Source organism: Coregonus lavaretus (assembly GCF_964263955.1).
Source record: "Coregonus lavaretus genome assembly, chromosome: 16".
Lineage (NCBI taxonomy): Eukaryota > Metazoa > Chordata > Actinopteri > Salmoniformes > Salmonidae > Coregonus > Coregonus lavaretus.
In genome coordinates, this window is record NC_140003.1 from 34,033,891 (window position 1) to 34,178,069 (window position 144,179).

Genomic DNA, 144,179 nt, shown 5'->3' on the forward strand with positions numbered 1-144,179 from the left:
GGCTGATGCTGCCTTAGGGCAGTGGGTAAACCAATAGGAGCAGAGCTCCCCCATGGGGCTCCGCTCCACTCATAGAACTGGAGTTACACTCCGGTAACTAATCGTTATAATATAATAATAATATGACATTAAGCAGACGCTTTTATCCAAAGCGACTTACAGTCATGTGTGCATACATTTTCACGTATGGGTGGTCCCGGGGATCGAACCCACTACCCCGGCGTTACAAGCGCCATGCTCTACCAATTGAGCTACAGAGGACCACTGTTGTTCCCCACTTATTTTTATTATTCTACTTCCTCCAAATTTTGCCAGTGTAATCACATATTTTAAATCTTATATGCCTACTTGTGTCTTTGAAAATGAATTATATGAGGCAATGTATTTTTGCAGCCATTTAAGGACAGTTTTGAATAAGTCATACAAATAAGCATATTTAATACTCCAGGAATCAAATATACTTTTTGTCATTTTAGTATTGTGCACACGCTAAGCAACTCATAAACACATCATATTTTGTCTAAGTAGAGATGATGTCAAGGGTCTTCAATTAGTAGGCATAAACCACCTGAACATGAATATTTATTAGATTTTTCAAACACCCAGCACTTGGGAAACATAGATCGGGTGACCAACCCTCCTGGAGAGCAAGCAGGATTTTCTTCCAGAGCTATTTTAAAGAGATAATTCACCTAAATTACAAAATATAAAATGTTTGTTGCCTTACCGTGTCTATGGACAAGGAGACCGCAACCTATGATTTGGTTATCCACTGCCATCAACCATTCATATTTCCTGTGCAGAGCCTTGGTGTACTGGTAATGCTCCCCGGCACGTGTTGCATTCAACTTTCCACCTGAGAACAGGGTTCAATCCCTGCTTCCAACCTTTCCACTGTTTCTAGCATTTGCCTGTCTCCCTATTTCATTACAGACCTGCCACTGTGAAATATCTTCTCCATAACCAAAGGTTATCTTCGCTGTTATTAGTTATTGAGTTGATTTGGTCATGCAATATTGACCATACCAGTTTTTGTTTTATACAGTATAGAATATAGTCCAATAGGCCTAAATTGTTTAGCTGTGTAGGAATTCCAGTCAAATTCAGATACTTCTTGTGATGCGTTTCACATAATATGACTTGTAAAAATATGATATTATGAAGGAAAGGGCATGTGAAGGTTCACTTGATTTAAAGTTCCCAGTTCTGCCCCATCTTCATTACTCTGGGGGGGCTGTTTAGTCCCACATGATGCGGAGAGACACCCGCTTGTTTTTACAATATAGCCAACGTGACTGCAGCTGGCCCATCTAGCGGAAAGCACTCAGTTCTGCCTCCAGGACAAGACTCATGACAAACATCAACCTGCAGAGTATTTTGTTGTTGTTGTTTTTATTAAGGATCCCCATTAGCTGCTGCCAAGGCAGTAGCTACTCTTCATGGGGTCCAGTAACATTAAGACAGTTATACAGTTTAAAATATTATATGACATTACATTTCATAACACTTTACCGAATACATTTAGTGTGTTCGCCGCTTGTTCTGGTCTGGTTACAGTCACATTTTCACATAATTTTTTAAACATTTATATATTTAAAGTGATCATTGAGAACCTCTGACAACCCATCAAAATGGCATATTAGTAGCCTAAGTAAGTGCTTTAGCAATGACAGTATGTTAAGGTTAATTAAAACATATCTTTAAATTGAGCTAAAATAACAAATAGTGTATTAACTTGTAGTAAATCATGTATTATGTTAGCTACCACAGGTACGTATCACTGAAACGTAACTTGAGGAAAATGCTGATTGTAAACTTTTAGAAAATACTTATTTGTCACTTCAGTCTTTTATTCTGACAGCAATCAGTAGTTTATTAACTTGTAGTATATTATGTATTATGCTAGCTACCACTGGTGCATAGAACTGAAACATAACTAGAGAATAAAATGCAGTTTGCAAATTATGAAACCAAATCAAGTAATTCCAATGCTTCTATTACACTGAGCACTTTATTCCCTTTTATTTTCACAGTGAAAGTCAATCAATAAATATGTAGCATCCAGCATTTTCTTCACTACGGTCTTTCTTCTAACAGTATGAGGACAGCACTTCTAACTCCACTAGAAAATAACGCGGAGACCTGTTATCCAAACTATAGTGTAATTTCAAAAACAGTGCATTTAAAGTCATACAGCTGTCCCAGAATTCTACTGGGTTGTTTCCATTAGGGATTATTGTGAGTCACTGGACAGCCTCTGTAGTGAAGTCTGGGTAATGTGCTGCTCATTGGGGTCTGTGATGGGTGTCCCATGTTCCATCTCTTCTTGGTTCTCTAGGGCTCCTGTGGAGTCACTGGACTGCCCCTGTAGTGTAGTCTGGGTAATGTGCTGCTCATTGGGGTCTGGGGTGGGTGTCTCATCCATCTCCTCATCACTCTGGGTGGATGTCTGGTTGGTATCATCTCCTTCTTTCTCTGTGTCTGGTTCCTTCTCCTCTTCCGCTTCCTCCTCCATCTCTCCTTCATTTCCCCTCTCATCCTCTGTGTTTGCACCAATACCTCTATTGTGGTCATTTTTCCATCTCTGTTCTCTTTTCTCTTCTCATCTTTCTCCTCTCAGTCTCTTTATTACTTCCTCTTTGCCCTTTCCCTTATTCTTCCACATCATTATTCTGTCTCTACTCCCCTGGCTGGTTCCCCTGACTGGGTATCCTGGTTGTCCTCCTGTGTGTTGATTTGTCTGGTTCTTGTCTTTGTGGTCTGCTGTGTACTGTCCTTTCTCCTTCGTTCTTTATCTTTGGGTTTGCATCATTCCCCCTCTCCTCTATTCTCTCTATCCAGCTCTGTATCTTCTCCACCTTGCTTCTGTCTGAGGTCTTTTCCCACATCTTTATCTTTTTCTTCTATCTGTTTGTCCATCTCTCCAACAATTGCCCCCAGCTCCTCTCCCTTATTCTTTTTTTTTTTTCCAGTTCCACCTTCTGCTTTCCCTCTTTCCAATCCCTTTGGTTGTGGTTTGTCTTTCCATCCTTCCCAACGTCCACCTTGTTCTTTGCATCCACCTGTCTACCCTGTTTTTCTGTTTCTGCATTTAGTGGAGCCCCTTTGGGTGTTGGTGTGTTTGTGCCTAGATTAACTTCTTCAGGTCTTGTTGTGCCTGGGTCTTTTTGGGCCGTGGCGGGATCTGTTGTGCCTGCTGAGTCTGTTTGACCTGGAGCTGTCTCTCTTGTTAGTGGGTCTGTTTTGCCTGGAGCTGTCTCTGTCGTGTCTGCTGAGTCTGTTTGGCCTGGAGCCGTCTCTCTTGTTCTTGGGTCTGTTTTGCCTGGAGCCGTCTCTCTTGTTATTGGGTCTGTTTGGCCTGGAGCCGTCTCTCTTGTTATTGGGTCTGTTTTGCCTGGAGCTGTCTATGTTGTGTGTACTGAGTCTGTTTGGACTGGAGCTGTCTCTCTTGTTCTTGGGTCTGTTTTGCCTGGAGCCATCTCTCTTGTTCTTGGGTCTGTTTTGCCTGGAGCCGTCCCTCTTGTTCATGGGTCTGTTTTGCCTGGAGCCGTCTTTCTTGTTCTTGGGTCTATTTTGCCTGGAGCCGTCTCTTTTGTTCTTGGGTCTGTTTGCCTTGGAGCCGTCCCTCTTGTTATTGGGTCTGTTTTGCCTGGAGCCGTCTCTTATGTTCTTGGGTCTGTTTTGCCTGGAGCCATCTCTCTTGTTATTGGGTCTGTTTTTCCTGGAGCTGTCTTTCTTGTTCTTGGGTCTGTTTGGCCTGGAGCCGTCTCTCTTGTTATTGGGTCTGTTTTGCCTGGAGCTGTCTCTGTCGTGTCTGCTGTGTCTGTTTGGCCTGGAGCCGTCTTTCTTGTTCTTGGGTCTGTTTTGCCTGGAGCCATCTCTCTTGTTCTTGAGTCTGTTTTGCGTGGAGCCGTCTCTCTTGTTATTGGGTCTGTTTTGCCTGGAGCCGTCTCTCTTGTTATTGGTTCTGTTTTGCCTGGAGCTGTCTCTGTTGTGTCTGCTGAGTCTGTTTGGCCTCGAGCCGTCTCTCTTGTTCTTGGGTCTGTTTTGCCTGGAACGGTCTTTCTTGTTCTTGGGTCTGGTTTGCCTGGAGCCGTCTCTCTTGTTCTTGGGTCTGTTTGGCCTGGAGCCGTCTTTCTTGTTCTTGGGTCTGTTTTGCCTGGAGCCGTCTCTCTTGTTCTTGGGTCTGTTTTGCCTGGAGCCATCTCTCTTGTTCTTGGGTCTGTTTTGCCTGGAGCCGTCTCTCTTGTTCTTGGGTCTGTTTTGCCTGGAGCCGTCTCTCTTGTTCTTGGGTCTGTTTTGCCTGGAGCTGTCTCTCTTGTTCTTGGGTCTGTTTGGCCTGGAGCTGTCTCTGTTGTGATTGGACCCGGTTGGGCTGGCACAGGCTCTGTTGTGACTAAGTCTGGTTGGGCCAGGGCGGGTTCTGGTGTGACTAGGTCTGGTTGAGCCAGGGTGGGGTCTGGTGTGATTAAGTCTGGCTGGGCCAGGGTGGCCACAGGTGTGACTGGGTCTGGTTGGGCCGGGGTGGGCACTGGTGTGACTGGGTCTGGTTGGGCCAGGGTGGGGTCTGGTGTGATTAGGTCTGGTTGGGCCGGGGTGGGCACTGGTGTGACTGGGTCTGGTTGGGCCAGGGTGGGGTCTGGTGTGACTAGGTCTGATTGGGCCGGGGTGGGCTTGTCCTGTACTGGCTCTGTGTCTGAAACGCAGAATGAGAAAATGGGTTGATACATGACTACACAAACACTATTATATAGACACATTTGTCTTAATGATAACATGACTTATTATGTTTGTCAGTCTCAATATTGACTATTTTGTTTAAGCTATCTGCCATGGGAGATAAAATCACCTGTCTGTCTGTCCAGAGGGATGTGACCCCCACTTTTTGTTGGAGACAAAATCCTTCCAGTTGGTGCGGTGTGCTGTTTCCTGTTTGCATCTGCATCCTGCTTGTTAAACAGCTCTATCACCTCCTTCACATGTCCTGTACACACAAAAACATTCATCCCCATTATTACCATATGTATTCAAAGTTCCTTATGCCCAAGGTAATGCACACCATATAAGGAGAACCTTTTTGTGTAGAAGTTGTATTTCCAGTGTTCTCAGAATGGTCATCTTCAGGATCTTGGTTTCCTATTAAATTAAAACGAAATAGTTTTATTTAGAAACAGCAAAGTGTTAAGGTATTAGTGTTGTCTTAAAATATATGTGATGGCCAAACGAAGTCTATAGCAATACACCTCAAGTTCAAAATAGCATTTTTACAGCTAAACAACCTTGTACTGTAACTTTCATCAGCACTGCCTCCTCTTCAGATTTTCTCAGTGCAGCTTGAGGCTCATGGATGTTTGATTTCCCACCATTGTGGTCCAGAGCAACATGTGTGTCTGTGCTGAGGAGGAACATGGCGTCTGAGTTATTCAAGAGTGGAGTGCTGTTCTTGTTCCCAGGCCTGTCCTGGACTGGCTTTGTCTCCGACACTCCTGTTTCCTGGTTGGGTTCTGGTGTGTCCGGACCTAGCTGGGCTTCTTTGGGTTCTGGTATGCTTGGGTCTGGTTGGGCTTGTACTGTAACTTTCATCAGCACCGCCTCCTCTTCAGATTTTCTCAGTGCAGCTTGAGGCTCATGGATGTTTGATTTCCCACCATTGTGGTCCAGAGCAACATGTGTGTCTGTGCTGAGGAGGAACATGGCGTCTGAGTTGTTCAAGAGTGGAGTGCTGTCCTTGTTCCCAGGCCTGTCCTGGACTGGCTTTGTCTCCGACACTCCTGTTTCCTGGTTGGGTTCTGGTGTGTCCGGACCTAGCTGGGCTTCTTTGGGTTCTGGTATGCTTGGGTCTGGTTGGGCTAGGGTAGACTCTGATGTGCCTGGGTCTGGTTGGCCCAGAATGGTAACTGTTGTGTCTGGTTGGGCCAGGGTGGGGTCTAGTGTGATTAGGTCTGGTTGGGCCGGGGTGGGGTCTGGTGTGACTGGGTCTGGTTGGGCCAGAGTGGGCACTGGTGTGACTGGGTCTGGTTGGGCCAGAGTGGGCACTGGTGTGACTGGGTCTGGTTGGGCCAGAGTGGGGTCTGGTGTGACTGGGTCTGGTTGGGCCAGGGTGGGGTCTGGTGTGACTAGGTCTGGTTGGGCCGGGGTGGGTTTGTCCTGTACTGGCTCTGTCTCTGAAACACAGATTGAGAAAATGGGTTGATACATGACTACACAAACACTATTATATAGACACATTTGTCTTAATGATAACATGACTTATGTCATTGTCAGTCTCAATATTGACTATTTTGTTTAAGCTATCTGCCATGGGAGAAAAAAATCACCTGTCTGTTTGTCTGAGAGCCTGTCATTCTGTCTGTCCAATGGGATGTGACCCCCACTTTTTGTTGGAGACAAAATCCTTCCAGTTGGTGCGGTGTGCTGTTTACTGTTTGCATCTGCATCCTGCTTGTTAAACAGCTCTATCACCTCCTTCACATGTCCTGTACACACAAAAACATTCATTCCCATTATTACCATATGTATTCAAAGTTCCTTATGCCCAAGGTAATAAACACCATATAAGGAGAACCTTTTTGTGTATAAGTTGTATTTCCAGTGTTCTCAGAATGGTCATCTTCAGGATCTTGGTTTCCTATTAAATTAAAACAAAATAGTTTTATTTAGAAACAGCAAAGTGGTAAGGTATTAGTGTTGTCTTAAAATATATGTGATGGCCAAACGAAGTCTATAGCAATACACCTCAAGTTCAAAATAGCATTTTTACAGCTAAACAACCTTGTACTGTAACTTTCATCAGCACCGCCTCCTCTTCAGATTTTCTCAGTGCAGCTTCAGCCGCTGGTCATCCACCACAGAGTGGAAAAGACAAGAGGGATAAAGGACAGAATTAGACATAGGGAAGAGATGTGGATAAACATCCTGTATCATTTATATGTCTAACCAGAAAGACTATGTATGTACTTTGCTGTGTTTGCTGGTTGTACTCTTTTCTCTCCTCTTCTCTACTCTAATCTCTAATCTCAGATCCAAGGTCAACGACCTTGTAACAAGTCAGCTGGCGTCACTGGGACCGTGATCATCTGAAAGCTCAGCACATGCCAGGGGAGTAGGGAGGAAATGGATTGACTCTGGTCTAGCCAGATCATTAGAATGAGGGGCTTTTCCTCCCTTAATACTGAACTATGCCCCTTATATTTCCTGAGTCTGGAACTAAAGGTTGGCCTTCAGGCCTGATTTTGTCATAGGACATAGGATGGTCTTACGTTTCTTGCCTTTCCTCCAGCGCCACAATAATACCAGAACGGCAACTAAGACAAGGAGGATGAGGATGGACAGGATCACAGCCAGGACACTGGATGAGCCTTCCTCTGCACAGAAACACCATTAAAACAACTTGGATCGGCAGCATTTTCACACTTAATAACACATGAATTAAGCAGTCATAACACTATGAATTATATAGTAATGCAAGTGACTAATATATGAATATCCTGGATATTCAAAAAAGATGTTTAGCATGCTCACTATAACATTGTATTCACAAAAATCTCATTCCATGTCTCTCTGAACCATGTTCTCACTCGCAATAAATGTACAGCATGTACATTGCATGCAAATGTCTTGGCAGCATTAAATAATACATCCAAATTGTGAACACGAGAGAGAATGAAAGTGAGAGTACGATATATTACTATAACTGCAGTTTAGAAGTGTTATCTTACCAGCGTAGCAGTCCTTCAGGGTGAACTCTGCAGTTTTCTCACTAACAGGGTTTTTCACCACACATGTGTAGACAGACTCCTGGTTCTCCCCCCCAGCTATGAACAGTTCAGGTCCTGGACTTACTGACCCTCCAGGACTCCTCCAGATGAACTTGGTGAGGGGCTGAAGGTCAGCTGAGCACAGCAGGGTTCGGTCGCTTTTCTCTGGGGTTGTGATGTTGACCACACAGGTAACGCTGGGCTGTGCCACATCATCTACACACGTGCACACACGAGCACACACACACACACACACAGCAAAGAGAGAAGCTGTTTTCAGCTCAACTGATCTGAGGAGAGGTGTGTCTTGGTGTGGGTGAAAACCTGTCCAGCAACTTTGAACATTTGTAATAAAGATGTAATGATGATAAGGGGGCAGTTTCAATATCACACTGGAACAAGAGTTCAAGAGCTAGGTGAGAATATGTGGGTCCTGACTCATTAGTTACAGTACCCAAGGTATACAATTCCTTTTTTTTTTTTTTTTTACAATTCTGGCATCACTTAATCAGCCGTTGTCTAGGCCTAATGATTATTTTTTTAAACGCCCGTACTGATACTGTAAATCAACATACTGTATACACACAAACCTGACTTGCAGGCCTCTAGACAGTAACATTACACACTTACCAATAACGTCCACCTCATGTTGTGAGTACTGCAGCTTGCCCTTGACGGCAGCCTCTAACTCATAGGGCCCACTGTCTGCATCAGTGAGACCTTTGATAGATAGCTCTCCAGAGTCCCAGTCCAGGACGGTCCTGCCTTTATACCTGCCATACTCCACATTCTGACTCCCATCAAACTCCACCACCTTGTTCCCATTGTGTTTCCACAGGATGTCCTCAGGCTGTCCTGAGACCTTGGGGGTCAGGGTGATCTCTCCTCCCAGGCCACCATACTGCTGTTCTCCTGTCACCTCCACTGAGCACAGAAACAGGAGGATCAGGTGAAAACACGTTGAAAACCCCCTAACTTCTGTGGCTATAATGTAATTTAGACTAGTGGTCTTCTTTGAGAACACTAAGGACAGTTCAGGTATCAGCAGTGTCAGTCAGACATCCCACCTATTCAACCTTGTTGGCAATCTCCCATAATACTGCTCTCCTCTGCTGTCAAATCAATGATTGGCCAGGGAGGGATTGTAGACCTTGTATCTTGATATATTAACTTGGCCATGCATGGAGAGACATATCGTCAACTCTATCGAAACTCTAGCCGGGTACTTCAACTCCATGATAATTTCATCCACGGAGTTGAGCGCAAACTAGAGTTTTTGAAATGAACCTCCGATTCCTTCAAGTCGCTATGCAATCTATCCTTAAAAATGTTTAACTTACTGTGTACCTATTTTTGTCCTCTGTTGTTGCGTGCCTTTCTTTGTTTCCTGAAATCCATACTTTTTAATAAAACGTTTTTTCAAATACAACCCCCAACTTTTTCCTTGTTGAGATTCAATTGGCACATGCACATTCACGCTGAGTTGCCACCTTGGAGCAACAGCAACGAGAAAACAGTCTGTGGTTGTATTTGATTAACGTTTTATTAAAAAGTACTGATTTCAGCAAAGAAAGAAAGGCACGCAAAAAAAGAGGACAAACATAGGTACACGGTAAGGGTTTAAGAAAGTTATTTTTTAAAGTATCGACTTAATAGCGACTCGAAGGAGTCAGAGGCTCATTAAAAAAACGAAAGTCTGCGCTCAACTCCGTGGTTGAAATCACCATGGAGTTGAGGTACTTGGCAATCGAAACCAATTACGTGTATAAACCCTGGAATGCTGATGCTATGTATTGGCCTTTGAGAGGCCATTGTAATGGGGATAGTAACATTAGTACTCTCTAAAGTAAAACACTTTAAGGAAAATGTTTCTCTCTCAGGCTGATACAGAGAGACTCATTCATGTTTTACTACAAGCAGGCCTGACTACTATAATGCTCTCCTGTCTGGTCTACCCAAGAACGCCATTGGTCAACTGCAAAACATACAGAATGCTGCAGCACGGATACTGACCAAGACCAGATGGAGAGCGCACATTACACCGGTTTTAAGGTCTCTGCACTGGCTGCCTGTGAGTTGTAGAATTCATTTGAAAATTCATCTATTGGTTTTTAAATCAATCCACAATTGTGCACCACAATACATGTCAGACATGCTTTTAAGTTATGTACCCAGTAGGTCCCTCTGGTCCTCTGGCACTGGCCTTTTAACTATCCCAAAGCCTAGGACCAAGAAACACGGAGAGGCAGCCTTTAGTTATTATGCCCCCAGCCTCTGGAATAGCCTACCAGAGAACCTGAGTGGGGCCGAAACTGTGGACATATTTAAAATAGATCATAAAACAAATCTTTTTAGCTTTGCTTTTCCTTAGGGTGCTTTTTAGTCATTTTGTTTTTATTGTTATTCTTTTGTATTTTATCCTCTTATGTTTGTTGTGTAGTAAATATTTCATTGGTTTTATTATTTTCCCTGTGAAGCACATTGCGTTGCATTCCATGTCTGAAATGTGCTGTATTAAATAAAGCTTGATTTGATTAGATTTTTTTTATTTATTTTTTATGTTCAGAGCACATAATGTAAAAGTATGCATTAAGGTATCTGTAATAGATTAAACATGTCAAAAACGAATGTAGACATTAATAAATGCATTTATATAGCTTTGAAAATATTTTGTACAATTCAAGAGTGCCAAGATGGCTGCACGTTTATACACATCATTGATCGAAACTCTAACGCCTCGATCACACCGACATGGTTATTGCATTTTGGTACACCAGAAGTACATACATTTCCAATGGACAGATACCTTGCAACTGGAGATTCCTTAAAAACGATTTCCTACAGTTACCGTGTAGGGCACTGCACCAGGGCCATCTTGGACTGCCTCCTGGGGGAATTCAGGCATGTGAAGGCTACCTGTGTCTTGCATAACTTCATGAGGACAAACACAACGACCAGGAGGGGATATGTGGTTGGCTGCCGTGTGCCAGAGGAGAGGTCTGCTGCTCTGCAGGATGTTTCAAGGATGGGGGCCAACAATGCAGCGCGGGAGGCAATCCGTGTGCGGGAGATCTTCACCTCCTACTTCTTCGAAGAGGGTGCTGTTCCCTGGCCACACCATAGACTACACTACGCACAACCAAAGGCTATTTTAAGAGCCATCCACATTGCAATAAGATAATTATTCTGTTTACTTAGCGATGTCAACTGCAGTTATTCAATTCCCAGTTTCTCTCTCTTTGATTTCTACTTCTCAGGTGAGGGTGCTGTTCAGGTAAGGGTGATGTCTGTACAAAAACAAAACAGGCTCTTTTAAGAGTCACCCACATTGAAAAATAAATGAACAATTAGACACCCTATAACCCATACCTACACACTTGTGTGTCAATCTGATTGATGGATTGTGTTGTGCAGTAAGGAGGCTCAGGTGTATAACTGGCTCCTTCCACCTTCAAAGAATAGGCAAGAGTACCAACCATGGAGAATAGTAAGACACTTCATTATTTATATAACTACGCTATATTGTTTGTCCTTGTGTGTCTGTGCATGTTTTTCAGTATGAAGTACTCTGCAGCCACTTAGTGTGAACACCAAGTGAGGCCACAACAGATTCCTGTTGAACACTGTCTCTATAACTACCTTATTTTCTAAATAACAGTCCCTCTCCTTCACTTCATCCCTCTCCCCCCTTCTCCCTAAATCCTCTAGGTTATATCAGCTGTGTCGGTGAACCCCCCCCCCCAGATGCTTTCCATTGAAATACAGATAGAGATGTAGTAGTGTTATAAAAAAAAAAACATAAGGCTTAATCACGCGCTCTCTCTCTCCAGCTGTCACTCGTCTGCAGGTATGTTTTGATGTGAGATAGGATGCCAACCCCCAGTCCCATCATCGCCACCTCACCCGCTCTTAGGATAACCTTCAGCCTAACTGGGGGCCCAAGGCTGGTTAGGAGAGACCGCTAGAGACACTATTATGTAATTGTGATGAACTGAGAGAACATGACATCTAGTAGCACTGTAATTCATTAATCATATGCCGTCTTCCCTGCTCCTCTGTTCTTACCTCTTTCCCCTTGTCTTTTACCCTCTCACACCTCTCTCCCCACCTCCTCTTTCTCACACCTCTCTCCCCACCTCCTCTTTCTCACACCTCTCTCCCCACCTCCTCTTTCTCACACCTCTCTCCCCACCTCCTCTTTCTCACACCTCTCTCCTCACCTCCTCTTTCTTCCTCTGTTTTTATAATGCACACCAGATGTGCATTGAAGTACAGATTGAACTTGTATTTACAATATATTATAATGATATTTATAATGCATGTATTATGTATTTATAACACTTGTACAATTAACTTACTTCAATAAAGCGTTTCACATTCTCTACTGGTTGAAATTAGATCTCATTTGATGAAATACTACAACTATCCTGTGTCTGATCAGTGCAGATGAAGGAAATTAGAAATTGAGATGAACCGGTTTTAGAGTATTTACATGACACATAGGAAGTGTAGTGTAGTGTTTTTTAAATTCTGTTTCTCTATATATGAATTACAAATCAGCCTTTAACAAGTTAAATCATGTTTCTAGTCTATTGCATAGTTACAACATGTAGCCATTGATGTCCCAGGACCAGGATTGGTAAATATTGTTGAAGTGTATAATTGTAATACATACATGCAGACACAGCATCATTCAAAGACTGGAGATAGACACTCCTGGTATTGGATATGACTGAAAAAGAATCTCACAGACATGTATACCTGAACTACACCTTTATTTGCCAAGGTAGAGTACATGATCAGTGAATATAGTCAATGTACAGGCTACAATGTGGAGATCTCATGCTTGGTAATAACTATATGTATATCCAACTTGTATCCTTGGCACAATAAAGTTGTATTATAGTCTACTCAATCCATAGGCTTCATTGATGCCATTCAGACTGTTTTGAAGTCGATACAACCGGCTATGATAGCTGAAGTTCATAGCTAGGTTCAGAACTAATATTTAAACCAAACGTTTTAGGATCCATACACAGATCGGCTACATAGCTAGTTACACATCCATAGGCATACAGGTATTTTTATCCTTCACTACACAATAAGCAATAACATAGTTGGCTAGCTACGTCACTTCAGCTGCATTGCATGGCAAATATCAGCAAGGAAAGCTTACAAAATTGTACATTCAATTTACAGTAAATGCTTTAGCTAGCTAGCTAATTTTCCCCAAACATCAGACACCCCCTGACCTCGGACACTCTCTAGCGGTTGGAGGACTGAATCACCTCGAGCTCCATTTAAATGGACTGAAAAATAACGGTAAATTTGTGACTAACGACACCCTTTTAGCTAGCTGACCACCGATTTTCAGTGCAATTTATGTAAGTTAAGTTAGGTTTTGAGAGTTTTCAAAAAAGTTATATGTACACATTTTGTGGAACACGCTGCATATTGTAAAATTCGACTGCGCGACAGACCACACCTAATTCAATATCCAACTTTTTACCTCTGAAATATTTCTAACGGATTTTCTAATGTTGCTATCTTAGTTGCTAAATGTTGATAGAACTGCTAAGTAAGCAAAAAGGAAAGAAATTGTAAGTGTTAGATAATACATATCACGAAAACAGCTGCATGTTGTCAAGCTTTACCGTATCAAAATTGGAGTCCTCTGACGGAGGCGTTTTGCACAATCTGCAAAAATTTATTTGGAACTTTGAACCATCAACTTTTTGACACCTATCACTGTTGGCTATGTTTCATCTTACAACAGCTACATAGAGGCAGTATTTAGTTAAATGGTACAATGCATGCATCAATATTACACAAATTGGGACACTAATTTTCATTACAGATAACATCAAACAAAAAACGTGGGTACACTTTCAGTTATTGTGAAAACTTTCATCACCTTTCAATGCCTTAGCTTTGAAATGTAAATGTTTATACATATTCAGATTGAGTTATCTTTCTAAAATGTGTATAGTATGCCAAGTTATTTAGCTACATGTATTTACCACTGCAGCATGGAGAAAGTCAAGAGGAAGCAGTGGAGTGAGGTGGACATGTTCCATGCCATGGAGGACTGCGGGGCAGGGATGGCTATCCGCCAGGCTGCCAAGGTCAGGCATCTTTTGTTTTTAGGAGATTACCATGTGTATGTGAATTTTATCTGCTAGTAACAGTTTTATTTTCTTATCTACCAAGGTGCATGGTGTACCTCGGCAGACCCTGGCGGACAGGCTGAGCGGCCGGGTGACCCATGGTTGTCGCAGTGGACCACCCACATTGCTTGCACCAGAGGATGAAAAGTCTCTGGTGCAGTACTGTATCTACTGCTCCAGCCATGGGTTCCCCTTCACCAGACAGAGGCTGATGAAATACGCCGACAAAATACGCAGGTATTTGGTGTTCTATGTGTTTATGTATGTAGATTGGTGGACTGACTGTTCTCAATGAGTGTGATGTAAATGTGGATGTGTATGGTGATGCCAAAACAAACATTTTCATCCTGGATGGACAATTATATATTCTATTCTATTGTAGGTTTCGGCACCCAAGGGAAACAATCCCACCACTGGGGAAGAGGTGGTGGGAAATGTTCAGGAGGAGGCACAAGAACCTAAGCATGAGGAGGCCGGACACCCTGGATAGGGGGAGAGCTGAGTGTGCCACACGTCCGACGATGGACACCTTCTTCACTTCTTATGAGAAGCACTTGGAGGAGAGTGTGTTGAGGGAGAAACCCAGACAAATCTATAACTGCGATGAGTCTGGGTTTCGTAGCGACCAGAGCAGGCACAAAGTGCTGGCTCCCAGGGGCGCAAAACACGTGTACCAGCAGGCTCCGGGGACCAAGGAGCACATCACAGTGCTGGCCTGCTTCAACGCAACTGGGGAGGACGTCCCCCCGTTTATCATCTACCCCAAGTGTTTCCCCGGTGGCCACTACACACTGGGAGGCCCCCCCCAAGCCTTGTATGGACGGTCAAGCAGTGGCTACATTGACGGGGACCTGTTCAGGAAGTGGTTTCAGCACTTCATTAAGTATGCAGTGAAAGAGCGCCCTCTCCTTCTCCTCTTCGATGGGCACAAGAGCCACATGGACCCGGAAGTGCTCGCGGTGGCGCTAAGGGAAGGGGTTATACTTCTTTGTCTTCCACCACACTGCACCCATGTCCTGCAGCCGCTGGACGTGGCATACTTTGGCCCTTTAAAGGCTGAGTTCTCCAAGGTAGCTGGAGACCTTAGCCATTTTGACCACTCCTACATGGTAAACAAATCAGAATTTGCCAGAGTATTCCGCTACCCATACCAGCGATGCAAGGACATGCGCTATGTGGTGGAAGGGTTTAAGAAGTGTGGCCTCTTCCCTTTTGACCCTTCAGCCATTGAAGGGTCCCGTTTAATGCCGTCTCGGACCCTACCGGGTCCCAACACCGCCTCTACTGGAACCAGCAGCACTGTGCCATCCATCAGCACCTCCTCCCCAGCGACCACAGGAGGACCCTGCCCCAGTCCCAGCCGCTGCTCCAGTCCTATCCCTAGCTCTAGAAGAGCACCCCCTAATAGAGGGGGGGCTGATAGCGAAGGACCTGGGGCACATCCTTACTGTCCTGAAGTATCGGCTGGACCGATACAGAAGACTCCCTGTGGTCGCCACATGCCTCACCGGGGAGCAATACACGCGCCAGTGGTAGGAGAGGGGTGAGAAGGAGAGGGCCGGGGCAGAGGAGAAAGAGCGTCGGGCAGCCCTCAGAACACAGAGGGCACAGGAGAGGGCTGCCATGGATGAGACCATTGACGCCATCACCTCTGCTGGACCCCCTGCTGGAACCACTCCTGACAGCTGCATCACCACTGCCAGCGCCTCCCAGTGTGCAACACCTGTAGGAGCCGCCGGAGTCCCCAGCTGCAGAAGAAGGCCACATGCCTACTCTCCCGGCCACACCATCGTCGGCCCCTCAACCCCACCATTACAAACACCAGCTCCTCCAAGCCATCGTCGGCGGTTTTGTCCACCACCACCCCAATGCACACCACCCCCCATGTCTGTCACCACCAACACGGCCTCCTCTGGACCAACTGCCTCCTCCGTCTCCCCTGGTCACACCACCATAGCAGCCTCGTCTGGTGTCCCTGCCCCCTGCAATTTGAATACCACCACCTCCACAGGTAAACACATGTTAAATTACGAAAAAAATGACTGTTTGTTATCTGTTTTATAAAACAGCAATGTGAAAGAAGTATATATATATCTTTATATATCTACAGTACATAGCACCAGCCCTCAAGTCATCTCAGAGGAAGCTGCAGAGGTATTGATGTAAAAAAGTTGAAAAGGGTTTTCATGCAACATGCTCTGTCTAACACTACTTTTTCTCAAACTGCAGCACAGAAAAGGAAGAGAAAAGCTACACCGGTCACATCTTTCACACCACCCATGGCACCACTCTCAGGTACTTCATAATCTGTTTTTCTCGCTCTCTCAGTTGTATCAATTACTATTGTTGTTGAAGAACTTCTACATTTTGCAAAACCATATTAATCAATTTGTATTATTATTTAATTTTTTATAAAAGAAGACACCACCTGCTGTGCTCGCTGCGGGGAGCGTGATCCGCCTGCAAGCTCCTCTCAGGAGTGTAGATCCGAGGTGCCATGGGTGTGCTGTGACTTTTGCCAGCACTGGTTCCACTGCAGGTGTGTGCAGTGGGATCAAGAGGTAGCGGTGGAGCTGGATTTTTATTGTGATTTTTGTGACAATATAGGGATGGAGGTCGAGATTTAATTGTTTGTTTTGTTTGTGTTCATATGAAATTATTTATTTGTTCAAAAAAATAAATGTCTAAAATATAATATATATATTTATTGAACCCATCTTGTGTATTTCTTCCTTTACTTTCCAAGTGCACCTCTGCAACACAAACTCCAACAGTGTTTTCATTGTTTTATGTTAATGCACATAACTGAAATTAAAGTGTATTTGATGTAAATTATTAATACTCATATTTCATTTGGTTACAACACTGAATATGTTGGTGAAAAACCATTTTTTAAGAGTCCACAAGAGGGCGCACCGGGCTACGCAATGAAAAGTTGACAGGCAAATCATTATTTTATTACCGGAAGACTAGCCAACTAGTCAACTATCTAGTAAACACTTCGGGTACGTGGTTGGTGTCTCTTTTTTCAACAAAATTAAACAGATATATCTTGTAATTGAACAAAATAGTAAGGTGCCCAATAACTGGGGGCCGTATACAGATAATACGGGACGTATTTTTTTGCTAAACCGCTTATCAAAAGCAGATAACAGTAATATTTCAAATGAAATGTCAAACTTGCTAATTGCTAAACCGTTAGCTAACATTTTTACGACACCAATAATCACAAAACATTGAAGGCTTGATCACAAGATAACACTGTTGAAGGTAATATATTTCTTAAACGCTGTTGAATATGCCGATAATACGGGATTCTACGCTAGATTCTTTACAACCACTGTTTCACAAGACGACATCCTGGTTTGCTGGTTCTCTCAGGAGTCCCTAAAACATGAAACAACACGAATTACAATTTCATACTCATGTCACAACGCCCCAAAAGCTAGCTAGCTAGCTGGCTAATGTTTGCTAGTCAGCTAGCTTGCTAAATAGCGATTTTCGTAAATTTACTTCATGATTAAAAAAAATACATAATCGTTTGTCTCTACATTAACTAACATATTCCTCTCAACTGTATGTTTTTTTTTACATGATTCGTTATGACATTATCACTACTTACATTTACTTAAATCCTAGTATTTGTCCAGTTGGTAGAGCATGGCGTTTGCAACGCCAGGGTTGTGGGTTCGTTTCCCACGGGGGACCAGTATGAAAAAAATACAAAAAAACATGTATGAACTCACTAACTGTAAGTTGCTCTGGATAAGAGCGTCTGCTAAATGACTAAAATGTATTTTTGTCAGCCATCTTTGCTGAAGAAGGTCTATAGTGTTGGGTCCCTATAGTCAAATTCGTCATGGGAACCACTCGATATGATTATTCATCGCTGCTGGTGATTTGCATAAAGTTCGGAAATTTTGAACTTTTTCCAACGCCTCCCACGCCACCTTCGCGCCTCCCAAAGGTGCCCCGCCCTCTCCGCTTTCCTTCCATTGAAAATTAATGGGAAGCGGTGTTTCACCGCTCTGCACCACATACTAGTGTACACGGGGAATAAACATACCTGCAATTGAGAGACAGATGAAGAGAGATAGAATTTAAAAAACACAAGGCTTAATCATGCTAACACTGTCAGTCATCATAATCATCAGGAGATTTTTGGTTCCAACCGCTGTGTCTTTGTGTGACGCAGTGTAGGTGAACTGATGATCTCTGCATGTTTATTTCCCACCGTAAAGCATGGAGGAGGAGGTGTTATGGTGATTTTTTTTTTGTCATTTAGCAGACACTCTTATCCAGAGCGACTTACAGTTAGTGAGTGCATACATTATTTATATACACTGCTCAAAAAAATAAAGGGAACACTTAAACAACACAATGTAACTCCAAGTCAATCACACTTCTGTGAAATCAAACTGTCCACTTAGGAAGCAACACTGATTGACACTACATTTCACATGCTGTTGTGCAAATGGGATAGACAACAGGTGGAAATTATAGGCAATTAACAAGACACCCCCAATAAAGGACTGGTTTTGCAGGTGGTGACCACAGACCACTTCTCAGTTCCTATGCTTCCTGGCTGATGTTTTGGTCACTTTTGAATGCTGGCGGTGCTTTCACTCTAGTGGTAGCATGAGATGGAGTCTACAACCCACACAAGTAGCTCAGGTAGTGCAGCTCATCCAGGATGGCACATCAATGCGAGCTGTGGCAAGAAGGTTTGCTGTGTCTGTCAGCGTAGTGTCCAGAGCATGGAGGCGCTACCAGGAGACAGGCCAGTACATCAGGAGACGTGGAGGAGGCCGTAGGAGGGCAACAACCCAGCAGCAGGACTGCTACCTCCGCCTTTGTGCAAGGAGGAGCAGGAGGAGCACTGCCAGAGCCCTGCAAAATGACCTCCAGCAGGCCACAAATGTGCATGTGTCTGCTCAAACGGTCAGAAACAGATTCCATGAGGGTGGTATGAGGGCCCGACGTCCACAGGTGGGGGTTGTGCTTACAGCCCAACACCGTGCAGGACGTTTGGCATTTGCCAGATAACACCAAGATTGGCAAATTCGCCACTGGCGCCCTGTGCTCTTCACAGATGAAAGCAGGTTCACACTGAGCACATGTGACAGACGTGACAGAGTCTGGAGATGCCGTGGAGAACGTTCTGCTGCCTGCAACATCCTCCAGCATGACCGGTTTGGCGGTGGGTCAGTCATGGTGTGGGGTGGCATTTCTTTGGGGGGCCGCACAGCCCTCCATGTGCTCGCCAGAGGTAGCCTGACTGCCATTAGGTACCGAGATGAGATCCTCAGACCCCTTGTGAGACCATATGCTGGTGCGGTTGGCCCTGGGTTCCTCCTAATGCAAGACAATGCTAGATCTCATGTGGCTGGAGTGTGTCAGCAGTTCCTGCAAGAGGAAGGCATTGATGCTATGGGCTGGCCCGCCCGTTCCCCAGACCTGAATCCAATTGAGCACATCTGGGACATCATGTCTCGCTCCATCCACCAACGCCACGTTGCACCACAGACTGTCCAGGAGTTGGCGGATGCTTTAGTCCAGGTCTGGGAGGAGATCCCTCAGGAGACCATCCGCCACCTCATCAGGAGCATGCCCAGGCGTTGTAGGGAGGTCATACAGGCACGTGGAGGCCACACACACTACTGAGCCTCATTTTGACTTGTTTTAAGGACATTACATCAAAGTTGGATCAGCCTGTAGTGTGGTTTTCCACTTTAATTTTGAGGGTGACTCCAAATCCAGACCTCCATGGGTTGATAAATTTGATTTCCATTGATAATTTTTGTGTGATTTTGTTGTCAGCACATTCAACTATGTAAAGAAAAAAGTATTTAATAAGATTATTTCATTCATTCAGATCTAGGATGTGTTATTTTAGTGTTCCCTTTATTTTTTTGAGCAGTGTATTTTTTTATACTGCCCCCCTGTGGGAATTGAACCCACAACCCTGGCTTGCAAACACCATGCTCTACATCCCTGCCGGCCGCAGAGTGAAGGAAGAGCAGCCAACAAGTGCTCAGCAAATGTGGGAACTCCTTCAAGACTGTTTGAAAAGCATTCCAGGTGAAGCTCGTTGAGAGAATGCCAACAGTGTGCAAATCTGTCATCAAGGCAAAGGGTGGCTATTTGAAGAATCTCAAATATAAAATTATTCTACAATGTAGAAAATAGTAAAAATAAAGAAAAACCCTTGAATGAGTAGGTGTTCTAAAACTTTTGAAATGGTACATAATGTTTCCGCCATTGTTTCTAAAGAGCGAAAAGAGCTTTTGGCATCGGAACAGCGATTACTCAACTCAAACTGGATGAGGATTTTTCCTTTAATGAGTCGGACATGAAGGATATACTGCTCCTCATGGACCAGGCCCAAATCCCCATCATTCGTGTGAAAAGGAGATGCCGTTACAGAGGTTGGAGAACCAGATGCCTGGCGAAACTGCATTTGGCGAGTGGATAATCTGCCTTTACCCTACGTTCTGGAGAACGTGCAATCACTCAAGAATAAAATGGATGAGATTTGAGACTATTAACGGGACAATAAAAACTGTAATATCCTATGTTTCACCGTGTCGTGGCTAAACAAAGACATGGATAATATATAGTTATCTGGGTTTTCTGTGCATCGGCAAGACAGAACAGCAGCCTCCGGTAAGATTGGGGAGGTGGTGTGTGTCTCCTTGAAATATTAAAGTCTCTAGGTATTGCTCACCTGAGTTAGAGTAACTCATAATAAGCTGTAGACCACACTATTTACCAATATAGTTTTAATCTACATTCTTCGTAGATGTCTATTTAAAACCACGATCCAATTCTGGGACTAAGACCAGACTCAACGAGCTGTATAAGGCCATAAGCAAACAAGAAAATGTTCATCTAGAGGTGGCGCTCCTAGTGGCCGGGAACTTTAATGCAGGAAAACTGAAATCCGTTTTACCTCATTTCTATCTCATTTCTACTAAAGGTGATCTATTAAAAAAATGATAGATCACCTTCAGTCCACACATAGAGACACGTACAAAGATCTCCCTCGCCCTCCATTTGGCAAATCTGACCATAACTATCATTCTGATTCCTGCTTACAAGCAAAAACTCAAACAGGAAGTATCAGCGATGTGCACAATATGGAAGTGGTCCTATGAAGTGGATGCTAAGCTACAGGACTGTTTGACTAGCACAGACTGGAATATGTTCTGGCATTCATCTGATGGCATTGAGGAGTATACCACATCATTCACCGGCTTCATTAATAAGTGCATTGACGACGTCGTCCCCAAAGTGACCGTACGTACATATTCCAACCAGAAGCCATGGATTACTGCCAACATCCACACTGAGCTAAAGGCTAGAGCTGCCGCTTTCAAGGAGCGGGACACTAATCCGGAAGCTTAGAAGAAATCCTGCTATGCCCTACGACGAACTGTCAAACAGGCATAGTGTCAATACAGGACTAAGATTGAATCGTACTACACTGGCTCCAACTCTCGTCAGATGTGGCATGACTTGCAAACTATCACGGACTATAAAGGGAAGCACAGCTGCGAGCTGCCCAGTGACGCGAGCCTACCAGACGAGCTAAATGCTTTCTATGCTCGCTTCGAGGCAAGCAAGACTGAAGCATACATAAGAGCATCAGCTGTTCTGGACGACTGTGTGATCACGCTCTCCGTAGCCGATGTGAGTAAGACCTTTAAACAGGTCAACATTCACAAGGCCACAGGGCCAGACGTATTGCCAGGACGTGTACTACGAGCATGCGCTGACCAACTGGCAAGTGTCTTCACTGACATTTTCAACCTGTCCCTGACTGAGTCTGTAATACCAACATGTTTCAAGCAGACCACCATAGTCCCTGTGCCCAAGAACACTAAGGTAAACTGCCTAAATGATTATCGATCCGTAGCACTCACGCCTGTAGCCATGAAGTGCTTTGAAAAGCTGGTCATGGCTCACATCAACACCATTATCCCAGAAACCCTAGACCCACTCCAATTTGCATATCGCTCCAACAGATCCACAGATGATGCAATCTCTATTGCACTCCACACTGCCCTTTCCCACCTGGACAAAAGGAACACCTACGTGAGAATGCTATTCATTGACTACAGCTCAGCGTTCAACACCATAGTGCCCTCAAAGCTCATAACTAAGCTAAGGACCCTGGGACTAAACACCTCCCTCTGCAACTGGATCCTGGACTTCCTGATGGGCCGCCCCCAGGTGGTAAGGGTAGGTAACAACACATCTGCCACGCTGATCCTCAACACGAGGGCCCATCAGGTGTGCATGCTCAGTCCCCTCCTGTACTCCCTGTTCACCCATGACTGCATGGCCAAGCACGACTCCAACAGCATCATTAAGTTTGCAGACGACACAACAGTGATAGGCCTGATCATCGACAACGATGAGACAGCCTATAGGGAGGAGGTCAGAGACCTGGCCGTGTGGTGCCAAGATAACAACCTCTCCCTCAACGTGACCAAGACAAAGGAGATGATTGTGGACTACAGGAAAGAAGGACCGAGCACACCGCAATTCTCATCAACGGGGCTGTAGTGGAGCAGGTTGAGAGTTTCAAGTTCCTTGGTGTTCACATCACCAACAAACTATCATGGTCCAACTATCATGGTCCAAACACACCAAGACAGTCGTGAAGAGGGCACGACAAAGCCTATTCCCCTTCAGAAGACTAAAAAGATTTGGCATGGGTCCTCATATCCTCAAAATGATCTACAGCTGCACCATCGAGAGCATCCTGACTGGTTGCATCACCGCCTGGTATGGCAACTGCTCGGCCTCCGATCGCAAGGCAATACAGAGGGTACTGCGTACGGCCCAGTACATCACTGGGGCCAAGCTTCCTGCCATGCAGGACCCCTATACCAGGCGGTGTCAGAGGAAGGCCCTAATAATTGTCAAATACTCCAGCCACCCAAGTCATAGACTGTTCTCTCTGCTACCGCACGGCAAGCGGTACCGGAGCGTCAAGTCTAGGTCCAAAATGGTTCTTAACAGCTTCTACCCCCAAGCCATAAGACTCCTGAACAGCTAATCAAATGGCTACCCAGACTATTTGCATTGTCCCAACCCCCTCTTTTACGCTGCTGCTACTTTCTGTTTATTACCTATGCATAGTCACTTTACCTCTACCTCTACCTACATGTACATATTACCTCAATTACCTTGACTAGCCTGTGCCCCCACACATTGACTCTGTACCAGTACCCCCTGTATATAGCCTCGCTACTGTTAATTTACTGCTTTTCTTTAATTATTTGTATATATTATTATTATTATTATTATTATCTTATTTTTGTACTTATCTATTTTTTTACTTAACACTTATTTTTCTTAAAACTGCATTGTTGGTTAAGGGCTTGTAAGTAAGCATTTCACTGTAAGGTTGTATTCGGCGCATGTGACAAATAACATTTGATTTGATTTGAACATGTGCTCTCTCATCAGGACACTGTTGTTCATTGACATTTATTTGTATATATCCATAGAAATGATGCCAGCTGATTCATGATTTCGACTGGCTAAGAAAAGCTGCCTTTCTGTCTGTCTCGTCCCGACACTTTCATTACTATGCAACAGCTGGAGATTGAATTTGAATATTGAAACAATGTTGCAAATGTCGGAGTGACAGACAGAAAAGTAAACGTTAGTCTAAAATAAATGTGAGATGTTTTTTTTATAGTGGAGATCAAGTTTATACATTGACTGGTTGGGCTGGTGAAACAGTGGATTGCGCAGTCAGATGGAACAGAGTAAATAGGCATTTTAACATCATAGATTAAGCCAGTGGTAACTTGTGGAATAGACACCGGCTGGAATGCGGTTTTAACCAATCAGCATTCAGGATTCTCTGCCAATATATCCTCCAAACACCAGCTTCTCTGGCATTATGCTTTAGCGTTAAGATTTCCCTTCACTTGAACTAACGGGCCTAGCCCGAACAATGAAAAACAGCCCGAGACCATTATTCCTCCTCCACCAAACATTACAGTTGGCACTACGCATTGGGGCAGGTAGTGTTCAAACCCAGATTTGTCCATCGGACTGCCAGATGGTGAAGCATGATTAATCACTCCAGAGAATGCATTTCCACTGCTCCAGAGTCCAATGGCGGCGAGCTTTTTACCACACCAGCCAACACTTGGCATTGCGCATTGTGATCTTAGGCTTGTGTGCGTCTGCTCTGCCATGGAAACCCATTTCATGAAGCTCCCGACGAACAGTTCTTGTGCTGACGTTGCTTCCAGAGGCAGTTTGGAACTCGATAGTGAGTGTTTCAACTGAGGACAGACAATTTGTACACGCTACTCGCTTCAGCTCTCGGCGGTCCCATTCTGTGTGCTTGTGTGGCCTACCACTTCGCGGCTGAGCCGTTGTTGCTCCTAGATGTTTCCACTTCACAATAACAGCACTTACAGTTGACCGGGGCAGCTCTAGCAGGGCAGAAATTTGACAAACTGACTTGTTGGAAAGGTGGCATCCTATGAAGGTGTTACGTTGCAAGTCACTGAGCTCTTCAGTAAGGCCATTCTACTGTCAATGTGTGTCTATGGAGATTGCATGGTTGTGTGCTCAATTTTATACACCTGTCAGCAATGGGTGTGGCTGAAATAGCCAAATCCACAAATTGAAGGGGTGTCCACATACAGATTCCACATACTTTTGTATATATAGTGTATCATCAGAGAGAGGGGTCCCAAGTCATACAAATTCCACATACTTTTGTATATATAGTGTATCATCAGAGAGAAGGGTCCCTAGTCATACAGATTCTGGCCTGTTGTTGTATTTAACTTTGTTTTTCTTAAAGAAAATAAATAACTTTGTCCCATCATTCTTATTTGTTTGTAATAAGGCCTATGGTGTAACGTAGATGCAGGGAGTCAGGAAGCAAGTGCAGTTAGTGAGTTGAATGACGAAGAACATTGAACGATACAAAACAAGAAACGCGTCTAAACATGGAAACATAAACAATATTGCCTGGTGGGTGATAACAACGGAGTGCTATATGAAGGGGAAGTAATCTGTCACGTCTAGTCCGACTCCTCCCCTCCGGCATTCGACGTCGCCAGTTTACTAACCGGTAACCATTATTACGCGCACCTGCGCTTCATCATGAGGACTCCATTACCTCACTCATTCCCTCCCCTTTATCTGGCACTCCCGTAGGTTCTTTCCCCAGACAGTATTGTTTCTGTGTTTCATGTCAAGACGCTACTCCTGTGTTGTATCGTTCTTTGTTATATTCAATTTACCACCTGCTTCTCGACTCCCAGCGTCTACGTTACATAATCAGGGAGGTGTTGAAATCCAGGTGTGCTTAATATGGGTTGCCAGGACCGGCGGTAAGTAGACCGGCGACGTCAAGCCCCGGAGAGGGGGAGCGGAGTGGAGGTGACATATGGGTATGTTTCATAACCAGTAGATGGTGGTACAGGCTTTCAAAGAGGTAGCACACAGCCTAGAAAAGCCCGGAGTCTGCGAGTGGGGTGGAGATTAGACGGTTTCGTCCATGATCCACCCCATGGTGCTATTGCTGCTGTGGATTACTGAATAAGTGTTTTCCTACAGTGGCAGGACATTTTTCTGTCAGCACAAAGGGCAAAAAACAAATGTCTAGGTTACTTCAGCAGAGGAACTTTCATTAATATAAGGTTAGTGGAATATTAAATGTACAGATGCATCTGTTTTGTTCCATTATTACTGACCAATATAAGCCTGTTTGTTTATTTTTGCTAAAGGGTTTGGGCTACATTGCAAGATGTGCATAGTCTCCATCAAAGAGTTATGATTTGTCACGGATTCAGCCGAGGCTGCCCCTCCTCCTTGTTCGGGCAGGCTCGGCGTTCTTCGTCACCGGAGTACTAGCTGCCACCGATCTATGTTTCTGTGTTCTACTTGTTTTGTCTTTATTGTACACACCTGGTTCACATTATGTCCATGATTTGTTCCCTATTTAACCCTCTGGCTCCCACTGTGTTGTGTGCGTGTTTGTTCTATGTTTGGTGTCATCGACTGGTGAGCGGGATTGTCCTCCCTGCGTGGAGATTATGTTCATTTATATTTACGAGTAAAGTACGTTGTCTACTAGCTCTGTGTCCTGCACCTGACTCCGTCCTACCGCTACACACTGACGCCTGACAGAAACACGCACCTCAAATGGAGTCAGCAGGTACATTCATTCCTTCCGGATCAGTGGAGGAACGCGTCCAACAGCAAGCGACCATGATACAGACTCTCGGCACAGCCATGGATCGCGTGTTGAACACTATGGAGCGATGGGAGAGAGGGGGTTTTCCTACACCTCCTTCAACTACACTGCAACCCACACCGCTGTCCACCCCTTTGTCACCTGGGTCCAGTGGGATTCGGCTCTCGCTCCCGAGGGCATATGATGGTACAGCTGCCGGGTGCCAGGGTTTTCTGCTCCAGGTGGCACTCTACCTGGCGACCATCCACCCGGCTCCCTCGGGATAAGAGAGCGTGTCCGCCCTCATCTCCTGTCTGTCGGGGAGAGTGCTCGAGTGGGCCAACGCTGAGTGGGGAGGAATAGACGCAGCGTCGGTGCGCTATGAAGATCTCACCCGCTGCTTCCGGGCGGTATTCGATCATCCACCGGAGGGGAGAGTGGCGGGGGAACGTCTGTTCCACCTCAGATAGGGGAAGAGGAGCGCTCAGGACTTCGCACTGGACTTCAGGGCCCTGGCAGCCAGCACGGGATGGAATGAGAGGGCCCTGATTGACCACTACCGATGCAGTCTACGTTCGTCGGGAGCTGGCCTACACTTCCCCGGAGTCATGTGTATCCTCTGTCACAGGAAGAGACGGCTGCTATGGAAATATATGTCTCCGAATCTCTGGGACAGGGATACATTCGGCCTTCCACTTCACCTGCCTCCTCGAGTTTCTTTTTTGTGAAGAAGATGAATGGAGGTTTACGCCCGTGCATTGACTACCGTGGTCTCAATCAGATCACTGTTAAGTACAGTTATCCACTACCTCTCATCGTGTGACGGAGTCATTGCACGGGGCGCGCTTCTTCACCAAATTGGATCTCAGGAGCGCGTACAACCTGGTGCGTATCCGGGAGGGGGATGAGTGGAAGACGGCATTTAGTACCACATCTGGGCACTATGAGTACCTCGTCATGCCGTACGGGTTGATGAATGCTCCATCAGTCTTCCAATCCTTTGTTGATGAGATTTTCAGGGACCTGCACGGACAGGGTGTAGTGGTGTATATAGATGACATTCTCATATACTCCGCTACACGAGCCGAGCATGTGTCCCTGGTGCGCAAGGTGCTTGGTCGACTGTTGGAACATGACCTGTAGGTGAAGGCGGAGAAATGTCTGTTCTTTCAACAGTCCGTCTCCTTCCTAGGGCACCACCTGTCCGTGTCAGGGGTAGAGATGGAGATTGACCGCATTTCGGCCGTGGGTAATTGGCCGACTCCAACCACGGTTAAGGGGGTGCAACGATTCTTAGGGTTTGCCAACTACTACCGGAGGTTTATCCGGGGCTTTGGTCAGGTAGCGGCTCCCACTACCTCCTTGCTGAAGGGGGGACCGGTGCGACTGCAGTGGTCAGCTGAGGCGGACAGGGCTTTTGGTCACCTGAAGGACCTGTTTACCTCGGCTCCTGTGCTGGCTCATCCGGATCCCTCCTTGGCATTCACAGTAGAGTTGGACGCGTCCGAGGCTGGGATGGGAGCTGTACTGTCTCAGCGCTCGGGTACGCCACCAAAGCTCCGCCCCTGTGCTTTCTTTTCGAAGAAGCTCAGCCCGGCTGAGCGCAACTATGATGTGGGGGACCGGGAGCTGATAGCTGTTGTCCAGGCTCTGAAAGCGTGGAGGCATTGGCTTGAGGGGGCTAAACACCCTTTCCTCATTTTGACTGACCACCGCAATCTGGAGTACATCCGGGCGGCGAGGAGACTGAACCCTAGCCAGGCAAGGTGGGCCATGTTTTTCACCCGTTTTGTGTTCACCCTTTCTTACAGACCAGGTTCCCAGAACGCTAAGGCAGACGCTCTGTCCCGGCTGTATGACACAGAGGAGAGGTCCATGGAGCCCACTCCCATACTTCCGGCTTCGTGTCTGGTGGCACCGGTGGTGTGGGAGGTTGACGCGGACATCGAGTGGGCGTTACGTACGGAGCCCACTCCCCCCCAGTGTCCAGAGGGTCGTATGTACGTTCCGTTAGATGTCCGCGATCGATTGATCTATTGGGCTCACACGTCACCCTCCTCTGGTCATCCTGGCATCGGTCGGACAGTTCACTGTCTTAGTGGGAAGTACTGGTGGTCCACTTTAGCTAAGGACGTGAGGGTTTATGTTTCCTCCTGCTCAGTGTGCGCCCAGTGTAAGGCACCTAGACACCTGCCCAGAGGGAAATTACAACCCCTACCCGTTCCACAACGGCCGTGGTCCCACCTATCGGTGGATTTCGCAAGGGAACGCCACGATCCTGGTCGTTGTGGATCGGTTTTCTAAGTCCTGCCGTCTCATTCCTTTGCCCGGTCTCCCTACGGCCCTACAGACTGCGGAGGCCCTATTTACACACGTCTTCCGGCACTACGGGGTACCTGAGGATATAGTGTCTGATCGGGGTTCCCAGTTCACCTCAAGGGTCTGGAGGGCGTTCATGGAACGTCTGGGGGTCTCGGTCAGTCTGACCTCAGGGTTTCACCCCGAGAGTAATGGGCAGGTGGAAAGAGTAAACCAGGATGTGGGTAGGTTTCTGCGGTCCTATTGCCAGGACCGGCAGGAGAGTGGTCGGTTTTCATCCCCTGGGCAGAGATGGCCCAGAACTCTCTCCGCCACTCCTCCACTAACCTTTCTCCATTTCAGTGTGTATTAGGTTATCAGCCGGTCCTGGCACCATGGCATCAGAGCCAGATCAAGGCACCTGTGGTGGAGGAATGGTTTCGGCACTCGGAGGAGACCTGGAACGCTGCCCATGTATGCCTGCAACGGGCCATCAGGCGACAGAAGGCGAGCACCGACCGCCACCGCAGTGAGGCCCCAGTGTATGCACCAGGGGACGGGTCTGGCTCTCGACCTGAAACCTGCCCCTTCGCCTGCCCTTGTGGGACCATTTAAAGTCCTGAGGAGATTGAACGAGGTTTGTTATAGGTTACAGCTTCCTCCTGATTACCGTATTAACCCCTCGTTCCATGTGTCTCTCCTCAGGCCGGTAGTAGCTGGTCCACTCCAGGAGTCTGAGGTACGGGAGGTTCCTCCGCCCCGACTGGACATCGAGGGGGCACCGGCGTACTCGGTCCGTTCCATCCTGGATTCGAGGCGTCGGGTGGGGGGCCTGCAGTATCTCGTGGAGTGGGAGGGGTACGGTCCGGAGGAAGGTGCTGTGTCCCTAGGAGGGACATCCTCGATCCCTCCATGTTGAGGGATTTCCACCGTCGTCATCCGACTCGCCCTGCTCCGCGTCCTCCTGGCCGTCCCCAAGGCCGGTGTCGGCGCACAGCTGGGGCCGCGCGTCTAGGGGGGGGTACTGTCACGGATTCAGCCGAGGCTGCCCCTCCTCCTTGCTCGGGTAGGCTTCGGCGTTCGTCGTCACCGGAGTACTAGCTGCCACCGATCTATGTTTCTGTATTCTACTAGTTTTGTCTTTATTGTACACACCTGGTTCACATTATGTCCATGATTTGTTCCCTATTTAACCCTCTGGCTCCCACTGTGTTGTGTGCATGTTTGTTCTATGTTTGGTGTCATCGACTGGTGAGCGGGATTGTCCTCCCTGCATGGAGATTATGTTCATTTATATTTACGAGTAAAGTACGTTGTCTACTAGCTCTGTGTCCTGCGCCTGACTCCGTCCTACCGCTACACACTGACGCCTGACATGATTGCAGACCATTGCTCGAATAAATTGCATTGCATTCACCATTACTTAACAGTTGATATAGCTTAGCCTACATAACTGTCTTACATAAACAATAAATACAGTGAGGGAAAAAAGTATTTGATCCCCTGCTGATTTTGTTCGTTTACCCACTGACAAAGACATGATCAGTCTATAATTTTAATGGTAGGTTTATTTGAACAGTGAGAGACAGAATAACAACAAAGAAATCCAGAAAAATGCATGTCAACAATGTTATAAATTGATTTGCATTTTAATGAGGGAAATAAGTATTTGACCCCTCTGCAAAACAAGGCAAAACCCTTGTTGGCAATCACAGAGGTCAGACGTTTCTTGTAGTTGGCCACCAGGTTTGCACACATCTCAGGAGGGATTTTGTCCCACTCCTCTTTGCAGATCTTCTCCAAGTCATTAAGGTTTCGAGGCTGACATTTGGCAACTCGAACCTTCAGCTCCCTCCACAGATTTTCTATGGGATTAAGGTCTGTAGACTGGCTAGGCCACTCCAGGACCTTAATGTGCTTCTTCTTGAGCCACTCCTTTGTTGCCTTGGCCGTGTGTTTTTGGTCATTGTCATGCTGGAATACCCATCCACAACCCATTTTCAATGCCCTGGCTGAGGGAAGGAGGTTCTCACCCAAGATTGGACGGTACATGGCCCCGTCCATCGTCCCTTTGATGCGGTGAAGTTGTCCTGTCCCCTTAGCAGAAAAACACCCCCAAAGCATAATGTTTCCACCTCCATGTTTGACGGTGGGGATGGTGTTCTTGGGGTCATAGGCAGCATTCTTCCTCCTCCAAACACGGCGAGTTGAGTTGATGCCAAAGAGCTCGATTTTGGTCTCATCTGACCACAACACTTTCACCGAGTTCTCCCCTGAATCATTCAGATGTTCATTGGCAAACTTCAGACGGGCCTGTATATGTGCTTTCTTGAGCAGGGGGACCTTGCGGGCGCTGCAGAATTTCAGTCCTTGACGGCGTAGTGTGTTACCAATTGTTTTCTTGGTGACTATGGTCCCAGCTGCCTTGAGATCATTGACAAGATCCTCCCGTGTAGTTCTGGGCTGATTCCTCACCATTCTCATGATCATTGCAACTCCACGAGGTGAGATCTTGCATGGAGCCCCATGCCGAGGGAGATTGACAGGTCTTTTGTGTTTCTTCCATTTGCGAATAATCGCACCAACTGTTGTCACCTTCTCACCAAGCTGCTTGGCGATGGTCTTGTAGCCCATTCCAGCCTTGTGTAGGTCTACAATCTTGTCCCTGACATCCTTGGAGAGCTCTTTGGTCTTGGCCATGGTGGAGAGTTTGGAATCTGATTGATTGATTGCTTCTGTGGACAGGTGTCTTTTATACAGGTAACAAGCTAAGATTAGGAGCACTCCCTTTAAGAGTGTGCTCCTAATCTCAGTTTGTTACCTGTATAAAAGAAACCTGGGAGCCAGAAATCTTTCTGATTGAGAGGGGGTCAAATACTTATTTCCCTCATTAAAATGCAAATCAATTTATAACATTGTTGACATGCATTTTTCTGGATTTTTTGTTGTTGTTATTCTGTCTCTCACTGTTCAAATAAACCTACCATTAAAATTATAGACTGATCATGTCTTTGTCAGTGGGCAAACGTACAAAATCAGCAGGGGATCAAATACTTTTTTCCCTCACTGTAGGTCCTCATTATTACAAAATGCCAATCTCAAAATGTTGTATAATTACATTTCCCCTATGACCCTAGCAATGAGAAGAGCAAAGCATGTTACAGAACCTTTGCTGTGTGATTCTACTCATCATCCAGAGGGACACAGAAAGTAGGTTTCCAATTGATCTCATAAAATGTCATACTATTGAGCTCATGTTTTTTTCTCTTTTTTTCTTATTAACACAAGGCAAGGACAATAACACCCACCAAACACACAATCCCACCATTCAATTGTAGTCCTGGTCCTTTTAGGGTACAATAAGGCACACACATCATCTCAGTATGTTTACTATGTTTTTAACTCAGTATGTTTACTATGTTTTTAACTCAGTATGTTTACTATGTGTTTAACTCAGTATGTTTACTATGTTTTTAACTCAGTATGTTTACTATGTTTTTAACTCAGTATGTTTACTATGTTTTTAACTCAGTATGTTTACTATGTTTTTAACTCAGTATGTTTACTATGTTTTTAACTCAGTATGTTTACTATGTGTTTAACTCAGTGTGTTTACTATGTTTTTAACTCAGTATGTTTACTATGTTTTTAACTCAGTATGTTTACTATGTTTTTAACTCAGTATGTTTACTATGTTTTTAACCCAGTATGTTTACTATGTTTTTAACTCAGTATGTTTACTATGTTTTTAACTCAGTATGTTTACTATGTTTTTAACTCAGTATGTTTACTATGTTTTTAACTCAGTATGTTTACTATGTTTTTAACTCAGTATGTTTACTATGTGTTTAACTCAGTGTGTTTACTATGTTTTTAACTCAGTATGTTTACTATGTTTTTAACTCAGTATGTTTACTATGTTTTTAACTCAGTATGTTTACTATGTTTTTAACCCAGTATGTTTACTATGTTTTTAACTCAGTATGTTTACTATGTTTTTAACCCAGTATGTTTACTATGTTTTTAACTCAGTATGTTTACTATGTGTTTAACTCAGTGTGTTTACTATGTTTTTAACTCAGTATGTTTACTATGTTTTTAACTCAGTATGTTTACTATGTTTTTAACTCAGTATGTTTACTATGTTTTTAACCCAGTATGTTTACTATGTTTTTAACTCAGTATGTTTACTATGTGTTTAACTCAGTATGTTTACTATGTTTTTAACTCAGTATGTTTACTATGTTTTTAACTCAGTATGTTTACTATGTGTTTAACTCAGTATGTTTACTATGTTTTTAACTCAGTATGTTTTGAGACATGCTGAGCATGCACAATAATCTGGGAATGTCTTGAATATCTTACTCTATAATAAGTGTAATAATAGTGTCAGGGCTTTTGGCTTATTATTCTAATAACATATTCACTAAGTAGTTTCAGACTAGACTGGACCCAGATCACTCTCTCCTGACTATGGCTGCCCAAGACATCCACTGTAAGTATATTCCACTATCACTGTCACAGACCATAGACATCCACTGTAAGTATAGAGTCTCACTGCCTTCACTGCCTGTAGACTAATAGTCCCTCTAACCAGTCTCTGTATGTCTATAGTAGACCCCTACTCTACCTGTGGAACCTGTTCTGCGGCTTCGTCCCTGTCCACTGTTACGCCTGTCCCTTTGATTTAGCTTGTAACAACTGTTATTGTCTTTACCTTAAATATAGTCCTGAGATATATAGTTGTATGGACCTTTACAAGGCTTTCATTGTACTGTCTCTCTCTCTCTGATCCACCTCAGGCAGTGAACATTACCCTTAGTGAAGCCTCTCAAACCTCTGTCTTCCTATGTGTAGCATATGACAACCAAACTACACCTGGAGCAGGTATACACTCCTATGTAAACTAGTTCAAGGGTAAATCCATTTGAATTCAATCACTTTGACAGCACCACTTTTGTTTGAACGAAACCTTCCATACATACAGTATTTGCCCATTGTAGAAGTTCTCAGAAAGTGAGTTTGAGGTTGTGTTTCGGAGTCCGTATGGGAGTTGCAGCGATGGGACAAGACTGTAACTACCAATTTGGATATGACGAAAAAGGGGTAAAAAAAAAAAACATTCAGGAGATAAAGGTGCTCAAAGTAGCCCTATTTTGCATACCACCATACCATGAGACATCCACTGGAAAATATAAACAGTTGACATTGATATAACTATTTCATAATTTCTTGAAAACCTTAAACGTCAATTTTCTAAACTTGTTGTAGTTTAGACCTTATTTAACATCATGTGAGGGTTTTGTGTTGTGTCTGCCATCGGTTGAGACAACATGCTCTTGAATACACTCAGTTCCAAAAAGTCACTTTCTGACCACTTCTACCATGGGCAAACATGTATGAAAAGTGTTGTTTGAATCAAAGGGATGCTGTCAAAAAATGATTGAATTCAAATGGATTTCCCCTTAAGCCAGTTTAAATGCAAATGTTAGCTGTACTTGTTAAGACATGCGACATAAATGAGTTTTGAAGCTTCAGTATGTTCATATCTGAAAAACAGTTGTTGAATTATGCTGGCATATCATGCCTTTGCCTATATGCTTAACTGGTTTCACTGGCCTTGTAGGTGTTGAAGTTAGAGGTAGTAGTATGAACACATCCATACACATTATCATTCATGCACACAACCATACCGAACTCACATGTGCATGTGCGCGCACACTCAGACATTCTCCTCCACTCCCTCCCCAGAGTGGGCCAGCCATGGCCTGTGTCTTCAGTGAGAGCAGAGGGAGACACACTGCACCTCCTCAGTCTCAGCTCTGAGCTGAATAGTCTCTATGTCTGTGAGGCCTCCAACCCCTACGGACAAGCAACTGGCTCCCTCTATGTACACACATCCTCTGGTGAGAAGCACCTGACAAATGCACCTTACATACACACACACACAACCTCCTGTTTATGTTGTCTTGATAAAAGTAAAGTAGCCTAACACGTAAGGAGTTGTAGAAAAGGGTAAAAGGCGTCTGGGGGGCTTTTCTTAGTCACCATTGTCTTCTCTTAATCAGCAACTCTCCTCTCTTCAACTCTACTCTCTTCAACTCTCCTCTCTTCAACTCTCCTCTCTTCAACTCTCCTCTCTTCAACTCTACTCTCTTCAACTCTCCTCTCTTCAACTCTACTCTCTTCAACTCTCCTCTCTTCAACTCTACTCTCTTCAACTCTCCTCTCTTCAACTCTACTCTCTTCAACTCTCCTCTCTTCAACTCTCTCTTCTACTCTCCTCTCTTCAACTCTCTCTTCTACTCTCCTTTTGTCTCACATGTTTTTATTTTTTCCTCCTCTTTTTTCCTCCTCTTTTTTCCTCCTCTTTTTTCCTCTTCTTTTTTCCTCCTCTCTTCTCTCTCCTACAGGAGAGCAATGCCCAGTCTAATGTTCACGCTGCCCGAAGAGCACAACGCCAGCGAAATCAATACTTTGAAAGACTCAACTCAGGCTATTGCCAGTACTAATCACACAACGTAATCCAAAGCAGTTAGTATTTAACATGCCACGAGCCAATTATTGTGAAAGAAAGCAATAAAACACCACATTTTAACTTTGTTTTCTTATTAAATGTGTTACAACAGTACCACAACATTTACACTTCATTGTATTTACCTTCGCTGTATTTCTGTGGTTAATAACAGGACAGGGTTCAAGTGTTCAAGGGATAGTGCTTTAAGACGTGAGTTTGATTTGCACAGCATGTCCTGGGTACAGGGAAATTACATGTCCTTGATTTAGAAATGTGGTTGTGTGCATTGGATGACTTCTGAGCCAGGTTTGCTATCAGAACTGAACAGGTTACTCCATGGGATTGCCAGTATTATAATAATGATGTTACCTAGCAATGACTAACCATGTAAATTCACCTACCTCATATAGACCTTACTTTATGGATATAAATTATGAGTATGGGTGTAAACCTACTCTCTCCTCCATGGAATCAGACTCAAACTGACAATAAGAATAAAACCATAAAACAAAAAATAGCTGCAAGCATCCATGGCGGGGTTCAAGCCGTATGGCCCCACAGCGCCACTATCAGGACAAAATTGACTCATTGCCCTTGGAGGAGCTACGTCTGTACCACTTAACATGCCTGCTATATATCAGAACTCAAAATCAAACAGATCATGCATTATGCTTTTGATGGATTTTGGACCATTTCTAATGACGTTGACTACTTTAAACATCTTCTCCAGAACGGACTAAAATAAAACCAAACACTAGCTGGGTTTCCATCCAATTGGGGACAGATTCTCATGCGAATATTTTAAAATCTGCATAACAATATGCGCATTTTCCCACCAGAGACGTGTTTCCATCAAATTCACTTGTTGAGGATAAAAGGCTGTGATGTAGTGCACATAAAAATTACTTTTGCGGTTAAATTCCATGTACCGAATAAAAAATTACAATTTAAATGGGTTTCCATCACATTTTCAACTCTACTGATGGTTTTGTCACAAACAATGTTGCATCAAATAGCAGCCAAGCACCAGAATAAGACCCTTGATATTTATTGGAAAAGCGCATCAAGATCATTACCGTGCACTTTCACCACCCTGTGAAGTTATCATAACTTATTTCATCTGTAGCCTAATAAACTGCATGCAAGTCGTAGTACTAATACCACACAACACATCACGTGACTCCAAGTTTACTTTGATATGATGGTTATTATATCAATATTTGTTATTAAAGGTGTTTCCACCGCCATTTCTTTCATAATTAATTATACCGACACAAAAAGATCCCAGCTTGTCTTGCATTCCTTGTTTTGTTGACATTTGTAAATGTTTCCATCAGGCCTGTCATGAAATGTTTTATCCAACATGTACTTTACTTGCATAAAGAGATTGGATGGAAACCTGGTTATTGTCTTTCTTATGATTTAATATACTTTCACGCATTAAAACATTGTCACTCATTGGTGGTTTTATATGTCAAGAAAGTGTAGAACAGTGTTGCAGACAGTCATCTCTCAACACTCTCAACACAACTTGTCGAAGATATAAGCAGTAGTTTAATATATTCCACCCTTGTCAACAGTGGAGTGTATTTAATGCATTGGTGAAATATCATCAGAGAGAGGGGTCCCAAGTCATACAGATTCTGGCCTGTTGTCTTTAACTTAGTTTTTCTTAAAGAAAAGAAAGAACTTTGTCCCATCATTCTTGTTTGTTTTGAGGCCTACTGGTTTCATCACCAGTAGATGGCGGTAAAGGCTTTCAATGAGGCAGCACACAGCCTACTAAAAGAGTTCCCACTGGGCACAAACTGGTTGAATCAACATCATTTGTCAATGTATTGTGATATGGAAAATACATTGGGGTTGAAAAAAAGTAATCAACTGTTTTGAGGGTGACATTTCAACCACAGGATAATGTCATCATGGTAACCACATAACATAGACAGACCTTGTATAAAATATGTTGAATTTCCAGTTTGGACTCATCTGACAAGTCACAAATTTGATGACTTGAGACTCGACTTGATAGAAAATAAAATAACTTGACTTGGCACCTCAAAACTCGGGACTCGACTTTGACTTGAGAGTGTTGACTTGAAATTATCTGGCCAGGTTTTGTAATGTTTTGTCACCCGTTGTGTGGCACAGAGCCTATGTGGATTAGTCTACACGCAACCAGAGACAGTAGCCGCAGCATCGCCCTTGCAAAAAAACCTGCAACAGATTGGCAAGTGAAACGCACACTCTGCCCTCTGGACAAGCAAACTGTCAATCAACACAGGTTGAGTGAGCTATCCTACAGATTGCTGATTTGCAGTACAGCTATAGAGTACCACAGTATGAGTCATAATACCCATAAAACCTGGCGATCAAACAGGGAAATGGTTCCAATTGTTTTTCCACCATTCATTTGTCCCATAGGGGATTTACACGGTTATCAAAATGTCACGCTAGGGTAAGCCTACACGAAACACAGCTCTTATTTTAAGTGTTTCTATAATCCCCTATTGGAAAAATGAATGGTGGAAAAAACGATTGGAACCATTTCCCCGTTTTACCGCTAGGTTTTGTGGGTATTATGACACGTCCACTGTGGGGCTCTATAGGATCGGATTCAGCCCAAAATTAAATTGTAGGGAGAGAGGATTGCCATAAATAAATATGCAGTTCCAAAAATTGTTTGGTGATCAAGAATATTAACTATAATTTGCAAGCTCACCAGCAATGGGGCAACAATTACTAGCATAGGCCTACTGGTCTTTTGGTAGGCTATGTAAAAATTGCTTGCAATTGATCATTTACTTATGAATCTTGCATTTGGAATTTGTTGTTAAAATGTATTATTACTGTGGCGAAGACATACCATAGGCGCGGCTTTCCACTTGCGCTCTCCAAACTACAGTGGAGAGTGTTTTTTTTCTCTTGATGAAATGTTTGCTGTTGCTTTCACACGTTTAAATGCATATTTGGTAAATCTATATTCCATAAAATACTACAATAATTGCTAGCGTTTCATCATTCCATCCCCGTACCGTTTATTGCAACACTTAGACATTTCTGTTATCTGTTTCATGTGTAGTAGGCCTACGATACATTTTCATTTAGCCAACCATTTCTATCCCTGCTCTGATCGGGTGCCATGTTAATTGTGCACATGAAGTAGAAGTTCTGTTTATTCAATGTATAGTTTCCTTTGTTCATATTTCCGAGTTATGTCGGAGTTCCGTGTGTCTATGTCGTATGTCTCTGTCATTTTTGTTGTGCGTAATAGGTATTTGCACGAACTGAGCGTGAGATTGTGTTGCAACAGGAAATCTACTTGTATATTTTGTATGATATGGTGCTTTCACCATTGGATCACCAATATCTGTAAATACATTTACACTGAGCATTTCAACCTGCCTTGCCTTCTGCTGATTTCATGCCCTTACGACTGCTACAAGGTCCCTATTTTACAATTAGCCTACATCAAAATGTGTTGTAGACAAAACAATAAGGGCTGTCTGGTAGCTTCAATAAATAGACAAAGATTTGTAGTTGAACAAGTCATTGCATGCATAGATTTTTTTACTTGACTTGACACTTGACTCAACTTGACTTCTTTTAGAATGCAGGACTTGGACTTGACTGGAGTCTTGACCCTTTCTACTTGTAACTCGACTTAAGACTTGGACCTTGTGACTTGAGACTTGCTTGTGACTCGAATAATAGTGACTTGGTCCCACCTCTGTGAATTTGTACCTTTTAAAACAATGTCAGATTGTCAATGTTATATCCATTATAAAAACAATAAACTATAGGCTGGGCTGTACCTCCTACTGGAGAATGAATCCATCTACAGCTACCCTTTGGTTTTCAATCCAAGGTTTTAACCAAACCCTGCCTTGCTTAGCGATGATATTTGTCACTGACTATTACCAATATGCTACCATGAGAATGATTGTTGAGAGATCTCCACTTAAAAACTAAACAGATTCACTGTTACTATCAAAGTCATTCCAAAGGGTAGGTTTAACAGAGCAAATTAAATGTGACCAAACTTTATCAATCATCAAAAGTATCTGATTATACCTCAGTGACTGACGCCTATAACAGAGGAAGTAGCCAGGAGCCAATAGAAAATGAAGCATCCAGGAGCCAATTGAAAGAGGGGTAGGTTTTCCCTGCGTGGTTCCTCCCTGCCTGGCCCAGTCTGACCATATTCTGCAAAAAGGCAGGAGTCTGCTCATGGTGGAGTCTCATCCATGATCCACCCAACTCATATTGCTATAGCTGCTGTGGATTACTGAATAAGCATTTTCCTACAGTAGCAGTAGGAAATTATGCTGCCAGCACAAAAAAATAAATGTCTCGGCTACTTCAGCAGATGAACTTACATTCATCAAAGGTTAGTGGCCTATTACATTTACAGATGCATCAGTTTTGTTCCATTATTACTGACCAATCTAGGCTTGTTTCTTTATTAGCGCTAAGCGATTACTGCTTTTTTAAGGTAGGTTCAATGATTTAAAAAATAATCACGGTTTTCAATTTCAGTTTTGAATAATCTTTATAAACATGAAATGTACTATGCATTATGTGAGTTGAATCCTATAACAACACAGAATGAAGCAATTAATACAAGTTGCATGATGGTAGTGACTGCCAATGACTGCTTATCACTTATTAACCATTATGTATTCACATTACTTTACTTTAATCAAATATTTCAGTTGTGTATATTACATTTGCTTTACTTGATTACTTTAATTATTCCATTCCAAGTCATCATCTCATCTCTATAGAGCTGCTGTCTGACAAAATCACTATTTTAGTAGTTCTTCAAAGAAAATAAGGCATTCTTTTATGACTGGTGAATTTCACCTATCAATCACTTATCATGTATTTTCAGGTAGAGATACGTCGCGAAGCAACTGTTCTATACCTCTCAATCAGCAATCACGCATTCTTCTGTCTCTTTTATCTAACAGGCATAAAAGAAACACAGACCTGACAAGTAGGCACACAATGGATTATGGTCATTGTAGTTAACACATTTTATGCGCTAAACTATGTAGAATAATGGCATGTTGGAAACTACAACTTTTTGTATTTATTTTTGGTATTACCAATTACCCACCCCACCGAAGACATTCTTCAGAGAGTGATGGCACACTGAAGATGGCGGTGCAGAATGCCTCATGAGAAATCGCAATATTCATCATCTCTAAAACTGACTAAATAGTAGCACTACACTGATCCATTTACTTGTGGGCAATAACATTCAAGCTGGATAATAACCACAAAAAACGTATAAGGCTAGAGAAGTTTAATTGATAAATATTACGAACGCATTCGAGGTCAAAACATGTCGGAGAGGAACCAGGGAAAAAATGGAGAACCAAACTCCAAGCGAAAACTAAGAGATTCCTCGACAGACACCGATGATTTATGCTTTTCACCACCTAGCATGGTAAGAGTGGAAACCGACCTGCTAAAATCAATAAATGATAAATTGGCCGTACTTGAACTTGTCAGTAAAGAAATGAAGGATATAAAGGCCAGCCTCAAAATGAGTGATGAAAAAGCTGCGACAACGGAGAAAGAAACAAACAAGCTAAAAGGCACAGTCAATACTAGCTCTGACCAAGGCCTTGAAGCCGATACGTAACGCTTAATAAAGAGTAGTGCTACTAGCAAAAGCAGTGTGCAGGTTTCTTCTTTTTTCGCATCACAGTCAATACTATTGAAACGGAGGTTAATTAACTTAAAAAGGTGAACATGTATCTGAGAGAAGCCTTACTTGGAATACAGACTAGATCCATGCGAGAAAGTCTGGTACTTACTGGTATAAAATAAAATGAGGGTGAATAGCCTGAAAGCGTGGTGAAAGAATTCCTCCTTAAAGCGCTACAGATCCCAGGCGATACTGTCAACAAAATCAAATTCGACAGCGATACGAGTGCCCAATCGTTGCCAAATTTGCATTCTTTAAAGATAAAATAATGGTTAAAAGCCTGGGCAAAAGACTCGCTGGCATGAACGATCAGTTCCTGAAGGAAATTGCAGTTCTGTACCCACTCTTCAAGGTGAATAGACTTAAAGGGAAACGTGTAGCTCTTGTAGTCGATAAATTGTACATTGATAACCAACTATTCCGAGACACCAAGAATACTCCATGCTATTCTAAATCATGCAAAGTTCCCATAGATGAGTTTAATAATGGAACACCCAATACTATCCATGGTAGGGATTGTAATAAAACAACAACAGGAAAACAATCAAATACAACAATTCATAAAGAAATAAACTACAAATACACTTTATCATTCAAGATAGGGAATGTTGTAAAACAATTAGTATTCAACTTTCTGTTTCTATTATTTATAAATAGATAAAAGACAGCATTAGAAGAAAGGATAATTATTGAAATAATACATCTTCAAATATAAGGAACTGGAACACAAAATAACTTAAAAGCCCAAAATTAGATAGGAATCAACATGGTAGGGATAAAAACACAGCAAACAGAGGCCATAGAAGGCACAGTGTGGGTGTATTGTGATGGAAGGTGGGGTGTGTGTTTTTGTGTTTGGAAAAGTCTGAAGTTAAGTGAGTGAAAAAGGAAAATGGTTTCAAATGCCAGAGCCCATGTGTGTCTGCAAGCAGGAGTTGTGACAGAGAGCTTTACATTTTGTTCAGATATGGGATATACATTTTAAAATAGATTATAAATATTATTTATTTATTTATTTATTTATTGTCTTATCATGATGGAGCAGTCCCCAACCCTGTGCCCTAGACACCCACCTGAGCAACCCAAACAATAAGGAGAAATCCTTATCTGTTTTTATAGGCCTACTGCAAGTAGCCTATATGCAGCCAAGAAAGAAAGATAAACGCGGTCAGAGACCCACTAAAGCAGCACTGCCCTCTCAAGAGCCTGCCTGGCAGGGTTGGTCCAACAAAGCCACAGCCCCTGGATGGGTGAACATAATATACAAGGAATTTCTCAAAGCTGCTAATGAGAACCTTGATAACCTTCTACCTAGCCGGTGGGGTGCCCCCACCCAGGTAGTGGCAGTGTTGGCAACACTAGCTGCAGTAACCCATGGGGAGGGGGTCACACTCGGACAATCAGAGAGAGGGCAAATTATTGTGGCCCTGGTGGTCTGACTGCACAGAGATGCTTGGGATAATGGTCACAATGGTGGACCAGTGTGTGTGTGTGTTTCAGGGTAGGGGGGTGTATCTGAGCGCCATCAGCTAGGACTTGACATTGGTTAATCAAATCTCCCCAGTCTTGCTCAATTTTGCATTCCTTCTCAAACAGCTACAACTGTATATGCATTCGCACATTAAGTATTCTCTTGAGTTGGGCTCGGGGATGGAACAACTGTTGAACATCTGAGCTTGTGGTTGTTTATGGGGGAAGGGTGGGGAGTGTATGTTTGTGTGTGTGTAACCCACATCTGTTGCTTTGGGGAAATTATGTTAGGGACAATACAGGATGAATCACAATAATTGTTTGCCAAAATAATGATTGCTTGCCAAAAATGTAATTTTTGTAATGCCAATCCTGGTTATAGGTAACAATTATTTGTATGAACTACTGTGGTGTCTAAGGAATTTATGACTTTGCTAACGTTTGCAAATGGTATCTTGGAGGATGTTGATTCAGCTTAGGGAAGCATCTGGGGAGCAGTTTTATAGGGGCACCCCATAAAACAGAGGAAGTCTGTTGTGTGGAGTCATGGGATTGGTCTCTAGGGAAAACCACCCATATCATGTTAAAGATTATAAATACTTGGTTGAGACAAAGGAGGACAGAACAACATATTATTTTGGGTCATTGTTCTCCAGATGCCTGCAGATGTCTGTAAACTTACGTTGAAATCTTGTGATATAAATAAACCTTTATAATCAAAGTGCAGTGTAAGCGGACTCCTTGTTCTAACAGCATAATTAGCATTATTCTTTAGAAACAACACTACCAACATTATTACGCATAGTATTAGTTAATTGTGGAAATAAATAAAGATATACAAGATTTGTTATATATATATATATATATATATATATATATATATATATACACACACACTTTTTTGTATACCTGTATATAATACAATCGAGATGAGTGCGTTGGAAATGCTTTTGGCAGTTAATCTGCTTCTGTTCTGTGGGTGGCACTGTGTGCTCTTTTTAAAGGATGGGTCCCAATCTCTCAAAGGCCCTGGGATACAGGTGGACAGGGGTGGTCTGCCAGTCACTGGAACGACAATCCAACTTGGGATGGGGGGAGGTTTTAGTGGGTGGAATAGTGGAGAACAATTGGAGGTTTATTCAGTAGCAGTGCATGGTATAGCTGTATAGACAATAAATCATTATGGTACTTTCTAATGGTAAATTTACAAGCAGATATTATGGTAAATAGAATTGAAACATGTATCTCATTATGGTAAATGGTGAAATAAGTACAGCCAGTTATAATTGTAATTGTTTAGCAGATAATAAGAAAAGACTATCAGTATTTACCTGCTAAAAGAATATAATATCTATTGTTTACAGGAAACTCATTCAACTATTTTACATGAAGTTGTGTGGAAAAAGGACTGGGGGAGGGGAAATACTTCTCCCATGGGCAAAGGGGTGCTGATATTAATTAACAATCATTTTAATCCGAATCTGCAAATTCTTCAAACAGATCCGCAAGGTAGATGGATTATTTAAAATATGTTATTGAACCATAAACAGATTTGGCTCATTAATCTATACGGTCCAAATAATGATGATCCATGCTTCTTTTAAAATATATATAATAATTTATCAAGCCTACAAGCAATACAAGACTATATTATTATGGTGGGAGATTATAATACGGTTTTAAATACCTCAATGGACCGTAAAGGAAATCACACCACAAACAATCATACTGATCTAGTGAGATATACATGGCGGAGACTGAATCAAGCTAGTCGTCTTGACTTCTTTCTTATCTCATTCTCGTTGGCACCAAAAGTAAAAAAAGTGTTGATAGGGTACAGAATGCGGTCGGACCATCATATAATAGGCATATACATTACTCTTACTGAATTTCCACGTGGGCGAGGATATTGGAAATTTAATCAAAGCCTATTGGATGATAATTTATTCATAATTAGAACAAAGGAATTTATAACTGACTTTTTCCAACATAACATAGGTACAGCGAATCCCCTTATTGTATGGGACACCTTTAAATGTGCCTTTAGAGGCCATGCAATTCAGTACTCATCTCGAAAACAAAAGCAATTTAGGTCAAAAGAGTTTATACTAAGAAAGGAAATAGAAAATCTAACAGAACAGATAGATGGCAATAAAAACTGTAACATAGAGGCTCAGAATAAATTAGAGGAAAAACAAAAAGAAATGGAGAAACTTATTCAAGAAAGATCAAGTGTAATATATTATAAAAATAAAATAAACTGGATGGAATATGGGGAAAAATGCACAAAATTCTTTTTTAATCTTCAACATAGGAATGCTACCAAAAAGAACTTAATGAAACTGGTTACAATTGACGGAGTCACCCATAATTCACCAAATGATATTTTGAAGGAAGAAACAAAGTACTTTAAGCATATGTTTTCTTTTCAGTCGCCTCCATCTCCTCTAACTGAAGCTAATTGTAGAGATTTTTTTTCTATTGATAATGTCAAATTAACAGCCACACAGAAAGACTCATGTGAAGGTGAAATTACAGAGGAGGAACTTCTGGATGCAATTAAAGACTTTAAGTCCGGGAAAACTTCAGGGTTGGATGGCATACCAGTCGAGGTATACCAAACCTTTTTTGATATACTAAGCGGACCGTTATTAGCATGCTTTAACCACTCCTATGTAAATGGTAGATTATCTGACACTCAAGAAGAAGGTCTGATCTCATTATTACTGAAACAGGATACAAGTGGAAAATATAAAGATCCAGTCCATTTACAAAATTGGAGGCCCCTTACACTTCAGTGTTGTGATGCAAAAATCCTAGCAAAATGTATAGCGCATAGAATTAAAAAGGTATTGTCGGATATTATTCATTCTAATCAGACAGGTTTTTTACATGGAAGATACATTGGAGATAATATAAGGCAAGTATTGGAAACAATAGAACACTATGGAAAATATGGGAAACCAGGCCTGCTATTCATAGCAGACTTCGAAAAGGCATTTGATAAAGTTCGACTGGGGTTTATATATAAATGCCTGGAGCATTTCAATTTTGGAGAATCTCTTATAAAATGGGTCAAAATCATGTATAGTAACCCTAGGTGTAAAATAGTAAATAATGGCTATTTCTCAGAAAGTTTTAAACTGTCAAGAGGAGTGAAACAAGGATGTCCACTATTGGCATATCTATTTATTGTGGCCATCGAGATGTTAGCTATTAAAATCAGATCCAATAATAATATCAGAGGATTAGAAATACAGGGCTTAAAAACAAAGGTGTCATTGTACGCTGATGATTCATGTTTTCTTTTAAATCCACAACTAGAATCCCTCCACAGCCTCATAGAGGATCTAGATACATTTTCTAACCTCTCTGGATTACAACCAAATTATGACAAATGTACTATATTACGTATTGGATCACTAAAAAATACATTTTTTACATTACCATGTAGTTTACCAATAAAATGGTCTGATGGTGATGTGGATATACTCGGAATACATATCCCAAAGGAAATAAATGATCTCACTTCAATAAATTTTAATAGAAAGTTAGCAAAAATAGATAAGATCTTACTACCATGGAAAGGAAAATACCTGTCAATTTGTGGAAAAATCACCCTGATTAACTCTTTAGTATTATCCCAGTTTACCTATTTGCTTATGGTCTTGCCTACGCCTAGCGAACAGTTTTTTAAATTATATGAGAAAAAAATATTCCATTTTATTTGGAACGGCAAGCCAGACAAAATTAAAAGAGCATATTTATATAATGAATATGAATTCGGAGGACAGAAATTATTAAATATTAAAGCATTAGACCTATCACTAAAAGCTTCAGTCATACAAAAGTTATACTTAAATCCGAACTGGTTCTCAAGCAAATTAGTAAGATTGTCTCACCCAATGTTCAAGAAAGGCCTTTTTCCCTTTATTCAGACTACAACCTCTCACTTTCAGTTATTTGAAAAGGAAATAATCTCCCAAATGTCACTATTTCTAAAACAAGCCATAGAAAGTTGGTTGCAATTTCAATTTAATCCTCCAGAAACGACAGAACAAATAATGCAACAAATATTGTGGTTAAATTCAAATATACTAATTGACAAAAAACCTTTATTTTTTGACAGAATGTTTAAAAAAGGTATAATCTTCGTAAATGATATCATCGGTAGGACTGGTGGAGTTATGTCGCACATGCAGCTAATAAAAACATATGGAAATGTCTGCTCTACCCAAAATTACAACCAAATAATTGCAGCCTTACCGCAAAAGTGGAAGAGGAAAGTGGAAGGGGGAGAAAGTAAGGAACTTGTCTGTCGGCCTTGCATTAAAGAACATAATTGGTTAAGGAAAACTGTGATAAATAAAAAAGTATATCAGTTTCACTTAAGGACCAAAGGATTGACAGCCGTCCCATATAGATTACAAAATAGTTGGGAAGAGATCTTTGACGTACCGATCCCATGGCATAGTGTTTATGAACTGACACGCAAAACGACACCGGATTCAAAAATTAGAATCTTTCAATTTAAATTATTATATAAAATTCTTGCTACCAATAGAATGTTATTTATATGGGGGATACAATCTTCCCAGCTCTGCAGGTTTTGCTGTGAAGAGACAGAATCATTAGATCATTTGTTTTGGTTCTGTCCATTTGTAGCTTGTTTTTGGACACAGGTCCAGGAATGGCTAAAGGATTGCAATATTTACCTGGAACTAACCTTGCAGATAGCATTACTGGGTGATCTGAAAAGTCATAGTCAATCAATCAATAATATAATAATACTTTTAGCAAAAATGTTTATTTTTAATTCACAATCTGTAGAAGCAATGAGAATAGAAAGGTTCAGAATTTTTGTAAAACATCACAGTACGGTCGAAATATATATGGCAAATAGAAATCCTATATGGATGGTGTTAAGAGATAGATGGGAGGTATTGAATAGAGTTGAAGGATGGGACTAATAACAAATAACAACAAATAATAACAAAGATAGCTAATAATGTAAGCATACTGTGTCCATAATAAGTATATAGGTTGTATGTTGGGAGCTTTTGGGAAGGAGCACAGTTAGAAAGATATGGCAAACCGGATGGACACCATGAAAATGATCGGAGAGGTTGAGAGTAGAAGAAGTTCAGGAGCAAAAAATAAAAATAAAAATACATATATATATATATATATATATAATAGAATTATTGTAAAATGAACTCTGTCCATAAGGTGTAGATAGTAAGTATAGACCGGAAGTAGACGCCTGGGCATTGTTGTTCACTAATTTACTCCAAGTAGGGAAAGGATGGTGGGGTTGAAAAGTAATAAAGGGGAGTATACAGTGGGGGAAAAAAGTATTTAGTCAGCCACCAATTGTGCAAGTTCTCCCACTTAAAAAGATGAGAGAGGCCTGTAATTTTCATCATAGGTACACGTCAACTATGACAGACAAAATAAGAAAAAAAATCCAGAAAATCACATTGTAGGATTTTTAATGAATTTATTTGCAAATTATGGTGGAAAATAAGTATTTGGTCAATAACAAAAGTTTCTCAATACTTTGTTATATACCCTTTGTTGGCAATGACACAGGTCAAACGTTTTCTGTAAGTCTTCACAAGGTTTTCACACACTGTTGCTGGTATTTTGGCCCATTCCTCCATGCAGATCTCCTCTAGAGCAGTGATGTTTTGGGGCTGTCGCTGGGCAACACAGACTTTCAACTCCCTCCAAAGATTTTCTATGGGGTTGAGATCTGGAGACTGGCTAGGCCACTCCAGGACCTTGAAATGCTTCTTACGAAGCCACTCCTTCGTTGCCCGGGCGGTGTGTTTGGGATCATTGTCATGCTGAAAGACCCAGCCACGTTTCATCTTCAATGCCCTTGCTGATGGAAGGAGGTTTTCACTCAAAATCTCACGATACATGGCCCCATTCATTCTTTCCTTTACACGGATCAGTCGTCCTGGTCCCTTTGCAGAAAAACAGCCCCAAAGCATGATGTTTCCACCCCCATACTTCACAGTAGGTATGGTGTTCTTTGGATGCAACTCAGCATTCTTTGTCCTCCAAACACGACGAGTTGAGTTTTTACCAAAAAGTTATATTTTGGTTTCATCTGACCATATGACATTCTCCCAATCCTCTTCTGGATCATCCAAATGCAATCTAGCAAACTTCAGATGGGCCTGGATATGTACTGGCTTAAGCAGGGGGACACGTCTTGCACTGCAGGATTTGAGTCCCCGGCGGCGTAGTGTGTTACTGATGGTAGGCTTTGTTACTTTGGTCCCAGCTCTCTGCAGGTCATTCACTAGGTCCCCCCGTGTGGTTCTGGGATTTTTGCTCACCGTTCTTGTGATCATTTTGACCCCACGGGATGAGATCTTGCGTGGAGCCCCAGATCGAGGGAGATTATCAGTGGTCTTGTATGTCTTCCATTTCCTAATAATTGCTCCCACAGTTGATTTCTTCAAACCAAGCTGCTTACCTATTGCAGATTCAGTCTTCCCAGCCTGGTGCAGGTCTACAATTTTGTTTCTGGTGTCCTTTGACAGCTCTTTGGTCTTGGCCATAGTGGAGTTTGGAGTGTGACTGTTTGAGGTTGTGGACAGGTGTCTTTTATACTGATAACAAGTTCAAACAGGTGCCATTAATACAGGTAACGAGTGGAGGACAGAGGAGCCTCTTAAAGAAGAAGTTACAGGTTTGTGAGAGCCAGAAATCTTGCTCGTTTGTAGGTGACCAAATACTTATTTTCCACCATAATTTGCAAATAAATTCATAAAAAATCCTACAATGTGATTTTCTGGAATTTTTTTTCTAAATTTGTCTGTCATAGTTGACGTGTACCTATGATGAAAATGACAGGCCTCTCTCATCTTTTTAAGTGGGAGAACTTGCACAATTGGTGGCTGACTAAATACTTTTTTTTCCCCACTGTATATATAAAAAATAAAAAAAACATGGGGGATTGGAAGTGATGCAGACAATTACATTGATAGAAGATACAATCTATCTGCAATATTAAGCTGATCCATTCCCCCCCCCCAAAAAAAGAAAAAAAAGAAACAAAAAAAAAAGGATCTCTCTGTACTTTGCTACGTTCATCTTTGCCTTGATCCTGACTAGTCTCCCATTCCCTGCCGCTGAAAAACATCCCCACAGCATGATGCTGCCACCACCATGCCTCACCGTAGGGATGGTGCCAGGTTTCCTCCAGACATGACGCTTGGCATTCAGGCCAAAGTGTTCAATCTTGGTTTCATCAGACCAGAGAATCTTGTTTCACACGGTCTGAGAGCCTTTTGGTGCCTTTTGGCAAACTCCAAGTGGGCTGTCATGTGCCTTTTACTGAGGAGTGGCTCACTCCGTCTGGTCACTCTACCATAATGGCCTGATTGGTGGAGTGCTGCAGAGATGGTTGTCCTTCTGGAAGGTTCTCCCATCTCCACAGAGGAACCATTGGGTTCTTGGTCACCTCCCTGACCAAGACCCTTCTCCCCCAATTGCTCAGTTTGGCCGGGCGGCCAGTTCTAGGAAGAGCCTTGGTGGTTCCAAACTTCTTCCATTTAAGAATGATGGAGGCCACTGTGTTCTTAGGGACCTTCAATGCTGCAGACATTTTTTTTGCTGATATTTGCCATGAAATGCAGCTGATGTAACGTAGTTAGCTAACTATTTTCTTGCTTATTGTGTAATGAAGGATAAAAATACCTGTATTTACATTTTTAGTCATTTTAGCAGACGCTCTTATCCAGAGCGACTTACAGTTAGTGAATACATTTTTATTTAATTTTTTTATACTGGCCCCCCGTGGGAATCGAACCCACAACGCTGGCGTTGCAAACGCCATGCTCTATCAACTGAGCTACATCCCTGCCGGCCATTCCCTCCCCTACCCTGGACGACGCTGGGCCAATTGTGCGCCGTCCATGAGTCTCCCGGTCCCGGCTGCGACAGAGCCTGGATTCGAACCAGGATCTCTAGTGGCACAGTTAGCACTGCAAAGCAGTGCCTTAGACCACTGCGCCACTCAGGAGTACGCCTATGGATGTGTAACTAGCTATGTAGCCGATCTGTGTATGGATCCTAAAACATTTGGTATAAATATTAGTTCAGAACAGTGGTTTTAATTGCTTCCACCAGTTAATCATTAATCCCCAAGAAATTGCAGAAAATTACTGTTACACACATGACTGTTACATGTCAATATTATATAATCTCAATATTAGCTAGCTATGAACCTCAGCTATCGACTTCAAAACAGTCTGAATGGCATCAATGAAGCCTATGGATTGAGTAGACTATAATACAACTTTATTGTGCCAAGGATACAAGTCGTATATACATGTAGTTATTGCCAAGCATGAATTCCTCACATTGTAGCCAGTATACTGACCATGTACTCTACTTTGGCAAATAAAGGTGTGGTTCAGGTATGAATGGCTGTGAGATATTCTTTTTCAGTCATATCCAATACCAGGAGTATCTATCTCGTCTTTGAATGATGCCGTGTCTGCATGTATGTACTACAATTATACACTTTATCATTGGTTACACATTGTAACTATGTAATAGATGAGAACACATGATTTAACTAGTTAAAGGCTGATTTGTAATTCATATATACACAAACTATGCATCATGTAAATACTCTAAAACACCTTCATCTCAATATCTAATTTTCTTCATCTGCACTGATTTGAGGACACAGGATAGGTGTAGTATTTAATCAAATAAGAGACCTGAATTTCAACCAGTAGAGAATGTGAACCAATTCCAGTAGAGAATGTGAAACACTTTATTGAAAGAAGTGAATTATCCAAGTGTAATAAATACATAGTAATATTATAAGTACAAGTTCAATCTGTACTTCAATGCACATCTGGTGTGCATTATAATAACAGAAGACGAAAGAGGAGGTGGGGAGTGAGGTGTGAGAGGGTAAAAGACAGACAAAGGGAAAGAGGTAAGAACAGAGAAGACAGCATTTGATTAATGAATTACAGTGCTACTAAACTTCATATTCTCTCAGGTCATCACAATTACATAACTGTCTCTAGCTGTGTCTCCTAACCAGCCTTGGCCTCCCAGTTGGCCTGAAGGTTATCTTAAGAGCGGGTGAGGTGGCAATGACGAGACTGAGGGTTGGCATCCTCTCTCACATCAAAACATACCTGCAGACGAGAGACAGATGAAGAGAGAGCATGATTAAGCCTTGTGTTTTTTTATTCTAACACTCTCAGTTATCATAATCATCAGGAGGTTAAATGCAAAACTGACCTTGGATCATTAACTCTGGGACTACTACATCTCTATCTGTATTTCAATGTAAAGCATCTCTTTAATTATACTTCCTGTTGACCCAACCATGTGACCGCTCACCTCTGATCATGCTGTGCCCTCTATGTGTCAGCCAGTTCAGATGCAGGAGGGGTTAACTGACACAGCTGATATAACCTAGAGGATTTAGGGAGAAGGGGGGAGAGGGATGAAGTGAAGGAGAGAGACTGTTATTGAGAAAATAAGGTAGTTAAAGAGACAGTGTTCAACAGGAATATGTGTGTGTGGCCTCACCTGGTGTCCACACTAAGTGATTGCAGAGTACTTTATACTGAAAAACATGCACAGACACACAAGGACAAACAATATAGCGTAGTTATATAAATAACGAAGTGTCTTACTATTCTCCATGGTTGGTCCTCTTGCCTATTCTTTGAAGGTGGAAGGAGCCAGTTATACACCTGAGCCTGCTTACTGCACAACACAATCCATCAATCAGATTGATACCCAAGTGTGTAGGTATGGGTTATAGGGTGTCTAATTGTTCTAAATGTTTTCAATATGGGTGACTCTTAAAAGAGCCTGTTTTGTTTTTGTACAGACATCACCCTTACCTGAACAGCACCCTCACCTGAGAAGTAGAAATCAAAGAGAGAGAAACTGGGAATTGAATAACTGCAGTTGACATCGCTAAGTAAATGGAAGAATACTCTTATTGCAGTGTGGATGGCTCTTAAAAGAGCCTTTGGTTGTGCATAGTGTAGTCTATGGTGTTGCCAGGGAACAGCACCCTCTTCGAAGAAGTAGGAGGTGAAGATCTCCCGCACACGGATTGCCTCCCGCGCTGCATTGTTGGCCCCCATCCTTGAAACATCCTGCAGTGCAGCAGACCTCTCCTCTGGCACACGGCAGCGAACTGCATATCCCCTCCTGGTCCTCGTGTCTGTCCTCATGAAGTTATGCAAGACACAGGTAGACTTCACATGCCTGAATTCCCCCAGGAGGCAGTCCAAGATGGCCCTGGTCACACAACCGTGCAGTGCCCTACACGGTAACTGTAGGCAATCGTTTTGAAGGAATCTCCAGTTGCAAGGTATCTGTAGGAATATGGAAGATAATGTCATTATTAGACATTTACATCACCAGGTCATTGTGGATTACTAAAGTATAATATCTCTTATAACAAATCATGATAACATTGGATAGATAGATGCATGTGCACACGCATGTGTAGCATGTGACAACAGCAGGATCATATCAAGGATAGCGTCAAATGAATACATAAATACCCCTTGAAGCTAGATGATGAGTTGATCATTTGAATCAGCTGTGTAGTGCTAAATCAAAAACAAAAATGTGCACCCCTTTGAGTCCCCAGGACCAGGACTGAGAACCACTGCTGTTCATTGGGAACTCTTCATCTGCAGACAGGCTTTCACAGCTCTCTATATCTGAGGACAGAAAACGTCACAAGAAACAGACTTCATTATACTCAAATTAGACAGCAATGAATATTATGCTACTATTACTTCTGTCCTCACTTCTAGGGACTGGAACTACACAAAAGTACCTGCCCTATCCAGAATAGCCTACTCTCTCACTTTGACAGTTGGGGCTGCTATCGTTTCGCCCTCCTCCATGGCTGTTAGCTAGCTACCTACAAATACATTTGGAGTTTGTTTTTTACAATGATAAATAATACATCAAGATAGCTAATATGAAGTTAGGTAGCTGGTGATATTTAATTCACTTAGCTAGCTAGTTATACAGTATGTAAAGTTTGCTAGCTAGCTAGCTACGTTAGCAGCTCATTTGAGTTAGCCTGCACTGTAGCTGGTTAGCTCATATTACATCGGGTCTTTTTACATTTTCGAAATGTAATTACTTACTTGAATAGGTTCTCCCAGCCATGTGGACGATTGGAAACAGGGCAGCAGAGTTTGTTTGTCACAAGAGCATATTACTATTTAGCTGTGAATTAATTCATGAAATGGAGAATGGATTAACCTATTTACCCATTTAATAACCAGACCTTCATACAAACTTGCTATGCTGAATTCTTGACGCACAATCAAAAATGCTGCTATATATGCTGCCTGCACACTCTCAAGCGAGCCACTCTGGCCTGTTCTTCTTGTTCGGCGAGGTTTAACGGCGGTTGCCATCCAATAAATGTTACATTACCGCCTCCTACAAGACTGGAGTATAACTCCCTTATACTTCGCTTTAAAAAATAAAAAATACAACAAATAATCTACCATCTAACACTACACACACACACACACACACACACACACACACACAAAAAAAACTACCATACTCCACTATTTAAATCTATGTATTCCTACTTCATGCCAGCAGCTTTAAAGGATGGGACACAACCACTTAACACACCCTGAAATCTGGGCTGCCATTGCGGCACGCAGCAATTTAACGAAGTGCTCAATGGCTAAACCGCGGACAAATTACTTTGTTACAAATCAATTTACCGGGCAAACCTTAGTAAAGGCTACTCACCAAGAAAATAAGCCAAAAACGGTATGGTAACTTTCCAAAAAAAGCTGAATGCCATTTCCTTCGGTCCGAGTTTTACAGTTCTGTAGGCTAGAAAGTGAAAGTGAAAGTGTACGTTCCAGTTATCATTCCCTCTGGAACGCCCTGGGAATGTTTCAAAGGAGAAACAAAATTATGGGCGACAACATTTAGCCTAAGTAAGCAAGCAAGGAGTCGAGAGCTCTGATTCCGATGCGACGTGTCATGTAAAAATGTTCCCAGCGTGAAATAGTTCCCAATCGTTCTGATCGTGTTCTGATTGTGACGTCAGGCTGTAAACATTTTCCCCGCGTGAAAATGATCCCAGTTCAATAACTGCACCCGCATTTCTTTATGTGGATGGCTGAAATCGTGCGGATGCCTCCCTCTCTCACCCTCCTATGAAGCGAGATACCCGCAAAAGTTTGAACGTACGTATCGTTAGCATAGTAAGAAAATCCATACCTAAATTGTTAGGATCGTAAGAAAAGCCATGCATGAAACGTTAAGGTGAAATGTAATATGTGAACATAAACACCATGTTACGATTACAATTTATTCTTGAACAAATCTTGTGTTGCAATTCTGAACTACAATAACACCTTTCAGAAATGTGGCAGTTTCATCTCACCAACAAAGTAAAAACGTACATCTAACGGCCTGTGAGGACTGTTCTTCTTCAATGAGGTTTAACGGCGGTTGGCATCCAATTTGTTGCATTACCGCCACCTACTAGACTGGAGTACAACTCCCTTCTCTTTCCTTGAAAAATAAAATAAAGCAAAGAAATATCCTACCATCTAACACTACACTCACAACTTCAAAACTACTACTAATAATTAACCCCACCCTTCTCCACTATTTAAATATACTCACTCCTACCTCCTGCCCTCAACCTGAAATGATGGGACATCACCACTTAATACTCCCTGTAACTCTTCTGCTGTCAAGTCTCGCATACCCAAATATCTCTCTGCAGCTGCCACCACATCCTCAATTTTCTTCGATTTGCGTTCCATCCCTGCAGTACAATTAATAACCATTGCTATAAACGCTAAAAACCCAATCTTACTGAAACATATATCACTTGTTGTCCTATCCCACTGTACTGGTACATATCTCCTACTCTCACCACTCCCCCCCCCCCCCCCCCCCCTTGACCCCTCTTCCTCTACTTTCTTCACTGCCTCCGCATAGGACAACTTCTTCTCTACGCTTACCCTGGAAACCTCAACCTGCTTCTCTCGTACTGGACATGTCTGATCCCCAGCCCCATGGCCACCCCTACAATTAGCACAAACCACCACTTTCCCCACTGCTTCACACTCCTTTGTCTCATGCCCTTCTGCACACTACTCACACCTTGGAATCTCCCTCCTACATACTGCTGCCACATGCCCATAAGTTTGACACCTGTAACATCGTAATGTACTCGGCACATAAGCTCGCATAACTTATACAGTGGGGAGAACAAGTATTTGATACACTGCCGATTTTGCAGGTTTTCCTACTTACAAAGCATGTAGAGGTCTGTAATTTGTATCATAGAAAATCACATTGTATGATCTCCAGACCTGAACCAAAATAAAATCTTTGGAGGGAGCTGAAAGTCCATATTGCCCAGCGACAGCCCCGAAACCTGAAGGATCTGGAGAAGGTCTGTATGGAGGAGTGGGCCAAAATCCCTGCTGCGGTGTGTGCAAACCTGGTCAAGACCTACAGGAAACGTATGATCTCTGTAATTGCAAACAAAGGTTTCTGTACCAAATATTAAGTTCTGCTTTTCTGATGTATCAAATACTTATGTCATGCAATAAAATGCAAATTAATTACTTAAAAATCATACAATGTGATTTTCTGGATTATTGTTTTAGATTCCATCTCTCACACTTGAAGTGTACCTATGATAAAAATGACAGACCTCTACATGCTTTGTAAGTAGGAAAACCTGCAAAATCGGCAGTGTATCAAATACTTGTTCTCCCCACTGTATATCCTAACTTCACTTTATCAGGCAAAGACTCAACTTCAAAACTCAAAAGAACAGACAATGACCCTTCTGTTTCCCCACTCTCGCCCCCGTTTGTGTCGCACCAAACGATGAGCATCACACACATCGGGAATCTTCTCCTTCAGTTGATTCACTTTTACATTTACTGCTACCCCAGTAATCACTCCTCTCAATGGCACCCTTTTCTTAAGAGCGAAACAATTCACAATTCTTTCCCCCATTTGTTTAACTCTGAGCGCCTTCTCCCTCTGCCCAACAGAAACACAAACAATTATCACTAGACCACTTCTGGTTACCCTCACCGATTCCACTATACCCAACGCTTTTTTCCACAAACTTCACTCCTACTGTCACAGACTCATCTTTATCCTGACCCTCTGCGCAAGCCTCTGGCTCCGAGCACTTCACCAAACCTACCACCTCCGATACTTCACCCTCTTCCATTTCTACTCCTGTCTTCAGCTCACTTTGCTTACATTTCCTACCACTCTTCTTTAACAAACCTTCTCCCTTTTTCCCGCCAGTTTTTACCGACTCAAACTCACAGTCTTCCTCCCTCTCTCTCTTAGACCTCCTCTGCCTCTCTTTTTCCCTCCATTCCTCCTCATTCATCCAAGTATACGTCTCCTTATGATAATACTGCATTTCTCCTGACCAATATCTGTTTCTTGCCTTCTCAAAGGACTCCATTTCCCCCCTCCTTTCCCTTCTGGCGTCTATTCTATCCTCGGCCTCACAGTCCACAATGACCTCTTCATTGCTTTCCTCTTCTGATCCGCTGTCCTTCTCTTCTGAATCACCATTGTCTTCCGATCCCTCATCCGAGCTGTTATCCTGACTTTCAGCGGGATTTTCTCCCATTCCAACTGCTCGTCTTTTCGCTGAAGAAGCCATGCTGCCATAACAGATACCACGCAGGGCTGCCTACCCTCCCATGGTATCCGACTCATGCCATATCTCCCTTGAAAATAGCCTTCAATATATGTTGTCAAAACCACAACTTCAACAGTTTACCAGCAAACTGACTACCGTTCTACGTTTACACTTCTTCACTGGTCGCTCCCCCAACCTACTCTGTGGAATACCAAGGAAGAAAGACAGATCCCTGTGAGGATTGAGGAGTGCTACGAGAACAAGCATAACACATTACTGGAAGTCAGGAAAACCGGAAAGAGGAATCCTGCACGTTTTCAAGTTAAAAGTCTCCATTCTCTATTAGTCATCAGTTGAGTTTACTTCACATTTATGTATCTAATGTAATGGATTTGTTTGCCAGCGCAAGTCTAGATAGCAATAGCTGTATTATGCCTACAACAGTGAAGTTTCAGTCAGCTAGGTGTATCTCTACAGCATGGACATTCCCATGCTTGCACCTTATTAAAATATGACTAATTCAATATTGCACCATCCCATTCTCTGGGCTCTGTCTGCAATGATAACCAGTAGTATATACCAGGAATAATGAAACATAGAATAATAATAGATGTTTGGTGAATCTATTAATTATGTATGACCACTGGAGTCTTTGCCACTCAAAATATATTTTTATAGAATATTTTGAGATTTATTTCATCACTCAAAATCTTGCCAAAGCATATTCTGTAGGAGGGGTTAATATGAATGTAAAATAATTTGACATGATTTATATGAATCGGGTCATGAACATATGGACTTTGAAATGAACAAGGGAGAGGTTAAACGTAGGCTAAGTCTGACATAAGCTTATTCCCACACTTTACAATAACTATGTTGCAGTGGTCTTAAGTAGTCTCAGTATAGGCTATTCCCTCCATCGCGACACTGCAGCCCAGTTCTAGCTCTTGTGATCTCCATGCAGCACCATGCGCCTTCGGAAAAGCACCCCTCAGCCTCAGAAGATGCCCTTCTGGAGGCATGCAGTCATAGAGTCATTATACCCTAATGTAGGCCTCTTTGCCTACTAGCCAAATAAAGTGCAGAGCATGCATGATGCATGCAACTCGTCATTCCAACATATTTTAGCAGTTAATTCAACTCAGTCAGTCAGTATGTCATCCATTCAGTCATTTGTCTGAGTTGCAATAGGAACTAAATCAAAGAGAATAGAACAGTCTTATCCATTTGTTTATTGAAATACATGTGTATTCAAGTTCTTTAGCCTATCACTTTAATAATTCAATGTTTAATTTAGGCCTATCCAAATAAAAAAATTGGCCTTCAACTTGTAGGCATTGCAATTTAGGCTATCGTTTTGGGTACTGGTGTCTTGCGGAATAATTTTAGAACTCTATTTGTGTTTTATAACAGTTTTTATTATAGGGCTCCCCTTACAAAGAGACCCTAGCTCACAGGCCTCTAAATATAGCTTCTAAATAAAACAGATCTGGCAATAAGAATAGGTTATAGATAGTCTTGACCATTTGGGACCCCTTGGCTATTTCGCTCAGGACAGGTTATAGCCAAGACTTCATCAATATTTTGTTTTGTCTCATTTATTGATATGGATATAGCCTCTGTGTGATGGGGTTGTGCAACGCAAATGGCTATAACAAGCGTACATACTCAAATATCGTGCTCCCAAATACTGGAAAAAGTGTGATTCATTAGGTTACATGATCACTATAATAGCCCCACACGGCTATAAAAATTAATTATGCAATTACATGGCCATCAAAAAACACACAACAGCATGGCATATTTACAGTGCATTCGGAAAGTATTCAGACACCTTGACTTTTTCCACATTACAGCCTTATTCTAAAATGGATTAAATAAAAATGTTTCTTCATCAATCTACACACAATACCCCATAATGACAAAGTGAAAACAGGTTTTGGGAATTTTTTTCTTTACATTGGTATTCAGACCATTTGCTATGAGACTGAACTCAGGTACATCCTGTTTCCATTGATCATCCTTGAGATGTTTCTACAACTTGATTGGAGTCCACCTGTGGTAAATTCAATTCATTGGACATGATTTGGAAAGGCACACACCTGTCTATATAAGGTCCCCCAGTTGACAGTGCATGTCAGAGCAAAAACCAAGCCATGAGGTCGAAGGAATTGTCAGTAGAGCGCAGAGACAGGATTGTGTCGAGGCACAGATCTGGGGAAGGGTACCAAAAAATGTCTGCAGCATTGAAGGTCCCCAAGAACAAAGTGGCCTCCATCATTCTTAAATGGAAGAAGCTTGGAACCACCAAGACTCTTCCTAGAGCTGGCCACCCGGCCAAACTGAGTATAAATATAAATATATATAATAAATATAATATGCCATTTAGCAGACGCTTTTATCCAAAGCGACTTACAGTCATGCGTGCATACATTTTTTGTGTATGGGTGGTCCCGGGGATCGAACCCACTACCTTGGCGTTACAAGCGCCGTGCTCTACCAGCTGAGCTACAGAGGACCACCTTCTCCCCCGAGTAATCGGGGGAGAAGGGCCTTGGTCAGGGAGGTGACCAAGAACCCGATGGTCACTCTGACGGAGCTCCAGAGTTCCCCTGCGGAGATGGGAGAACCTTACAGAAGGACAATCATCTCTGCAGCACTCCAGGAATCAGGCCTTTATGGTAGAGTGGCCAGACGGAAGCCACTCCTCAGTAAAAGGCACATGACAGCCCACTTGGAGTTTGCCAAAAGGTACCTTAAGGACTCAGACCATGAGAAACAAGATTCTCTGGTCTGATGAAACCAAGATTGAACTGTTTGGCCTGAATGCCAAGTGTCACGTCTGGAGGAAACATGGCACCATCCCTACGGTGAAGCGTGGTGGCAGCATCATGCTGTGGGGATGATTATCAGCGGCAGGGAATGAGAGACTAGTCAGGATTGAGGCAAAGATGAACGGAGCAAAGTACAGAGAGATCCTTGATGAAAACCTGCTCCAGAGTGCTCAAGACCTCAGACTGGGGCGACAGTTCACCTTCCAACAGGACAACAACCCTAAGCACATAGCCAAGACAACGCAGGAGTGGCTTCGGGACAAATCTCTGAATGTCCTTGAGTGGCCCAACCAGAGCCCCGTACTTGAACCTGATCGAACATCTCTGGAGAGACCTGAAAATCGCTGTGCAGTGATGCTCTCCATCCAACCTGACAGAGCTTGAGAGGATCTGCAGAGAAGAATGGGAGAAACTCCTCAAATACAGGTGTGCCAAGCTTGTAGCGTCATACCTAAGAAGACTCAAGGCTGTAATCGCTGCCAAAGGTGTTTCAACAAGGTACTGAGTAAAGGGTCTGAATACTTATGTAAATGTGATATTTCCTGGGGGGATTTTTCTTATAAAAACCCGTTTTTGCTTTGTCACTATGGGGTATTTGGTGTACATTGATGAGAGGAAGAAAAAAACAATTTAATACATTTTAGAGTAAGGCTGTAAGGTAACAAAATGTGGAAAAAGTAAAGGGGTCTGAATACTTTCCGAATGCACTGTAGATAGCGGAATAGGCTTAGCCTAAATCATATTTACTTTCTATTTTGCAGCTCAGGCGGTTATTCTAGACAAGGCTCTTCTGCGTCTTTATCATTTGCACACAAGTCATTTGCTGAAGGCCCAAGCCTATACTACGTCATCTACAGTTATAACCTCGTTATTAAAACAAGCTCTAGACTTTTATTTTGGAAATGAAACCAGAAGCTGAAAAGCAACTCTAAAGTCTGGGCTAGAGTTGCTTGATTGACAAGCTAACTTTGACTAGCTACGTTCTGTTCATGTCCTTTGCAGATGCCACATTACTGACAAAAGTTTGTACGCATAAAAAAGATCTGTAACCGAGTAAAGGGATACGTAAAGTAAGAATTGAACGTGTAAATGTTCATTCATAGTCGTAACATAGGGTTTGTACGTTTATAGATCTAGTTTAATGTTTGTTTCATGTTTCACGCATGGCTTTTCTTATGGATTTTCTTATGATCCTAACGATATGTACGGTCAAACCTTCCTTGGACCTCAGAAAAACTATTCTATGGGCACTCGCATATGCTTCACACATATGCCAATCAATGGTGGCCAGGACTATTGACACTGACCAATCAGAAGCTTGTTGAGGCGTGAGGTCAGCATATAAATACCCAGACTCGCGCATCAAAGTGCTGAGGGTTGATGTGAGAAAATATTTTTTGCGATTGACAGTGCATATATTTTAGTTAGTTAGATAGCTAAATCAAGGGCGAGGGAAGGTGTGAGAGAAAAATCGGCACGAGCTCAGCCATCCACATAAAGAGACGCACGTGCAATTATTGAACTGGGAACATTTTCACGCTGTGAGAAATTTTACAACATGACGTCACAATCACAGCACAATCAGAACGATTGGGAAATATGTTATGCTGGGAAAGATTTTGTCATGACAACCTGCACACAGGTAAAGTAATCTACAGACGGCAGGGTTGCCAAGTCTAACAAAATGTCTAAACCAACCTCTAAAAACCCGCCCAAAAGGCCTGAAAACTAGGCCACATTTGTTTTTGGCGCAGCAAGAGAGGAGTTTCCACATTTATCCAATGAACCCTTTTTCCATAACATCATCAAGCAAATTAAGAAGGAATATCAACTTAATTTGTGAAGACGTAGGAGCCCTATTCGGACGGGATTAGTTTTACTGGGGAGTTCGGGTAATGTAATTATGTCCACTAGCACAAAACACCAGATCTGTCATTTTAGACCCGTCCGAATCTGCCATGTCAGTCATTTGTTCATGGCAGGAGAGTAACAATTCCATCCAGAATAAACTACTGTTTTTTGGCAAACTCCAAAGTACTCTGATAATACTAGTCCCGTGCGAATCGACATCCCTGTGTTTTGAGAGAAATGTCTGAGTTTGACGGGTGTTGCTAGCGGTTTGCGCAAGAAAATAATAATTGATTCGATAAACTGGACCAAGTGCTGCGCATAACCCATTGCCTATATGAAGGGCCTACATGTATCAATTTTCACAATAAATGCTTTTGATTATACTTTTTGTGCTAATGGATTGAACATCGGTAAATGCATCATAAAAAATATTCCGCCTATTTATTTAAACCCTTGCTGTTAATAGATTGCAAAGCAGCATACAACTGAGGAAAAGACAAGTTCACTTTCTCATCCATAGCCTAAAAACGCATATCAAGTGCAAGTGCTGTTTGGCTCTGAAGGCTGGGGAGCATTTAGGACGTCTTCTACTGCGGATCGCTAAAATATCCTAATGATTATGATCACACTTCCTCAATTTAAATATTATGGCGACACTATACCAAAGATGGTTTGGTATTGTTTAGAAACTTGGGAACCAAGCTCGAGTTATCAGTGTAGCCTGTTATCGCCTGGACTTGTTAAAATATCTTCACGCCTACAAAAAAAAAACTCCAGGCTTCCGTCATAACTGTCCGAATCGTCCTCTGGAATAACGGACATTCTGGTAATACTAGTCCCATGCGAATAGGGTTTAAAATAAGCAGAAATCGTTTTTTTGTATAAAAGCCCCTTAGATTTTAATTGAGAATTTAATTGGACATTTTATTGATCTGCCAGTATTTTCATTTAGAGATTATGTTAAACTCTTTGATGTTTCCTTTCATGTGTCTGTTGGAAGCATAGTAAGGTCCTGGCGGACCATTTCTGGACCCACTTCATGCAGAACTATTTGCCAAGTCTTCAGTAGAGGCAGAAGTGGCTGAAGGACACTCCAGACTCGAAGGTTGGACAAGTGGCCATGATAGTGGATCCTCAGCTACCACGAGATTCATGGCCCATCCAAGATGGAAGGATCTGGACTGCGGAGGTCAAGGGTTGAATCTACCTCCGTCCAGTTGCCCGATTGGTGAAGCTTCCCGCCGTGTTAGACGACACAGACCTGCCTTCACAGAAAGGAAGATGGAGGCTTTTACTAAATTCGAATTAGTTACACTAGATTAGCCCATTAGATTTTAATTTAGAATCCTCTACATTTAATTAGATCTACAAGGACATTTGATTGATCTGCCAGTATTTTAATCAAATCAAATTTTATTTGTCACATACACGTGTTTAGCAGATGTTATTGCGGGTGTAGCAAAATGCTTGTGCTTCTAGCTCCGACAGTGCAGTAATATCTAGCAATTTCACAACATATACCCAATACACACAAATCTAGTAAGGAATGGAATTTAAGAATATATACATATATGGACAAGCAATGACAGAGCGGCATGGACTAAGATACAGTATAATTTTATAGAATAGAATACAGTATATACATATGAGATGAGTAGTGCAAGATATGTAAACATTATTAAAGTGACTAGTGTTCAATGTCTTAAAGTGGCCAGTGATTTCAATAGGCAGCAGCAGCCTCTAATGTGCTAGTGATGGCTATTTAACAGTCTGATGGCCTTGAGATAGAAGCTGTTTTTCATTCTCTCAGTCCCAGCTTGGATGCACCTGTACTGACCTCGCCTTCTGGATGATAGCGGGGTGAACAGGCAGTGGCTCTGGTGGTTGATGTCCTTGATGATATTTTTGGCCTTCCTGTAACATCGGGTGCTGTAGGTGTCTTGTAGGGCGGGTAGTTTGCCCCCGGTAATGCGTTCGGCAGACCGCACCACCCTCTGGAGAGCCCTGCGGTTGCGGGCGGTGCAGTTGCCGTACCAGGCGGTGATACAGCATGACAGGATGCTCTCAATTGTGCATCTGTAAAAGTTTGTGAGGGTTTTAGGTGCCAATCCAAATTTCATCAGCCTCCTGAGGTTGAAAAGGCTCTGTTGCGCCTTCTTCACCAAACTGTCTCCGTGGGGTGGAGTATTTCAGTTTGTCAGTGATGTGTACGCCAAGTAACTTGAAGCTTTCCACTTTCTCCACTGCGTTCCCGTTGATGCACCCTCTACTGTTTCCTGAAGTCCACGATCCTCTCCTTTGTTTTGTTGACGTTGAGTGAGAGGTTATTTTCCTCGCACTACACTCCCAGAGCCCTCAACCCCTCCCTGTAGGCGGTCTCGTCATTGTTGGTAATCAAGCCTACTACTGTTGTGTCGTCTGCAAACTTGATGATTGAGTTGGAGGCGTGCTTGGCCACGCAGACATTAGAGAGCACCAGACTCCGTTTTGTTATAAGAATATGTCGCAAGAGAAAATATTATTTGCCCTTATTGAACTCTCCAGATAACCTTCTATCAATGGATGACAATTTAACTTGTTGACTGCTATGATTAAGTAATAAGGCCAGAGGAGGTGTGGCCCTTAGCCGTGGTATAGGCTATATACCACAAATACCTGAGGTGCCTTATTGCTATTATAAACTGGTTACCAACGCAATTAGAACAGTAAAAATAAATGCCTATTTCAGCCACACCCGTTGCTGACAGGTGTATAAAATCAAGGACACAGCCATGCAATCTCCATAGACAAACATTGGCAGTAGAATGGCCTTACTGAAGAGCTCAGTGACTTTCAACGTGGCACCATCATAGGATGCCACCTTTCCAACAAGTCAGTTCATCAAATTCCTGCCCTGCTAGAGCTGCCCAGGCCAACTTTAAGTGCTGTTATTGTGAAGTGGAAACAACTAGGAGCAACAACGGCTCAGCCACGAAGTGGTAGGCCACACAAGCTCACAGAATGGGACCGTCGATTGCTGAAGCGCGTAATGTATAAAAATCGTCTGTCCTCGGTTGCAACGCTTACTACCGAATTCCAAGCTGTCTCTGGAAGCAACATCAGCACAAGACCTGTTCATTGGGAGCTTCATGAAATGGGTTTCCATGGCCGAGCAGCCGCATACAAGCCTAAGATCACCATGCGCAATGCCAAGTGTCAGCTGGAGTGGTGTAAAGCTCGCCGCCATTGGACTCTTGAGCAGTGGAAACACGTTCTCTGGTGTGATGAATCACGCTTCACCATCTGGCAGTCTGATGGACGAATATGGGTTTGGCTGATGTCAGGAGAACGCTACCTGCCCCAATGCATAATGCGAACTGTAAAGTTTGGTGAAGGTGGAATAATGGTCTGGGGCTGTTTTTCATTGTTCGGGCTAGGCCCCTTAGTTCCAGTGAAGGGAAATGTTAACGCTACAGCATACAATGACTTTCTAGATGATTCTGTGCTTCCAACTTTGTGGCAACAGTTTGGGGAAGGCCCTTTCCTGTTTCAGCATGACAATGCCCCCGTGCACACAGCGAGGTCCATACAGAAATGGTTTGTCGAGATCGTCGTGGAAGAACTTGACTGGCCTGCACATAGCCCTGACTTCAACCCCATTGAACACCTTTGGGATGAATTGAACGCCGACAGCGAGTCAGGCCTAATCGCCCAACATCAGTGCCCGACCTCACTAATGCTCTTGTGGCTGATTGGAAGCAAGTCCCCGCAGCAATGTTACAACATGTAATGAAAAGCCTTCTCAGAAGAGTGGAAGGCTGCTATAGCAGCAAAGGTGGGACCAACTCCATATGACTTTTTCCACATTTTGTTACATAACTGCCTTATTCTAAAATTTATAATGACAAAGCAAAAACAGCCCCTCATGAGCTGAGGATGAAATATACCGGCCAGGCAAAGGTTTGAACACCCCCTTTCCTGGGGGCCAGTTTTATGACCGGTCGTAAATACCGTGCAGACTTTCTCTTCCTTGCCATGAAGTATTGGGAGAAAGGACCCCTTTGTTAACAAAGGAAGTCTTCCCGCCAAGACTCCAATATACAAAAGTCGATAATGAAACAATATTCCTACTTAAAATAATGTGGGAAATGGTTGGTGGGGACTTAAAGAACAATCATGTCAAATTCGTTACTATGTTGTGATGTCATTAAAGACGGTGGAACAACATAACTGTATCTCTGGGGAGGTACACTTCCCAGTTATGAGGTTTGAATCTAATTGTTGTATGAAACGAATGATTAAGTATAATAATACTTTTGTCAAGATAAATGTGATTTTAGCATTCTAGATGAGATGATTTTTTTCCATATTGATTTGTTCTCAGTCAGTGGCCACTCCCAGATGAGCACAAACATGATGGAACGCCCCTTTTACCCCGAGTGCATAAACAGCCTCGTGACAAAATTCACTAGACCAGCAGACGTGAAGCGTCGCCAGCGAAACGAGTACCGCTACAATCGACCGGATCGCAACATTCCTGCACCCAATCCACCCAAAGTGTCAGAGCACAAGGGTAACAAAGGTGAAAAAGGGTTCAATGACGACTTAAGCATACGCCAATACTCGCTAAAAGCTCTGCTAAGAGAAATAAAGAACCAGAAAGAATTTGATAAAACAGGAAAAAGACAAGTTACTATGACTAGACATGGAATTGCCAGACAACAGGTCCGCCAGAATTAACACCCTTAGCAAGGGCGTTAACAGTCAAATTACTCCCGCTCTCACTCGAGAGCCTTTCCAGGGCCCACTCGATCAAGACACACGCCTACAAGCTTTGTCTATAGTCTCTGATACAAATGTTGCGAAGAAAATGGTCAAACACATCCCAAGAGCCAATTCCACTCAAAACCCAATAAGTCAATCTGTTTTCACCATGAACAGAAATGACACATTACGTCGTTACGAACGACCACTCCACTTTGTGGGGAATATGACCACAAAACGCGACTCAAACAGCCCATACCTGGAAACAGTCCTGGAGGACTGCTTAACCTGTCATGCACTAATTGATTTGGGCTCAACAATATCGCTCATCTCTCAAACGTTGTTCAATGATCTCAAAAGGGCTTTGAACCCTGCTAAACGTTTATTGAAAACGGAACGATGCGATACTTCACTTCAAGATTTCACCCAGACTACCTCGCCTCTCACAATGCGACTAATGCTGAAACTACACTTCCAAGACGTATCGCTTGTTCACCCTGTGTGTGTTACCAGCCTCGAAAGTGAACCCCTGCTACTCGGAGTAGACTTGATGGATTGTTGATCCCACTGATGGATTGGAAGACCAACCAAGTGTGGTCACAGGCAACCGTGCCGTCTCCACAGACCACTGTCGTCTCCTACCGCTGACTGCGACACAGTCATCCACAAAGAGCATCTATCAAAAGAACCCCTTTCGAAAAAGATGTATAGAAACTTCTTTGTGAAACATTTGATCAAGGAGATATTACGATATCTCGTTACATTCAATCAGCAAACCTGATTGACCAGTCCTTTCATGATTTCAAGCCAGCAGTCTCTGTGAATGAGCCACTTCACTCCTCCTTGGAGTCATGCGATACTGTATGTTAGATTAACTTCTCTTGTCCTAGGGACACTTCCACAAGCACTGCGGCCGTCTCAGGAATAAAACCATTGACGTAGAGTGTATTCTGTTTCCGATGTTACATTTTCCGCTTTGAGGGGGACTGAAACCCCTTACAATGAAACTAACGGCATCAGTCCTGCAACTGACCAGATGATTCTCACTGGTGAAGTACTGTGCCATATCGCAGAACGATATCCTCGTCTCAGTTCGCAGGTACTGGTGACTGACAGGCCACGACAGCCACAGAGCGTTTTCAAGCACAAACACCAGGAGATTTGGTTGAATGGTTACAACCAATCTACTAAATATGCTGCTGCTGACAACTCGTAGAAAGGGTCCTACCTTTTCGTTTGTGCCTCAGACACCAACACCCACCGCTGTTGGGGGAGTCCCAAGACACAAAGGGGGGGGAATACTAGCCCAGTCCCATGATGAGCCTCATCGAAGCCGGTGGGGTGTTGCAACACTGTACGAGACCGCCAGAGCAGGAAACAAATCTAGTTGTAAACTTCGCCATGAGAACAGAAAGGAGCGGACAAGCCCCTTGACGGGGATAACCTTAGAACACATCTGAGACGTCACTGAGGTGTACCACACTGGTCGTAAAAGAAGTCCAGTGGACTTTCCACCTCCAAATGGCAACAATAATCATTCCTTGCCATGTGTAGTTTCAACTACAATGCAACTAGTAAAATGCTCTGACCATGTATTCCGGTAGGATAACATTTCAGAATAAATCGGTAGGATAGCTGGTCCCCTTGAGTACCAGTAACAATGCCAGCAACAGTCAGTCCAGACAATCAATAAGAAGGTTAGAGACCAAACAAGTGAAATTGCCCTTGACAACAGCGACAGAGGAGTTAGTAGTCACTCAGATTGCAATATGTGGAAGGGAATCTCCCAAAACACTCTACTGATGGTTAACACACATGCCACTAATAAATAGAACCCTCCATTCGGGAGGAAAGTTATTAGAAGTCATGAACCATGATCACACTGCGTACGACTGGTTAAGGGCTTATGGAGTACTTCCGTCGTGAGGTTAGATCCTCCGGGGATAACATAGCTATGAAATAGACTCCTTCATACGTATCACCACTACAATTGTGTAAGACACCGTGACCTGTAGTAAAACTACAGGTTCCCTCGACACTAATTCTTACTGACCTCCAGGCATTGACATGAAAATGATCTGATTACGTCAGACTAATTCTGAACAGGTTGCAGCCTACCAGGATACTTGGTTTTCTTTCCCTTGGCATGCACGCTTGTGTAAGCATAAACACACATGTACAACGGAACATAAAATTAGGATTCATGCTAGGATCACTCAAGGGTCCGAGCAAAACACCAGCCTTGGTAAGTTAAATTTACCATGAGGCCTTTGATTCTACAGCTACCGTACTCACCAGTTTCTCCCCAGAAGTTCATAGGTCATCCCTGTAGACTGTCCGAAGCTAGTGCCTTACAAACTGTAGACTTATCATGTAGTTATCAACTTAGGATAGTGCCTAAGCAACACACCACTAATTGGGAAAACCCTAGACATGACATTAGAGACAATGCCATGATAGTCATTTAGCCAAGACTGTGAACGTGTATACAGTCCAATTAGATGATTAAGGTGTGGTAACTATATTTTGTATCTCTTTTGTTTATACTTTCATTCATTTTGTTTCATTTTCTCTGACACGAAGTGATAGAGTCATAAACAACTTCCCCATGCAACCATCAGTTAGTGCCACAACGCCGCTCATTTAGGAAATAAATGTAATTATGTATTTTGTCAGTGTTTGTGTGTGTGTTGTTGACATCTGCCTAAGTTACTGCCCAGATCTACCAGCCTGGACGACCGGACGATGGGTCCGGAATGGCGATGCCCAACCAGGACACCCGCTGCCCATTTTTGTGGTGGACTGCTCCGTTGGAAGAAAGCCTAACAGGGTAAAGCATTTCTAATCCGAATGAGCGTTATTAGGGTGAATAAGTATTATGATTACTCTGAGCATAGTCTCCAAAGTAACTACGATAGTTTGAATCTCTGTCTCTCCCTTCCATTCTGACCCCTCCACTACCCAAGCATTCATGCTAATGTTAGTCCAGTCCACTAGGGACCTGTTTTCATTTTATTACGTTAGTAATCAATAACCTATGTACAGTGGGGAAAAAAGTATTTAGTCAGCCACCAATTGTGCAAGTTCTCCCAATTAAAAAGATGAGAGAGGCCTGTAATTTTCATCATAGGTACACGTCAACTATGACAGACAAATTGAGAAGAAAAAAATCCAGAAAATCACATTGTAGGATTTTAATGAATTTATTTGCAAATTATGGTGGAAAATAAGTATTTGGTCACCTACAAACAAGCACGATTTCTGGCTCTCACAGACCTGTAACTTCTTCTTTAAGAGGCTCCTCTGTCCTCCACTCGTTACCTGTATTAATGGCACCTGTTTGAACTTGTTATCAGTATAAAAGACACCTGTCCACAACCTCAAACAGTCACACTCCAAACTCCACTATGGCCAAGACCAAAGAGCTGTCAAAGGACACCAGAAACAAAATTGTAGACCTGCACCAGGCTGGGAAGACTGAATCTGCAATAGGTAAGCAGCTTGGTTTGAAGAAATCAACTGTGGGAGCAATTATTAGGAAATGGAAGACATACAAGACCACTGATAATCTCCCTCGATCTGGGGCTCCACGCAAGATCTCACCCCGTGGGGTCAAAATGATCACAAGAACGGTGAGCAAAAATCCCAGAACCACACGGGGGGACCTAGTGAATGACCTGCAGAGAGCTGGGACCAAAGTAACAAAGCCTACCATCAGTAACACACTACGCCGCCAGGGACTCAAATCCTGCAGTGCCAGACGTGTCCCCCTGCTTAAGTCAGTACATGTCCAGGCCCGTCTAAAATTTGCTAGAGTGCATTTGGATGATCCAGAAGAGGATTGGGAGAATGTCATATGGTCAGATGAAACCAAAATATAACTTTTTGGTAAAAACTCAACTCGTCGTGTTTGGAGGACAAAGAATGCTGAGTTGCATCCAAAGAACACCATACCTACTGTGAAGCATGGGGGTGGAAACATCATTGTTAGGAACCCCGTGGCTTTAAACGTCTAGGGTGGATGGACAAGAGACCCGTAACATAATTCATGCAAATTAGAATCGTGACATGGAACAGTGAGAACAAAAACTACACGACAACCATAAACTACCGTCAAACATAAAATGTTTATTTTTGAACACACGGTAAAGGTTTGGGAAAAAGGGCTGAGCAGGACCCAAGAAATGAAACAATAGTGTAAAAAAAACCTAAACTGATCTTGCCTGCCTCAAGAACCGCTAAGCTACTGCTAATCATACAAAAATACAGTGGGTGGTCCGCTCAGGTCTAACTAGTGTTTTTAGACAGTTTTCTTCCTACGGGTAATGTATGTGCAAGGGCAACTTGCTTAAATTCCGCTTTTCCCAGAAACACACAACAAAGTTACCAAACAGAGTAACCAGCAAATGAGTGAGTACACAAAAAACCACAGTCTCCATACTCACATACGGAAAATAGTCTCTCTCTACAAACACAACTGACCGGCTTTTAAACAATGGGATGTGTGACTGAAAAACCAGAAACAGGTGGTGCAATGCAGAGGAATGTCCACTGATTGGTCCACCTCAGCAATCAGCAGACACCCCAACGACCACCAATCAGGAACATACAGGACACCTGTGATTAGGGCAGAAGGAGAGGAAAAACACAAAAAAACACAGGATACCTGTATCCGTAACACTCCCACCCTTAAAAGAGCAAACCACAATGGTTTGCGACACATGTACCATCACAACACCCAAAATTCAAAGATCAACAGCATCCTGACGGGATAACAAAAAAAAACTAGTTCTTTACACACGAGACAAAGCATCTGCCAACACATTATCCGACCCCTTTTTGTGGCGGATCTCCAAATTATAATTTAGCACTACAAGTGCCCAACGCATAAGGCGTTGGTTCTGGTTGTACATCCGGTGGAGAAAAACTAAGGGGTTATGGTCAGTATACACTATCACTGGTAATGCACTGGAACCAACATAAACTTCAAAGTACTGCAGAGCTAACAACAAAGCTAGAGCTTCTTGTTCAATGGTGGAATAGTTTGTCTGACATTTGTTAAATTTCAGTGAAAAATAACAGACAGGATGGTCCACTCCACTCTGGTCCGGCTGCAGTAGAACAGCACCAACACCTCTGGCACTTGCACCTACCTCCAGTTTAAACGGTCGTTCAAAATCTGGCGCAGCAAGAACAGGAGTACTACATAAGAGTGCTTTAGCAGTGTTGAAAGCAGTACGACAATCTTCAGACCATACAACTTTTCTCGCCGGACTGAGCAAATCCGTTAATGGAGCAACTACCGCAGATACATTTTTACAGAAACTACGGTAGTAGCCAACCATCCCTAAAAAGCGGCGTAGCTCTCTTCTGGTGGTAGGTGCGGGAAATGCATTTATAGCTGAGACCTTGGAATCTACAGGGCGCACCTGACCATGGCCTACCTGTTTACCGAGATAAGTAACAGTGGCCTTCCCAAACTCGCACTTTGCTAAGTTCAGGGTTAGAGAAGCGGCTGCTAGACGTTCACACACTACCCTTAGAGTGTTAATATGATCAGACCACTCAGTCGAATAAATTACCAGATCATCCAGGTAAGCACTACAATTAGGAACTCCAGCCAATACTGTGTTAACCAGGCGTTGGAAAGTGGCTGGTGCGTTCCGCATCCCAAATGCCATGACAGCATATTGTAGGAAGTGATCTGGGGTCACAAAGGCAGAGATGTCGGAGGCACGTGAGGTTAACGGCACCTGCCAGTAACCTTTTAGAAGATCTAGTTTGGTTACATAAGTAGCAGCACCAACAGTATCAATACAGTCATCCAGTCTGGGTAATGGGAACGAGTCGGGCACTGTGACAGCATTTACCTTCCGATAGTCCGTACATAACCTGGATGTCCCATCAGGTTTAGGAACCAGAATGCACGGAGAACTCCAAGGACTTGAACTTGGCATAGCCAGGTTATTCTCCAGCAAATAACCGACCTCATCCCTCATTATGTTTCTTTCAGAGACGTTGACACGATAAGCATGTTGCTTGATAGGTGCAGCGTTTCCAACATTAATGTCATGTTCTAACACATTTGTGCATGTAGGAACATCATTAAAAAGACATGGAAAGCTGTGTAATAGTCTCAAAATATCATCTGACTGTCCGTCTGTTAAATGAATGAATCAGGCTTGACGGGAGAGACAGCAGCATCTCTGAATTGGGCAATCTAGCACACTGCTGCTGAGTATTGCGCAACTCCAAACCATCTCCGTCCACATCATTAACATGACCTCCCACTACAGCCGTAGCAGCAATAGAGACAGCCGACTCGGCCAGTTTCTCTGGACTGTCTATCTGAGTGACGGGTCTGGTGTGGTATGTCTTCAACATGTTAACGTGGCACACACGAGATTGGCGTTTTCTATCAGGAGTCTGTATCACAGTCAGTTTCACTTAGTTTCTTTTCAATGACATAAGGACCAGAGAAACGTGCTGACAATGACGCTCCTGGCACAGGCAACAATACAAGAACTTGGTCACCTGGCTGCAGTGAACGAGAAACAGCCTGGGTGTCATAGTGCCGTTTCATCCGTCTCTGTGAGGAAGACAGCGCTTCCTTTGCTAGAGCACAGGCACCATGTAGGCACTCACGAAAGCGACTAACGTAGTCCAACACATTTCCTTTCACACACAACTCTTGTGATAAAAACTGATCCTTAAGGACTTTCATAGGTCCTCTCATGGTGTGTCCAAACACCAGTTCAGCTGGGCTGAACCCTAAGGATTCCTGTACTGTCTCACGGACAGCAAACAAAACTAGAGGAACTCCCTCATCCCAATCCTTCTCAGATTCCAAGCAATATTTACGGAGCATAGACTTCAGTGTCTGATGCCAACGTTCAAGCGCACCCTGAGACTCTGGGTGATATGCGCTTGACACACAGTGTGTAACTGACAAGGATTTTAACACTTGTTTGAAAAGCTTAGAAAGGAAATGTGTACCCTGATCAGTTTGTACCACCTTAGGTAACCCAAAAGTTTAGAAGAATTTGATCAACGCTTTACTCACCACCGGAGCAGTAATCCTTCGCAGAGGAATGGCCTCTGGGTACCTGGTGGCCACACACATAATCGTCAACAGAAACTGGTTACCAGATTTTGTCTTTGGTAATGGTCCAACACAATCAACCATCACATGTTCGAATGGTTCACCTATGGCCGGTATGGGACAAAGAGGCGCGGGGGAAATAACCTGGTTCGGTTTCCCAGTTACTTGACAGGTGTGGCAAGTCCGACAGAACTGAGCAACATCTTGTTTTAAACCACGCCAAAAGAAATGTCGCAAAACTCGATCATAAGTCTCGGTGACTCCCAGATGTCCGGACCACTGGTGATCATGAGCGAGGGATAAAACATTTTGTTGAAAGGCTGTAGGAATCACTATTTGGTAAACAGCATTCCAATCTCCGCCAGCGTCAACATGGGATGTCCATTTACGCATGAGGAGATTACCATCAATGAAGTATGCCATGTTTTTCTTCTTTAGCTCCTCCTCTGAGACAACACTAGAAAAACATTTAGCCAGGCTAATGTCAACCTTCTGGTTAGCGATCAGCTGCTCACGAGTGACTGGTAACTGTATTGCCTCAGCAACAAGTTCCACCTCCTTCTTCCTTTCTCTGGGCTGTTGGTCAGACTGCACCAGCTTACCAGAGGTAGCAACCGAGCTATCCTCTGCGTCACACTCTCTGAATAGAATCGTGTTCGACAAATCTATCACGTCGCCCACTTGTCGTGCTTGAGCACATGTGACAGCACAAGCGGGGAACACATCTGGATAACCCTGTGCCAGCTCCTCGGAGAGAGACTGGTCACTTTTATCCAATACGTGTATCACCTTTCCTCCGCCAATATCGTTGCCCATTATCAATGTCACACCTTTTACTGGCAACATAGGACGTACTCCAACTCTGAACAATCCACTGACTAACTCAGAGTGTACGTTCACAAAGTGCAATGGCACGGGGACGAATCCCATTTCAATTCCTTGTACTAACACACTGGAACCACAATATGTATTATTGGACAAGGGCAACACATCAGATAGTATGAATGACTGCGCCACACCAGTATCTCTGAGGATTCTAACTGGACGCTGAGACGCTTCGTCATCTGATATGGAAACAAACCCCTCAAAAATGAACGGTTCATAACTGTGATCTGGGAATGTGACTTTCAAACCACATTCACCATGAGGCATCTGCTTTGATTCCGGCCTTACAACCGTACAAATCAGCCCAACACCCGTTGGCGGCCTGGCGTGCTGAGGCATCCCCTGTTTGCGTTTAAGCAGAAAGCAATCATTAACCATATGTCCCAACTTATGACAATAGAAACAGTGACGCACATCTTTTGGGCGTGCTGGATGTACTGCTGGTCGACTAGGACTAAAAGTTAGCAACTCTGCGGCCCTGCTCTCCGTACGAGCCAAAAACACGCTCTTATGCGTCAACACAAACTCGTCTGCCAATACAGACGCTTCCGACAGTGAGGATACTTTCTGTTCGTTCAGATAAACTACAATGCGTTCGGGTAAGCAATTTTTAAACTCTTCTAACAACATTAACTCCCGTAGAGAGTTTAAATCAGTTACCTTACTAGCACTGTGCCATTTGTCAACCAGATGTCCTTTGTCTCTAGCAAACTCCACATAAGTCTGAGTAGAATACTTTTTATGAGACCTAAATCTCTGTCGATATGCCTCAGGAACAAGCTCATAGGCATGAAGAACAGTAGCTTTGACCACGTCATAATTCAAGCTGTCTTCAAGAGGTAGCGCTGACAGAACCTCTTGGGCTTTACCTGTTAATTTACACTGAAGTAATAGGCACCATACCTCTTCGGGCCATTTCAATGCTACTGCTATACGTTCAAAAACACTGAAATAGGAATCAACCTCTGACTCCCTAAACACAGGTACCAAGGTGATCTGTCTACTAATATCAAAAGTAGCAGATGACACAGCTGGTGAGGATGGCTCACTAGCAGGCATAGTATGAGCAGAGACTAACCTCGCTGTTTCTGCCTCCAGTTCCATTTTACACATCTCCAGTTCCATCTTACGCGTCTCCAGTTCTTGATCAAGCCTACGCGTCTCCAGTTCCATCTTACGCATTTCCAGCTTGTCTTGCCTGATTTGTGCCCGCTCTTCCGCCTCCATTTGGAGCGGTGTCGAGCGGACATCCATCCTGGCATCACTGTCGGACAGTGGGGAGAGTGGGTCAAAACGGGGCAATGTGGCTGGAGCCTTAGCCTCGTCCTCAGACACCGACGGGCTTACAGGAGCAGCAGACTCAGGCGGCGGTAACTCAAGCACTCGCTCAACAATATCTCTAACACTGTTTTCCTAACTTCTGCTTTCACTAAAACCCTTGATATGGGTACAGAAAAGTGGTCAGCCAAAGCCTGTAGATCCACTCTACGGCAATTCTCAAAAACCTCCCACGTAGGGTTTTCCAAAAATGCATCCAACTCAAAAGTAGCCATCCTAAACTAGCAACACGAGCCGACGAATACTGAACACAAAACCAGTTAGTTACAGCTGCCAAGCTCAACACTGAACCAGACACTAACTAATTTGCATGAGTAGCATGGGTATCAATGAGAATGATCCCGGACGAGCCCCCACATTATGTTACGAACCCCGTGGCTCTAAACGTCTAGGGTGGATGGACAAGAGACCCGTAACATAATTCATGCAAATTAGAATCGTGACATGGAACAGTGAGAACAAAAACTACACGACAACCATAAACTACCGTCAAACATAAAATGTTTATTTTTGAACACACTGTAAAGGTTTGGGAAAAAGGGCTGAGCAGGACCCAAGAAATGAAACAATAGTGTAAAAAAACCCTAAACTGATCTTGCCTGCCTCAAGAACCGCTAAGCTACTGCTAATCATACAAAAATACAGTGGGTGGTCCGCTCAGGTCTAACTAGTGTTTTTAGACAGTTTTCTTCCTACGGGTAATGTATGCGCAAGGGCAACTTGCTTAAATTCCCCTTTTCCCAGAAACACACAACAAAGTTACCAAACAGAGTAACCAGCAAATGAGTGAGTACACAAAACACAGGACACCACAGTATCCATACTCACATACGGAAAATAGTCTCTCTCTACAAACACAACTGACCGGCTTTTAAACAATGGGATGTGTGATTGAAAAACCAGAAACAGGTGGTGCAATGCAGAGGAATGTCCACTGATTGGTCCACCTCAGTAATCAGCAGACACCCCAACGACCACCAATCAGGAACATACAGGACACCTGTGATTAGGGCAGAAGGAGAGGAAAAACACAAAAAAACACAGGGTACCTGTATCCGTAACAATCATGCTTTGGGGCTGTTTTTCTGCAAAGGGACCAGGACGACTGATCCGTGTAAAGGAAAGAATGAATGGGGCCATGTATAGTGAGATTTTGAATGAAAACCTCCTTCCATCAGCAAGGGCATTGAAGATGAAACGTGGCTGGGTCTTTCAGCATGACAATGATCCCAAACACACCGCCCGGGCAACGAAGGAGTGGCTTCGTAAGAAGCATTTCAAGGTCCTGGAGTGGCCTAGCCAGTCTCCAGATCTCAACCCCATAGAAAATCTTTGGAGGGAGTTGAAAGTCTGTGTTGCCCAGCGACAGCACCAAAACATCACTGCTCTAGAGGAGATCTGCATGGAGGAATGGGCCAAAATACCAGCAACAATGTGTGAAAACCTTGTGAAGACTTACAGAAAACGTTTGACCTGTGTCATTGCCAACAAAGGGTATATAACAAAGTATTGAGAAACTTTTGTTATTGACCAAATACTTATTTTCCACCATAATTTGCAAATAAATTCATAAAAAATCCTACAATGTGATTTTCTGGATTTTCTTTTCTCATTTTGTCTGTCATAGTTGACATGTACCTATGATGAAAATTACAGGCCTCTCTCATCTTTTTAAGTTGGAGAACTTGCACAATTGGTGGCTGACTAAATACTTTTTTTCCCCACTGTATGTTTGTATTGTGTTATTTAGTTAGTTAGTAAGTAAATAATTAAGCCAATTTGTATATTGCTGATTCATCAATAAGGTTAGGGTTCTTGCAGGTTCAAGGATTATGCGACGTTCAGAATGAGACTGATAAGAGGTGACTGTTATCGATATATAACATATATATCTTCTAAGAGTTTAATTCAGGAGATGGTAACTCGTTAAACAACTTCTTCCGTGGTGCCCCAAATTCCTAATGGGTTAATTGTTACATGATTAATTTAATCGAGTGACAATTAAACATAGATAGGTGATTCGATAAATAACAGTCATACATTAAAGTAAGTCACGTCACAACACACCTTTGGCAGCGATTACAGCCTAGAGTTTCCTTGGGCATGACGCTACAAGCTTGGCACACCTGTATTTGGGGAGTTTCTCCCATTCTTCTCTGCAGATCCTCTCAAGCTCTGTCAGGTTGGATGGGGAGCGTCGCTGCACAGCTATTTTCAGGTCTGTTTAGAGATGTTTGATCGGATTCAAGTCCAGTCTCTGGCTGGGCCACTCAAGGACATTCAGAGACTTGTCCCGAAGCCACTCCTGCGTTGTCTTGGCTGTGTGCTTAGGGTCGTTGTCCTGTTGGAAGGTGAACCTTCACCCCAGTCTGAGGTCCTGAGCGCACTGCAGCAGGTTTTCATCAAGGATTTCTCTGTGCTTTGCTCCGTTCATCTTTCCCTCGATCCTGACTAGTCTCCCAGTAACTGCCACTGAAAAACATCCCCACAGGATGATGCTGCCACCACCATGGTTCACCGTAGGGATGGCGCCAGGTTTCCTCCAGATGTGACGCTTGGCATTCAGGCCAAATAGTTCAATCTTGGTTTCATCAGACCAGAGACTCTTGTTTCTCATGGTCTGAGAGTCTTTTAGGTGCCTTTTTGGCAAACTCCAAGCGGGCTGTCATATGCCTTTTACTGAGGAGTGGCTTCTGTCTGGCCACTCTAACATAAAGGCCTGATTGGTGGAGTGCTGCAGAGATGGTTGTCCTTCTGGAAGATTCACCCATCTCCACAGAGGAACTGTGGAACTCTGTCAAAGTGACCATTGGGTTCTTGGTCATCTCCCTGACCAAGGCCCTTCTCCCCCGATTGCTCAGTTTGGCCAGGGGGGCAGCTCTAGGAAGAGTCTTGGTGGTTCCAAACTTCTTCCATTTAAGAATGATGGAGGCCACTGTGTTCTTGGGGACCTTCAATGCTGCCGAAATATTTTGGTACCCTTCTGTGCCTCGACACAATTCTGTCTCGGAGCTCTCCGGACAATTCCTTTGACCTCATGGCTTGGTTTTTGCTCTGACATGCACTGTCAACTGTGGGATCTTATATAGACAGGTGTGTACCTTTCCAAATCATGTCCAATCAATTGAATTTATCACAGGTAGACTCCAACCAAGTTGTAGAAACATGTCAAGGATGATCAATGAAATTAGGATGCACCTGAGCTCAATTTTGAGTCTCATAGCAAAGGGTCAGAATACTTATGTAAATAAAAAACCTGTTTTCGCTTTGTCATTATGGGGTATTGTGTGTAGATTGATAAAAATAATAATTTAATCCATTTTAGAATAAGGCTGTAACGTAACAAAATGTGGAAAGAGTCAAGGGGTCTGAATACTTTCCAAATACACTGTATGTGATGCAGCTCACTTGCCAGCCATGGTCCCAGCAATGTTGCGACCTATAGGCAATATCAAATGTGCAAAAAGAACTTCAGAAATAGGTTAAATTACCTGAGATTCTCACATGGCCCTTATATTGTATTACTGGGCTATATCAGCCAATATGCTAGATGTAGTTGGAGAGAGCAGAGTTGGACTGCATGGAGAGAGCAGAGTTGGGTGATCAATATTTAGGCCTATTTCTAGGCAATGTAGTAAACTATAGCCTAATCATAGGCCTATTTAGAAAGTACATTTCCTTGGAAAGATAACTGCCCCGTGCTTCTCCGCCCATGCATAGGCTATAGCCTACTCTATTTAATTGAGACCACACGCGCACCTGATCTCGCAGGTATGGCTACTGAACTGGAAGCAGCAAGAATGATGACAGCGACACTTGCTACATTTTGCATATGTCTATAGGATATTGCCTACCTTTTAGGAGGACGATTTGCAGGCAGAGACAAATAAATGGGTAATCAATACTTCTTGAAAATGAAAAGGCGCCACGCTCGCTCACCATAGTAGCCTAACCTATGTGCGCGTTGTGCCTTTTCAATTATGATTTTTGTTTTTTATTGTACTTCGACTCACGTTGACTGAGCGCCCTCCACTTCTTTCCATTATCAATATTTATTTACAGACACTGTAGTAAACTACAGTCTAATCATATTTAAGTTAAGTTAATATTCAAGTTAACTGACACAAGATTCTCTGCCCATGTAGTCAGCCTACTTTTTTTCAATGGGACCAACCATACGAGGCGCACTTGAACTCTCACTAGGAGAGGTAGGCTGCTGAAGTTGAAGCAGTGAATTCTGAGTGTGTGAATAATGCAAAAAATATGTGTTTTTAATACAATAGGTAGGCTAACGCATACAAAGCAGAAAGAGGACCGTTTCCAAATAATCTGTGGGACAACAAAAATATTTTCATCCCAAAGTCGTCTTGTCTGACCACCCGCTCCCGTAATGCAGCCCTCTAGTGCAGTCAGTACACAACTCTATGCTCATCATGTTTTAGCAGGATCAGCCAGGGAAGACAAGTCTACAGAGCTCAGGTGAATTTTGCAGTTTATTAACAATATCAGTGAATGATACAAAGTTCCATCTTGAATTAATGGGTAGACCTACAGTAGCTACAGGACAGCAGCTTAAGCTTAAAGCTACAGTCTGGGATCTGGGAATAATGGTCATTTCAAATATTTAATCATTGATTCTATTCTTGGATAATATAATGTGTCAATGTACACCAAAATTAATTATTTGTCATGCCTCATTTTAAGAGGATCAGATGTCTGCAACACCACTAAGCAATGGGCACCACCATGAAGACCAAGGAGCTCTCCAAACAGGTCAGGGACAAAGTCGTGGAGAAGTACAGATCAGAGTTGGGTTATAAAAAAATATCCGAAACTTTGAACATCCCACGGAGCACCATTAAATCCATTATTATAAAACGGAAAGAATATGGCACCACAACAAACCTGCCAAGAGAAGGCTAATGTTAACTAGCTAACGTTGCCCATTAAATGAAGTTAGGCTAGTGAGCAAGCATTTTAGCCAGGTAGCCTAGGACAACAAAACATTTAAGCGTGTGCTGTATGATAGACTGATTCGTCAACATGAAAGGGAGGAGGATGGCATTGGCGTTTCTCTACAAGTAGGGTGAGTCAACAGCTCCTGTTTTCTTTGCGACTTGCGGTAATTCTCTGTGGTTCTAAATCAATAGTTGTTTAGTGGACGGAAAATGTCGGAAACATTAACTCCCAAACACAATTGTGAAGAAAATGCGAGATGCCATTGCATATGAACAGCCTTCTCTGCTTGTTGAAAGTGAAAGTGAAAGTGAAAGTTGGCAGTTGTCTTAGTCACTCATTCCTCAAGCTGCATAATTATAAAACGGGCGGGGCCATGAACTTAAAGATGCACTATGCAGGAATCGCTCTGCAATTTCCAGGTTGATGAAAACAAACTTAAAGATACCAAAAACAATTTAGTCCAATCAATGTTGCTAATGTGGCTGTCCATGGTAGTGATTTCTCTCTGTCTGTCTGTGTGTGTGTGTGTGTGTGCACGGAAGTCTTATAGTCTAGTTGAACGCCAATGCTATCCTCCTCTCCTTCATGTTGGCAAAACGGTCTATGGCTCTGTAATACAGTACACTTTTAGTTTTTGTTGTCACAGGCTACCTAGCTAAAATGCTTGCTAGCCTGACTTCCTCGCATGGGCAACTATGAACCAGCTAAGTTAGTTAGCTATCTAGTCAATGTGACTCTACTAGGCTACATCTATATGGTGACGTTCTGGCCTTTCTTTGTCATAGGACATACTATGGTCTTACGTTTCTTGCCTTTCCTCCAGCACCACAATAATACCAGAACGGCAACTAAGATGAGAAGGTTGAGGATGAGGATGGACAGGATCACAGCCAGGACACTGGATGAGGCTTCCTCTGCACAGAAACACCATTAAAACAACTTGGATCAGCAGCATTTCCACACTTAATAACACATGAGTTGGGATGAAAGTGAGTGTAGAGTGTAGAGTGTACAGTAACATCACTATAGCAGTGTTGTCTTACCAGTGTAGCAGTCTTTCAGGGTAAACTCTGCAGTTTTCTCACTCACAGGGTTTTTCACCACACATGTGTAGACAGACTCCTGGTTCTCAGACTCCTGGGGCCTCATGTACAAAGACTTGCGTTGAATTCATACTAAAACATTGCGTACGGACAAAGCCATAAATGTGCGTACGCACCAAAAAAATCTGATGTATGAATCTCTGCGTAAGCAGCATTCCACATACATTCTCTTTGTACATCCCAATCAACGCGAAATTGAGCGCACATGCACGAGCACCACACCACACCCTGTCTCCTCCCTCAATTAAATCAATTTAAATATGGTAATTAGTCCAATTTGGCAAAAGAAACCTGCAAGAACATGGCTAAAGCAAGCAAGAAACGAAATTTCACTGAAAACGAATTAGAGGTGCTACTATCAGAGGTAGAAACAAGAAAAAATATTTTATTTGGAAATCTGTCCTCTGGAATTAATAACAAAAGAAAGAAAAAAGAGTGGGCGAGTTTGTCTGATGCCGTCAACGCGGTGGGATCTGAGAGTCGCACCGTAAATGAACTGAAGAAGAAATGGTCAGACATAAAGGTGGAAGTTAAGCGGAGAACTGCTGCGCACCGACAAAGTGTGGGCAGAACAGGCGGTGGTACAGGGACCGATGAACTTGCACCCTTTGATCAGAGAGTTGCCTCTATTGTAGGAGACACGTTAATCTCTGGAATCGTATCCGCTGATGTAGGAGACTCGGATATACTACAGGACTGCCAGCAAGGTGACTCAGATTTATTTCCTTAACTTTGATATACATAGCCAGCCACCGTTTAATTTTAAAATGCATGCAATATAGCAAAAGGTACACCAGAGATTTCACGTATCCACTGCTTTTATTGCAAATGCGTGTACCCATTAATAAGGAACAGACTCAAATTACTGTTAAGATGTGCCTGTGTTTAATTGGACTTAGGAACCGCAGGAACGTCCACTGGCACGCACTCAGAGTCCGCACCACCTGAGCAGCCAGAGCCCATTCAGTCCAGCGTCTCCCGTGTCTCTAATGTTCCCCCCAGTGCTGAAGCCCGTCCATCTGGCCGTGTCTTGACGCTTGCTGTTCTGGAGTCACAACAACAAATTGTTAGGGCCATTGAAGAAATGAACAGTCACCTTAAAAATGTCACTGACGCACTCACAGAAATAAGCCATTCATTAAAAGAATTGGTAAAAAAATGAACTTTGTGTCTGAGTACCATTTATATTGTCGCAATTACACGTTGACGGGCCTGAATGGCTTGTTGATTGTGCTGCACATATACTGGTCCTGGGTCAGGGTCATCTGGCGGTGCCCCCACCTCACCAAGGGGTATGCCATGCCTGTGCGCGACATTGTGCAGCACTCCACAGGCCAGTATGATGCGGCAAACCTTGTCAGGGCGGTATAACAGCGCCACCGACATTTCAGCTGCCCAATCGCCCGCTCCACAACTGACCGAGTGCGGGAATGGGCATCATTGTATCTGCGCTCTCGGTCAGTTTGTGGGTTGGTGAGGGGGGTTAACAGCCACGTCTTTAGTGGATAACCACTGTCTCCTGATGGGCAGTAATAATAATTACAGACACAAACATTTTACTTTTAGATAGAACCATACATTTAAATGCATAACTTACCAAGTAGCCACCCATCGCGCACCCTGCCAGCTTGGAGTCTCATCCCAACAATGCTGTTTGTAAGGATATATGAATCATGGGTTGACCCAGGCCACCTTGCCACAATATTTGTTAGGCGCATTTGTGCATCACATATAATCTGCACATTTATTGAATGGAAATGTTTCCGATTCACATATGCAAATTCGTCTTCAGATGGCGCCTTTATAGCAATATGTGTGCAGTCGATCGCTCCGATTACATTAGGAAAACCGGCTATCGCTGCAAATTGCGCTTTGATGTTTGGCTGGTCACCTGCATCGTATGGGAACGTTATATACCTGGTAGACAAGCGGATGATGCCATCCCATACAGGTGGCATTGCACGGCTCAAACACGACTGGCTTATTCCTGAGCGGTCTGCCAGTTCTCTTTGGAAAGAACCGGTTGCTAGGAAACCAAGTGTAGTAAGCACCTGTAAAGGAACGGGTAATGCGTGGCTCCTCACTGTCTCTCTTTCCAAATTCGGACCCAACTCAGCGCAGAGCTCCAAGAGTATAGCCCTTGGAAATCTGAAACGGCTGATGAGCCAGTCATCGTCGTGGGCCAGAAAATCACCGTGGTCCCTAAAAACTCGTTCTCTCCGGATTTGTCCATTGAAAATGTCTTCTAATAAAGCCAAAGCTGCCATTGCTAGACGGGTTGTATCAATTTTCACATCCTTTATATATGTTCTTACTTAATTGCATAATTAATAGAATATTCTAATAAGACTCGTGTGACAATAATATGGCAAATCATTTATCAATTACAAATTATAAGCAATATCTGGCAGGTGCGATAGAACAGTTCGTAGTGTAATGTTTGCCACTTCACTTTATTGCCTCTATGAGTCGCCAACGGACAAACATCACAAAAATGTACGTACGCCAGGCCTGAAGTTTACGTGGAAGAACGCACATTCTTACGTTAATTTCACTGTTAGTACATCTGACCGTGAACGTGAAAGCTGGCGTACGCCGTGTTTTCGTGCGTACGCAAGATTGATACATGAGGCCCCTGGTTCTCCCCCCACTTATGAACAGCTCAGGTCCAGGACTCTCTGACCTCCCAGGACTCCTCCAGATGAACTGGGTCAGGGGCTGGAGGTCAGCTGAGCACAGCAGGGTTCTGTCCATGTTCTCTGGGGTTGTGTTGTTGACCACACAGGTTATGGTGGGCTGTGCCACATCATCTACACACATGCCCACACGAGCACGGGCACACACAGCAAAGTGAGATAGAATATGAATTTTGGTTCAAATATGTTACATTTAATTAGGTTTTATAGTCATAAAGCAACTGAGAAAAAACGAAATTGCTACTGTGTTTATCACTTCATCTCCATCTAACACGAACTCTGTCAGAGTGCTGAAATATATTTTAGATTTTTTTGGCAATATTCGTAAAAAATATTTTCATCACTGTTCTGCAACATATGCTTAAACAATTGAAGTATTTGCTGTGCTAGACCTGAGGGATAATGTACGCTTTATACATGTTGTTTTATGTTCTAAATCTAGAAAAACATGCCTAAATCAGGGGCGCAACTTTGGTTTTAGAAGTGGGGGGGACATAACTTTTTATTTTATTATATATATATATATATATATATATATATATATATATATATATATTAATTTTTTGGTCAGATAAAGACTCCAAATAGCCTAACTGTCACGCCCTGACTCAGGGGACGGTTATTTGTTGAGTCAGGGTGTGTATATTTTGTGTTGTGTTTAGTTCTATGTTTAGTTTCTAGATCGTTTAGATCTATGTTGGCCAGGGTGGTTCCCAATCAGAGGCAGCTGTAGCTCGTTGTCTCTGATTGGGGACCATACTTAGGCAGCCTTTTGGCACCAGTCAGTTGTGGGATCTTGTTCCATGTGAGGTATGTTATTTTGTCTACCTCGGACTTCACGTTTCGTTTGTTGTTTTGTCGTGTGTTCAGTACGGAAATAAATATGAATACATATCACGCTGCGCCTTGGTCCTTCTCGTCATTAAACGATCGTGACAGAAGATCCCACCAATCCTGGATCAAGCAGCGTGATGAGGAGAGAGGATGGACTTGGGAGGAGATGAGCGAGAGTCTGGCAAGAGGGTTGGAGGCCATGAGCACGGGGGAGAGACAAGCCCAAAACATTTTTAGGGGGGGGCTCACGCCGTGGACGACGAGGCAGCAGGAGGCCGCAATAGAGCGGTTCAGCCGGTTAGCAGAGGAGGCCGCCAGATTAAGGGGGTCATTGGTGCAGAGGGAGCAGAAGGAAGGTGTAGAGGCACGGCGAGAGGAGCTGGTTAGGCAGCAGAAGGAGCGGGGGTTAATGAAGGAACCCAGTCCCGCTCCTCGCACCAATCAAGTGGTGCGTGTCGCCAGTCCGGTCCGGCCCGTTCCTGATTCCCGCACTAAGCCAGTGGTGGGTGTTCCCAGCCCAGTCCGGCCCGTTCCTGCTCCCCGCACCAAGCCAGTGGTGCGCGTCGTCAGCCCAGTCGGGCCCGTTCCTGCTCCCCGCACCAGGCCAGTGGTGCGCGTCGTCAGCCCAGTCGGGCCCGTTCCTGCTCCCCGCACCAGGCCAGTGGTGCGCGTCGTCAGCCCAGTCGGGCCCGTTCCTGCTCCCCGCACCAGGCCAGTGGTGCGCGTCGTCAGCCCAGTCCGGCCCGTTCCTGCTCCCCGCACCAGGCCAGTGGTGCGCGTCGTCAGCCCAGTCCGGCCCGTTCCTGCTCCCCGCACCAGGCCAGTGGTGCGCGTCGTCAGCCCAGTCCGGCCCGTTCCTGATCCCCGCACCAAGCCAGTGGTGCGCATCGTCAGCCCAGTCCGGCCCGTTCCTGCTCCCCACACCAGGCCAGTGGTGCGCATCGTCAGCCCAGTCCGGCCCGTTCCTGCTCCCCACACCAGGCCAGTGGTGCGCGTCGTCAGCCCAGTCCGGCTCGTTCATGCTCCCCGCACCAAGCCAGGGGTGCGCGTCGTCAGCCCAGTCCGGCCCGTTCCTGCTCCCTGCACCAAGCCAGTGGTGCGTGTGTCCAGTCCGGCACGGCCCGTGCCTGTTCCACCGGTGCCTGGTCCGGCACCGGTCAGCTGCTCCACTCCGGAGCCAGAGCAATCCGCTCCACCGGGGTCCAGTCCAGCTCCGGTCAGCGGCTCCACTCCGGAGCCAGAGCAGTCCGATCCACCGTCGTCGGGTCCAGTTCCGGTCAGCGGTTCCAGTCCAGACCCAGACGTCAGCCACTCTCCAGGTTCGGGGTCTCCCACACCAGGGGCCAGACAGGGTGTGGTACTTCGTGGGAGGAAGGAGAGAGGAAGCAGCGCGCCAAGGTCCAGACCAGAACAGGGGCGCAACGGGGAGGTGGAGAATAAGTGGTGGTTACACCAGGAGCCGGATCCGCCTCCGAGGCGGAATGCCCACCCGGCCCCTACCCTATTAGGTTTATGTGGCGCGGTCGGAGTCCGCACCTTTGGGGGGGGGTACTGTCACGCCCTGACTCAGAGGACGGTTATTTGTTGAGTCAGGGTGTGTATATTTTGTGTTGTGTTTAGTTCTATGTTTAGTTTCTAGATCGTTTAGATCTATGTTGGCCAGGGTGGTTCCCAATCAGAGGCAGCTGTAGCTCGTTGTCTCTGATTGGGGACCATACTTAGGCAGCCTTTTGGCACCAGTCAGTTGTGGTATCTTGTTCCGTGTGAGGTATGTTATTTTGTCTACCTCGGACTTCACGTTTCGTTTGTTGTTTTGTCGTGTGTTCAGTACGGAAATAAATATGAATACATATCACGCTGCGCCTTGGTCCTTCTCGTCATTAAACGATCGTGACACTAACCGACCGCTCTGAGGTGTCAGCATGGTCCTTAAGCACACCGTTGCCTCGTTTTGTATCACATTTCAATGACAAAACTAAAATAAGTTTGGAGATTTGTATTACATATTTGAATAATCTAATGTTAGAAATAAACAATCAATAAAACTTAAAATGAACTGATATTGGCACAAGATGGAGGGAATGTTGAAACATAACTAACGAGATTACAGGTAACAAACATGTACTGTTAATCCAGTATAAATTCATGTATAGAATTTATTAAGAGACAAAATTCACAAATTCTACAGCACAACAGCAGAGTCATGTCTGAAGTGTAAAACTAACAATGACTCAATAATCCATGCCTTCTGGGAATGTTCTAAATTCCAAAAGTTATAAAGTTGCCTGTCAGAAGTATTACAATGTAAATGTACTTTGAATCCATCTGCATATTTCCAGACATGGCATATGAGGGTGCAGTGAGATACCCGATGGCTTGGACGATACATCTCTCGTCAATCATTTTTTTAAACGTATACTTAAAAACTGGAAATCAACCAATCCTCTGTCGTTAACGCAATGTAAAGGTAAAATGCTTTATTATCTAAAAATGTAGTGTGTGAGACGGAGAGGAACAAAATGGTGCAGTTTGAGGCCATGTGGCGGAGAGTGAGTCGGGAGCTATAGATGGGGGTGTGTGCTAGTGGGTCTGGGCAGGTGTGATGTATTTGACGTTTGTATGATGTTGTCGTTTGTATGTGTATAATTTGTATTGTTTATAAAATATAAAATAAAATCTTACCAAAAAAAAGAATGAAACAATCAAGGCATTTAAACACTTGTTGGACAATAATTGTAAAAATGAAATGACTTTTATGGTGTCTGACGGAGTTAACATCAATCCGGTTAAAAGCATTTTATAAAAAATGTTTTACATTTTAATTTGGCTATCAAATAAATATTTAAAATTGCATTAATATTAAGACTAATATTTGTGGGAAAAAAAGTTGATTATCCCGTCTTTCAAGAATCCCTGAGCTCTAAAACAGCAAATGTTTCTCTCTGCCCCATGACAACAACAAAAAAGATCCCCCCCCAATTTTTTAAAAACTGTATGTAAGTTGAAAACACTATGTTAAAAGCACTACGTGTGGGGGTGTCCCTAGCATTGCCAAAAGACAAAAAGAGCTGTGAATGGATCAGTGGTTCACCAAGATGGGCTTGGCAACAGTAACAAGGGGTGATGTGTAATGAAACTAGGGTCCGCATTCTCATTTAGAAGGTGGGGGGGGGAGAGAAACCGTTCATTTGAGACCACCAGGTGACGTCCCCGGGACCAACCGGGAATAAGACAACACCTACAGGGGCCCATGACACGGCGACCATTTCGTGACATCCTAATGACACATTATTGTTTGCAAGGATATTGCTGAAAGGTTCCACAGAATAAATCAGGATGAGGGAGAATCCGTGACAATGTTTGATGCTGCATTAAATAAACTATCAGAGCACTGTGAGTGTAATGATGTTCTAAATAACACCATTAGAGACCGACTATTATGTGGGCTACGGAGTGAAGCTACACAAAAGAGACTATTGACTAAAAGTAATCTGACCTTGGTAAGGGCCATTGAAGTCAGTGTGTCCATGGAACTAGCTGCTAAAGAGGCTCAGCAGCAGTTGGGTTCATCAGGAAAATCAAGGCACATGCTTTCGCTCTGTCAAAGCAGACATCAGGCGTCTACATGCTGGTGTAAAGACATGGCTTGACGAGCGTGTGGTAAAAAAAGTGACATGTTCACACTGTTGAGCAGGAGAACACTGAAGTTAGTGACTCATCAGACGAGGAAGTCACATTGAAAATACTGACTGTTGCTGGGGGGCTACACGGCTACTATGTCTCTCCCTTGCTAGAGGGGCAGCCAGAGCATATAGAGATTGACACAGGGGCAGCTGTATTTCGTGTCAGACACAGTCTACAAAAAGAAGCTGAACCACCTTCCACTTCAGCCAGCGTATATCGTGTTAGAGACTTAGACAGGTGAATCTGAGGTATCACTGAGGTCACAATTCAGTTAAACGGACAAACTGAAAAGCTGCAACTCTAAGTCATCAAAGGAGACTATCCATCACTACTCGGTGGTTGGAGAACATCACACTCGACTGACCATCAGTGTGTACAATGACACATGGAGACACTGGCCTATCCGCCATCTGAAAGAAACATGGAGAAGTCTTTAATAGAGAGCTGGATAGCAAGCAAACCAAAGTTTCTGAATGCACGACCCGTACCTTATGCTATCGAGGCTGACTTGGATGCTCTAGTCAAGAACAAAGTACTGGAGCCGGTCAGCGTGAGTGAATGGGCACACCCATCGTACCAGTCCTTAAGAAGGATGGTGGAATCACGATATACAGTATGGAGACTTTAAAGTCACAGTTAACCCTGTATTATCCGCTGAGCAGTATCCTTTAGATCTTGAGTGGACGTGTCATCAATGATACAGGCCTTCACAAGGCTCCTTCCAAAATTAAGGTGATCTTGGAGGCCCCAGCTCCTCATAATGTTACCCAACGATGTTCTTCCCTGGGGTTAATGAATTACTAGACGCTTTATCCCGAGCTTAGCAATGAAGCTGAAGCCGTTACATCAGTTGCTTTGTCAGGACAAAACATGGAAATGGAAAGAACACTTTGACCCGTCATTGCCCATGCAACTAGCTTGTAAGTCTCTAGTCCATATGGTGTGGGATCAGTCATGTCTCATATCATGCCTTCTGGTGAAGAGAAGCCGATCGCTTTCGCATCGAAGACATTGAACAAAGCAGAAAGTAACTATGCACAGAACGAGAAGCCCTAGGCATCCTTTTTGGGGTGCGTAAGTTTCACCAATATCTGTATAGGAAGAAGTTCAACCATCTTACAGATCATCGTCCGCTGACGAGAATCTTTGGACCGCATACTGGGATTCTGAGTTATCATTTTGCCTTCGCTAAGAAAACCAGTGTTGCAACAGCTACGCTCAGGTCATTGTGGAATAGTTTGCATGAAGGAGATCGCACAAAGCTACTTCTGGTGGCCTGGATTGGATTGAAGGAAGCATTGAGGAGAAAGCAAAAACATGTTCCTCCTGTCAAAAGGTTCTCAACGTACCTCAACTTGCACCTTTTCATCCGTGGAATTGGCCGGAGGAGACATGGCAACACATACATGTCGTCTTCACAGGACCATTCGAAGACAAAATCTTAATCGTGGTCGTGGAGGCTCATAGCAAGTTGCCAGAGGTTGCCATAATGAGGTCTAAGACCATCAAAAAGCTTGGAGAAGTGTTTAGTCGGTTCGGATCGCCACTCCAACTCGTTAGTGACAACGGACCGCAGCTAGTGTCCCAAGAAATGGCCACAGTCCTACAGGTGAAGGGACGTACAGCACATCAGGTCCGTATCATCCATCTACCAACGGGCTGGCAAAGAGGTTCATACAGATCATGAAACATGCCTTGTCATGGGGCCAAGGGACACTGCACCAACGCTTGAACAGCTTCCTCCTATCCTACCAATACACTATCACAGATTATCGTGAAATAGACACAAATCTCTTATTTGAAATTCTTGACAGGCACACGAAAAAGTATTTGTTTTTTATTTCCACCACACGATTCTCTTCATAACGCATTTGTGTCCAGTACATGATTTTCATGTTGTGGCTAACATTAACGAAAAGTCGCTACGTTAGCTAGGGATAAAGGTTACGGGTTAAGGTTAGGTATGAGGGTTAGGGGTTAAGGTTAGGGGTAGGGTTAAGCTTATTACAAGCTCTACGCAGATGCAAGATTTGGAGTGTTGCAATGTTATTTTTCGTCACAAAAGGGTTGGCTCCTTCTAATACGCTCCGGCATTCAACATACTTTTTTACTACCTGAAAATTGAGACACGCTGCATCATTCCTTTCGCAGCTGTGGGGGCAGTGTTGTCGCTTGGTTCCTTGATCTGATCTATAGGCTATTCATCAAAGTAGCCTATTTTGCATTGATAACCAAATGTAATCTCATCTTGAACTGTTCAAACAGTAAACCAAACAACAAGAATCCACCCAAAAAGTTATTTAGTTATTTAGTGAAACTAGTGATTACAGGCTATTGTGAAATGGTAGAACCTGATGTAGCCAACTAGCTAGCCATGTGCTTTTTTCTCCATGACCAAAACATGATGATGTTCTATTTTTAGGTAGACCGTTTTGGGAATAAATGCACAAGCAGCATATCAAACTGGGATAATGTTTTAGGTTACACCGGCAAGTATAAGAATATTTGCCAGGCCATATTTTTTTAATTATGAATATGATTATTTCACATGTGGGAAGCTAAAAAGGCTAGCTAGCTAACTTGCTATGTTTTTAGCCAGGCTAAAGCCAGCTAGCTACTACTAGCAAGGGAAGGTGACTCTTCCTTGCTTTCACAAAATGAAAAGACAAGAATAAAAAACTTTGCTATCACCCCCTTGTGAATGGGAGTGGGACCGGCGAGGATATAATATTACCAAAAGGTGTCCGCTACTCCAAAATTCCCACTCCACCCACGTGCACGTAGATCAACGGACTGAAGCTTGAAGGATTAGGTAACATGCTAGCTAAGTAGTTAAAAAGTAGTAAGTAGGTGCGAACTTGTACATCATGTGATTCAAACACGCAACATTTGGGTTGCTAGACCTTCCCGTTATACACCCACCCACCCTCCGAGACCAACCTCCCTCCTATCGTTTCTGTCTTAAGTAACCTACTGCCTTCATCTGTGTTTGAAATGCACAGTATACAAAATTGTGTGGTGGAATCGAAAATGTTTCCTTTCTTGTGTGTCTGTCACGAATTTCACATAAGTAATTTGTGTCTATTTCAGGATAATTTGTGATAGTGGGTTGATCCTTCAGGAACACGCCACATGCAACCACCAAAGCGTTTCCTGCTTTTGCTACTCATGAAGAGAGCGCTACGCACAAGCTTCGACCTACTCAAACTTCCGAATGCTAAGGAGTCAGTGCTACATCAACAGGAGAGTCAAGTCAAATGTTGTGAATTGAGAGCAAAGGACAGACCTTTCCATCCTGGAGGAAAGGTCTTAGCTAGGAACTACCTCAAAGGACCAAAGTGGGTTTCTGCTACATTCATTGCTGACTGGTCCTGTGTCCTACACTGTCCAGACAGCAGAGGATGTCATTTGGAAAAGGCACACAGATCAGTTACTGTTGAGTAAAGCAACACCGACAGAACCACCAGTCATGGGTTGTCCAGAACTGTTACTGGCTGACACCCTGACCCAGCAGTCGTCACTTAGGGGCTCACAGTCACGTTCTCAGGACACTGACTCAACCGCAACCATATAAGTGTATTTCATATGTGTGTTATTGAAAATGAACAAGCTGTGAAAAAAGTTTAACTTCTACATAATGGAAACAATTCAAATAAGAGAAGAGGAGATGTTATATATTAAGGTCATAGCTTTTGTACCTTCTACTTGCACAGAGCATCATGGGTAATGTGATGTTGAGATGTGCACGTTCTAGATAAATGATTTAACTGATTTCCGTCTAATCATTATTGAATTGTTATAAAGACATGGTTATGAAACCCACAAGACATAACAATGAGGGAGAAAGAATGTATTGGTAGCTGACTTGGTAGAGCATGGCACTTGCAACAGCAGGGTTGTGCATTTGATTCCCACAGGGGACCCGTATGAAAATGTATGCACTCACTACTGTAAGTCGCCCTGGATAAGAGTGTCTGCAAAATGTCTAAAGTGAGAGTATTGTTTTGTACAGTGGTGTAAAAATACTTAAAAGTACTACTTAGGTTTTTTGGGTATCTGTACTTTACTATTTATATTTTTGAAAACTTTTACTTCTACATTCCTCAAGAACATTTGGTTAATATAAGGAATTCTAAATTATTTATACTTTTACTTTTGATACTTAAGTATACTTTAGGAATTCCATTTACTTTTGATACTTAAGTATATTGTGACGTCACGAGAGGCTACACAGCTTTCAGCGGGGTTGCTCAAGTAGTGCAAGGAGACAAGGTTCAAACAAAACAAGGATTTTATTATAGGTCTTGGGAAATTAACGAAAATATAACAAAAGTCTGTTCTCTTGTGGCTCTTTAAGGGTTAACAGTTCAGGGATGTCTCTTCCACATCCAAAATCATAATTCTCACTCGCTCAGATAACTTTTCCCCAGCCTTACTGTAGTCCACGTTGCAGCTAGTGGCCAACCCAGCCAAAAGTCCTTCCAAATGTCTCTCACGTATTTCCACAGGTGCATATATCCACAGGTGAGTATTTCCCAAAGGTAAGTGTCTCCAAATCCTTATATTCCTCCTGGAAGTGGACGTGCAGCACTCTTGTCCTCCAGAGAGCCCAGGTTGGAGACTGTGTTTCTTCACAACCCACACACTCCCTCAGTGTGTCTCTTCCCTTCCAAAAAACCTTCAGCTCATCAGCTCCTGATTTGTTTCAGCTGCGTGGGAAGATTGGCCATAGAGGGGTGGAGTTCCCGACCATACCAGCAGATGGAGCCATAGCTGTCTGGGTTTGCAGCCACCTCAGGGGGATGTAACGTCCCTCCAGGACACAGCCTCTCGTGACATCACACATCCCCCTCCTCGGGACCGACGTCCTCGTCGGGGTAAAGGCAGCGAAGAAGGCATCACGCCGGGAGAGGGCGTCCGCATTGCCGTGGTGCTTGCCAGCCTGCTCTCTCTTCAACTCCTCCAACTCTAGGACCAGGGACTCAGCCTCCTGTTGTCTCTCCTTGAGTTTCTTACTGAACGCATCAGCCTTGGTTTTAGCAGAGTTTAGCTTCTGTTGAGCAGCTTTCAGTTCCTTCTCTCTCTCTGCCTCCGCATTCTTCATCTTGTTCTCCAACACCTTGTACTTCTCCTCTGCCTTCTTCTGGACCTCCTTACTACTGCGCAGGGTCTCCTCACACTCCTCGATGGTCCTGCGCAGCATCTCCAGCTCCTCCTGTTGCTTATGGAAGGAGCTCTGTTGGAGTTTAGCCTGGAGGATATCTAACTCTTCTGTCTTCATGTCTAACTGTTGCTTTAACAAACGATACCTCTCAGCGGTCCCCTTCAGACCAGACAGTTCTTTGTCCAGATTCTGTAGCTCCGTCTCTGTGTCGGTCTGGGCACCTGCCATCCCCATCAGAGCCCGGGCGGGAGTGAGTAACTCGGAGGATTGCACCGGAGCCTTCCCAGGATGAGTCTTGCCTCTCCGTTTCCGAGGTACTCGGGTTATCCTCTCCTGAGACTCTCTCCAGAGTGGGTAAAAGGCTGGGCAGTCTCGTCCAATTAGGACAGGGACGGGGAGGGAATCAACCACCCCCGCCGTCGTGTGTATGGTTCCCCGTGTGCTGGTCATTGTAAGTTCAGTAATGGGGTATTCTCTGGTGTCCCCATGGACACAGGAAACTGGGAGGACTTTCCCCGGGGTCAGACACGTTGGGCCCACCAAATCCTTACGCACCAGGGTGGCCCGGCTACCAGAATCCAGTAAGGCCTCCACATCATGGTGATTCACAGTTACCGGGCAGGTGGGGGGTCGATCTGGGCCGCCATCTACGACTCCCAAGAGCGAGGCAGAACGGTGTGTGGGTGCTGAGCTGGAGGACTCCGCAGTGGGCATAGGTTCATCGGCTGGTTTCCCACACTGCCAGGAGATATGTCCCATCTCCCCACACCGGTAACACTGTCGAGTTTCCCCCTCCTGGTGTACTCTTCTTGGACCCGCCTGGTTTCTGGCTCCCCCTGGAGCCGGGATAAGTCCTGACGTGGCTGGGTTCGAGACCTTGGGGTCCTTTGGACGGGTTCTTCCCATTTGTGGTGGGGCCGCACTCCTGGGGTCTTTTCGGGAAGCATTCAGCATCTCCGCTGTGGCCTGGTACTTTTCCACAGCTTCCACGGTCAGATCAGCCGTGGTCAAGGCCTGTTGACTGATGAACCGTTTTGCCTCATAAGGCAGGGCGCGTAGGTAACGATCCACCACAACGGCCTCCACCACCGCCGCTGCTGTATTCCTCTGCGGATCCAGCCATTTCCTTGCGATTCGGACAAGTTCATGCATCTGCGCCCGAGGAGGTTGGTCTGGTTGGAAGGTCCAGCTGTGAAAGCGCTGGGCCATACCAAACTTTGTGAGTCCATATCTGCTGAGGACCTCAGACTTCAGGGCATCATAGTCAGTAACCTGGTCAGGGCCCAGGTCCCGGACAGCATTCAGCGATTCCCCGGTTAGGAAGGGGGCTAACAGACCAACCCACTGTTGCTTGGGCCAGGCTTCCCTAGTGGCCGTGGCCTCAAATGCATGCAGGTATGCCTCAATGTCATCGGTAGCTCCCATCTTAGATATAAAGTCACTTGCCTTTATTGGGCGGGTATTTTGGACAACCATCTGTCTCTGCAACTGCAATTCCTCTGCCTTCAGAAGGTTGGCTTTCTTTTGCTCCTCCAAGAGAGCCACGTTTGCTTGCATCTGGGCTTGCTGGCCAGCAACAAGGGCTTTCAATATGTCCTCCATTTCCGTCGGCGGGGAGCCTACGGCCAACTTGGAAAACTGGGTGATCAAACCTTCGGTATCCTCCTCTGACATGCACTATTAACGCTTGAGCTGCCCGTGTTCTCCACCATCTGTGACGTCACGAGAGGCTACACAGCTTTCAGCGGGGTTGCTCAAGTAGTGCAAGGAGACAAGGTTCAAACAAAACAAGGATTTTATTATAGGTCTTGGGAAATTAACGAAAATATAACAAAAGTCTGTTCTCTTGTGGCTCTTTAAGGGTTAACAGTTCAGGGATGTCTCTTCCACATCCAAAATCATAATTCTCACTCGCTCAGATAACTTTTCCCCAGCCTTACTGTAGTCCACGTTGCAGCTAGTGGCCAACCCAGCCAAAAGTCCTTCCAAATGTCTCTCACGTATTTCCACAGGTGCATATATCCACAGGTGAGTATTTCCCAAAGGTAAGTGTCTCCAAATCCTTATATTCCTCCTGGAAGTGGACGTGCAGCACTCTTGTCCTCCAGAGAGCCCAGGTTGGAGACTGTGTTTCTTCACAACCCACACACTCCCTCAGTGTGTCTCTTCCCTTCCAAAAAACCTTCAGCTCATCAGCTCCTGATTTGTTTCAGCTGCGTGGGAAGATTGGCCATAGAGGGGTGGAGTTCCCGACCATACCAGCAGATGGAGCCATAGCTGTCTGGGTTTGCAGCCACCTCAGGGGGATGTAACGTCCCTCCAGGACACAGCCTCTCGTGACATCACAATATTTAAAAACAAATACTTTTATACTTTACTGAAGTAGTATTTTACTGGGTGACTTTCAATTTTACTTGAGTCATGTTCTATTAAGGTATCTTTACTTTTACTCAAGTATGACAATTGGGTACTTTTTCCACCACTGGTATTGTAACTGTACTGTATAGCAGTGCTGTCTTACCTGCAGCAGTGTAGCAGTCCTTCAGGGTGAACTCTGCAGTTTTTTCACTAACAGGGTTTTCACCACACATGTGTAGACAGACTCCTGGTTCTCCCCCCCAGGTATGAACAGTTCAGGTCCTGGACTCACTGACCCTCCAGGACTCCTCCAGATGAACTGGGTCAGGGGCTGGAGGTCAGCAGGGTTCTGTCCATGTTCTCTGGGGTTGTGTTGTTGACCACACAGGTTATGGTGGGCTGTGACACAACATCTAAACATACCCAGCAAAACTGTTTCAGTCTTAAAATAATAGACTGTGATATATCACACCTGCACAAGTAAACATTAATGCTGATTGTTATGTGAAAGAATAGGAGTGGGTTTTTTTTGGTAAAAGATTAGCTACAGATTTTATTATTGCTTAAATATAACATTTTATATATATATATATATATATATATATATATATATATATATATATATATATATATATACCAGCAATATACCTTATCTTGTGATACAGTAAATCATTAACATGGCATAGACTAGTCAGTTCTGCTTGGGTATGTTACCTAGGCTAGAACATAGGTGAATTCCCCTATGTTAAACGTTTCCCAGATAAAGACTAGCCAACACAGTGCTATTACACTCCCATTAGGCCTCTAGCAAAACATGTGTGCTTATTCTAAGCCCTACTTGCTTATGTGTCTTTAAACCTGTAACATTGCTGAGTGACCCCAATAACCTCCTAAAACCCATGTAACCAGCCTCTGTGCAGAAAAAGACGTGGAGCACCAGCCCGTGTAGAAAGACACTGAGCAATACACTATTTTGTTAAGGGATAAGAAAGACAAAGACTCCCGAACACGATTGAGAAGGAAACGCGAGCTGCCATTGCATTTGAACAGCCTTATCCACTTGTTGAAAGTGAAAGTTCACAGTTGTCTGAGTCAGTCATTGCTCAGGCTGCATAATTATAAAATGGGCCATACACTTAAAGATTCAATATGCAGAAATCGCTCCGCCATTTCCTGGTTGCTCAAATTCTAATATGTCGCTTAATTTCAGTTTATGTGACAAAACAAGCAAGTATAGTGTAATCACTGTACCATGGAAACCGCTGCAGAGCTGCCAACTCTCACATATTGGCCGTGAGACACACGCATTTGACCCTCTTAAATCTCACGCATTGAAAAGTATTGCTTTTATTTTTCTAATTAGTCCATTGTATAGTCAGCGCATTAACTTTTCAACAAATCATTTTGAAATCGGAGCACCTGTGCCTGCAATTTAACATCACGAGCAGAACCTCTATCATTGTCCTGTTTTGCCACAGCACTGTGACCCGTGGCACATTGAAGCATATAATTGGTCTAGATATGTAAGGGAGCAAGGGGATTGGATGCATGTTTTTTTTTAAACACCCCTCATGATTAAAGTGGAGTTGAATGGAGAGAGAACATTCTCCACTGAGTCTAAAAAACTGTGAAAAGACAGTGTAGTATGGTAGTGCTATGTTATGTACGATGTTGTCAACAAAATTAGGTTGCTTTACTCCCGTCACTATTGCAGATGCAGCCTTTTGACAGCATGTACTAAAGTCGATTTAATCCACACTTGCATTAGTCCCCTCATTTGGTGATTGGCATTTAGGCTGTGACAATTTAAAGGCAGCAGACAGACCTACAGTATGTTTTAGCAGGGAAGTTTGGTAAGGTGACATGATTTGTAACTATGAAAATCATTTTGTCAAACAGATTGTGAAGCAAAATGGGGCAATTTGATTCTAGAGGGGGGACAATAAATATACAAATAATCTGGTTAGGGTGTAGGGGCAGATTTATGTAATCTTGTCATCAGGAGATTTTATCTATTTACTTAATTTAGACTGATCAGTGGAACAATTCTTATTCTTAACAATGGGCTAAAGTATTGGGTAATTACTGTGCCTGTCAGCAAGAACACTACTGTTGTTCCCCACTTATTTGTATTATTCTACTTCCTCCCAATTTTGCCAGTGTAATCACATATTTGAAATCTCATATGCCTACTTGTATCTTTCAACATTAATTATATGAGGCAATGTATTTTTGCAAACATTAATGGACAGTTTTGAATAAGTCATACAAATAAGCATTGGAATCAAATAAAATGTTTGACATTTTAGTATTGTGCACACGCTAGGCAACTAATAAACACATCATATTTTGTCTATGTAGAGATGACGGCAAGGATCTTCAACTAGTAGGCATAAACCACCTGAACATTGATATATATATATATATATATATATATATATATATATATATATATACACAAAAAATTGTTTGTAATTTTACTCCATTTTTGTGATATCCAATTGTCTCATCGCTGCAGCTCCCCAATGGGCCCAAGAGAGGCGAAGGTCGAGTCCTCTGAAACATGACCCGCCAAGCCACGCTGCTTCTTAACACCTGCTCGCTTAACCCGGAAAACAGCCGCACCAATGTGTCAGAGGAAACACCGTTCAACTGATGACTGTTCTCAGCTTGCAGGTGCCCAGCCCACCACAAGGAGTTGTTAGAGCGCAAAGAGCCAAGGAAAGCCCCCCGGCCAAACCCAGACGACGCTGGGCCAATTGTGCGCCGCCCTATGGGACTCCATGTCACGGCCGGCTGTGACACAGCCTATTTTGAAGAGGTAGTTCACCTAAATTACAAAGTATAAAATGTTTGTGTCCTTCCCTTGAAAGCAGTCTATGGACAAGGAGACTGCAATCTATGATTTGGTTATCCACTACCATCAACCATTAATATTTCCTGTGCAGAGCCTTGGTGTACTGGTAACGCTCCCCGGCACGTGTTGCATACAACTTTCCACCTGAGAACAGGGATCTAATGCCTGCTTCCAACCTTACCACTGTTTCTATCTCACTTCATTACAGACCTGCCGCTGTGAAATATCTTCTCCATAAGCAAAGGTTATCTTCACTGTTATTAGTCGTTGATTTGGTCATGCAATATTGACTATGGTGAACATGCCCACACCAGTTTTTGTTTTATACAGTATAGAATATAATCCAATAGGCCTATATTGTTTAGCTGTGTAGGAATTCCAGTCAAATTCAGATACTTCTTGTGATGCGTTTCACATAATATGACTTATAATAATATGATATTATGAAGGAAAGGGCATGTGAAGGTTCACTTGATTTCAAGTTCCCAGTTCTGCCCCATCTTCATTACTCTGGGGGGGCTGTTTAGTCCCACATGATGCGGAGAGACACCCGCTTGTTTTTACAATATAGCCAATTGTGACTGCAACTGGCCCATCTAGCGGAAAGCACTCAGTTCTGCCTCCAGGACAAGACTCATGACAATAAACATCAGCCTGCAGAGTATTTTTTTTGCATATTTATTAAGGATCTCCATTAGCTACTGCCAAGGCAGTAGCTACTCTTCCTGGGGTCCAGCAACATTAAGACAGTTATATATAGTATACAATATTACATGACATTACATTTTTTTTTATTTTTTTTTAATAGCCTTGGTTTCTCAAATGACTGCCTCGCCTGGTTCACCAACTACTTCTCAGATAGAGTTCAGTGTGTCAAATCGGAGGGCCTGTTGTCTGGACCTATGGCAGTCTCTATGGGGGTGCCACAGGGTTCAATTCTTGGGCCGACACTTTTCTCCGTGTATATCAATGATGTCGCTCTTGCTGCTGGTGACTCTCAGATCCACCTCTACGCAGACGACACCATTTTGTATACATCTGGCCCTTCATTGGACACTGTGTTAACAAACCTCCAAACGAGCTTCAATGCCATACAACAATCCTTCAGTAGCCTTCAACTGCTCTTAAACACTAGTAAAACTAAATGCATGCTTTTCAATCGAACGCTGCTAGCACCCGCCCACCCGACTAGAATCACCACTCTCGACGGGTCTGACCTAGAGTATGTGGACAACTACAAATATCTAGGTGTCTGGTTAGACTGTAAACTCAACTTCCAGACTCACATAAAGAATCTCCAATCCAAAGTTAAATCTAGAATCGGCTTCCTATTTCGCAACAAAGCCTCCTTCACTCATGCTGCCAAACATGCCCTCGTAAAACTGACTATCCTACCGATCCTTGACTTCGGCGATGTCATTTACAAAATAGCCTCCAACACTCTACTCAGCAAATTGGATGTAGTCTATCACAGTGCCATCCGTTTTGTCTCCAAAGCCCCATACACTACCCACCACTGTGACCTGTACGCTCTTGTTGGCTGGTCCTCACTACATGTTCGTCGTCAAACCCACTGGCTCCAGGCCATCTATAAATCACTGCTAGGCAAATCCCCGCCTTATCTAAGCTCATTGGTCACCATAGCAGCACCCACCCGTAGTCTGCGCTCCAGCAGGTATATCTCACTGGTCATTCCCAAAGCCAACACCTCCTTTGGCCGCCATTCCTTCCAGTTCTCTGCTGCCAATGACTGGAACGAATTGCAAAAATCTCTGAAGCTGGAGACTCTTATCTCCCTCAATAACTTTAAGCATCAGTTGTCAGAGCACCTTACCGATCACTGCACCTGTACACAGCCCATCTGAAATTAGCCCACCCAACTACCTCATCCCTATATTGTTATTTATTTTGCTCTTTTGCACCCCAGTATCTCTATTTGCATATCATCTCTTGCACATCTAGCATTCCAGTGTTAATACTATTGTAATTATTCTGCACTATAGCCTATTTATTGCCTTACCTCCATAACTTGCTACATTTGCACACATGTTTTTTTACCCCATATGTAACTCTGTGTTGTTTTTATTGCACTACTTTGCTTTATCTTGGCCAGGTCGCAGTTGTAAATGAGAACCTGTTCTCAACTGGCTTACCTGGTTAAATAAAGGTGAAATAAAAATAAATAAATAAATAAATAAGTAAGTGCTTTAGCAATGACAGTATGTTAAGGTTCATTAAAACATATCTTTAAATTTAGCTAAAATAACAAATAGTGTATTAACTTGTAGTATGTTAAGTATTATGTTAGCTACCACAGGTACATAGAACTTAAACGTAACTTGAGAGAAATGCTGTTTGTAAACTATGAAACCAAAATCAAGAAATTCCAATGTATTACACTGAGCTATACTTCATTCACTTTTCTTTTCACTGTAGAAGTTAAACAATACATATGTAGCATCCAGCATTTTCTTCACTACAGTCTTTCTTCTACAGCACTTCTAACTCCAGTAGAAAATAAGTTGGAGACCTGTTATCCAAACTTGAGTGACATCTCAAAAACAGCGCATTTAAAGTCATACAGCTGTCCCAGAATTCTACAGTGTTATTTCCATTAGGGATTCTTGTGAGTCACTGGACTGCCCCTTTAGTGTAATCTGGTTAATGTGCTGCCCCTTGGGTTCTGGGGTGGGTGTCTCATGTTCCATCTCTTCTTGGTTCTCTAGGGCTCATGTGGAGTCACTGGACTGCCCCTGTAGTGAAGTCTGGGTAATGTGCTGCTCATTGGGGTCTGGGGTGGGTGTCTCATCCATCTCCTCATCACTCTGGGTGGATGTCTGGTTGGTATCATCTCCTTGTTTCTCTGTGTCTGGTTCCTTCTCCTCTTCCCCTTCCTCCTCCATCTCTCCTTCATTTCCCCTCTCATCCTCTGTGTTTGCACCAATACCTCTATTGTGGTCCATTTTCCATATCTGTTCTCTTTTCTCTTATCTTTCTCCTCTCTCAGTCTCTTGATTACTTCCTCTTTGCCCTTTCCCTTATTCTTCCACCTCATTATTCTGTCTCTACTCCCCTGGCTGGTTCCCCTGACTGGGTATCCTGGTTGCCAATCTAAGGACTTGTTAGGCTATATTGCAAATAGCCTGTGTCTAAATGTTCCCCCGAATCCCCCATCCCTAATTAGCCTACTATAGTAAGTATGAAATATATTTAATACAATTTACAGCCAAAATATTAGGCCTAATATTAGGCAACATGATGTGTCAGTGAGTGTGTCTTTCTCTACCTCGACTGCACCACAGCAGATGATCTGTCATCTTCTCACAGGCACTCGGACAAGCAGAATCAGAACTTTTACCAAACAAGTTGGTTAAATTTGTACGATATATCCAATTTTGACTTTGCAGCTGGCCCATCTAGCGTAAACCGCTCAGTTCTGCCTCCAGGGCAAGATTCATAACAATAAACATCTACTCTCTCCTGTTATTGGATATGTTTTGCCTGGAGCTGTCTCTGTCGTGTCTGCTGAGCCGGTTTTGCCTTGAGCTGGCTCTGGTGTGATTAGGTCTGGTTGGGCCAGGGTTGGGTCTGATGTGACTGGGTCTGGTTGGGCCAGAGTGGGCACTGGTGTGACTGGGTCTGGTTGGGCCAGGGTGGGGTCTGGTGTGATTAGGTCTGGTTGGGCCGGGGTGGAGTCTGGTGTGACTGGGTCTGGTTGGGCCAGGGTTGGGTCTGATGTGACTGGGTCTGGTTGGGCCAGGGTGGGGTCTGGTGTGACTAGGTCTGGTTGGGCCGGGGTGGGTTTGTCCTGTACTGGCTCTGTCTCTGAAACACAGATTGAGAAAATGGGTTGATACATGACTACACAAACACTATTATATAGACACATTTGTCTTAATGATAACATGACTTATGTCATTGTCAGTCTCAATATTGACTATTTTGTTTAAGCTATCTGCCATGGGAGAAAAAATCACTTGTCTGTTTGTCTGAGAGCCTGTCATTCTGTCTGTCCAATGGGATGTGACCCCTACTTTTTGTTGGAGACAAAATCCTTCCAGTTGGTGCGGTGTGCTGTTTCCTGTTTGCATCTGCATCCTGCTTGTTAAACATCTCTATCACCTCCTTCACATGTCCTGTACACACAAAAACATTCATCCCCACTATTACCATATGTATTCAAAGTTCCTTATGCCCAAGGTAATAAACACCATATAAGGAGAACCTTTTTGTGTAGAAGTTGTATTTCCAGTGTTCTCAGAATGGTCATCTTCAGGATCTTGGTTTCCTATTAAATTAAAACAAAATAGTTTTATTTAGAAACAGCAAAGTGGTAAGGTATTAGTGTTGTCTTAAAATATATGTGATGGCCAAACGAAGTCTATAGCAATACACCTCAAGTTCAAAATAGCATTTTTACAGCTAAACAACCTTGTACTGTAACTTTCATCAGCCGCACCTCCTCTTCAGATTTTCTCAGTGCAGCTTCAGCCACTGGTCATCCACCACAGAGTGGAAAAGACAAGAGGGATAAAGGACAGAATTAGACATAGGGAAGAGATGTGGGTAAACATCCTGTATCATTTATATGTCTAACCAGAAAGACTATGTATGTACTTTGCTGTGTTTGCTGGTTGTACTCTTTTCTCTCCTCTTCTCTACTCTAATCTCTAATCTCAGATCCAAGGTCAACGACCTTGTAACAAGTCAGCTGGCGTCACTGGGACCGTGATCATCTGAAAGCTCAGCACATGCCAGGGGAGTAGGGAGGAAATGGATTGACTCTGGTCTAGCCAGATCATTAGAATGAGGGGCATTTCCTCCCATAATACTGAACTATGCCCCTTATATTTCCTGAGTCTGGAACTAAAGGTTGGCCTTCAGGCCTGATTTTGTCATAGGACATAGGATGGTCTTACGTTTCTTGCCTTTCCTCCAGCGCCACAATAACACCAGAACGGCAACTAAGACGAGGAGGATGAGGATGGACAGGATCACAGCCAGGACACTGGATGAGCCTTCCTCTGCACAGAAACACCATTAAAACAACTTGGATCAGCAGCATTTCCACACTTAATAACACATCAATTAAGCAGTCATAACACTATGAATTATATAGTAATGTAAGTGACTAACATATGAATATCCTGGAACTGCAAAAAAATATGTTTAGCATGATCACTATAACATTATATACACATAAATCTCATTATATGTATAATAATAATAATAATATGCCATTTAGCAGACGCTTTTATCCAAAGCGACTTACAGTCCTGCGTGCATACATTTTTGTGTATGGGTGGTCCTGGGGATCGAACCCACTACCTTGGCGTTACAAGCGCCGTGCTCTACCAGCTGAGCTACAGAGGACCACCATGTATCTCTAAACCATGTTCTCACTATCAATAAATGTACAGAATCTACATTTCATGCAAATGTGTTGGCAGCATTAAATAATACATCCAAATTGTGAACACGAGAGATAATTAAAGTGAGAGTACGTGTATTACTGTACCTACAGTTTAGAAGTGTTATCTTACCAGTGTAACAGTCCTTCAGGGTGAACTCTGCAGTTTTCTCACTAACAGGGTTTTTCACCACACATGTGTAGACAGACTCCTGGTTCTCCCCCCCAGGTATGAACAGTTCAGGTCCTGGACTCACTGACCCTCCAGGACTCCTCCAGATGAACTGGGGCTGGAGGTCAGCTGAGCACAGCAGGGTTCTGTCCATGTTCTCTGGGGTTGTGTTGTTGACCACACAGGTTATGTTGGGCTGTGACACAACATCTAAACATACCCAGCAAAACTGTTTCAGTCTTAAAATAATAGACTGTGATATATCACACCTGCACAAGTAAACATTAATTATGATTGTTATGTGACAAGACTAGAAAAGGAGTGGGGCTATAAGTGTGACAGCACTGTTAGTGTAGGGGGTTGAGAGTCTTTAAAAACACAGAGTGTGGGGGATAGCATTGTCAGGTATTCCTTTTTCTGTCTCTCTCCAGGTAGACTTCAGAAAAATGAGAAGTAGTTTTCAGCTCTGCTAATCTGATTGGTTTATACAACCAATACTTGGCCTTTGACTAGGGCTTGGCCTAATGATAAATGAACATTTGTAATAAAGATGTAATGATGATAAGGGGGCAGTTTCAATATCACACTGGAACGAGAGTTCAAGAGCTAGGCGAGAATATGTGGGTCCTGACTCATTAGGTACAGTACCCAAGGTATACAATTCGTTTTTTTTTTTACAATTCTGGCATCACTTAATCATCCGTTGTCTAGGCCTAATGATTACTTTTTTAAACACCCGTACTGATACTGTAAATAAACACACTGTATACACACAAACCTGACATGCAGGCCTTTAGACAATAATATTACACACTTACCAATAACGTCCACCTCATGTTGTGAGTACTGCAGCTTGCCCTTGATGACTGCCTCTAACAAATAGGATCCACTGTCTGCATCTGTGAGACCACTGATAGTTAGCTCTCCAGTGTGCCAGTCCAGGATGATCCTGTGTTTATACCTGCCATACTCCCTGTTCTGGCTCCCATCAAACACTACCACCTTGTTTCCATTGTGTTTCCACAGGATGTATTCAATATATCCAGACATCGAGGGGGTCAGGGTGATCTCTCCTCCCTGACCACCATACCGCTGTGCACCTGTTCCTTCCACTGGGCACAGAAAATCAGAAGATATTTGAGAAAAGCTTCTCTTTGGAAACACACAGTAACCTACCACCCCCCTGATAATTGCTGAATTATTTTTGGAATTTTTGGAAAAAGATTAGCTACAGATATTACACCAGATAAAGTGGTTTAACAAAAGATTTTTGGTATCAATTACTGGGAGTTAGCCATTACTGGGAGAAGACCTGAAATAGAGAAGATGGCGGCATACACATTGTTGGATTACTTCATGGAGGGAAAAAATAATTTATTTTAATAACAGAGCATTTTCTAAATTCAAACAGACCCCCTGAAACTGGACATGGACTTTTTATGAGACTCCTGTTTCCACAAATCGAGGAAAAAGACGGTATCGCCAAGCTAATTTGTCACACAAGCTCATGCGATAGCTTAGCCTAGCGGTTAAGAGCGTTGGGCAAGTCAACGAAAGTTCACTGGCTCAAATCCATGAGCAGACTAGGTGAAACAAGATATGCACTTGAGCAAAGCACTTAACCCTAATTTCTCCTGTAAGGCGTTCTGGATAAGAGTGTCTGCTTAATGATGTAAATCTAAATGTAGCTAGCAAAAGATCTTATCTGACTGGTCAGAAGACCAATAATAAGTGCTGTGTATACATTGATGCCAAGGGAAGCCAGACCCCCCCCCCCAAAAAAAAAGAAATAATAATTTAAAAAAGTATATTTCGTCTCTGTGTTTCATCATTTTCATTCAATTTGCAAGAGGCTGAATCTATCTCACTGGAGAAAGCATCCGAGCGAGCGAAAGAGCGCCCCTCTGTCTCTGTATGTGTAGGCCATTTATCTGATGCTGTCTGGTCCAAAGAGTATGACATTGTTGCTGCCCGTAGCATTGTAGGAAAGGGAAGCCAGCGAGCAATTGGCCTCCCTGATAAAAATGTAATACATAATAGCAAATCAGCGTTGAGCTAAACTGAGTGAGCTCAACTGTGAATGGTCCTGGCGCACCAAAAGAAAAGTGTCACTGGAAGCCAGTTTGAATTTGGCTTCTCTCCAATCACATTGCATCGAGAGCATACGTCATTGACAGAAACAATTTGAATTGTTGCATCTACTTGTGTTGTTGTCCTCCGGTCGATAGCTAGCTACCTAAAATTGTCCCTTTCCTAAATTAGCCATGGATGGAGATAAGAATTTGGACTGGCCAATGATTATAATGGCAATTTTGATCCAAAAATAAATTGTGCCCCTGGCCTGAGAGGAGGGAAGTTCAATATGTAGCTAGATGTAGAAGGCTAACGTTAACTAGCTAACGTTGCCCATTAAATGAATTTAGGCTAGCAAGCAAGCATTTTAGCCAGGTAGCCTAGGACAACAAAACATTTAAGCGTGTATGATAGACGATTCGTCAACATGAAAGGGATGAGGATGGCATTGGCGTTTCTCTACAAGTAGGGTGAGTCAACAGCTCCTGTTTTCTTTGCGACTTGCTGTAATTCTCTGTGGTTCTAAATCAATAGTTGTTTAGTGGATCGAAAATGTCGGAAACATTAACTTGCTTGACCATGCTGTAGGTCATGTAACTGTTTGTTACATGCAATATGCTTTGTGGACTTCAACAGACAGGTTGCTCTCCGGTTTTGTGATGAAACAAATGTGTGGTTGAATTTATTCTGCCACTGTGTCTTCTTATTGTCTCGGCCTTAGGCCTATATATCACGGTCACAAGGCATATGAACTCACAGGTTATAGAGCAAACAACACAATTATAAAAACACAGGTTGTAATATGGCTTTGTTTTCTGGCTTCCACAGTGATTTTACCCACACACGTTTCCCAGATAAAGACTAGCCAACACAGTGCTATTACTGTACCATTAGGCCTCTAGCAAAACATGTGTGCATATTCTAAGCCCTACTTGCTTATGTGTCATTAAACCTGTAACATTGCTGAGTGACCCCAATAACCTCCTAAAACCCATGTAACCAGCCTCTGTGCAGAAAAAGACATGGGGCACCAGCCCATGTAGAAAGACACTGAGCAATACACTATTTTGTTAAGGGATAAGAAAATGTGCACACTTACCAAGACAATAACTCCCCAGCACAATTGTGAAGAAAATGCGAGATGCCATTGCATATGAACAGCCTTCTCCGCTTGTTGAAAGTGAAAGTGAAAGTTGGCAGTTGTCTGAGTCACTCATTCCTCAAGCTGCCAATTATAAAACGGGAGGGGCCATAAACTTAAAGATGCACTATGCAGGAATCGCTCTGCAATTTCCAGGTTGATGAAATTCTAATAGTTTGCTTAACTTCAGTTTATGTGACAAAACAAGCAAGTATAGTGTAGAGAATCATTATACCATCTAAACCGCTGTGAAATATATTTTCCAGAACCTAAGGTCATCTTCACTGTTCGTAGTCATTAAGTTGATTTGGTCATGCAATATTGAACATGGTGAACAGGCCCATACCATTTTTTGTTATACAGTATAGAGTATAATCCAATAGGCCTAAATTGTTTAGCTGTGTAGGAATTCCAGTCAAATTCAGATACTTCTTGTGATGCGTTTCACATAATATGACTTATAATAATATGATATTATGAAGGGAAGGGCATGTGAAGACTCACTTGATTTCAAGTTCCCAATTCTGCCCCATCTTCATTACTCTGGGGGGCAGTAGCGGTGCGTGGGTAACATCACTGAGGAAGCCAAGCTAAGCCAGTAAAGTAACCCATATTACAGCCTTTGTTGGGATAATTGCATTGTTTGCTCTATAACCCATCTGTGATCTACAATAAGGCTGTGACAACAAAAAACAAGTCACACAGTGGTGGAATAAATTCAACTGCACATAGGTTTTTTTCATCACAAAACCAGAAAGCAACATCTGTCAGGTGAAGTCCACAAAGCAAATATTGCAAACAAATTGTTATATCGAGATTATATGCTGCAACTGTGGTGGCAAACATGCGCCTGATTTCTCGGATTGCCCTGTTAGGGTGAAGGAAGCAGAGGTGGCAAGAGTAAGGGCTGTCCAGCGGGTCTCCTATCTGGAGGCGGTGAGAAGAGTGGAAGGATTGCGTGGCATTGAGGATACAATGGTAACTGAGCCTGCACCACTGAATGTTTCTCGGCCATCAAGGGATCCTGATATTTTACAGGACTTTGTAGCACTTATTGCAATGGTCATAAACTGCACAGCACAAACGAAAAAAAATCGGAGAAAATTGGAATCATTGTGAGTGCAGTTAAACACTTTTTGGATGTCAGTAAGTTTACAGCCGAGGCATTGCAAGAAATCCTGTCAAAGGATTTTCAGCCCTACAGTCCCCTGTTCCTGTTTAGGGATGCCACTTGATTGGAATGTGACTGAAGGAAGTGACAATTTTTGTTTTTTGTGTGTCTATGTCTGTATTTTGTATGATGTTGTTTTTTCCCCCTTTCATACAATGGATATTTTTCTATAGTTTACCACCCCTACAGTAGGTGGCAGCATGCACCTCAAATGCTTGTTTGCCGACCACCATAATATAGTACTATTGATGAAGAAGAAGAGTTATCACCTGCAGCATGGTGCAGCAAGTTAATGTTCGACAGTTTTCTAAACAACTACTGATTTAGAACCATAGAGTTACCGCAAGTCAGCACAAAGACAACAGAAGCACTGCCTCTGCTATTCCAGCACCATTTCAACTTAAACATTTCAACATTAAATCAACAAGGCTATATATGCTTAGTTTAATATACTGAAAACAAACTTAAAGATACCAAAAACAATTTAGTCCAATCAATGTTGCTAATGTGGCTGTCCATGGTAGTGATTCCTCTGTGTGTGTGCGCACGCAAGTACATGTTTTTGTTTTTTTACTCACCTAACTTATAGACTAGTTGAACGCCAATGCTATCCTCCTCTCTTTCATGTTAGCAAAACGGTCTATGGCTCTGTCATACAGTACACTTTTAGTTTTTGTTGTCACAGGCTACCTAGCTAAAATGCTTGCTAGCCTGACTTCCTCGCATGGGCAACTATGAACCAGCTAAGTTAGCTAGCTAGCTAGTTAATGTGACTCTACTAGGCTACATCTATAGGGTGACGTTCTGGCCTTTCTTTGTCATAGGACATAGGATGGTCTTACGTTTCTTGCCTTTCCTCCAGCGCCACAATAATATCAGAACGGCAACTAAGACGAGGAGGATGAGGATGGACAGGATCACAGCCAGGACACTGGATGAGCCTTCCTCTGCACAGAAACACCATTAAAACAACTTGGATCAGCAGCATTTTCACACTTAATAACACATGAATTAAGCAGTCATAACACTATGATTTATATAGTAATGTAAGTGACTAACATATGAATATCCTGGATCTGCAAAAAATATGTTTAGCATGCTCACTATAACATTGTATACATTCAAATCTCACTCGGTTTCTCTGAACCATGTTCTAACTCGCAATAAATGTACAGAATCTTCATGAAAATGTAATGACAGCACTGAAAGAGTGAAACCAAACTGTGCGTCCTACTACAACACATGAGTTGGGATGAAAGTGAGTGTAGAGTGTACAGTAACATCACTATAGCAGTGTTGTCTTACCAGTGTAGCAGTCTTTCAGGGTAAACTCTGCAGTTCTCTCACTCACAGGGTTTTTCACCACACATGTGTAGACAGACTCCTGGTTCTCAGACTCCTGGTTCTCCCCCCACTTATGAACAGCTCAGGTCCAGGACTCTCTGACCTCCCAGGACTCCTCCAGATGAACTGGGTCAGGGGCTGGAGGTCAGCAGGGTTCTGTCCATGTTCTCTGGGATTGTGTTGTTGACCACACAGGTTATGGTGGGCTGTGCCACATCATCTACACACATGCCCATACGAGCACGAGCACACACAGCAAAGTGAGATAGAATATGAATTTTGGTTCAAATATCTTACATTTAATTAGGTTTTATAGTCATAAAGGAACTGAGAAAAAACGAAATTGCTACTGTGTTTACCACTTCATCTCCATCTAACACCAACTCTGTTAGAGTGCTGAAATATCTTATAGAATGGTTGTTTTTATTTGGGACCTTAAGACAGATTTTTGTGTCAATATTCGTGAAAAATATTTTCAGCACTGTTCTGCAACATATGCTTAAACAATTGAAGTATTTGCTGTGCTAGACCTGAGGGATAATGTACGCTTTATACATTTTGTTTTCTGTTCTAAATCTAGAAAAACATACCTAAATCAGGGGCACAACTTTGGTTTTAGAAGTGGGGGGGACGTAACTTTTTATTTTATTTATTATATATATATTTTTTTTTTTGGGGGGGGGGGGGGTCAGATAAAGACTCCAAATAGCATAACTGACCGCTCGGAGGCGTCCGCATGGTCCTGAAGCACACCGGTGCCTCGTTTTGTATTACATTCCAATGACAAAACTGGGGGGAGGGGGGTAAAAAATTCAATTTCAGAATGTGGAGGGGCCATGTCCCCCCCATCCCCAGTGAAAGAAAAAAAAAGAAGCTTGGAGATTTGTATTACTTATTTGAATAATCTAATGTTAGAAATAAACAATAAATAAGACTTAAAATGAACTGATATTGCCACAAGATGGAGGGAATGTTGGAACACAACTAACGAGATTACAGGTAACAAACATGTACTGTTAATCCAGTATAAATTCATGTATAGAATTATATAATATTTATTAAGAGACAAAATTCACAAATTCTACAGCACAACAGCAGAGTCATGTCTGAAGTGTAAAACTAACAATGACTCAATAATCCATGCATTCTGGGAAAGTTCTAAATTCCAAAAGTTATAAAGTTGCCTGTCAGAAGTATTACAATGTAAATGTACTTGTAATCCATCTGCATATTTCCAGACATGGCATATGAGGGTGCAGTGAGATACCCGATGGCTTGGACGATACATCTCTCGTCAATCATTTTTTTAAACGTATACTTAAAAACTGGAAATCAACCAATCCTCCGTCGTTAACGCAGTGTAAAGGTAAAATGCTTTATTATCAAAAAATGTAGTGTGTGAGACGGAGAGAAACAAAATGGTGCAGTTTGAGGCCATGTGGCGGAGAGTGAGTCGGGAGCTATAGGTGGGGGTGTGTGCTAGTGGGTCTGGGCAGGTGTGATGTATTTGTATACATATATGATGTTGTCGTTTGTATGTGTATAATTTGTATTGTTTATAAAATATAAAATCTTACAAAAAAAAAGAATAAACAATCAAGGCATTTAAACACTTGTTGGACAATAATTGTAAAAATGAAATGACTTTTATGGTGTCTGATGGAGTTAACATCAATCCAGTTAAAAGCATTTTATTAAAAAATGTTTACATTTTACTTTGGCTATCAAAATATATATTAAAATTGTATTAATATTAAGACAAATATTTGTGGGAAAAAAGTTGATTATCCCGTCTTTCAAGAATCCCTGAGCTCTAAAACAGCAAATGTTTCTCTCTGCCCCATGACAACAACAAAAAAGATCCCCCCAAAAAATGTATGTATGTAAGTTGAAAACCGTATACCTGCCATATTCCCTGTTCTTGCTCCCATCAAACACTACCACCTTGTTTCCATTGTGTTTCCATAGGATGTCTTCAATATGTCCAGAGATAGTGAGGGTCAGGGTGATCTCTCCTCCCTGACCACCATACTGCTGCGCACCTGTTCCTTCCACTGGGCACAGAAAATCAGAAAATATTTGAGAAAACCTTCTCTTTGGAAACACACAGTAGCCTACCACCCCCCTGATAATTGCTGAAATGGCTGTTTCAGCCCAATTCTGATCTTTTGCCCAATTTTTGGAAAAAGATTAGCTACAGATTGTTACACCAGATAAAGTGGTTTAACCAAAGTTTTTTTGGTATCAATTACTGGGACATAGCCATTACTGGGAGAAGACCTGAAATAGACAAGATGGCGGCGTACACATTGTTGGATTACTTCACGGAGGGAAAAAAGTATTTATTGTCACGGATACTGCCGAGGCTGCCCCTCCTCCTCGTTCGGGCAGGCTTCGGCGGTCGTCGTCACTGGAGTACTAGCTGCCACCGATCAATGTTTCTGTGTCTCACTAGTTCTGTCTTTATTGTTCACACCTGTTACTCATTAGGCTTATTAGTTTCCCTATATTACCTCTGTTTTCCCTCCTGAGTGTGTGCGTGATTGTTCTTTGTTACGTCGTCTGTTGAGCTGTTGTTTTTGCTCTTCCCTGCGTGGAGGGTTTGCTAATATTTACTTGGAGTCGAGTAAAGCCATTTATTCTCAGTTCTGTGTCCTGCGCCTGATTCCGTTTCCCCACTGCACCCAGACGCTGACAGAATCACGCACCCGTTATGGAGTCAGCAGGCACGCCCGATCCCAGCGCTTCGGTGGAGGAACGCATCCACCAGCACGCGACCATGCTGCAGCGACTAGGTTCGGCTCTGGATCAAGTTATCCACACCATGGATCGATGGGAGAGAGTTGGGTTTTCTACACCTCCTCCTTCGCCGATTTCTCTTCCATCAAGATCCTCAACCCCTGGGTCCAGTGGTCTTCGGCTCTCGCTCCCGAGGGAATACGATGGGACAGCTGCCGGGTGTAAGGGTTTCCTGCTCCAGGTGGAACTTTACCTGGCCACCATCCACCCGGCTCCCTCGGGATACGAGAGCGTGTCCGCCCTCATCTCCTGTCTGTCGGGCAGAGCCCTGGAATGGGCCAACGCGGAGTGGGGTGGAATAGATGCTGAGTCTGTTCATTATGAGGATTTTACCCGCCGTTTCCGGGCAGTATTCGATCATCCGCCTGAGGGGAAAGCGGCGGGGGAGCGTCTGTTTCACCTCAGCCAGGGAAGGAGGAGCGCACAGGAATACGCCCTGGATTTCAGGACACTGGCAGCCAGCGCGGGATGGAACGAGAGGGCCCTGATTGATCACTACCGATGCAGTCTACGGGAGGACGTTCGTCGGGAGCTGGCCTGCAGGGACACTAATCTTAACCTGGACCAGCTGGTAGATTTATCGATCCAGCTGGATAACCTGTTGGCTACCCACGGACGTCCAGATCAGGGTCCGTCCAGTCCATCCCCCAGCACTTCCGAGTCCACACCTATGGAGCTTGGAAGTGCTGATGCGGAGAGACCGAGCAAGGGGGTGGTCTCCTGCACCAACTGTGGCCGCAGAGGACACAATGCGGGCCGGTGCAGGAGAAGGCCCTCATGGAATCGAGGCAGCAGGCAGGGTTCTGGGGGATCATCCGAGGTGAGTAGGCACCCAACTCACCCAGAGCTCCCTGTTGCTCACATGATGATTAATGTTATTTTCCCTGAGTTTTCCCCACATTCCCAGCATAGGGCGCTCGTAGATTCCGGCACAGCTGGGAATTTCATGGATAGATTGGTTGCGCATAGATTAGGGATTCCTATATTGCCGTTAGATGTGCCCTTCCCCATACGTGCCCTAGATAGTCGCCCATTAGGTTCAGGTATGGTTAGGGAGGTCACAGCTCCACTTCGGATGGAGACACAGGGGGGTCATGAAGAGAGAATTAGTCTCTTCCTTATTGATACTCCTGCGTTTCCCGTGGTGCTGGGCCTTCCCTGGCTAGCCACCCATGACCCCAGTATTTCGTGGCAACAGAGGGCTCTTAAGGGATGGTCACCTCAGTGCTCGGGAAGGTGTGTAGGTGTTTCCGTAGGGGCAACCACGGTGGAGAGTCCAAACCATGTCTCCCCAATGCACATTCCCTCAGAATATGCCGATTTGGCTCTCGCCTTCTATAAAAGGAAGGCGACTCAATTACCACCCCATCGACGAGGGGATTGTGCGATAGATCTCCGTGAGGGTGCTGCACTTCCCAGGAGTCACGTGTATCCTCTGTCACAGGAGGAGACGGTGGCTATGGAGACATATGTCACCGAATCTCTGGGACAGGGATACATTCGGCCCTCCACTTCCCCTGCCTTCTTGAGTTTCTTTTTTGTGAAGAAAAAGGATGGAGGTTTACGCCCGTGCATTGACTATCGAGGTCTAAATCAGATAACCGTAAAATACAGCTATCCTCTTCCTCTCATTGCTAGTATGACGGAGTCATTGCACGGGGCACGCTTCTTCACAAAATTGGACCTCAGGAGCGCGTACAATCTGATCCGTATCCGGGAGGGGGACGAGTGGAAGACGGCATTTAGTACCACCTCTGGTCACTATGAGTACCTTATCATGCCGTACGGGTTGATGAATGCTCCCTCAGTCTTTCAATCCTTTGTCAATGAGATTTTCAGGGACCTGCACGGACAGGGTGTAGTGGTGTATATAGATGATATTCTCATATACTCCGCTACACGCGACGAGCATGTGTCCCTGGTGCGCAAGGTGCTTGGTAGACTGTTGGAGCATGACCTGTACATTAAGGCTGAGAAATGTCTGTTCTTCAGACAGTCCGTCTCCTTCTTAGGATACCGCTTGTCAGAGTCAGTGGTCGAGATGGAGTGTGACCGCATTTCAGCCGTGCGTAATTGGCCGACTCCTACCACGGTAAAGGAGGTGCAGCGATTTTTGGGTTTTGCCAACTACTACCGGAGATTTATCCGGGGCTTTGGCCAGGTAGCAGCTCCCATAACCTCTTTGCTAAAGGGCGGTTCGGTGCGCCTGCAGTGGTCAGCGGAGGCGAACAGGGCTTTTGGTCAGCTGAAGGCGCTGTTCACCACGGCTCCCGTGCTGGCTCATCCGGATCCTTCCTTGCAATTCATAGTCGAGGTGGACGCGTCCGAGGCGGGGATAGGAGCTGTACTGTCTCAGCGCTCGGGTACGCCTCCCAAACTCCACCCCTGTGCTTTCTTCTCGAAGAAGCTCAGCCCGGCGGAGCAAAACTACGACGTGGGGGATCGGGAGCTGTTAGCTGTTGTGAAAGCTCTTAAGGTGTGGAGACATTGGCTTGAGGGGGCTAAACACCCTTTTCTGATTTTGACTGACCTCCACAATCTGGAGTACATTTGGGCAGCGAGGAGACTGAATCCTCGTCAGGCAAGGTGGGCCATGTTTTTCACGCGTTTTGTGTTCACCCTATCATATAGACCAGGTTCCCAGAATGCTAAGGCAGACGCTCTGTCCCGGCTATATGACTCAGAGGATCGGACCAGGGAGCCTACTCCCATACTTCCGGCTTCTTGTCTGGTGGCACCGGTGGTATGGGAGGTTGACGCGGACATCGAGCGGGCGTTACGCACAGAGCCAACTCCCCCCCAGTGGGTCGTGCGTACGTTCCGTCCGAGGTTCGCGATCGTTTGATTTATTGGGCTCACACGTCACCTTCTTCTGGCCATCCTGGCATTGGTCGGACAGTGCGCTGTCTTAGTGGGAAGTACTGGTGGCCCACCTTAGCTCAGGACGTGAGGGTTTATGTTTCTTCCTGTTCGGTGTGCGCTCAGTTCAAGGCACCTAGACACCTGCCCAGAGGTAAATTACAACCTCTCCCCGTTCCACAGTGGCCATGGTCACACCTATCGGTGGACTTTGTTACAGATCTTCCTCCGTCACAGGGTAACACCATGATCCTGGTCGTTGTGGATCGGTTTTCTAAGTCCTGTCGTCTCATTCCTTTGCCCGGTCTCCCTACTGCCCTACAGACCGCAGAGGCCCTGTTTACACACGTCTTCCGGCACTACGGGGTGCCTGAGGATATAGTGTCTGATCGGGGTCCCCAGTTCACATCGAGGGTCTGGAAGGCGTTTATGGACCGTCTGGGGGTCTCGGTCAGCCTGACCTCAGGTTTTCACCCCGAGAGTAATGGGCAGGTGGAAAGAGTAAACCAGGATGTGGGTAGGTTTCTGAGGTCATATTGCCAGGACCGGCAGGGGGATTGGTCAGTTTACATCCCCTGGGCAGAGATGGCACAAAATTCCCTCCGCCACTCCTCCACTGACCTGTCTCCCTTTCAGTGTGTACTAGGTTACCAGCCGGTCCTGGCACCGTGGCATCAGAGCCAGATCGAGGCTCCTGCGGTGGATGAATGGTTTCGGCGCTCGGAGGAGACATGGAACGCTGCCCATGTATGCCTGCAAAGGGCGATTAGGAGACAGAAGGTGAGTACCGACCGCCACCGCAGTGAGGCTCCGGTTTATGCACCGGGGGACCGGGTCTGGCTCTCAACCAGAAACCTGCCCCTTCGCCTGCCCTGCCGGAAGCTGGGTCAGCGGTTTGTGGGGCCCTTTAAAGTCCTGAGGAGGTTGAACAAGGTTTGTTATAGGTTACAGCTCCCCCCTGATTACCGTATTAACCCCTCGTTCCATGTGTCTCTCCTCAGGCTGGTGGTAGCTGGTCCGCTCCAGGAGTCCGAGGTGCGGGAGGTTCCTTCGCCCCCATTGGACATTGAGGGGGCACCGGCGTACTCGGTCTGTTCCATTATGGATTCGAGGCGTCGGGTTGGAGGCCTGCAGTATCTCGTGGAGTGGGAGGGGTACGGTCCGGAGGAACGGAGCTGGGTTCTATAGGAATATTTTATGTATCATTAAGGCAAAATGTTGGGAAATGTCAAAAGTAAAATATAGTAAACATGATTGACATTCTATAATCCAGATGTATGTTTAAATAAGGAATATAGCCAATACAGTGTGTAAACATAAATTAATGTATGTATGTGTAATGAGATTAGGGAAAGGGTCTGCTACCAATATAATGAGATTAGGGAAAGGGTCTGCTACCAATATAATGAGATTAGGGAAGAGGCTTCCTATGGAAAAGTGACCAAGGCCTTTTGGAGTAAACCACATGTGACATCTGGACGTTGAAAGATAAGGGTAGAGTGGCACTAAAATAAGTTAATGTACGTGTTCCTCTGTAGCTCAGCTGGTAGAGCACGGCGCTTGAAACGCCAAGGTAGTGGGTTCGATCCCCGGGACCACCCATACACAAAAAAAATGTATGCACGCATGACTGTAAGTCGCTTTGGATAAAAGCGTCTGCCAAATGGCATATTATATTATTATATTATTATTAATCATTTGCCCTAAGGGGAGTAATTGTATGCTATGTAAACATGACTGTGCATTTGTGTGTGTATATAAGAGATCTCTAAGCCAAAGAGAGACAGTTGCTCCATGGCGCAAGCTCGGCTTTGTTATGCAAATAATAAAAGTATAATTTCTAAATTCACAAGCTCCGGTCTCTTGAGAGATATTTTTGAGTTGACTATTTTTGAGTCAAATATTTCTACGACATAATTGGCGAGCTTTGCCAGGAGTTGCCAACAGGGGCCAGAGACGGTGTACATCTGCAGTTGTGAAACGACCATACAAACAAAAGCGGCCGCTTTTAACAGGTAAGCCAAGTTCTTACTTATATAGTATAAACGTTTGTGTGGTCCGATCCGGGGCACGGTATCAGCTGCAGAAAAACCAAGTAGGTCTCTCCAAATTTAACAACCAGAAAATTAGAGACTAGGAGCTTTTGAATTTAAGAATACATGTCGATGTCATCTGTTGTTTGTCTGAACCGTCTGTTCAATTGATTTGATTCATTTGATTCATTTGATTCATCCTGCTGATCGCTTTGTCTGGGTCATTTCGGCACGGGCGGTTGTCCATCTGGTTGAGCGATCAGACAATAACATGTTAAGTCCTGCGAATACCGCTATAAACGTGTAGCGGAGGTGTATTGTTTATAGGCTGCTTAGGTAGGCAGAAATCCTGTGTAATACCGCTTCTTTTTCTGTGTCGAGGAAGTGTAACAGAAAAAATAGGGAAGAATTTACAGGTCACTTAGGAAAGCGTAGTAAAAGTCCAGGTGTGTAGAGGAAGTGTAACACCTAGGGGGCTAAATAAATATAAATCCTGTGGATACCGCTTTGGAGAGCTAAAGTTAGCGCTCCAGATGTTACGCTATGGTTCAACCCAGCACTCAGAGAAACAAACACGACTAAGGGAGTGGAGGAAACAAAAATTCTTTTAATAAAAGTTCAATTTGTCTTAGTCCAAAAAACAACTGAAGAAAAGGAACAGAGTGGGCTAGTCGGCTCCGGAGGAAGGAGAGGCTGAGGCAGGCAGGCAGGCAGGCAGGCACGAAGGCAGGCAGGCAGGGAGGTATGTCTGAACTGAAGACAAAACAAACGACAGGTTAAGGAGAGTAAAAAGCCAGGCTGAAGACTAAGATAATATAACTTTACTGGTGAGCCAAGTTACCGCTCTAGTAAGAACAACGATCTGGCGCCGGTGGTGAGCCATGCCCAGGAATTAGTAGTGCAGGTTGATGAGAGAATAGGATGCAGCTGCGTAGGCAGGAATCACTGGAAACAACCCGCAGCTGCACAGGAGAGGCAGATCCTGAGCACGCCCCCTGATCCACTCCAGACACACCCACATAAAGGGGACAAACACACATACAGATACAACAGACAAAGAGGGGACAAAATAAGGAGGAAGGGAAACAGAAAAGGGAGAGACAAGCTGCCCACATAACACCAGAGGGCTGAACGGGCAGGTGGCTAGCTAAATGTGGGACCTACGGTTACCGCTCTAATGAGGAATTCATTGTTAGAGGTCTTCTCGGGTAGGTGGGGCATCATCCTGTGTTGTGGTGATGCCAAAGTTAGGTAGGGTCGATCAGGTAAAAAAGTTAGGTCATCCGGCGTAGGTGACAGCATAAATTGGAGTAACACCGGTCATCCTGAGTAGGTGAACGGGTTGAATAGTCACAAGGGCTTCAAAATATAGAGAAAGTGTTAAATAGAGTAGGTCTGCTCATCTTGTGTGGGTGAGTGATTTGCTTGGGCGGCTGTGAGTCATTCAACTGTCTGATTCATTTGGGCACAAGTGGCTGCTCATCTGTGTGAGTGAGAATAATAAGAAATCCTGCAAGTAAATAGCCTTTCTGTAAGGAAATGAAATATATTTGAGATCGTTTGAAGCTTCTGTCTGATGGAGAAAGGGCGTGCCCAATCTCACATTAGGAAAGAGAATAATAAATGGTGCGTGGATATTCATTGACCAACTGAGTGTAGAAAATTCACGTTACCAGGAGGGGTAGAATAAAACCTGTTGGAGGAACAGGTCACGTGTACGGGTGTGATCATATGACGTCTATGCATTGTATTTTGATCAATCTTTTAGGGTATGTTTCTGACATTATATTTAGAAACTTTAGAGGTTATGTAGTATTGTGTTAAATTGACTACGGTAAAATAATAACTAGGATAGGGTTAACATTCCAAATTTGGGCCCTTTGATAGAATAAAATATTCCTGTAGGTTATACAAATAGTAATTAAGCGCGTTTGAGAACAACATTGTATAAATATGGAATAAAAGTGGTATAATGGTGTAAATTAGTCGCACTCTGAAGTTTGAATGATGAGATATAGAGATGTGTATGCTAATTATATATACGTTGGAATAATAAGCTTTTCTTGTAAATGATATCTTGGAGTTTCATACAACAATGCCTGTCATAGAATTTCGTAAGATCAGTGAATAGTGACCAGCATATACGAATATGGGAGGATTCTATGACTAAGGGGAAGGATTTGGGTAATTTGTTGTTCGTTCCACTGAGACTAGATTGTGATTAACTGATTTGTGGCAATAAAGAATCATTAGAAACATGAATGGTTTGATTGATGTGAATATATTAGAATAGAATGAATTTTATGGGAGTGTAATTTATTACAAGTCATTGGATAAAATTATAGGTGTTGACTTGTCCAAACACGTAGACGTACGTGGAAATGGGAGAGAGTACATAGGGCATGTGGTAGAATTAAGCATTATAATAAACTATCTATTATTTCAGAAGCAGAGGTGATATAGTCAAGGAATTTTAGTATATTAGGGGAATATATAATTCATTTGGTTAGGTCGTTAGATCTGGTTCCAAATCAATGAATGTGGGGTTTGACTCGTTGACTGTTAAATTGTTTACGTTGAGCGTGTGAGATCTGTGTCCTTCAAAGCTATTTTCTGATAAAGTGTGGTATGTGCCAGATACTATAACTACTGACCATTATCATTGGAATAAAGGAGGATTAACTTGTCATTTCAATAAAGCATAGATTCTGCATCGCTGATTAGAGTCTAGGTTTTCTAAGTATAGTTCAGCTATGGTTGTGGGTTGTTTAGATTGAAGGAACATTCAGGATAAGACTGGACGATTTAGCAGCCTGCGTCTTTTCAGACTGAAGGACTCACTTATTCAACGGGAAAGAATGAGGAGTGACTATAGTCTGAAAGGACAGTTACATACATCTGAATAGCGTACTGGCAATTGCGATAGAGTTATGGCCATAATTTGAATTGTTTAGGTAGACTGGAATGGAAGTAAGGTCTTTTAATAATATGAATATAAATATATTATTAGTTATTGTTGGGATGTGAATAGACTTTACTAATGCCATGAACTGGTTTCCGGGTAAAATAGAGTCGTACTTGCTTGACTGTATCGAGCTGAAAGAGTTATTTGAAGCAAGTTTGAATAGCTGGATGGAAAACATGTATTTGACAAAATTCTAATTGTTATTACTTTATTCTATAGTTTGCGTGACACCAGTAATGTATGCGAATAGTTGGTGAATTGTAGAATGATAATGTATTTTCGTTACGTGAACTAGGGGATGCAAGGAGCTTTGGCTATTATGCTGAGGGAATAGCACCAATTTATAGTGGGTTCTAGATTTGTTGAATAAACAAACTTATATTTTAAACTAAAGTAATGCAATAGGCTACAATTATAACATTATCAGAAAAAGGCATTATACGCCCATCTGTGGTCCTCTGTAGCTCAGTTGGTAGAGTACGGTGCTTGCAACGCCAGGGTTGCGTGTTCGATTCCCAAGGGGGGCTAGTATAAAAATATATGAGCTCACTAATTGTGGGTCGCTTGGGATAAGAGCATCAGCGAAATGACTAACATATACAAATGTTAATGGATATGGAGAGAAGAGTGCGTGGTAGTAATTTTTAGTCATTGAATAAGGTTTTGCTAGATTAATCGAGTGACAATGGTGGAATATGTCTATAAATAAATTGGATCGTGATAAATGGATGATTTTAATATATGATGGTAAACTACAGCAAGTGTTTGGTGTTACTTGTAGCTTACTTAGAAAGGATAGTTAATTCATTCTGATAATGGCGGAGTGATGGTTTAAATGCGTGGCTATGATTTTAGTTGATACAAGAGAAATAAGATATAGTTTACAACGCATGGAGAAGTGAATGTCTTATATGGTAATAGATCAACTGAACCAAACATGACGTTACTATGGAAATTTAGCATGGTTAATGTTGTTAAGTTCGTTTTTAAACCCTATGATAGAGGTAAATGCAGAACGCTGTTTGAAAGTGTGTTTTATTAGGTCCGCTAGTTAAAATGGAAGAATTTCCATTTTTGTCTGTGGGTGATAAACATTGGGGCTTGCTGAAACGCGAGAGCGCTATAAGGGACATTATGGGTTAAGTTAGGTGTACAAGGATCGCGTATTTTGTAGGAAGTCGTAGAAGGTTGAATATTATCGGCAGGAAATTGCTAGCTAGTTAGCGGTGAGAGCTAGTGCGGTTTTCGTTGGGTGACGTCACTTGCTCTATGAACTGGAAGTAGATGCTTTGTGTGGCATTTGTGGAGCGACGGGTAACGGTGCTTTGATGGTGAATGTTGTGGATGTGTGCAGAGGGTCCCTGGTTCGAATCCAGTAAGCGACAGAAAGTAAATATTTTACATTGATGCCATTGATGTGAATTACTGGTTTCATTGATAACATTATAGGAAAGATGTTGTCCCACCAATCCATGGGATAGGATAACATAGTAATTAAAATTGCATATTGGTGAATTGGATGTTTTATTGGTTTTTACTATAAATATAAAATAATTTGTCATCTGTTGAGGTACCGTTATGAGGAAAATTAGCGGTAGAGTATGATAGATATTGTAGAGGGTTTAAAAATAAATAAGTAAGTTAATTGGGTGATGAGACAGGTTGACTTGATGTTGAATGGGATTGTTTAATAGAAGTAATTATTTATATTTAGGAGAATGAGAATATGTTATTAGGTAGTATTGCTTTGTGGAGACGATTTACTAATGAAGAACATGTCTCGATAGTTGAATAAGGAACGATATTTGATAATTGATCATTTTATTATGACATTATATAGTTTGTTTAAACAGCAGTGAGTTATGACAATGGTTTATTACTTCAGATAACGATAATTTGTTTATAGTACGTTGAACGATGAGAGTAGTTCTGAGGAGTGAGATTGATACGAATGATTGTCGATGGGATAGGACTGGGGATATATGTATGATGTTTTGTGTGTAATTACTATCTTTGGATTGTTGATTATATGTTAACGACATGTATACTTTCTCTTCCAGGAACATGGGGATTTCTTTATATCTCATTGGGATGTTAAAAAGTATGTAGGCTAGGGTGGAACTAGTTAGTAAAATTGAGTAGTTATATTTTTATTTTGTCATAGGGAGCTACCAAAATAAATAAGGCCTGGCCATTTTTTGTTTGTTTATTGTTTTACTATATGGTGTTCGAATAACCACAAACAAACTACTTAGTATGAAATTTAATTCTGTATAGGATTTTATCTCTATTTTGGGTTTTGTGACGGGATGGAAGTGAAATATCTTAAAGGGGCATGCACATGTAATTTGGGTTTTATTTACTGAGTGATAAGTAAATATGTGTGATTTATTTTGAAAAGAGCTGTACTAAGGACTTACTGTACACTCGGGATACAACATTTATGAAAGGTCTTGATGGTTGTTAGGAGTAGTATACTATTGGATGAAACAATTCATTGAATGATTTCAATGACCTCTGAAATCTGTCCTGGCTTTATAGTGTGACCTGATCACCCGCACTATAAATTCTAGAGGCATGCTGGAGTGAGAGAGTTAGTCCTGAAGGAGAGGTATTCCTTGGATAGTGTTATGGGATACAGTTAAGTAAAGATATGCTCATGGGTTGTCATTTTCAGTTTAGTTATTATTTTTGGTTTAATAGGCAATATTGTTGTTGTTTTGTTTTTTGAACACATGAATCACAATGTGATGCATGTGTCCAAGGGGGGAAGTTGGGATTACAGAGGTTTTAATGTTTTATTATGGTTTTGTGGGGAAATATGCAAGGTGTATTAAGGATATGAGCAGTAGTAATAATGTGTTACGGGTTAGGTTAAATCTTTTTTGTTTTTGTGATAGGAGGCATGGTGTAGAGGTGGTCTGTCTATGCGATAAGTGGACTACAACAAGCTTGAAGCAGGTGTGCTTCATAATCTCAAGGCTTCTCTTGATGGATGAGAGGACATGAGTAGCATTGGGTGGCATTGTTGTCTTTTGTGTGTGTCTGTGCTTGTGTCTTTGCAGCAGTAACTCTGAGCTTCCCTATGGGTAGGCTGATTGAAGGACACTCTTCGCAGACCGATGTCTATAGATTGAGAGGGACTCTGGCTGATCCGGAGACCCTAGTGACGGAGGAAGGTTAACAGCTAAAGTGACCATACATCGTTGTCCAGGTTACACCAACGGCGGTACGGATAGAGGGGAGCGCGATCGGGTATCATCTAAACCATTGTACCAGAGTGAGGAAACTGATGACTAAGAGACCACCGAGACTTTCAAGACCTCCAAGACGCACCAGAAATCCTCATCATTGATTTCTCTGTACTTGACTAGTTCCCTGAGAATAAGGGGAATGGGGTACTGATAATAGTAGAGAGCAGAAGAACAAGACATAGAAGGGATATAGACAGGATTAGAATGTATATTCTTGCACAGGCAGGAACCATAACTAAAATGCAGGAAGGGATCACTATTAAAATACAAGGGTTAAAATATTATTGGTGTGTGAGGAACCAGCATAAAGAGTATGGGGAAGTCACATGGGTTAGTGTGACTTTAAGATAATGAAAGACAGAGACAGGTGAATCATATACATAAGGAGAACAGTCCAAGACTTAGATTACCAATTTGATGTAGTATTTAGTGTTAGATTTCCAGGGGGGAGTGTTATTGGAGTAGTTATTCCTTGGGAAAGTGCACTGAACCCTGTACATGTTAGAGCCATACCAAATACAGAAGAAAGGGAATTGAAGGAGCCGTTAAACAATGATTGGTATAGATGAGTACAATATATTGCATTAAAAGTAAATAAAAGAAAATAGTATGATATGCACCACATCTCTGTTTTAAATAGTTAACAGTAGTTCAACATCTTCACAGTTACTAGGACTGTGTGCTAGGATTCAATCATAACTGTTGTAATGTTTAGGACATTTTAATTATAAACAATTTTATGATCAACCAGGATGAAGAGAGAAGTGTAAGCAATTGTTGGAATAGGAACAAGGAAAAGGGAAACACCAGAGTAATGTCAAATAGATTATGAGCAAAAATATAGGAATGTTAAAGTAAAACAATTGGGTTATATAGTTTGCGAGAATTCAAGGGAGAATGTGAAAATAGGGGGTGTTTAAACAGATAGCCTTTGGAATACAGGGACCCCTCAAAAAAAAAATATATCAGGCATTAGATAGAAATGGGTATTAAGAATGAGTGATGAAACATAAGACACGTAGTCAATGTTAATAGGAATGTTTTGGATTGGAAATGAACTCAACTAAACTGTTATGATCTGTCCATTCCTGAGGTTACTACGGATGGTGTCGTAATGCATAGCAGAAATAATTTGGTCCAGAACGGTGTAAACCTTAATAAAAACCAAAAACCCTCTACCCGGCTGAAGGGAAACAACAAAGGCGTTGAAGATGTTCCTGTCCGACACCACCTCTGCTAGGAGACCTGAATCCAGCATCAAATCAAAGCAATCATTTGCATTTTTTTTATGTGCTTTTTCTCTCAAGAATGTGACAGGAGTCCATGTGGAGTGAGCAGGAGGAGAGAGGTCTATGCAAATGCAAAGTTCTTCCTAGTTTGGGTATACTGGTTTGCAAATGGACAAAACAGAATGATGGTGGAGGTGGGGCGGTTCAGGTGTGACATTGGAATTGGGACATTGCCATGGGTAATCCAAGATGAACTATGAAGCTATCTGAAGAACATAATGAAGACGCCAGAAGATTGAGTGCCGGTAGAGGAAGGGACTGTTAGTTGAGGTAGTATGTTGATTAAGGAGGTATTATACACTACTACATTTATAGTAATTTGGAAAATGCATTAAGATACTGATCTGTTGTAATTCTCGTTATGAGGAAGTTAATGCTAGAATTATTATAATATAAATATACATTCTGCCAGTGTCAATATGTGCCAAGGTGAGAGTTTTAACTTTGAATGATGGAACAAAAGTGACTAACTAAGATTTGTCATTCCAAAGTTGTTTTGGGTAATTAATTTGATTATGATTATAAATTATAAGTGGACTGATTGATCTGAATAACGTATTAATATTAATGCTTAGTGATGTTGACATTGCAATTAATTGATTAGATATTGATATTGATTATTTTGATTGTTATAATACTTGTGATATGGATGAAAAAGGTTATGTAAGCTAAAGATATTGACACCATTCTTAACATGTCCTAGATATTATTGTTAAGACAAAGTTGCATATGTTGATGTGATAGGATATTAACATATATGTGGGAAATGCTATAACTAAACAAAAGTGGGGAGCATTGTTTAAAAAGAAATACACCCAGTTCAGGGAGCGTCATGACAGTAGGTAAATTAATATGGGAGATTTTGGGAATTTGGGAATCCTGAATGTTTGTATGAAGTTGTTCCTGGGGGTGGATGGGCCTGCCATGGTTACAAAGCATAATAGGAAAACAAACTTGGAGGTTAATATAGAGGAAAACCTTCCAGACTTGTATCCAATACCTGACTGGGCTATGGGTCCTCATCAGGATGGGTCAAGTAAGGAGGAAGATATATTGGTTTAAATATATGCGTGTAAAATGAAACCACATATGGCAAGGCTAAGAATAAGTAAATGCGCATGCTTACATTCATTTTAAAATTGATCTTTGTATTATTTGGGACATTGTTGGAATGTCCCAAAGGGGGGATTATATAGGAATATTTTATGTATCATTAAGGCAAAATGTTGGGAAATGTCAAAAGTAAAATATAGTAAACATGATTGACATTCTATAATCCAGATGTATGTTTAAATAAGGAATATAGCCAATACAGTGTGTAAACATAAATTAATGTATGTGTAATGAGATTAGGGAAAGGGTCTGCTACCAATATAATGAGATTAGGGAAAGGGTCTGCTACCAATATAATGAGATTAGGGAAGAGGCTTCCTATGGAAAAGTGCCCATGGCCTTTTGGAGTAAACCACATGTGACATCTGGACGTTGAAAGATAAGGGTAGAGTGGCACTAAAATAAGTTAATCATTTGCCCTAAGGGGAGTAATTGTATGCTATGTAAACATGACTGTGCATTTGTGTGTGTATATAAGAGATCTCTAAGCCAAAGAGAGACAGTTGCTCCATGGAGCAAGCTCGGCTTTGTTATGCAAATAATAAAAGTATAATTTCTAAATTCACAAGTTCCGGTCTCTTGAGAGATATTTTTGAGTTGACTATTTCTACGACAGTTCCCAGGAGGGACATCCTCGATCCCTCCTTGTTAAGGGAGTTCCATCGTCGTCATCCGACTCGCCCTGCTCCGCGTCCTCCTGGCTGTCCCCGAGGCCGGTGTGGCCGGGGGGGGGGGGTACTGTCACGGATACGGCCGAGGCTGCCCCTCCTCCTCGTTTGGGCAGTCTTCGGCGGTCGTCGTCACCGGAGTACTAGCTGCCACCGATCGATGTTTCTGTGTCTCACTAGTTCTGTCTTTATTGTTCACACCTGTTACTCATTAGGCTTATTAGTTTCCCTATATTACCTCTGTTTTCCCTCCTGAGTGTGTGCGTAATTGTTCTTTGTTACGTCGTCTGTTGAGCTGTTGTTTTTGCTCTTCCCTGCGTGGAGGGTTTGCTAATATTTACTTGGAGTCGAGTAAAGCCATCTATTCTCAGTTCTGTGTCCTGCGCCTGATTCCGTTTCCCCACTGCACCCAGACGCTGACATTTATTTTAATAACAGAGCATTTTCTAAATTCAAACAGACCCCCTGAAACTGGACATGGACATTTTATGAGACTCCTGTTTCCACAAATCGAGGACAAAGACGGTATCGCCAAGCTAATTTGTCACACAAGCTCATGTGATAGCTTAGCCTAGCGGTTAAGAGCGTTGGGCAAGTCAACGAAAGTTCACTGGCTCAAATCCATGAGCACACTAGGTGAAACAACTGTAGATATGCTCTTGAGCAAAGCACTTAACCCTAATTTATCCTGTAAGGCATTCTGGATAAGAGTGTCTGCTTAATGATGTAGATCTAAATGTAGCTAGCAAAAGATCTTATCTGACTGGTCAGAAGACCAATAATAAGTGCTGTGTATACATGGATGCCAAGGGAAGCCAGGCTCCCCCCCCCCCAAAAAAGAAATGTTATAATAAAAAAAGAAATGTATCTTTCGTCTCAATGTGTTTCATCATTTTCATTCAATTTGCAAGAGGCTGAATGTACAGTGGGGAAAAAAAGTATTTAGTCAGCCACCAATTGTGCAAGTTCTCCCAATTAAAAAGATGAGAGAGGCCTGTAATTTTCATCATAGGTACACGTCAACTATGACAGACAAAATGAGGGAAAAAAATCCAGAAAATCACATTGTAGGATTTTTTATGAATTTATTTGCAAATTATGGTGGAAAATAAGTATTTGGTCAATAACAAAAGTTTCTCAATACTTTGTTATATACCCTTTGTTGGCAATGACACAGGTCAAACGTTTTCTGTAAGTCTTCACAAGGTTTTCACACACTGTTGCTGGTATTTTGGCCCATTCCGCCATGCAGATCTCCTCCAGAGCAGTGATGTTTTGGGGCTGTCGCTGGGCAACACGGACTTTCAACTCCCTCCAAATTTTTTCTATGGGGTTGAGATCTGGAGACTGGCTAGGCCACTCCAGGACCTTGAAATGCTTCTTACGAAGCCACTCCTTCGTTGCCCGGGCAGTGTGTTTGGGATCATTGTCATGCTGAAAGACCCAGCCACGTTTCATCTTCAATGCCCTTGCTGATGGAAGGAGGTTTTCACTCAAAATCTCACGATACATGGCCCCATTCATTCTTTCCTTTACACGGATCAGTCGTCCTGGTCCCTTTGCAGAAAAACAGCCCCAAAGCATGATGTTTCCAACCCCATGCTTCACAGTAGGTATGGTGTTCTTTGGATGCAACTCAGCATTCTTTGTCCTCCAAACACGACGAGTTGAGTTTTTACCAAAAAGTTCTATTTTGGTTTTATCTGACCATATGACATTCTCCCAATCCTCTTCTGGATCATCCAAATGCACTCTAGCAAACTTCAGACGGGCCTGGACATGTACTGGCTTAAGCAGGGGGACACGTCTGGCACTGCAGGATTTGAGTCCCTGGCGGCGTAGTGTGTAACACTAGTAAAACTAAATGCATGCTTTTCAATCGAACGCTGCTAGCACCCGCCCACCCGACTAGAATCACCACTCTCGACGGGTCTGACCTAGAGTATGTGGACAACTACAAATATCTAGGTGTCTGGTTAGACTGTAAACTCAACCTCCAGACTCACATAAAGAATCTCCAATCCAAAGTTAAATCTAGAATCGGCTTCCTATTTCGCAACAAAGCCTCCTTCACTCATGCTGCCAAACATGCCCTCGTAAAACTGACTATCCTACCGATCCTTGACTTCGGCGATGTCATTTACAAAATAGCCTCCAACACTCTACTCAGCAAATTGGATGTAGTCTATCACAGTGCCATCCGTTTTGTCTCCAAAGCCCCATACACTACCCACCACTGTGACCTGTACGCTCTTGTTGGCTCGTCCTCACTACATGTTCGTCGTCAAACCCACTGGCTCCAGGCCATCTATAAATCACTGCTAGGCAAATCCCCGCCTTATCTTAGCTCATTGGTCAACATAGCAGCACCCACCCGTAGTCTGCGCTCCAGCAGGTATATCTCACTGGTCATTCCCAAAGCCAACACCTCATTTGGCCGCCATTCCTTCCAGTTCTCTGCTGCCAATGACTGGAACGAATTGCAAAAATCTCTGAAGCTGGAGACTCTTATCTCCCTCAATAACTTTAAGCATCAGTTGTCAGAGCACCTTACCGATCACTGCACCTGTACACAGCCCATCTGAAATTAGCCCACCCAACTACCTCATCCCTATATTGTTATTTATTTTGCTCTTTTGCACCCCAGTATCTCTATTTGCACATAATCTCTTGCACATCTAGCATTCCAGTGTTAATACTATTGTAATTATTCTGCACTATAGCCTATTTATTGCCTTACCTCCATAACTTGCTACATTTGCACACACTGTATATATATTTTCTGTTGTATTTCTGACTTTATGTTTTTTTTACCCCATATGTAACTCTGTGTTGTTTTTATTGCAATACTTTGCTTTATCTTGGCCAGGTCGCAGTTGTAAATGAGAACCTGTTCTCAACTGGCTTACCTGGTTAAATAAAGGTGAAATAAAATAAATAAAAAAGTTACTGATGGTAGGCTTTGTTACTTTGGTCCCAGCTCTCTGCAGGTCATTCACTAGGTCCCCCCGTGTGGTTCTGGGATTTTTGCTCACCGTTCTTGTGATCATTTTGACCCAACGGGGTGAGATCTTGCGTGGAGCCCCAGATCGAGGGAGATTATCAGTGGTCTTGTATGTCTTCCATTTCCTAATAATTGCTCCCACAGTTGATTTCTTCAAACCAAGCTGCTTACCTATTGCAGATTCAGTCTTCCCAGCCTGGTGCAGGACTACAATTTTGTTTCTGGTGTCCTTTGACAGCTCTTTGGTCTTGGCCATAGTGGAGTTTGGAGTGTGACTGTTTGAGGTTGTGGACAGGTGTCTTTTATACTGATAACAAGTTCAAACAGGTGCCATTAATACAGGTAACGAGTGGAGGACAGAGGAGCCTCTTAAAGAAGAAGTTACAGGTCTGTGAGAGCTAGAAATCTTGTTTGTTTGTAGGTGACCAAATACTTATTTTCCACCATAATTTGCAAATAAATTTATTAAAAATCCTACAATGTGATTTTCTGGAATTTTTTTCTCTCAATTTGTCTGTCATAGTTGACTTGTACCTATGATGAAAATTACAGGCCTCTCTCATCTTTTTAAGTGGGAGAACTTGCACAATTGGTGGCTGACTAAATACTTTTTTTCTCCACTGTATCTCACTGGAGAAAGCATCCGAGCGAGCGAAAGAGTGCCCCTCTGTCTCTGTATGTGTAGGCCATTTATCTGATGCTGTCTGGTCCAAAGAGCATGACATTGTTGCTGCCCGTAGCATTGTAGGCAAGGGAAGCCAGCGAGCACTTGGCCTCCCTGATAAAAATGTAATACATAATAGCAAATCAGCGTTGAGCTAAACTGAGTGAGCTCAACTGTGAATGGTCCTGGCACACCAAAAGAAAAGTGTCACTGGAAGCCAGTTTGAATTTGGCTTTTCTCCAATCACATTGCATCGAGAGCATACGTCATTGACAGAAACAATTTGAATTGTTGCATCTAGTCGTGTTGTTGTCCTCCGGTCGATAGCTAGCCACCTAAAATTGTCCCTTTCCTAAATTAGCCATGGATGGAGATAAGAATTTGGACTGGCCAATGATTATAACGGTGATTTTGATCCAACCATAAATTGTGCCCCTGGCCCCTGGACTGAGAGTATGGAAGTTCAATATGTATCTAGATGTAGAAGGCTAATGTTAACTAGCTAACGTTGCCCATGAAATGAAGTTAGGCTAGCGAGCAAGCATTTTAGCCAGGTAGCCTAGGACAACAAAACATTTAAGCGTTTTTTTTTTTTTGGGGGGGGGGGGGGGGGAGATCAGCTTTAATATTGCATATAGATTGCTACTTTCATCAATGTAATTTTCTGCATCACTTCCAATCCCCCATATGTTTTTTTCTCTCGCATATACAGTGGGGGAAAAAAGTATTTGATCCCCTGCTGATTTTGTACGTTTGCCCACTGACAAAGAAATGATCAGTCTATAATTTTAATGGTAGGTTTATTTGAACAGTGAGAGACAGAATAACAACAAAAAAATCCAGAAAAACGCATGTCAAAAATGTTATAAATTGATTTGCATTTTAATGAGGGAAATAAGTATTTAACCCCCTCTCAATCACAAAGATTTCTGGCTCCCAGGTGTCTTTTATACAGGTAACGAGCTGAAATTAGGAGCACACTCTTAAAGGGAGTGCTCCTCATCTCAGCTTGTTACCTGTATAAAAGACACCTGTCCACAGAAGCAATCAATCAATCAGATTCCAAACTCTCCACCATGGCCAAGACCAAAGAGCTCTCCAAGGATGTCAGGGACAAGATTGTAGACCTACACAAGGCTGGAATGGGCTACAAGACCATCGGCAAGCAGCTTGGTGAGAAGGTGACAACAGTTGGTGCGATTATTCGCAAATGGAAGAAACACAAAATAACTGTCAATCTCCCACGGCCTGGGGCTCCATGCAAGATCTCACCTTGTGGAGTTGCAATGATCATGAGAACGGTGAGGAATCAGCCCAGAACTACATGGGAGGATCTTGTCAATGATCTCAAGGCAGCTGGGACCATAGTCACCAAGAAAACAATTGGTAACACACTACACCGTGAAGGACTGAAATCCTGCAGCGCCCGCAAGGTCCCCCTGCTCAAGAAAGCACATATACAGGGCCGTCTGAAGTTTGCCAATGAACATCTGAATGATTCAGAGGAGAACTGGGTGAAAGTGTTGTGGTCAGATGAGACCAAAATTGAGCTCTTTGGCATCAACTCAGCTCGCCGTGTTTGGAGGAGGAGGAATGCTGCCTATGACCCCAAGAACACCATCCCCACCATCAAACATGGAGGTGGAAACATTATGCTTTGGGGGTGTTTTTCTGCTAAGGGGACAGGACAACTTCACCGCATCAAAGGGACGATGGACGGGGCCATGTACCGTCAAATCTTGGGTGAGAACCTCCTTCCCTCAGCCAGGGCATTGAAAATGAGTCGTGGATGGGTATTCCAGCATGACAATGACCCAAAACACACGGCCAAGGTAACAAAGGAGTGGCTCAAGAAGAAGCACATTAAGGTCCTGGAGTGGCCTAGCCAGTCTCCAGACCTTAATCCCATAGAAAATCTGTGGAGGGAGCTGAAGGTTCGAGTTGCCAAACGTCAGGCTCGAAACCTTAATGACTTGGAGAAGATCTGCAAAGAGGAGTGGGACAAAATCCCACCTGAGATGTGTGCAAACCTGGTGGCCAACTACAAGAAACGTCTGACCTCTGTGATTGCCAACAAGGCTTTTGCCACTAAGTACTAAGTCATGTTTTGCAGAGGGGTCAAATACTTATTTCCCTCATTAAAATGCAAATCAATTTATAACATTTTTGACATGCATTATTCTGGATTTTTTTGTTGTTATTCTGTCTCTCACTGTTCAAATAAACCTACTATTAAAATTATAGACTGATCATGTCTTTGTCAGTGGGTAAACGTACAAAATCAGCAGGGGATCAAATACTTTTTTCCCTCACTGTATATATATATACTGCTCAAAAAAATAAAGGGAACACTTAAACAACACAATGTAACTCCAAGTCAATCACACTTCTGTGAAATCAAACTCTCCACTTAGGAAGCAACACTGATTGACAAATTTCACATGCTGTTGTGCAAATGGAATAGACAACAGGTGGAAATTATAGGCAATTAGCAAGACATCCCCAATAAAGAAGTGGTTCTGCAGGTGGTGACCACAGACCTCTTCTCAGTTCCTATGCTTCCTGGCTGATGTTTTGGTCACTTTGAATGCTGGCGGTGCTTTCACTCTAGTGGTAGCATGAGACGGAGTCTACAACCCACACAAGTGGCTCAGGTAGTGCAGCTCATCCAGGATGGCACATCAATGCAAGCTGTGGCAAGAAGGTTTGTTGTGTCTGTCAGCGTAGTGTCCAGAGCATGGAGCCGCTACCAGGAGACAGGCCAGTACATCAGGAGACGTGGAGGAGGCCGTAGGAGGGCAACAACCCAGCAGCAGGACCGCTACCTCCGCCTTTGTGCAAGGAGGAGCAGGAGGAGCACTGCCAGAGCCCTGCAAAATGACCTCCAGCAGGCCACAAATGTGCATGTGTCTGCTCAAACAGTCAGAAACAGACTCCATGAGGGTGGTATGAGGGCCCGACGTCCACAGGTGGGGGTTGTGCTTACAGCCCAACACCGTGCAGGACGTTTGGCATTTGCCAGAGAACACCAACATTGGCAAATTCGCCACTGGCGCCCTGTGCTCTTCACAGATAAAAGCAGGTTCACACTGAGCACATGTGACAGATGTGACAGAGTCTGGAGACGCCGTGGAGAACGTTCTGCTGCCTGCAACATCCTCCAGCATGACCGGTTTGGCGGTGGGTCAGTCATGGTGTGGGGTGGCATTTCTTTGGGGGGCCGCACAGCCCTCCATGTGCTCGCCAGAGGTAGCCTGACTGCCATTAGGTACCGAGATGAGATCCTCAGACCCCTTGTGAGACCATATGCTGGTGCGGTTGGCCCTGGGTTCCTCCTAATGCAAGACAATGCTAGACCTCATGTGGCTGGAGTGTGTCAGCAGTTCCTGCAAGAGGAAGGCATTGATGCTATGGACTGGCCCGCCCGTTCCCCAGACCTGAATCCAATTGAGCACATCTGGGACATCATGTCTCGCTCCATCCACCAACGCCACGTTGCACCACAGACTGTCCAGGAGTTGACGGATGCTTTAGTCCAGGTCTGGGAGGAGATCCCTCAGGAGACAATCCGCCACCTCATCAGGAGCATGCCCAGGCGTTGTAGGGAGGTCTTACAGGCACGTGGAGGCCACACACACTACTGAGCCTCATTTTGACTTGTTTTAAGGACATTACATCAAAGTTGGATCAGCCTGTAGTGTGGTTTTCCACTTTAATTTTGAGGGTGACTCCAAATCCAGACCTCCATGGGTTGATACATTTGATTTCCATTGATAATTTTTGTATGATTTTGTTGTCAGCACATTCAACTATGTAAAGAAAAAAGTATTTAATAAGATTATTTCATTCATTCAGATCTAGGATGTGTTGTTTAAGTGTTCCCTTTATTTTTTTGAGCAGTATATATATATATATACATATATATATATATATATATATATTATATACACACACACAACAACACACACACACACACACATACATACAGTTGAAGTCAGAAGTTTACGTACACCTTAGCCAAATACATTTAAACTCAGTTTTTCACAATTCCTGACATTTCATCCTATAAAAAATTCCCTGTTTTAGGTCAGTTAGGATCACCGCTTTATTTTAAGTATGTGAAATGTCAGAATAATAGTAGAGAGAATGTCAAGTGTTGCTGTAGGTAGGTGTGGTGTGGAATCAGGCGCAGGACGCAGAAGTTAAGTCCAAACAAAGACTTTAGTAGATCACACAAAATATAATCCAATAACAGCCCGGAGGCGAGAAAAAGCGTGCACAGGCGTAAACAAGCGGGCGCACTAAACATGTGCGTAATCTTCTCCTAACAAACAAGGAGGTAAGCTTCAAATAGCGCACCAAAACAGGTAGCGCAGTAACACGACAAGGAACAATTACACACAACACCTAAACTAACAACAAGGAACTAAATAGGGTGCTTAATGAGACATAACACAAAACAGGTGTGACAAACAGACAAAACCAATCAAACAAGAAACATAGAACGGTGGCAGCTAGTACTCCGGAGACGACGACCGCCGAAACCTGCCCGAACAAGGAGGAGGGGCCGCCTCGGCCGAAACCGTGACAGTACCCCCCCCTTGACGCGCGGCTCCAGCCGTGCGCCGCCCCCGGCCTCGGGGACGACCAGGAGGACGCGGAGCAGGGCGCGTAGGATGACCACGATGGAATTCGGTCAGCAGGGACGGATCCAGAATGTCCCTCCTCGCCACCCAGCACCGCTCCTCCGGACCGTACCCCTCCCACTCCACGAGATATTGGAGACCCCCCATCCGGCGTCTCGAATCCAGGATGGTCCGAACAGTGTACGCCGGAGCCCCCTCGATGTCCAACGGGGGCGGAGGAGTCTCCTCTATCTCAAAGTCCTGGAGTGGACCAGCTACCACCGGCCTGAGGAGAGACACATGGAACGAGGGGTTAATATTCTTGTAATCAATGGGCAGTTGTAACCTGTAACACACCTCGTTCAATCTCCTCAGGACTTTAAAAGGCCCCACAAACCGCCGACCCAGCTTCCGGCAGGGCAGGCGGAGGGGCAGGTTTCTGGTTGAGAGCCAGACTCGATCTCCAGGTGCGTACACTGGCCCCTCACTGCGGTGTAGGTCGGCGCTCGTCTTCTGTCGACGGATGGCTCGCTGCAGATGGACGTGTGCAGCATTCCACGTCTCCTCCGAGCGCCGCACCCACTCATCCACAGCAGGAGCCTCGATCTGGCTCTCATGCCAAGGTGCCAGAACCGGCTGGTACCCTAACACACACTGGAAAGGGGTTAGTCTAGTGGAGGAGTGGCGGAGAGAGTTCTGTGCCATCTCGGCCCAGGGCACATATCTCGCCCACTCCTCCGGCCGGCCCTGACAATATGACCTCAGAAACCTACCCACATCCTGGTTGACTCGTTCGACCTGCCCATTACTCTCCGGGTGGTAACCCGAGGTAAGGCTCACCGAGACCCCCAACCGTTCCATAAAGGCTCTCCAGACTCTGGAGGTAAACTGGGGGCCTCGATCAGACACTATATCCTCGGGTACCCCGTAATGCCGGAAGACGTGAGTAAATAGAGCCTCAGCGGTCTGTAGGGCAGTAGGAAGACCCGGCATGGGAAGGAGACGACAGGCCTTCAAGAACCGATCCACAACGACCAGGATGGTGGTATTCCCTTGTGAGGGGGGAAGGTCGGTAACAAAATCCACCGAGAGGTGAGACCAGGGTCGTTGTGGAACGGGCAGGGGTTGTAATTTACCCCTGGGCAAGTGTCTGGGCGCCTTACACTGGGCACACACTGAGCAGGAGGAGACATAAACCCTCACATCCCTGGCTAACGTTGGCCACCAGTACTTTGTACTAAGGCAGTGCACTGTCCGGCCAATACCTGGATGTCCAGAGGAGGGTGACGTGTGAGCCCAATAAATCAGCCGATCCCGGACCTCGAGCGGGACGTACGTCCGACCCACCGGACACTGTGGAGGGCTAGGGTCGGTGCGTAATGCCCGCTCGATCTCCGCATCGACCTCCCACACCACCGGTGCCACCAGACAAGACTCCGGTAGTATGGGAGTGGGCTCCACGCACCTCTCCTCCGTGTCATACCGCCGAGACAGGGCATCTGCCTTCCCGTTCTGGGACCCAGGGATGTAAGTGATCTTGAACACAAACCGGGCGAGAAACATAGTCCATCGAGCCTGGCGAGGATTCAGTCTCCTAGCTGCCCGAATGTATTCCAGGTTACGGTGGTCGGTCAGAATGAGGAAAGGGTGTTGAGCCCCCTCAAGCCAATGCCTCCACACCTTTAGGGCCTGTACTACGGCTAACAGCTCCCTGTCCCCTACGTCATAATTCCGCTCCGCCGGACTGAGCTTTTTAGAATAAAAAGCACAGGGGCGGAGCTTAGGTGGTGTGCCGGACCGTTGTGGAAGAACTGCCCCGATACCGGCCTCAGACGGGTCTACCTCAACTTGGAAGGGCAAAGTGGGATCCGGGTGCGCCAGCACTGGAGCCGAGGTAAACAGGTCCTTCAGTCTCCCAAAAGCCCTGTCCGCCTCAGCCGACCACACCGCAAGCGCACAGGACCCCCCTTCAGAAGAGACGTTATGGGAGCTGCCACCTGTCCAAAACCCCGGATAAACCTCCGGTAGTAATTCGCAAAACCCAAGAACCGCTGCACCTCTTTAACCGTAGTTGGGGTTTGCCAATTACGCACGGCAGACACACGGTCAACCTCCATTCTCACCCCTGACGCAGACAACTGGTAACCCAAAAAGGAGACTGACTCCTGGAAGAACAGACATTTCTCGGCTTTGACATACAGGTCATGCTCCAACAGTCTCCTCAATACCCTGCGCACCAAGGCTACATGTTCGGCCCGAGTAGAACTGTACACAAGAATATCATCTATGTACACTACTACTCCCTGCGCCTGCATGTCCCGGAAAATCTCATCTACAAAAGATTGGAAGACTGATGGAGCATTCATTAAACCATATGGCATGACGAGATACTCGTAATGGCCGGAGGTAGTACTAAATGCTGTCTTCCACTCATCGCCCTCCCTAATGCGCACCAAGTTATATGCGCTCCTGAGGTCCAATTTTGTGAAGAACCGTGCCCCGTGTAAGGACTCCGTCATGGTCGCAATCAGCGGGAGTGGATAACTATATTTCACAGTCACCTGATTGAGACCGCGGTAATCAATACACGGACGCAAACCTCCATCCTTTTTCTTCACAAAAAAGAAGCTCGAGGACGCGGGAGAAGTGGAGGGCCGTATGTATCCCTGTCTCAGAGACTCGGCAATGTATGTCTCCATTGCCCCTTTCTCCTCCTGTGACAAAGGATACACATGGCTCCTCGGGAGCGCAGCTCCTGCCTGGAGGTCTATCGCACAATCCCCCTGTCTATGAGGCGGCAACCGTGCCGCTCTTGTCTTACTAAACACGAGTGCCAAATCCTCATACTCAGGCGGAATGTGCAGTGCTGGCATCTGGTTCGGACTCTCCACCGAGGTCGCCCCTACGGAAACGCCCAGACATAGCCCCTCACACTGAGCAGACCACCCTTTAAGAGCCTTCTCTCGCCACGAAATCGTAGGATCATGGGTAATCAACCAGGGAAGCCCCAGTACCACCGGATACGCAGGAGAGTCGATCAGATAGAGTTGAATCGTCTCCTCATGACCCCCCTGCGACTTCATCCTAAGTGGCGCCGTGACCTCCCTAATCAACCCAGATCCTAACGGACGACTATCTAGGGCATGTACAGGGAAAGGTTTATCGACCGGAAGGAGGGGAATCCCTAACTCAACACAGAATTTACGATCTACAAAATTCCCAGCTGCGCCTGAATCGACTAGCGCCTTATGCTGGGAACGAGGTGCAACCTGTGGGAAACAAACAGGTAATGTTATGTGTACGACAGAAAGCTCTGGGTAAGTAGGGCGCCTACTCACCTGGGAGGACTCCCCAATGTGTGACCTGCCCTCTCCCTCACCAGGGGACCCTCCCCAGCACCTAGCCGCGGTGTGCCCTCCGCGGCCACAGTTGGTGCAGGAGACTGCCCCCCTCGGGCTCCTTCTTCTCCTCCCTCTAGCGCCAGAACCTCCGAGCTCCATCGGGCTCGGCTCGGAGGCGCTGGAGGGTGGAATGGGCGGCCCCCACCTGGGACGTCCGCGGGTCGCGAGCAGGGTGTCCAGCCGAATGGCCATGTCCACCAACTGGTCAAATGATAGTGTAGTATCCCTGCACGCTAACTCTCTGCGGACGTCCTCCCGAAGGCTGCATCTAAAGTGGTCTATGAGGGCCCGCTCATTCCACCCTGCATCTGCCGCTAGAGTCCGGAACTCCAGCGCAAACTCTTGAGCGCTCCTCATCCCCTGTCGGAGGTAGAATAGACGCTCCCCCGCCGCCTTCCCTTCTGGTGGATGGTCGAAGACAGCACGGAAGCGGCGGGAGAACTCCGCATAGGTGACTGTGGCGGCGTCTATTCCCCTCCATTCGGCGTTGGCCCACTCCAACGCCTTGCCGGTGAGACAGGAGATGAGGGCGGAAACGCTCTCGTATCCCGAGGGCGCCGGGTGTATGGTGGCAAGGTAGAGCTCCACCTGTAACAGGAACCCCTGACACCCGGCAGCGGTGCCGTCGTACGCCCTCGGGAGCGAGAGCCGAATCCCACTGGGTTCCGGTTGTTGGACGGGCGGGTTGACCGAGGGTGATGGTGCGGTAGGTGGAGGTGTGGGTACATCGCTGGTCTCCCAACGATGGAGAATGTTCATCACCCGGTCCAGAGCGTGTCCGATCTGATTAATCCGATCATCTTGACCTCGGAGACGCTCCTCCATGATGTCGGTGGGTGCTCCTGCTGATTCCATTCGATGGTGTGTAATTCTGTCAAGTGTTGCTGTAGGTAGGTGTGGTGTGGAATCAGGCGCAGGACGCAGAAGTTAAGTCCAAACAAAGACTTTAGTAGATCACACAAAATATAATCCAATAACAGCCCGGAGGCGAGAAAAAGCGCGCACAGGCGTAAACAAGCGGGCGCACTAAACATGTGCGTAATCTTCTCCTAACAAACAAGGAGGTAAGCTTCAAATAGCGCACCAAAACAGGTAGCGCAGTAACACGACAAGGAACAATTACACACAACACCTAAACTAACAACAAGGAACTAAATAGGGTGCTTAATGAGACATAACACAAAACAGGTGTGACAAACAGACAAAACCAATCAAACAAGAAACATAGAACGGTGGCAGCTAGTACTCCGGAGACGACGACCGCCGAAACCTGCCCGAACAAGGAGGAGGGGCCGCCTCGGCCGAAACCGTGACAGAGAATGATTTATTTCAGCTTTTATTTCTTTCATCACATTCCCAGTGGGTCAGAAGTTTACATACACTCAATTTGTATTTGGTAGCGTTGCCTTTAAATTGTTTAACTTGGGTCAAAAGCTTTGGGTAGCCTTCCACAAGCTTCCCACAATAAGTTGGGTGAATTTTGGCCCATTCCTCCTGACAGTGCTGGTGTAACTGAGTCAGGTTTGTAGGCCTCCTTGCTCGCACACGCTTTTTCAGTTCTGCCCACACATTTTCTATAGGATTGAGGTCAGGGCTTTGTGATGGCCACTCCAATACCTTGACTTTGTTGTCCTTAAGCCATTTGGCACAACTTTGGAAGTATGCTTGGGGTCATTGTCCATTTGGAAGACCCATTTGCGACCAAGCTTCCTGACTGATGTCTTGAAATGTTGCTTCAATATATCCATATAATTTTCCATCCTCATGATGCCGTTTTTTGTGAAGTGCACCAGTCCCTCCTGCAGCAAAGCACCCCCACAGCATGATGCTGCCACCCCCGTGCTTCACGGTTGGGATAGTGTTCTTCGGCTTGCAAGCACCCCCTTTTTCCTCCAAACATAACGATGGTCATTATGGGCAAACAGTTCTATTTTTGTTTCATCAGACCACAGGACATTTCTCCAAAAAGTATGATCTTTGTCCCCATGTGCAGTTGCAAACCGTAGTCTGGATTTCTTATGGCGGTTTTGGAGCAGTGGCTTCTTCCTTGCTGAGCGGCCTTTCAGGTTATGTTGATATAGGACTCGTTTTACTGTGGATATAGATACTTTTGTACCTGTTTCCTCCAGCATCTTCACAAGGTCCTTTGCTGTTGTTCTGGGATTGATTTGCAGTTTTCGCACCAAAGTACGTTAATCTCTAGGAGACAGAACGCGTCTCCTTCCTGAGCGGTATGACAGCTGCGTGGTCCCATGGTGTTTATACTTGCGTACTATTGTTTGTACAGATGAACGTGGTACCTTCAGGCGTTTGGAAACTGCTCCCAAGGATGAACCAGACTTGTGGAAGTCTTCAATATTTTTCTGAGGTCTTGGCTGATTTTATTTTTATTTTCCCATGATGTCAAGCAAAGAGGCACTGAGTTTGAAGGTAGGCCTTGAAATACATCCACAGGTACACCTCCAATTGACTCAAATGATGTCAATTAGCCTATCAGAAGCTTCTACAGCCATGACATCATTTTCTGGAATTTTTCAAGCTGTTTAAAGGCACAGTCAACTTAGTGTATGTAAACTTCTGACCCACTGGAATTGTGATACAGTGAATTACAAGTGAAATAATCTGTCTGTAAACAATTGTTGGAAAATTTACTTGTGTCATGCACAAAGTAGATGTCCTAACCGACTTGCCAAAACTATAGTTTGTTAACAACAAATTTGTGGAGTGGTTGAAAGATGAGTTTTAATGACTCCAACCTAAGTGTATGTAAACTTCCGACTTCAACTGTATATATACACATACATACATACACACACATATACAGTATCTCACAAAAGTGAATACACCCCTCACATTTTTGTAAATATTTGAGTATATCTTTTCATGTGACAACACTGAAGAAATGACACTTTGCTACAAAGTAAAGTAGTGAGTGTACAGCTTGTATAACAGTGTAAATTTGCTGTCCCGTCAAAATAACTCAACACACAGCCATTAATGTCTAAACCGCTGGCAACAAAAGTGAGTACACCCCTAAGTGAAAATGTCAAAATTGGGCCCAAAGTGTCAATATTTTGTGTGGCCACCATCATTTTCCAGCACTGCCTTAACCCTCTTGGGCATGGAGTTCACCAGAGCTTCACAGGTTGCCACTGGAGTCCTCTTCCACTCCTCCATGACGACATCACAGAGCTGGTGGATGTTAGAGACCTTGCACTCTTCCACCTTCCGTTTGAGGATGCCCCACAGATGCTCAATAGGGTTTAGGTCTGGAGACATGCTTGGCCAGTCCATCACCTTTACCCTCAGCTTCTTTAGCAAGGTAGTGGTCGTCTTGGAGGTGTGTTTGGGGTCGTTATCATGTTGGAATAATGCCCTGCGGCCCAGTCTCCGAAGGGAGGGGATCATGCTCTGCTTCAGTATGTCACAGTACATGTTGGCATTCATGGTTCCCTCAATGAACTGTAGCTCCCCAGTGCCGGCAGCACTCATACAGCCCCAGACCATGACACTCCCACCACCATGCTTGACTGTAGGCAAGACACACTTGTCTTTGTACTCCTCACCTGGTTGCCGCCACACACGCTTGACACCATCTGAACCAAATAAGTTTATCTTGGTCTCATCAGACCACAGGACAGCAAACTGTTTTCGGGCTTTCTTGTGCATCGTCTTTAGAAGAGGCTTCCTTCTGGGACGACAGCCATGCAGACCAATTTGATGCAGTGTGCGGTGTATGGTCTGAGCACTGACAGGCTGACCCCCCACCCCTTCAACCTCTGCAGCAATGCTGGCAGCACTCATACGTCTATTTCCCAAAGACAACCTCTGGATATGACGCTGAGCACGTGCACTCAACATCTTTGGTCGACCATGGCGAGGCCTGTTCTGAGTGGAACCTGTCCTGTTAAACCGCTGTATGGTCTTGGCCACCGTGCTGCAGCTCAGTTTCAGGGTCTTGGCAATCTTCTTATAGCCCAGGCCATCTTTATGTAGAGCAACAATTCTTTTTTTCAGATCTTCAGAGAGTTCTTTGCCATGAGGTGCCATGTTGAACTTCCAGTGACCAGAATGAGGGAGTGTGAGAGCGATGACACCAAATTTAACACACCTGCTCCCCATTCACACCTGAGACCTTGTAACACTAACGAGTCACATGACACTGGGGAGGGAAAATGGCTAATTGGATTGCCCAATTTGGACATTTTCACTTAGGGGTGTACTCACTTTTGTTGCCAGCGGTTTAGACATTAATGGCTGTGTGTTGAGTTATTTTGAGAGCAAATTTGCACTGTTATACAAGCTGTACACTCACTACTTTACATTGTAGCAAAGTGTAATTTCTTCAGTGTTGTCACATGAAAAGATATACTCAAATATTTACAAAAATGTCAGGGGTGTACTCACTTTTGTGAGATACTGTACATACATATATGCACATATAAATATCCTTTAAAAAATATATATTTCCCTTTATTACTTTCCAACCCCACCACCCCTTCCCTAATTGGAGTAAACTAGTGAACAACAATGCTTAGGCCTCTACTTCCAGCTTATACATACCATATACATTTTATGGACACAGTCAATTTTACAATAATTCTATTTTGTTTGTTTTTACTCCTGAACTTCCTCTACCCTCAACCTCTCCGATCATTTTCATGATGTCCATCCGGTTTGCTTCTATATGCCATATCTTTCTAACTGTGCTCTTTCACAAAAGCTCTCAACCTATAACCTATATACTTATTATGGACACAGTATGCTTACATTATTAGTTATCTTGTTGTTGTTAGTTGTTATTAGTCCCATCCTTCAACTCCATTCAACACCACCCATCTATCTCTTAACACCATCCATATTGGATTTCTATTTGCCATATATTTTTCAACTGTACTGTGATGTTTTACAAAAGTTCTGAACCTTTCTATTCTCAT

At 43.7% G+C, this 144,179-nt stretch overlaps 2 protein-coding genes and 1 long non-coding RNA gene across 17 annotated transcripts; all 3 read right to left on the bottom strand.

Annotated features, from left to right (window-relative positions):
• Positions 1-1,402: 1,402 nt before the first annotated feature.
• LOC311144170 (uncharacterized protein) lies at positions 1,403-108,091 on the bottom strand. Its single transcript, XM_084180176.1, has 11 exons — positions 108,012-108,091; positions 105,658-105,951; positions 7,719-7,973; positions 7,260-7,364; positions 6,772-6,834; positions 6,566-6,628; positions 6,318-6,476; positions 5,280-6,164; positions 5,074-5,136; positions 4,850-4,984; positions 1,403-4,696 (listed from the first exon to the last, which is right to left on the bottom strand). The coding sequence occupies exons 1-11, from the start codon at positions 108,058-108,060 to the stop codon at positions 3,663-3,665; spliced, it is 3,105 nt and encodes a 1,034-aa protein (XP_084036302.1). The 5' UTR covers positions 108,061-108,091; the 3' UTR covers positions 1,403-3,662.
• On the bottom strand, positions 49,950-54,649 carry LOC311144171 (uncharacterized protein). Of its 15 annotated transcripts, XM_084180177.1 has the most exons (7): positions 53,951-54,558; positions 53,323-53,404; positions 52,796-52,884; positions 52,065-52,530; positions 51,835-51,907; positions 51,536-51,764; positions 49,950-51,327 (listed from the first exon to the last, which is right to left on the bottom strand). In XM_084180177.1, the coding sequence occupies exons 2-6, from the start codon at positions 53,342-53,344 to the stop codon at positions 51,740-51,742; spliced, it is 675 nt and encodes a 224-aa protein (XP_084036303.1). In that variant the 5' UTR covers positions 53,345-53,404; positions 53,951-54,558; the 3' UTR covers positions 49,950-51,327; positions 51,536-51,739. The 15 variants fall into 15 exon arrangements, 2 of the variants coding, with proteins under 2 accessions (XP_084036303.1, XP_084036304.1); XR_014614474.1 differs by lacking the exon at positions 53,323-53,404 and having other exon boundaries at positions 51,536-51,610; XR_014614477.1 differs by lacking the exon at positions 53,323-53,404 and having other exon boundaries at positions 51,536-51,610; positions 52,723-52,884.
• Positions 103,265-104,933, bottom strand: LOC311143696. The gene is made up of 5 exons (XR_014614435.1): positions 104,801-104,933; positions 104,177-104,281; positions 103,689-103,751; positions 103,483-103,545; positions 103,265-103,393 (listed from the first exon to the last, which is right to left on the bottom strand). It is a non-coding gene; the product is annotated as an uncharacterized lncRNA (long non-coding RNA).
• Positions 108,092-144,179: the final 36,088 nt, after the last annotated feature.

What these genes read in the sequence shown, in the direction of transcription:
- LOC311144171 (XM_084180177.1), bottom strand. Translation starts at nt 53,344, where the DNA reads ATGGCTGGGAGAACCTATTCAA. An exon ending in GGCTGGGAGAACCTATTCAA is followed by an intron (nt 52,885 to 53,322) that starts GTAAGTAATTAC and finishes TTCTGTCCTCAG; the next exon opens with ATATAGAGAGCTGTGAAAGC. An exon ending in GGTCCTGGGGACTCAAAGGG is followed by an intron (nt 52,531 to 52,795) that starts GTGCACATTTTT and finishes ATATTCCTACAG; the next exon opens with ATACCTTGCAACTGGAGATT.
- LOC311144170 (XM_084180176.1), bottom strand. Translation starts at nt 108,060, where the DNA reads ATGGCATCTCGCATTTTCTTCACAATTGTGCTGGGGAGTTATTGTCTT. An exon ending in ACATGAGGTGGACGTTATTG is followed by an intron (nt 7,974 to 105,657) that starts GTAAGTGTGTAA and finishes GCACGTGTGTAG; the next exon opens with ATGATGTGGCACAGCCCAGC. An exon ending in CCTGAAGGACTGCTACGCTG is followed by an intron (nt 7,365 to 7,718) that starts GTAAGATAACAC and finishes GTTTCTGTGCAG; the next exon opens with AGGAAGGCTCATCCAGTGTC.